Here is a 121,896-nt window from a genome sequence, read left to right as displayed (position 1 = left end):
TGTTTATCGTTGTTGTTATTATTGTTGTTGTCGCTGTTGTCATTGTTGTTGGATAGAATAGAGGGAAATCGAGAGAGGAGGGGAAGACAGAGATGGGAGGGAAAGATAGACACCTGCAGACCTGCTTCACCACCTGTGAAGCGACTCCTCTGCAGGTGGGGAGCCGGAGGCTCGAACCAGGATCCTTCGGCCAGTTCTTGAGTTTTGCACATTTGTGTACTTTTGAATCATACAGTGCAGTCAGTACCCAATGCCCAATGACTTCCTTTTTCTTTTTCATTTTTTACCAGAGCACTGCACAGCTGTTTTTTGTTTGTTTGTTTGTTTGTTTTTGCCTTCAGGGTTATTGCTGGAGCTCTGTACCTACACCATAAATCCACTGCTCCTGGAGGCTACTTGTTTCCCTTTTGTTGCCCTTGTTGTTTATCGTTATTGTTATTATTGTTGTTGCTGTTGCTGTCGTTGTTGGATAGCGCAGAGAAAAACTGAGAGAGGAGGAGAAGACAGAGATAAGTACAGAAAGACTCCTGCAGACCTGCTTCACTGCTTGTGAAGCCACGCAGCTGCAGGTGGGAGCCAGGGGCTCGAGCTGGGGTCCTTACGCTGGTCCTACTTCGCGCCTTGTGTGCTTAACCCACTGCTCTACTGCCCGGCCCCACCTACTCTCTACTTTCACTTAGTTTATGCATCCAAAGTTTCTTATTATGATTCGATATTCCATTACTTTTAACCACTATATAGTATTTTTTTTATTTTGATGGACCAGTTTATTTAGCCATTAACTTCCTGAAGGACATGTTGATTATTTCCAGTTTTTTGAAATTATGAATAAAGCTGCCATAAATAACATTTCCAAGGTGTGTATGTATGTACACCTAGCTTTTCAGTTCCTGTGGGTCTGGGTCACATAGGAAGAATATATTTAGTTATGTCATTGTTGTTATCGTTGTTGTTTATAAAATATTTATTCTCTTTTGTTGCCCTTGTTTTATTGTTGTAGTTATTATTGTTGTTGTCGTTGTTGGATAGGACAGAGAGAAATGGAGAGAAGAGGGGAAGACGGAGAGGGGGAGAGAAAGATAGACACCTGCAGACCTGCTTCACTACCTGTGAGGCGACTCCCCTGCAGGGACCGGGGGCTTGAACCCGGATCCTTCAGCGGGTCGTTGAGGTTCGCGGCAGGTGCGCTTAACCCGCTGCACTACAGACTGACTCCCGTCATTTTTTTTTTTTTATATTTATTTTCCCTTTTGTTGCCCTTGTTGTTTTATTGTTGTTATAGTTATTATTGTTGTTATTGATGTCATCATTGTTAGATAGGACAGAGAGAAATGGAGAGAGGAGGGGAAGACAGAGAGGGGGAGAGAAAGACAGACACCTGCAGACCTGCTTCACCGCCTGTGAAGCGACTCCCCTGCAGGTGGGGAGCCGGGGGCTTGAACCGGGATCTTTACGCTGGTTCCTGCGCTTTGCGCCACGTGCGCTTAACCCACTGTGCCACCGCCCGACCCCCCCCCCCCCGTCATTGTTTTTAATTGCCACCAGGATTATTGATGAGGCTCAGTGCCTACACAATGAACTTACTCCCTGTGGCAGCCATTTTTCATTCTTTTATTTTCTTTAACTAAAAAAGAGAGAAATTTGAGAGAAGAGGGAAGCAGAGAGAAAGAGATAAGAAGAAGAGAAAGAGGAGGAAAAGAAGAAGGAAAAGGAGGAGGAAGAGGAGTCACTTGCTTCACTGCTTGTGGCGCTTACCCCATGCAGGTGGGGAGTAGGAGCTTGAACTGGGCTTCCACCAAGCCCCAGGTCTGTTTAGTTTTATAAGAAACTGCCCAGCTGTCTTCCGAAGGGGCTGTTTTGCATCCTCACAAACAATGAATATCGATTCTTGCTGTTCAACATCCTCGATAGCATTTGATGTTCTCCATGTTTGAATTCCGGCCATTCTAGAGCGCGTTGCTATTTTAATGCGTGTTTCCTGATGACTTATGATGGGAGAGATCTTTTCACGTACATCTCTTCTGTAGTGATATGTCCGTTAAGGTCTTTGTCCCACTTTTCCATTGTGTTCTTTTTAATGGTCGAGGTTTAAGAAATTTGTAATTTTAGAAAATAGTTCCTTATCATGTCTTTTGTATTTTCCACAGTCTGTAACTTGTCTTCCAAATCTTTTGCTATTCTTTTTGCAGAACACATGTTTCTAACTTTAATGAAGACCAGTTTATCAGTCATCTCATGTGTCAGCTCTTTAGTGTTGTAACAAAAACAAACAACAACAACAACAAAACATGGACTGAGTCAAGGTTTCTTCCTATGTTATCTCTTAGGAGAGTTTGATAGTTGTTCATTTTGCAACCAGCCCTTGGAATATTCTTTCATTCTTGTGCAGGTCATCTTGATGTAATTAAGGTAAGAAATGAGTAACCTGGGGTCGGGCGGTAGCTCCGCAGGTTAAGCGTGCATGGCGCAAACCGCAAATATCAGTGTAAGGATCCTGGTTCCAGCCCCCGACTCCCCACCTGCAGGGGCGTCACTTCACAGGCGGTGAAGCAGATCGGTAGGTGTCTATCTTTTTCTCTCCCCTCCTCTCTCCATTTCTTTCTGTCCTATCCAACAACAATGACAGCAATAACAACAATAATAATAACCACAACAACAATAAAACCACAAGGGCAACAAAGGGGAAAAAAGTAGCCTCCAGGAGCAGTGGATTCATGGTGCAGGCACCGAGCCCCAGCAATAACCCTGGAGGCAAAAAAAAAAAAAAAAGAAAGAAAGAAAGAAAGAAAGAAAGAAAGAAAGGAGTTTCCACCTTATAATACTGTAGTAATAGGAAATGCTGGTCTGATTTATATAAACTTGCTTTTTAATCATCCAGGAATCAGTTGGGTCATAAATTGAATATCACCTTCCCAAGTAATCCCCAAATATCTGCATTTGGGTTGGTTTTGTTGAGGAAATTCCAATATCATGACCCTTGTGAGGAACCTAAGTGCATGACCTATGGTGTATGGTTCCTCAAGGTAGATTTTAGCAAAGAATCGGGGTACACCTCGATTTTTCAGGTAATGCAAAACCTTACTTAGAAAAAAAATAGACATCACAAAACACATGCAGTTCATTGGGGGGAAAAAAACGGCGAATAGCTGATTTCTGACTTGTTTACATTATAACCTATCTACCTCGAGCGAAATTTTCTTTCATCTGCTTAAATTATTAGACCTGCTTTCCAGTTGTATCCTTCTAAGGCGTAACCTTCTTGGTTTCCTTTCTAAATCCCTGCTCACTCTTTTTCTCGCCTTGAAATTTTGCCGCTCTGGAACTTTGTAGACAAAGACAAGGGATTAACAGGTTAATTTGTATTGCTCTTGTCTCCTCCTGTTTTTACCTCTAGTAACTTCTCTATAGTTATCTGGGATGACTGGGTAATTTGGTATTTGAAAATGAAACTTCACAATAGTCATCATGAAAGTAATAGGGTGTAGTGACATAACTGATATTTAAAAGCTACGATGTAACTGATAATTATATATCATAGGATATTAGTGCATTATATTTAAGGTATTTAAGTTTATTTAAGTGTCCAGTTAGGAATTCAACAAGGTGCAAAGTGAAACTCAGACCTAATTTTGCCATTGTCCTATAAAATACATCTAAGTCCAACTCTAATCATGACACCACTTCTAGTGGATGAAAACATTGGAATTTTTTTAAATCATTTTGCAAGCATAATTTTATGTTACTACTGCTAAGACTAAACTCCCGTGAGATTTTATCTTCATTGAAAGTGTCACATTGCTCCCTTTCTACTCTAACTTGACACACCAGTGGTTTTACTAGCCCTTTCCCCCCAAAAACTGCAGAATGTATCTAACTTTAGTCACAAATGTCAATAAACTCCTTTACAGTATTTGATTTCTTAATGCCCAGGGAACATAATGACCACAACTAGTTGGCGAAAAAACATGGCTTTGGACAAAGGAACAACTAGGACTTGAGGGTACAGACAGCCTCTGGTGGGAACCAATGGTAAGTACTGACTATAATTTCACATCTTGCTTTATTCACCAGATGAATCTTCATCTACAAAATTTGCAAGGTAAATTTTACCTAATTTGCATTGCTTTTAGCAACATCAGAAACACTCAGAAAAGATGGTAAATTCTCCTCTACTTATGTCAGAAAAGCATGCTCTTGTGTACACACAACAAATTTTGCTTTCAATTCTGAGACACAGACTAAGAATGCACAATTTGAATTTTCAGTTTGCTGGTGGCATTTGCAAGAGGGTAGATTAGGGGGAAAAATAAAACTTTGAAATAAATCCAGCCTGCAAATCATCATGGAAAAAAATTCAATGAACACTAAGACATCTACTCAGAGTTCTTGTGGAGTTCTAAACACGTGGATTTGTATTCAGGTGGTACACTTCCTCGCCCCAACATATGCTACTCATGCTTCTTCTTCTTCTAGCGTTTGCCTTTCTTCCGTAGCCAGTCAACAGCGTCAGGTTGAGCCTGATGTGAAGTTTCAAGACCTCCTTTGAATTTGGAGAGGTGGCAGTCGTTGACTATGTGGGTCATTGTCTGGAGCCGCAGGGGCAGTTCGGGTCATCTCTGGCTCCCCAGCGATGGAACATAGCGGCGCACCGGCCATGGCCTGTCCGATAGCGACTGAGGAGGGCCCAATCATAACGTGCTAGGTCAAAGCTGGGTTGACGCTTGCAGGGGTCTGTGATGAGGTGTTTGTTCTTTACCTCAGCTGACTGCCAACTCTGTTTCCAAGAGTCTGGAACAGAGAAGTTCACTGTAGGTGTAGGGGACCAGATTGGGTGACCAGTTGGACAGGGTGGGCGAAGATATTCGCGTATATTGGTAGGTCCGGTCGAGCGTAGACGTGGGAAATGAACTTAGATGATGCCGCATCCCAACGAATATCTGGTGGGGCGATGTTGCTAAGAACTGGCAGCCATGGAACCAGGGTGGAACGGATGGTTCCAGAAATGATCCTCATGGAGGAATATAATTTGGAGTCGACCAAGTGGACATGGGGGCTACGGAACCATCCTGGGGCACAGTATTCTGCAGTGGAATAGCATAACGCCAGAGATGATGATCGTAGTGTGGAAGCACTCGCGCCCCATGAGGAGCTGGCCAGTCTTGCAATGATGTCATTCCTCGCGCCCACCTTTGCTGCAGTTTTTATGAGATGTTCGTGAAATGATAGAGTGCGATCGAAAGAAATGCCAAGATAGACTGGCTGGGCTTCATGCCTGATTCTCGTATCGCCAAGCTGCACATTAAGCTCACGCGAGGCCGAGGCATGGTGTAGATGGAAAACAGATGATACCGTTTTTGCAGTGCTAGGGATTAGTCGCCACTTTTTACAGTAATCAGATATCAGAGTGTTTCCTCCAGGATGTTGAACATGGATGCCTGAGTTGCACAGCAGATGCCATCGGCGTAGATGAACTTCCTTGAAGAAGTTTCTGGGAGGTCATTGATGTAAATATTAAATAGCGTAGGAGCCAGAACAGAGCCCTGGGGGAGGCCACTTGAGACAAGTCTCCATCTGCTAGACTTGTCACCCAGATACACCCGGAATCTTCTGTTTTGGAGAAGAAACGATATAGTGTTGGCCACCCATGGAGGCAGGCATCTTGAGATCTTGACTAGGAGACCACGATGCCAGACCGTGTCATAGGCTGCTGTGAGATCAACAAAGACAGCACCCGTCTTTAAATTCTTCTGGAATCCATTTTCAATGTAAATTGAGAGGGCCAGGACTTGTTCGCAGGTAGATCTTCCTGGGAGGAAACCAGCTTGGGCAGGTGATAGGAATTTCTCTGTAAGATGAGAAATATGTGACAGAAGCAGCATCTCAAGGAGTTTGTAAAACACGGAGAGGAGAGAAATTGGTCTATAGCTGGCGGCCAGTGTTGGGTCTTTCTTTGGTTTCAAAACTGCTATTATCTTCGCACGATGCCCCAAATTTTGGGCATAGATTCAGATTCCAAGATGTGGGACAGGAATGTAGTGAGCCACTTCTTTGCCGCGGGGCCCAAGTTAAGAATGAGTTCTGGGGTGATGTTATCATAGCCAGCAGCCGTTCCCGGTTTAATCCTCTTCAAAGCGTCTTCCAGTTCAGACAGTGTAAAGGGAGAGAGTTTTGGAGATGGACAAGGTAAACGGAAGTGGGATGACCACTCATGGGAAATCATGCTAATGCAAAGCAAGTCCAAGTCCTCCAATTCCAATATTTACTTGACTGCCTTCACTGTTGAACTGTCTACACAGTTGATCACCCATTACCAGTTCCCCAAGACTACACTTCTTCCTCTTACTCCCCATCATACAACATGCATTTTTGTGGTACCTTTGAACATTGTACTTCATTCCAAAACAGTGACTTTGATCCTAGTATATTAAATTTGTTATAAGTGGGCAAAGCAGTCCAGTTGGCAGTGGAGGAAATGATGAGAAAGAATCATCATTAGAAAACTTTAACCATACGATTTAGCCATCAACTTTACCTCCAAAGAATAGGTGTAGTTAAACAGAATATGGAATAAAAGTCTCAAAAGGTGCAAAGCGCAAGGACTGGCGTGAGGATCCTGGTTCGAGCCCGCGGCTCCCCACCTGCAGGGGAGTCACTTCACAAGGCAGGTCTACAGGTGTTTATCTTTCTCTCCCCCTCTCTGTCTTCCCCTCCTCTCTCCATTTCTCTCTGTCCTATCCAACAATGATGACATCAATAACAACAGTAATAACTACAACAATAAAATAACAAGAGCAACAAAAGGGAATTAAAAAAAAAAAGGGCAACAAAAGGGAAAATAAATAATAATAATAAAAAGTCTCAAAAGACAGCACTGAGCCAGAATGATTCTTCTTGTTAATAAACACTTTTGTGTCATCAAAGTTACACACCTCTTACCTTAACTTTTTTCTATAGCGACCATGGAAGTTTAGTAGCATTTCTTATTTATTTTTTTAAGATTTTATTTATTGATTGATGAGAAAGATAGGAGGAGAGAGAGAAAGAACCAGACATCACTCTGGTGTATGTGCTGCCGGGGCTTGAACTCAGGACCCCACACTTGAGAGTCAAATGTTTTATCCACTGCGCCACCTCCGGGACCACTCAAATTGCTTATTTCTACTAGCTGAATACATATATATATATATATATATATATCAAAGTTACAAGATAACATAGAAATATATATATCAAGATAACAGCTTAGGCAGAGGAGTCAAGAGAAGTTGCAGATCTTACGGACCTGTTTAAGCTAAGCTGCGGCAAATTGCCCTTCTGAATCTCAGATTCCTCTTTTGTAGAAAAACAAATTCAATACCTCATTTTATCATTCTTGAAAACAGATGGAAAGATCAACATTTTGAAAGGGCTTGCAAAACACAAGGTGCTACACATAAATCAGTTCCCGTTTCTGGCACCAAAAGGAGCTACATTTGTAATAACGCTTCTTCCACTTCTCAACCAGTCCTCCTCCTTGAGGACAATTTATAATATTTATTTCTTTTTTTTCTTTTTTAAATCTTTCTAGATTTATTTACTTATAGTGAGAAAGAGAAAACCAAAGCATCACTCTGGCACACGTGATTCTGGGGGTTGAACTAATGACCATATGCAGGAGAGCTCAAGCCTTAGTTCATTGTGCCACCTCGCAAGTCTCTGCAGGGTCCTTACACAAACCAGATTTTGTGACTTTCACTTGCTTCCTTTGGATAGTGCCAACCAGATTCACCTAATTCAGTTTTTTTTTAATTTAAATATATTTTTTAAATTTATTTATTTATTCCTTTTGTTGCCCTTGTTGTTTTGTTGTTGTAGTTATTATTGATGTCATTGTTGTTGGATAGGACAGAGAGAAATGGAGAGAGGAGGGGAAGACAGAGAGGGGGAGAGAAAGACAGACACCTGCAGACCTGCTTCACCGCCTGCGGGTGGGGAGCCGAGGACTCGAACCAGGATCTTTATGCCGGTCCTTGTGCTTAGCGCCGCCTGCGCTTAACCCGCTGCGCTACCGCCCGACTCCCCTAATTCAGTTTTTTAAGAGGGGAAGAGACAGTGAGATAGCAAGAGAAAGCAGCCTGCAAAGCACAATTCTGACAAGCAAGTTTCAGTCGCGAATAGTGTCCTCATTTTCCTGGTTAGTTTATAATATTTATTTCTTAAGAAGACAACTTGAGTTGGGAAGATGGCTATAATAAAACTATGAAACAACTATGAATTGTACCTCTCCTATGGTTTTGTCAATGTTTCCATTTTATAAATAAAAACTTAAAAGAAAGAAAGAAACCTCAGAAGGACTGAGTCTCTATCTTTGTGCTAGTAAAACTATACTTTCACCTCATTTATATAGTTTTGAGAAGAAGCCATTTAATTCTATGAACAAGCAGAAGTTTACTGACTGGTTTATTAACAACTGATCTTATTCTACACTTGTGGAAGAGGGATAATAATTAGCACCATGTAGGCAGATGCGCTCCGTGTTTTCAGGGTAAACAGGTGTTTCGGAGCTGAAAGCTTCCTTTGAGTTAAAGGGTAAAAATCAACCATATTTTCTGGCTCTGGGGAAGCAGGGCTCCCAGACACACCGGTGGGGTTGTCTTCCCAGGGAAGTCAGGTTGGCATCATGGTAACATCTGGAACCTAGTGGCTGAAAAAAAGTTAAGATATAAAGCCAAACAAATTGTTGACTAATCATGAATCTAAAGGCAAGAATATTCCAGATGGAGATTTGGGGGAGGGTCTCAGTTTTGGAAAAAGCTAGTAGGTCTATTTTAGGTATATTCCGAGGGACCCATGACTTTACAAGTTATTGCCTGAGCCTGACACCTGATATGCCGGTGGGTGCAAGTTATTGTCTGGGGAGATGATGTCATAGTTGGAAAAAGGACCAGAAAGCTGAATCAGGGAAGAGAGTAGCTCCCAAAGATGGGGAAAGTGTATATAAACATCATTGACTGTAAACCCCAGCAATTTGACCCGGGGCCCATATTCAGCACAGGAGCCTGTGTGACCTCTGCATCCCTGCAGGTCTGGGCTCACACTCTGTGCTCACCGCTGGAACATTCCAGGCCGCACTCACTGCAGGACCCGTCTTCCTCAGGTAGCAGGTCGAGTGTGTCGTCCAACCTCCCTTTGGAGGATGGGACATTCTCTACCACTGTTGATCCCCATTGAGGGCAAGGTCCTACGGGGGGCCCACAAGGGACCCATTGTGTTGTCTCTGATGGAGATGGCCAGTGACAATGGCGAGAGGGATCTGTTCGAGGTCTAGGTCCATCATGTCTGTGTGGGAACCCAGGGCCCCAGGGGACTTGTTGACACGGACGGGTTCTGAATCCTCTCCAAGTCATTGCAAAGTGAGCTGTAAGCCTCTCTCCAAAAGAATGAGCATTCGTCTCCTTGTGGATGGTGAAGATCGTGGACCGCCGCCAGCTTCAGAATCCCAGCACTACTGTTTCTCTCACTGTAAAATGTTTACTCTTAGTCCCTTCAAGTTATTTTCATTTTATTTTATTTATTTATTTGTTATCTTTATTTATTTTTGGGGAGACAGGCAGACATTGAGACGGGAGGGGGAGATAGAGAGAAAGACAGACACCTGCAACACTGCTTCAGCCCTTGCAAAGCTCTCCCCCTGCAGGTGAGGACAGGGGCTCGAACCCGCGGCCTTGTACATTGTTAACATGATGTGCGCTCAACCATGTGTGCCACCACCCAGCCCCTGGAACGTTATTTTTATTGTTACCTTTTCTTTAAAGACTTCAGCTTTGACAGCAACCTAAAGAGTCAATGCTTTCTAGAAGCCATTTTGAAACAGGCGCATGCGCAGAACGCACACTCCGCACACACACACTTCTCCAGCGGAACCCCGCCCACACCGGGGTCTCTTTAAAGTGACCACGCCTCCGGAGAGAATCCAGCCAATCCCCTGTTCGCTAATGACAAACTCGGACTATCGCGAGAACTACGGCCCAGGGCGGACATGCGCAGAAGGAACTCTTGAAGCCACCAAGGAAGGGAAAGGGAGCCGGGGGCGAACGGAGGTGCGCGTTCCCCGTGACCCCACGCTCCTGCGTGGAGCCGGCATCTGGGAGTCGCGGTGTCTGGGGCGCCGGGGCGCCGCGCCACACAGCCGCAGAAGGTGGGTGGCCGCTGCGGGCCCAGGCTCTGCAGCGGCGGGAGAGGATCCGGGCCTCGGCGCGGAGAGACTGCAAGGCCCGGAGAAGCGGCGTAGGTAGGCGCGTTTGTTTCATTTTGTTTTATTGGGGGGGGGGGGGGGAGGCATGGGGGCAGAGGGCAGAGGGCAGAGGTCGAGGGCGGCGGGAGGGGGCGGGAGGCCTGAGGGCGCCAAGCGGATGTCGGCGCCGCGCGTCCCTGGCTTCCCTGCTCGGCCCGCGGCGCCGGACAGACAGACAGAGCGCGAGGACCGGGGTTCGAGCCCCCTGCTCGCCGCCCGCAGCGGGGAAGCTTCCTGACGGGGGAAGCGGGGCTGCAGGCGTCCGTCCGTCCGTCCGTCTGTCTGTCTGTCTGTCTGTCTGTCGATCTCGCTCCGTGCGCAGCGCAGCGCCGCGGAAACTTGACAATCGGCAGGCGCTGCACCTGCTTTAGCGGCAACGACCCGGGTTCGAGTCCCCGGCCCGCCGCCCGCAGCGGGGAAGCGGGGCTGCAGGCGTCTGTGTGTCTGTCTGTCTGTCTCCTCCCTGCCCGTCTCCCCTTCCTCTCTGGCGGCGGACCTTCCTTTCCTGTTGCTTCCTTTCTTCTTCCTTTTCTTCCCTTTTCCCTTTCTCCCCGTTTTTCTTTTTTTTTTTTTTTCCCTTTTTCTTCCTTTTCTTTTTCCCTTCTTTCCTTTCCCCCCCCCCTTTTTTAATTTTTTTCTCTACTTTTCCCTTTCTTCTTTTTACTTTTTTCCTTCCTTTTTTCTTTCTTTTTTCCCCCCCTTTTCCTCTTTTTCCTTTTTTTCTTTTCCATTCTTTTTTTTTTTTTAATATTTTTTATTTTATTTATTCCCTTTTGTTGCCCTTGTTGTTTTATTATTGTAGTTATTATTGTTGTTGTCGTCGTTGTTGGATAGGACAGAGAGAAATGGAGAGAGGAGAGGAAAATTGAGAGAGGGAGAGAAAGACAGACACCTGCAGACCTGCTTCACCGCCTGTGAAGCGACTCCCTCTTTTCCATTCTTTTTCCTCTTTTCCCTTTTTCTTTTTTCCGTTTTTCTTTTTTCCTTCCTTTTCCCTTTCTTTTTTTCCCCTTTTTCCTCTCTTTTTTTTTGCAGTGTTTTACCTGTTGTTGTTGATTGATTCATAAAATAAAAATATACTGGCAAAACCATAGGATAAGAGGGGCACAACCCCACACAGTTCCCACCACCAGAACTCCGTATCCCACCCCCTCCCCTGACAGCTTTCCCATTCTCTATCCCTCTGGGAGCATGGACCCAGGGTCATTGTGGGAGCAGAAGGTGGAAGGTCTGGCTTCTGTCATTGCTTCCCCGCTGAACATGGGCGTTGACAGGTGGATCCAAACCCCCAGCCTGTCTCTCTGTCCCTAGTGGGGCAGGGCTCTGGGGAAGCAGAGCTCCAGGACACATGGTGGGGGAGGACCTTCTGCTCTGGCAGCAGCATCGGCATCTCAGTACTGGGTGCACAGTACTTAGCGCCGCCAAGTAGGTGCTAGGTGTTCCCCTTCTCGATGACTTTCGCTCCCTAGAATCTCCTTTTTTAAAATTTTTCTTTCGTTAACTTTTATTTACTTATGGGTTAGAGACAGCCAGCAATGGAGAGAGACAGAGACACCTGCAGGGGGAGATAGGAGGAGAGACAGAGACATATGCAGGGGGAGACAGAGAGGGAGAGAGACAGAGACACCTGCAGGGGGAGACAGGAGGAGAGACAGAGACACCTGCAGGGGAGACAGGAGGAGAGACAGAGACACCTGCAGGGGGAGACAGAGAGGGAGAGAGACAGAGACACCTGCAGGGGGAGACAGGAGGAGAGAGAGACACCTGCAGGGGAGACAGGAAGAGAGACAGAGACATCTGCAGGGGAGACAGGAGGAGAGACAGAGACACCTGCAGGGGGAGACAGAGAGGGAGAGAGACAGAGACACCTGCAGGGGGAGACAGGAGGAGAGAGAGACACCTGCAGGGGAGACAGGAGGAGAGACAGAGACACCTGCAGGGGAGACAGGAGAGACAGAGACACCTGCAGGGGGAGAAAGGAGGAGAGACAGAGACATCTGTAGGGGGAGACAGGAAGAGAGACAGAGACATCTGCAGGGGAGACAGGAGGAGAGACAGAGACACCTGCAGGGGAGACAGGAGGAGAGACAGAGACACCTGCAGGGGAGACAGGAGAGACAGAGACATCTGCAGGGGAAGACAGGAGGAGAGACAGAGACATCTGCAGGGGGAGACAGGAGGAGAGACAGAGACACCTGCAGGGGAGACAGGAGAGACAGAGACATCTGCAGGGGAAGACAGGAGGAGAGACAGAGACATCTGCAGGGGAAGACAGGAGGAGAGACAGAGACATCTGCAGGGGGAGACAGGAGGAGAGACAGAGACACCTGCAGGGGAGACAGGAGGAGAGACAGAGACACCTGCAGGGGGAGACAGGAGGAGAGAGACAGAGACACCTGCAGGGGGAGACAGGAGGAGAGACAGAGACACCTGCAGGGGGAGACAGGAGGAGAGAGACAGAGACACCTGCAGGGGGAGACAGGAGGAGAGAGACAGAGACACCTGCAGGGGAGACAGGAGGAGAGACAGAGACACCTGCAGGGGGAGACAGGAGGAGAGAGACAGACACCTGCAGGGGAGACAGGAGGAGAGAGACAGAGACACCTGCAGGGGGAGACAGGAGGAGAGACAGAGACATCTGCAGGGGGAGACAGGAGGAGAGACAGAGACACCTGCAGCCTTGCTTTGCCACTACCAAAGCTCCCCCAGAGACCCCTCCAGAGACCTCCCCATGCCAGGCTAGTGTGGGGCTGCCTCTTCCCGGCCGCGTGCTCTCTGGGTTGGCGAGAACATGACTGGAGCCAGCCTGGGCTCTGCTCACTCCGTGACGCGAGAGAGATGACCCAGGAACCAAGCCGGTGACAGCGAGGTGATTCAGTCCTTTATTGATCAGAGAGCCCAGTCTTTTAAAAGTCAGACCCAGAAGTGGCAAGTCGGAAACGGAGATGGCTTGATACGGTTTGGAAAGGGGCGGAGAAAGGCAAAAAGGGAACTGGAAAAGGTAGGAACTTCCTTAGCAGCTGTGGCAAGGGTTTTAACTGGGGGGATTAATACTACCCCGCAGGCAGGGAGGGTCTCGAGGGTAGAAAGAAGATACATCAGAGGAATGGAATGGGTGGGGATCTTTCAGGCAAAGCACTGATTATGTAGATAATAAGGGAGCCGGCCATAGTATCAGGAATGCAGGGTGCTTTGTGAGGCGGGGAGTCTGATAAGACGAGACAAACCTTGCAGGGGAGGGAGGGGGGAGTCCTCGTTTCCATCCTCACTCGACCTCTCAGCAGAGAGAGAGAGAGACTGACAGGATGGATGTGGCCCTCAGGTCAGGCCCTGCCAAGCTCAACCACATCCTCAATTTCCCAACATCCCCAGAGACCTCGCAGCCGCTGTGGCTCACAGAGCCCGGCCTCCTCACCAAAGCCCTGGCCCAAGTTTGAGTCCTCGCAGGAGAGCTGCACACCAGGGGTCACCGAGAACCTGCAGCCATGGAGACTTGGTGGTGACCCAGGCCTCTGGGCCTCTGGTGGGGCACTTTCCACAATGCGGGACCCTGGCGGCCACGGCGATGCTGTGACCACCGCTGCCCACCAGCCGACCTCCCTCGCCTGGCTGAGCTTTGCCAGGAGGGCTCCAGTGGGCACAGGGGCACTGCTGTCAGCAGCACCATCTGCCCCGACCACACTTTGGCCGTGACCAAGACCTTGGAAAGAATTCTCCTCTGACGTCTTGCCACGTATAAACACAAAAACATTTCTCGAGTTGGAGCTGGGTGGTGGCACAACTGGCTGAACGCACATGTGACAGGGCACAAGGACCCGAGTTCTAGCCCCTGGTCCCCACCTGCATGGGGAAAGCCTTGCGAGTGGTGAAACAGGGCTGCAGGTGTCTCTCTGTCTCTCTCCCTCTCTGTCTCCCCCTACCCTCTCAATTTCTGGCTGTCTATCCAATAAATAAATAAAGGTAATAAAAAATTCTAGGAAATGGAGGTCGTCCAAAAGTGGTGGAGCAGGGCTCCAGGTGTTTCTCTGTCTCTCTCCCTTGTTGTTGTTGATGTCATTTGTTGTTGGATAGGACAGAGAGAAATGGAGAGAGGAGGGGAAGACAGAGGGGGAGAGAAAGACAGACACCTGCAGACCTGCTTCACTGCCTGTGAAGCGACTCCCCTGCAGGTGGGGAGCCGGGGCTCGAACTGGGACCCTTATGCCGGTCCCTGCGCTTTGTGCCACCTGCGCTTAACCTGCTGCGCTACCGCCCAACCCCTGAGGTTTATTTATTATATAGCCTTTTTGTCCCTAAGTCAATATTACTTGCTCTCCTACAGAAATTTTTACATTTTTATACTTCAGCTTATGATTCAGTTCAAGTTTATGTATGTAGTGTAACTGAAGGTCAAGGGTTTTTTTGTTTTATTTTTTGCATATGGATCCCTCACTGAAATACAAATTCTTTCCCTGTTGACTGCCTTTGATTCCCCTCCCTCCCTCCCTCCCTCCCTTCCTTCCTTCCTTCCTTCTTTCCTTCTTTCCTTTCTTCTTTCACTGCTCCCAGAAGAGAAAAGTAGACACCTCCATATCTGCCTCACTGCTTATGCAGCATCCCTCTGCAGGTGGGGAGGGGGCTTGAACCCAGGTCCTTGTACACGGTACTGTGTGTGTTCACCAGGTCCACCGCCACCTGCACCTTCTCCTTTGATTTTTTTCTAAGATCAGTTGACCAAACACAATTTTCTTCTGTTGAGCTATGTATCTCCACCACTGTCAACTGTTTTGATTACTTCCTGTAATTCCTGCATGCAGTGTCTTTCAACTTTATTTAAAAAAAAAATTTTTTTTTTCACTTTTCTAGCTCTTGGGCTTTAGTATAACTTAGAAACAACTATATTTATTTCCTATTCTCAACTCTTGACACCATCTTGCCAGGAAATATTTCTAGTCTATGTTAGCTATCTAACTCTAGCAAAGATTACTAAAAGACAGGCTCTGAATAGACTTCCTGGGTCCCTTCTGCCCTAAGGTCCCTACTTCCATCTGCTCTATTCCTACTTCATGGCTTCTTTGTCCGCATCCCTGCTCCACCGGCTGGGCTGCCGCCCGGCCCTCATCTGCTTTATTTCGTTGTCTCTGCACACATCCGGCTCATGGTGTTGGTCGTCAGCTCCTTGCTGGGACACTGTGGCACCGAGACCCTCTCCTGGAATGCCTGCCTTTGCATTTCTCTTCTAGGTTCACCTTCGTCGCCAGGAAAGCTGCAAGATGAGCGGCCGGAGGAAGCACGCCCCTCCGGTGAAGGTTGACGAAGAGAGGCGGCAGCAGCTCAGCTGGCACATGCACGAGGACAGAAGGACGGACAGTGAGCCGCCCCACCCGGGCCCGGGCCCCTCTCCCCCCTGCGTCCTCCTGGACGGCCGCCTGCCCACGGAGGGGCCCGGCCGAGGGAAGAGGAGGTGTCCGGAGGGGGCGGGCATCTGCAGACCCCGGGCGCAGGGAGAGGCCGGGGCCCTGCGCCAGCCCCCCAGGCCTACGGTCGTGGTCTCCCCCCGTGACCCCGGCGCCTCCTGGCGGGCACTGCTGGGGGAGCTGACCCTGGAGTTCCCCGCCGCCGCCGGCCACCTGTCCCAGAGCAGCTTCACGCTGCGGCCCTCCGACGAGAGCGGGCAGCTCCTGGTCGCCCTTCCCGGGGAAGAGCCTGGCGGCCAGTGGGGCAGCACCGCTGCCGTGAGCCCCTCCGTGGGCGCAGAGCTGCTGGAGGATCTGGGCTGGCTGCAGAGCAAGAGGAGGCTAGGGCTGTGCCACCGGCCCGAGGGGAGTCGTGCCCTCAAGGTACCCCGTTCTCGGGCATTTTGTCAGCTGCTGCTGCAGTCTCCTCCTCCTCCTTCCTCTCTCCTTCCTCCTTCCTCCGTCCTCCTCCTCCCCCTGCCTTCCTCTCCCTTCCTCCTCCCTCCTCTTCTGTCCTCTCCCTCCTCCCCCTCTTCCTTTCCCCTCCCTCCACTCCGTCCTCCTCCACTCCCTCCTCTTCCTCTCCCCTCCTTTCCCTCTCCCCTCCTCTTTCTCTCCCCCTCCATCTTCCTCCTCTTCCTCTTTCCTCTTCCCTTCCTCCCCTCTTCGCTCTCCCCTTCATCCTCCCCTTCCTCCTCCCCCTCCTTTTTTCTCCTCAGCACCCTCTCCACACCCACTCCACTCCCCCTCCCTGGAGTCCTTTGCTTTGGTGTTATCTGTGCACCTAGTACAAATGCCATCCTGTCTGCCCTTACATCTTAAGTGCCACCTCTAAGTGAAATCATCTGCTGGCCGTGCTCCTGTCCTCCTCCCTGTCCGCATCATACCTCACTCAATATGACCCATCGGAGTTCAGCACAGCCCATGGCTTCCCGACTTCAACAGTTGACGTAGTTAGTGAGCACTCCTGCTAAGCTGCTCCCCAGGCCACAGAGCGACTCAATTAGGGTGAAAGAGCCGTAGAGCACCTTGACACAGCCCGTGGAGTTCTCCTTTCGTTTTCACGGCATCATCACACGGCCACACCTGCAGCGGCACAGCAGTTGTGTCCTGCCGGGCGCGCAGGAGAGAGAGATGATCCAGGAACCAAGCTCGTGGCAGTAGCAATACAAATCTTTACTCATGCGGGAGCCCCCGAGTCGGGAGTGAGTGCAGCGGGTTAAGCCACGTGGCGCCAAACTGCAGTGGCCGCCTCCAGCTCTGCATGCCAGCCCTTCTCCAGGTCGGGACATGGAAAGAGAGAAACCAGAAACAGAAGTGGCTTTTTATAGGATAAAACCGGAAGTGGCAAGTTGGAAAGGGAAATGGCTAGGAAAAGGGGGTGGAGAAAGGAAAAAGGCATGCTGGGAAGGCAGAACTTCCTTAGCAACTGTTTGCATGGTTTTAACTGGTGGGATTAATGTTACCCTGCAGGCAGGGCGGGTCTCGAGGTAGAAAGAAGACAGATACCAGCAATGCAGGATGGAGCAGGGGGGCTTGCTTAATGCCCCACTGTCGCTCGGCCACCTGCCCGGCCCCTGGAGCTTTATTCTTATTCTTTTCCACCTGCAGAATCAGTGTCCCCGGCCCCGTCTCCGCCCACCTCATCCTTTGAATGGCCTTGTCATCTGCCCCAGAAGCTCCAGACTGATCTGTCCCTGCACGCGTCCTGCTTCTCTTCTGCCCCTTTGCTTTCGTTTTCATTCCCTGACTGGGCTATTCCTTCTCTGTAGCTGGCAATTCATGGTCATTCTTTCAGTACTCATCTCAGAGCTCACTTCATCTAAGGACATCTTGGAGTCCCTGAGTGATAGTGATGTCACCTGCCTTTCTCTACAGTGTCTGCTGTAAATGTTCACTTTTGTGTTGGCACCTGCAGTACACTTCCTTTAATCTTTCTTACTAGAATCTGGGATTCTCCCCCCACACACACACACACAGGTTAGTAAAGTACGTAAATGAATGAGTAAATTTATAATTCAAGCCCTGCTATTTATGGGAGTCATTTGAATGCTCTAATTCCAGCTTCTTTTCCATATGAAAACACAAAAAGTAACCATTTTCTATTGTGACAGTCAAAATTGTGGTTCAGTAATTACAAATAGCTAAGAATGCATGATTTGTATATCTGTGTTGTTCCCCATGCACCACATCTTAATCTTTCTTTTCCTCAGATTCTAAGTTTTATGAAGATTTACCACTGTGAAAGTAAGTCGTCTGTAGGTGAACACAAGATAGACCAAAGTAACGGTGAAATAGCCCCTTTGCAACTCTGCCGTATATCGTGCTGGCAGATTCTCTTTAGTGAGAAATGTCTGTTTCTCAGTGATTGAGGAAGCAGCTTCCTGATAATGCAAAGGAACAAACAGAAAGCTGCCTTTATGGAGTTAGCTGTAAGACATTTTTAAATTGTCTTATCTAAGCTACCTCAAGTAGACATCTCTCAGGTTTTTTTTTTTTTTCTCATTTGCAAATGAGAGTATTTTGCAAGTTTGTTTAGCTCCTTGGTTTTGTTTTTTTATTGTTGTTGTTATTGATTTCGTCGTTGTTGGATAGAACAGAGAGAAATGGAGAGAGGCGGGGAAGACAGAGAGGGGGAGAGAAAGAGAGACACCTGCAGACCTGCTTCACCATCTGCGAAGCGACTCCTCTGCAGGTGGGGAGCCGGGGGCTAGAACCGGGATCCTTATGCCGGTCCTTGCTCTTTGTGCCACGTGTGCTTAACTCACTGCGCTACCGCCCGACTCCCAAGTTTGTGTAGCTCCTAAACACTAGTGTCATTATTCAAGTTTGCTTATTTGAGTTGCAGAAGTTCTTACTGTGTTGCTTTACTGCACCAAGATAATTATCTCTGCGTTTTAGTGTTTTGTCGTAGTAGAGGTTCCCAAGCCTCATGATGCCTTAGAGTACTGTTGTGTGCATCATAAGTGTCCGGGGAACTAGCATCTGGGATTTGCCTGGTGCTCCTGGAGCTTGGAAATCTTGAGGCTTGGTGGGTAGAACTGGTACTGTGTTACACTCAGTTCTGCTTATGGAGGCCTTTCGCTAACATTTTGAGTAATGCATGGCCCATAGTAGGTGCTGCATTTTTTTTGGAATGAATTTATTATTACTGAAGTTGAAACTATTGATGATGTAAGACCTGGTAAGTGCGTATCTAGTGTTTGTGGGGAGAATAACATTGATACCTTTAAAAACAGTGATGGAGGGGGTCGGGCGGTGGCGCAGTGGGTTAAGCGCACGTGGTGCAAAGCGCAAGGACCGGCCTAAGGATCCCGGTTTGAGCCCCCAGCTCCCCACCTGCAGGGGAGTCGCTTCACAGGCGGTGAAGCAGGTCTGCAGGTGTCTGTCTTTCTCTCCCCCTGTCTTCCCCTCCTCTCTCCATTTCTCTCTGTCCTAACTAACAACAACAATAAAACAAGGGCAACAAAAGGGAATAAATAAAATTTAAAAACACAGTAATGGAAAATTTTGCTCCCTTTTATTGTTGGTGGACCTGGGACCTTGCTGTTGTTTCACTATTTCCCCAGCCAACTTTTTTGTTCAGAACCTAGGCCCGAGTTTCACGTAGTGCCTGGGCGTCCCATGTGGTGCTCATGATGGAGCCACTTGGGTGGCCAGGCGTGCGTCTTACTCTGGGAGCTCGCTCTCTCCAGCCCTTCCTGGTTGCCTCACGAAGCAGTTTTTATATCAACTTAATTCTTTGTAGGTTGGAATTTATCTTCTGGAAGATGGCCTGACGAAAATCGACTTTCCAAGTGAAGCGAGCTCAAGAATGAAAAAGGTCAATCAGCTCATGAAAAGAGTCATGGGGGAGCTGCACAGTTTTACTGTCCCAGGTCAGTTGCTACTAAGAGTGGTGGCCTTGCGTCAACTCTGTCATAGCATCCAGAGAAACAGATCAACCACAATACAAATAAATAACACAGATTTCTTGCAAAATGAGTATGATCCGAAGCCATGGCAAGTTTGTGCCATTCCTGTGACTTTTATTTTGTTATAGCCAAAGCTTCTTGGCTGGCCTTCATTCCACCTCCCCTGCAGTCTAACAGTCTCAGAGCCTGCTCCTACAAAGACCATTTAACTTTGCTCTGACTTTTGACAGCAAGTTGAATCCTTTCTCAGAAAGCAATTTCAGAATCGTCTTCTATGGCTCCCGAGAGTGTAAATGCTTGATGGAGCTCATTCATATACTGGGAAAGTGACTATATTCTTCCTGCTATGTGCGCCTAACCCGGTGCGCCACCACTCAGCTCCCAAAAAAACAATTTCTGTTCTTCCAGGCCTGATTGGGTCAGTTTTATTCCAGATGCAAATCACGGATTTTTGTACTGCATATTTGGAACATAGTTGTTTTTTTTTTTTTTTTCTAAGTTTGATGATGACATTGTTTTGTATCAGATTATTTTGCAAAACATCGTGCTACACTTAATAGTAAGTCCTTTTGGATGCTGACCCTGCAAAAGGTGGAAATTGTCTGGCTCAGAGTGGAGAGCAATACCTGTAAGCATTTTATTTTTTTTTATTTTTTTATTTTTATTTTTATTTTTTTTATTTTTTATTTTTTATTAAAGAAAGGATTAATTAACAAAACCATAGGGTAGGAGGGGTACAACTCCACACAATTCCCACCGCCCAATCTCCATATCCCACCCCCTCCCCCGATAGCTTTCCCATTCTCTATCCCTCTGGGAGCATGGACCCAGGGTCATTGAGGGTTGCAGAAGGTAGAAGGTCTGGCTTCTGTAATTGCTTCCCCGCTGAACATGGGCGTTGACTGGTCGGTCCATACTCCCAGTCTGCCTCTCTCTTTCCCTAGTAGGATGGGTCTCTGGGGAAGCTGAGCTCCAGGACACATTGGTGGTGTCTTCAATCCAGGGAAGTCTGGCCGGCATCCTGATGACACCTGGAACCTGGTGACTGAAAAGAGAGTTAACATACAAAGCCAAACAAATTGTTGAGCAATCCTGGTCCCAAAGCTTGGAAAAGTGGAGAGGAAGTATTAGGGAGGTACTCACTGCAAACTCTAGTGTACTTCTGCTTTCTTACTTTGGTGCCATACTCCAAACTCAGTCAATTTCTGCTTTGCGTTTCTACTTCTTTTTTTTTTTTTTTACATGCATAACATTCCCCAGATTCCCATTCAACAATACAACCCCCACTATTTCATTCATCATTTTTCATGGACCTGTATTCTCCCCACCCACCCACCCACCCACCCCAGAGTCTTTTACTTTGGTGTAATACTCCAATTCCATTTCAGGTTCGACTTGTGTTTTCTTTTCTAATCTTGTTTTTCAACTTCGGCCTGAGAGTGAGATCATCCTATATTCATCCTTCTGTTTCTGACTTATTTCACTCAACATGATTTTTTCAAGGTCCATCCAAGATTGGCTGAAAACGGTGAAGTCACCATTTTTTACAGCTGAGTAGTATTCCATTGTGTATATATACCACAACTTGCTCAGCCACTCATCTGTTGTTGGACACCTGGGTTGCTTCCAGGTTTTGACTATTACAAATTGTGCTGCCAAGAACATATGTGTACACAGATTTTTTTTGGATAGATATGTTGTGTTCCTTAGGATATATCCCCAGGAGAGGAATTGCAGGATCATAGGGTAGTCTATCATGTCAGATATGAGAATAGCTGTTCCTGCCCTTTTTTGTGGGCCATTGGCTTGAATGATAGTTTTCCATCCTTTCACTTTAAGTCTGTGTTTGTCTTGTTGCGTTAGGTGAGTTTCCTGTAGACAACATATTGTTGGGTTGTGTTTTCTGATCCATCTTCCTACTCTGTGTCTTTTAATAGGTGAATTCAGGCCATTCACATTTATTGATATCAAAGATTGAAGATATTTTAACGCCATTCTTGTAGAGTTTTAGAGTGTTTTGATATGTGTTCTATTTGTGGTGGTCTGGTTGTTTATAGGAAACCTTTCAGAACTTCTTTCAAGGCAGGCTTGGTGATGGTTGCTTCCTTCAACTGTTGCTTGTCTGAGAAGGTTTTGATGCTTCCATCTAGTCTGAATGACAATCTAGCAGGATATAGTATTCTTGGCTGAAAGCCTTTCTCATTGAGCACTCGATAGATATCTTGCCATTCTCTTCTGGCCTGTAGTGTTTGTATGGAGAAGTCTGCTGCTAATCTTATGGGTTTTCCTTTGTAGGTGACTCTTTGTTTTTCTCTTGCAGCCTTGAGGATCCTTTCTTTATCCTTATTCCTTTCCAATCTAAGTATGACATGTCTTGGTGTCTTTAGGTCTGGGTTAATTCTGTTTGGGACCCTCTGGGCTTCTTGAATCTTTATGTCTTTGGTGTTGTCTAGACTAGAGAAATTTTCAGCTATTATGGCCTGGAGAACGCTTTCTTCCTCCCCTTCTCTTTCTTCCTCTGGTATGCCAATAATGCATATATTGTTTCTTTTGAAGTCATCCCATAGGACTCTGTTGTTGTTTTCAGCATCTCTTAATCTCTTTTTGAGATCTCTTACTTCTTCTTTAGTTGTCTCTAATTCATCCTCAATCTTGCTAATTCTGTCTTCAGCCTCATTGATTCTATTCTCTCTGCCCTCTACTGCTTTCTGGAGTTCATCTATTTTGTTGCCCTGCTCTGATACTGTTTTAGCTTGTTCAGCTAGTTGCCTTCTTAGCTCAGCAATTTCAGCTTTCAGCTCTCTAATAACCATGAGATTATTAGAATTTTCTTCCATATTCTCATTTGTTGTTCCTGCAGTTCTGATTACAATTTTTTCAAATTCTTTACTCACTCCTGTTATTATTTCCTTAGCTAATGTTTGGATGTTGAACTCGTTGTTTTGTGCTTCGCCCTCTGGAGGACTTTTAGCTGGACTCTTGTCCTGGTTCGAGTCTCCATTATTTTTTCTTGTTGTTTTAACCATTTTATATAAGTTAACAGTTTTTTCAATCCCTGAGTTGGAGTTCAGTGGTGTAAAAGCCTTTTTTTTTTTCCCCTGTAGGCTATGGTAGCCTGAGGGCTTTTAAACTATCAATAGGCTTCTTGGCTTAATCAATGACTCCTGACCAAGAGATAAAGCAGGGTGTGGCAGAGATAATCCAGTGGTTATGCAAAGAGACTTTCACAGCCCTTCAGCTATGCCACCGAGGTATAGGTCTTCTCCTGAGTTTCCTGGTTAGATCTCTGTGCCCTGGTGTCCCTCCCTGTTGCTGCTCCAGATTCTGAGGGTAGTAGCAATGGAGACTCAGAGTTGTACTTGGTGAGTCTCTGGGGAGTCCTTTCCTCCCTTCAGCTGTCCCCTTGTTGGTGGAGCAGACTGGAGGTGGTGTCTCCACTGACAGACTGTCGAACTGTTAGCAGTCACTTAATCTCTCCTTAGGCCCCTCTCTCCTCTCTGTCACCAGCCACGCGTGTTTGTACTCACGGGTGATTTACTGGGTTTCTGTGGTCATTCTAGTCCTGTCTTGTTTCGGTCCGGGTGGTCTCCTTTGGTATTCCTAGTTGATCCGGGAGAGGAGAGGAGAGGAGAGAAAGAGATCTGCTGCTCGTAGCTCCGCCTCCACCTGTAAGCATTTTAGAATTTAAAACGATCAAACGTGATGTTTGAACTTTTGAAATGAAAACTTCAAATTCAGTTGCTAGTAGTAGGTCTTTACAGCTGTGAAATTCTGAAAATCGTTTACAGCATAATTTTTATTAAAGGGAACTATTAACCTTGTCCTACAAGCTTTTCACTCTAGAATATACAAAAGTAAATAGGCAATTTGTTTAACCCATAAAATATTTTTTTTTATTTTAATGAAGGGTTTTAATGTTTTTTCAATATTTTGAATTTTTTTTTACATGATAATAGGAATGAATTATCTTCCACAGGACATTTTGGGTTAGCAAATGTGATATTCTTACAAATTTATATTAGTGGCTAAAGCATTTCTCCCTTTTATAATAGCTGCTACTGTTAGTAAATGCATATTATTTTCAGCTTAAGAATTGTTAAATATTTTAAGAAAGAAACAAAAAACAAAACACTGTCTGAGGGGCCAGGTGGTCTCACACCCCAGAGAGCACATATGCCCAGGTTTCGCCCCCTGGCCCCCACCTGTAGAGGGGAAGTTTCGTGAAACTGTACAAAAAATTGTTTCTCTTTCTTCCTCTCTACATTTATTTATTTATTTATTTACTTGTTTATTTTCTGTCTCTTATCAACAAAAAGAAAGGGAAAATGGCCACCAGGAGGCATGATGGCCCTGGTGGCAGTTTGTGTGTGTGTGTGTGTGTGTGTGTGTGTGTGTGTGTGTGAGAGAGAGAGAGAGAGAGAGATATGTTTGCATATAGATTTTTTTATGTTCAGGTATAAAGTGAGATAAAATAATGTGTCCCAGAGCCCCAATTCCCCATGGCCCTGCCCCACTAGGGAAAGAGAGAGGCAGGCTGGGAGTGTGGATCGACCTGTCCAGGCCCATGCTCAGCGGGAAGCAATTATAGAAGCCAGACCTTCCACCTTCTGCAACCCACAATGACCCTGGGTCCACCCTCCCAGAGGGATAGAGAATAGGGGAGGGGGTGGGATACAGAATTCTGGTGTTGGGAATTATGTGGAGTTGTACCCCTCTTATCCTATGGTTTTTGTCAGTGTTTCCTTTTTATAAGTAAAAATTAAAAAAAAAAAAAAAGATAAAGGTTGAACTCGAGGAAAAAAATAATAATCATTTTTAAATCATAAAAGATACATTCATTTTTGAAGTGTCTATTGAGTCTAGACTAAAACCAGTACGTAACCACAACTCTTGAGCTACCAAAAGCAGCCTAGCCTTTGCGGAACATTGAGCAGACAAAGGGGGAGCACACAGCTCCCTGCCAGACAGGCAGGGCACACTGTGTTGCTGCTATCTCTGAAATGTTGTCATGTCAGAGTGTTGCTCAGGTGCCAAGGGCAACACTTGCTGTTAAGATTTGTTCTTTCATGAGAGCGAGAACCAGAGCATCACCCTGACGCATGTGACGCCAGAGACGGAACCCAGAACCTCTCTTATCCAACTGTGAGGCTGCACGGTGTGTTCTTAGGATAAGGATTCTTGTGGTGATGGGGGGAAACCTGAAGGGAAAGCAGTGGGCTTGTACTCCTGAGTTACCAGGTTTGATGAACCGGAGTTGGGTGGTACTTGTTTTCTTCCCACTCTCGACCCCCCACTCCCATGAAGAAAAGGCCTTAGAAAGAGAATTGCTAGGGGGTCGGGCAGTGGCGCAGCGGGTTAAGCGCACGTGGCGCAAAGCGCAAGGACCGGCCTAAGGATCCTGGTTCGAGCCCCCGGCTCCCCACCTGCAGGGGAGTCGCTTCACAGGCGGTGAAGCAGGTCTGCAGGTATCTGTCTTTCTCCCCCCATCTCTGTCTTCCCCTCCTCTCTCCATTTCTCTCTGTCCTGTCCAATAAGGACGACATCAATAACAACCATAATAATGACCACAACAATGGTAAAACCACCAAGGTAACAAAAAAGGGAAAAAAATGGCCTCCAGGAGCAGTGGATTCATGGTGCAGGCACTGAGCCCCGGCAATAACCCTGGAGGCAAAAAAAAAAGAGAGAATTGCTTCTGGTCCTAAAAGTTGGACTAGGTTGTTTGCATTGTTGCCGTTGTTTGAGTCTTGTTTGCTGTTGGACGTGCAGATGTGTTGGAAGAGGATGACGAAGATTCAGAGAATGAGCCAGAAGGACAGGACATTGACGAACTCTATCACTTTGTGAAGCAAACACATCAGCAGGAAACCTACTCCATTCCTGTGGACGTCCAGCACCCAGCGCTGAATCCCGTGTTGAGGCCTTACCAGAGAGAGGCTGTGCAGTGGATGCTGCAGCGAGAGCGGTTCAGCGGCGGACCACCTAGTGGCGAGTACAACTTCCTTTAAGAGATCCCACTCTACTCGTTTCTTGTTTTCTTTCTGGCCCGATTGCAGCTCAGCTCTGGTTTATGGTAGTGCTGAGGATTGAACCTGAGACCTCAGAGCCTCAGGCATAAGAGTCTTTTTGCATAACCATCTTGCTGCCCTTGAACAGCCCCAAGTACAAATTATTTTTGAAAAGTCAAAGTGACCAGAGATCTGAAGAAAACAGAGGAGGGGTGAAATCGATCATGGAACAGATGATAAAGATAGCGGGATAGAATACACTTACCTTGCATCTTCAGCTGCCATTGTTCTCAAAGTCAAGGCTTCCTTGATTAGAATTTGTAAGACTCGGGGCTGCACTGGTGGCGCACCGGGTTAAGTGCACATAGGATCCCAGTTCGAGCCCTCAGCTCCCCACCTGTAGGGGGGATGCTTTGCATGTGCTGAAGCAGGTCTGCAGGTGACCTTCTCTCTCCCTCTCTATCCACCCCATCCAGCAACGACAATGGAAAAAAGATGGCTTCCAGGAGCAGTGGACTCGTAGTGCAGGCACTGAGCCCCAGCGATAACCCTGGAGGTGGGGGGAAGAATTTGTAAAACTCAAGTTGTTTTTCTTTTCTTTTTTTTTTTACATTCTTTCTCCACTGAGAATCACTTTTTGAATGTGAGCAGATGGAAATCTTGCTGGTTCATCTTCAAGAAACATCACAGATAGGTGGAGAATGTTAGAGACGAAAGCAGGAGACTTAGCCTAATTTTTCTAGGTTTGAAATAGATCTGTTATTCTACAAAATAAATAATAAAATCTCACCTGTTTTGTATTTTCATGGAGGTGGTTTTTTATGAGGCCTCTCTATGCTACTTTATCACTACTGACGTGAAATATTCCCGTCACCCTCAGAAATCTCCTCATGGGCCAGCCTCTCTGGGAGGCCACCACTGTCTCAATAAGTTTCTGTGGCAGAGTGACAGGACACACACAGTTGGTGGGGGGTTGGGACAAGAGACCTGGTGGATTTCTTTTTTTTTTTTTTTTTAATATTTATTTACTTTCCCTTTTGTTGCCCTTGTTGTTTTATTGCTATAGTTATTATTGATGTCATCGTTGTTAGATAGAACAAAAAGAAATGGAGAGAGGAGGGGAAGACAGAGAGGGGGAGAGAAAGACAGACACCTGCAGACCTGCTTCACCGCCTGTGAGGTGTCTCCCCTGCAGGTGGGGAGCCAGGGGCTTGAACCGGGATCCTTATGCTGGGCCTTGTGCTTTGTGTTTGTGCCCTGTGCACTTAACCTGGTGCGTATCTGTATTCTTATGTCATTTACTAATCCTTAAAAAAGGCAGGGCAACATCCTGCAGTTCCACTCTTGAGTAGAGAAACACTTTGTTTGGCAATTGGTTTAAGCCACTTTAAAAATGAGAAATGACCATTGAAGATTCTAGCTGAAACAAATTCAGTACTTCGCTTTATTTTTTTCCTCAGTTAAGTAAAGCTTACTTACCACTCTTAGACCTATAGGAGAGGTTGGCTCTGGTTAAGATAGATAAGTAAATTAGCACACTAGCATGTGTCTGTTGACATATTGAAGATTTCATAAAAACTTGTCTTTTTATCGCATACAAGTTAGCTATGTGTTCATTGTCTTCTCCCATCAGTTATCTGAAATTTACTGTGCTCTGTCTCTTGTTTGGTTTTTACTCTTTTTCTTATTTGGAAAACATTTGTGTCCAAAAAAAAAAAAAAAAAAGGATATATACATGGTTACACATATATACATATATTTATATAAATCTTTTAACTTATTTTTTAGAAAATGCCCTGCACTTCTTATGGCGGGAGATCATTACACCTGAGGGTTTGAAGCTCTACTATAATCCATACACGGGCTGGTAAGGCAAAGCTTTATGGGCTTGATAATCAAGATAAATATTTTGAAAACCTGTTTAAGATTGGTAGCCTGTGTGTTTATCATTGGTAGTGCTTCAAGAAGAGAATAGTAAAAATCTTCTTGCACAATTTTATAGATTGAGTTTGACATAGAGTTAATACCATTTCCTCCTAAATAATTATAGTATAAGGCACTTAAAGTACTTAACTGATATTTAATGAGATTTTAATTCTAAGTAAAAGTATGGGGGAGTCTGGTGGTAGCTCAGCAGATAAAGTCCAGGTGGCGCAAAGCGCAAGGACCAGCGTGAGGATCCTGGTTCAAGCCCCCGGCTCCCCACCTGCAGGGGAGTTGCTTCACAGGTGGTGAAGCAGGTCTGCAGGTGTCTATCTTTCACTCCCCCTCTCTGTCTTCCCCTCCTCTCTCCAATTATCTCTGTCCTATCCAACAACAACAGTAAAGCAACAAGGGCAACAAAAGGGAATAAATAAATAAATTTAAAAAGAAATGTAGATGATTTTTAATAGTCTTCATTAAAGCTGTCACAAGTATTAGGAATCATTGAGCAGAGGTAGTGAATCAGTAACTATTGCCTTACTTTTGATCTACAGGCTGATGAAGATGACAAAAAGAAGGTAGAAATTTCTTTTAGATGAGAAGAAATGGTGGCTATTTACCACTGCCTCCTCTGTTTTTCCAGTTGTCATTTTAGACAGTTTTCTGGTGATCTCTGTTCTTTACCTCATGGTGCAAAAATGTAGTTTCAGGAAGCTTAGGCTTCTTCAAGAACTGTGTGTGTGTGTGTGTGTGTGAGAGAGAGAGAGAGAGAGAGAGAGAGAGAGTGTTTTCCTGTTAATGTGTTCTTCTCTTCTGTAGCATTACTCGTGAGTACCCAAGTGCCGGACCACAGTTGCTTGGTGGAATCTTAGCAGATGAAATGGGTCTTGGAAAGACAGTGGAGGTTCTGGCTCTGATTCTGACACACACTCGACAAGATGTCAAACAAGATGCCCTCAGTCTCCCTGAGGTAAGAGGAATAGTGTATGCATCGAAAAGGCCAGGCTTGGGGCTGGGGGGCCATGAGTTCTCAAAAACCATCAGGTGGTGAGCATTTGTTTGCCACTGAAGACAAAGCTTTCAGTTCAGTTACTTAGTTAACTTCGAATGGGCACAGAGAAAGTGACGTTTGACCTGGCAGGGTTTTAATAAGTCAGGTTGGCCAAATGGGAAGAAAACTTGCCGTCAGTACCAAGATCCCTTCTAGTTGGCAGAGAAACTCCTTCAGGAAAGTACTGTTTCTTCAGATGTTCGCTCATTAGTCCAAGTCTTCATATTACCAGTAGATATTTTTGAGAGCTAGATTTGTGGATTCGACGGTTGTCAAAATCTCTTGTTTTGGGGGGCGAGTCTTTGCTGTTCTGTTAGTCCTTAGCCACGCCTGCCGGCAGTCTCTGAAGCTCAGCCGGCCTCTTCAGAGGGTAGCAGTTAGACTGGTCAGTCATGCTTGTGTGACTGCAGGGCCTTCTCACAGACTCTCCTGAGTGTGAGTTTAGCCACCAGTTTCGGAAGCCTCTTTCACGTCCCTGAGACACTGTTAACACCTCATCAGGTTACAGAAACTTGACTGCAGTGCTACAGTCATTTTCAAGTAAAGACTTTGGTTTTTAATTCTTTACTCCCTCCCAAGGAGGACGAGGAATCTACCAGCTGTTAACAACCTCTTTGGGTGCCTTCTGTTTTTCAGCAAACAGTGTTGATATTTAATAAGTATTTTTCAGAATTTACTGGAAAAAAACAAGCCAGAAACCCCATCCTTATGGTCACATAGATGGTGTGTGTATACTTTATAACTATGTCTTATTGTCAAGTTTTAAATAAAAACCGAAAGTCTTATGCATAGATAGTGCATTTATCCTTTCATGATTATTATTTTTCTATCTTAAATGAGCAGAGACAGTGACAAAGACTAAACACAGAACCTCCTCCCTCGTGGCAGGGCTAGGTTTAAACTCCCTTCTCGTCTGCCTCCTCCAGTTACTCCTCTAAGCTTGGTCTTTTGTTTGTTCGCTTGCCCTGAAGGCACATCCATATTGTTGTAAACAGCAGGATTCCATGTGGGTTTCAGCTGAGTGATTCTCTGTCGTGTATGTACACTGACTGTGTGTCTAGTGTGTATACGTCTCCCAACTTCTTTGTCTGTTCATCCATCTTGGCTCTTATCCACAATGCCACAGTTAATGTTTTCATTTTACCCAGAGTTGGAGTGACTGGATCATAGTCACTCCATAGTCGATTTCAATTTTTTGAGGAATTCCAACTGATTTAAATTTTTTTAAATATTATCTCTATTGGATAGAGACTGCCAGGAATTGAGAAGGAAGAAGGTGACAGACAGAGAGGGAGAAAGGGAAAGGGAGAGAGATCTACAACCCTGATTCACCACTCGTAAAGTTTTCCCCCTGCAGGTGGGGACTGGGGGCTCAAACCCAGGTCCTCGCACATTGTAACATGTGCGCTCAACCAGGGTGCCACCACCTGGCCCACCCACTATTTTTGCTAATAGCCATCTTAACAGGGTTGAGGTGACAGTTCATTGCAGTCTAATATTCCCTTTCCTTTCCTTAGGATTAATGCTAGTGCGTATTTTCACGTACCTATTCAGTCTCTCATAACTTTTTTACAACTCTTGTATGTCACTGATAGGAGGGTTAATTTTGATAAGCAGAACACTTTATGACTACTTAATGTTGTCTGTGTCAGGGAAAAGTGGTGAATTATTTCATCCCATCATGTCATTCTGAAGGAAAAGTGAAAAACAAAGAAACACAGAATATGGAATTTGAACCAAAAGAAAAAGTTCACTGTCCCCGTAAGTAAGAAATCTTATTTAAAAAAAAAAAAAAAGCCGTGTTTCTACACTGAATTTTGTGGGATGCACTTTACAGTTGTTATTAAAAAAAGATTACTCTTGGGAGTCAGGTGGTAGGGCAGTAGGTTAAGTGCACAGGGCGCCAAGTGCAAGGACCAGCATAAGGATCCTGGTTCGAGCCCCCCGGCTCCCGATCTGTCTGTGTAGGGGGGTTGTTTCACAGGCGGTGAAGCAGGTCTGCAAGTGTCTATCTCTCTCTCTCTCCCCCTCTCTGTCTTCCCCCTCTCTCCATTTCTCTCTGTCCTATCCAACAACAACGACATCAATAATAACAACAACAATGATAAACAACAAGGGCAACAAAAGGGAAAAAAAATAGCCTCCAGGAGCAGTGGATTCATAGTGCAGTCACCAAGCCCCAGCTGTTATGCTTAAATTCTGTTAGCTTGCACTTTAGACCAAACTTGTTTACTCTCAAGCATCAACAGCTGCTTTACATTCTATAGCAAACTAATGTTTCTCCTATCATATGCTGAAATAATTACTGCCACAGAGACATGGTCTTGGTTGGTTGGTTGGTTGGTTGGTTTGGTTTGTCTGTCTGTTTATTTTCTATGAGAGAGAACAAAGCAGTGTTCAGCTGTCATGTGTTATCTGGACCTTAAGGTTCTTTCACGATGTCTGATATACTAACACTGCATGTCTATCCCCCTGTCCTAAGTAACTGTGAGTGTGTGTGTGTGTGTGTGTGTGTGTGTGTGTGTGTGTATGTGTGTGTGTGTGAGAGAGAGAGAGAGAGAGTATAATGATTGTTTTGTAGGGTTAACAAATTATTTCCATACACTTTATCGTTTAGTGTGTTGAGAGATTTTATACATACAGATAGTATATCTCCAGTGAATCTTTAATCTACTTTTTTCTTAGTGTGGTCCTTACTACAAACTCAAATTGACTTGAGTTTTACTTTCTTTTAATTGTCATTATTTTGATTGAGATAGCCTATCCTTTTGCGTTTAGCTACACGTGTAATGATCCTGACAGCCGTGAGAGAAATGAATGGGAAAAAAGGAGTGTCCATCCTTTCCATCTATAAGTATGTGAGTTCTGTATATAGATACGATGTTCAGCGCAACAGGAATCTTCTGAAACGGATGTTGAAATGTTTAATTGTGGAAGGTCTTGTCAAGCAAGTCAAAGGTCATGGTTTTTCTGGGACTTTCACTTTGGGGAAAAATTACAAGGAAGAAGATCTATATGATAAAACAAAAAAGCAGGTAAGAGAAAATATATTAAGGAAATACATGCTTTTTATGCATTTATGTTTTATTTATTTTTTTAATTGAGTAGAGACAGAGAATCTGGGGAGGGGGAAGCTAGAGAAGAGAGACAGAGAGACACCTGCAGCTCTGCTTTACTGCTCTTGAAACTCCGTCTTCTTCCCCCTCCCACTATATGCAGGGAAGAGTACATAGGACATAGCAAGTAACGAATAAGTCCTAATATGTAATTAATTAATAGAGCGTGGATTCTAAAGTGGTTTGCGCATACTGCAGAGTTTAAAACAGCTGGTCTGTCCTCTCAGATCTGTTCCATACTTTGAAGATATTGATGAGACTTTGTATTAGCACACTTCTTTATACACATTTTGAATATTTCACAAGTTCTCATTTTTCCCATGGCCTTGTCTTATGGTCTTTACATTTTTTTTTTTTTTTACAAAGCTGCTGCTGCTGCTGCTTTTTCTTTAATTGAGGGAGATAATACTTCCCAGCAGTCATTGACACACGCCTGCAATTTCATTATGTACCAGGTCCTCAACGTTTCCTTCCTGCCCTCCCGCCGAGTCCCTCCCCTGAGCTCAGTCCACATTCTACTTTGTGGTCACCCTCCCCAATCCCTGTCTGTTAAGCTTCCTTTTCTTTTAAACTTAAGGTCTGTAGGGGTGATTCTTCTAAATAAATTTTAAAACACTCAGTAGGATTGGTTCTCCTTAGGGAACAGGATAGCAGAGACCGTCTACTGGACTATTGAATAAAGTATACTGTGCTGGGAATTTAATTTTTTAAAATGTTATCAGTGATGAAATCAATCACATCATTTTTCCCTAGGTATTTGGGAGTCCAAGGAAAATTCAGAAAGAATCAAGAAGATCAGGGAACAAAGATACAGATTCTGAATATTTGCCCTCAAATACCTCTGATGATGATGACGACGACCCTTACTACTACTACTGTAAGGCTAGGAGGTATCGTAGCAAAATGAGGAAAAAGCTGGTTCCATTCACAAAAAAGGGAGGAAGTCAGCCTGACACCAATCTCAGTTCACAAAACCACTGCCCAGCCACCAGTGACTCTGGAGTGACTGACGTGACCTTGTCTAGTAGTACCAATGTCTTTAATGCCACGCCAAAACACGAAGCCGAAGACCAGACTGAATCTCTAGACCCCACTGGTAGTGGTACGCCCTCTCCTAAGAGTGTTAGGCCCTCTGATGATCGCTTTGAGTGCATATGTGGTGAACTCAACCAGCTAGATTGTAAGGCGCGTGTTCGGTGCCTGAAATGCCACCTGTGGCAACATGCAAAATGTGTGAATTACGAGGAGAAGAATCTGAAGGTTAAACCATTTTACTGTCCCCACTGCCTTGTTGCAATGGAACCGGTGTCAACAAGGGCCACTCTGATCATCTCGCCCAGTTCCATCTGTCACCAGTGGGTGGATGAAATCAACAGGCATGTGAGCTCCTCATCTCTTCGTGTCTTGGTAAGGCAACTCTTCTAAAGGTGTAGTTCAGTGTAACCTCCTTTGGATGGTCTTTTTTTTTTTTTTGAACACTTGTTAGTTGAGCACAAAAATTAATAAGATGATATTAAATCAGAAATTAAGAGAAATTGAGTCTAAGAAATAAGAACAGTAGACTATTTTTAATTTTTTTTCCTTTATTAAGGAAATTATTAAGGGGGATTAATGTTTTACATTTGACAGTAAATACAGTAGTTTATACATCTCTCAGTTTTCCACATAACAATACAACCCCCACTAGGTCCCCTGTCATCCTTTTCCAGGACCTGTATTCTCCCCCCCACACACCCCAGAGTCTTACTTTGGTGCAATACACCAACTCCAGTCCAAGTTCTACTTGTGTTTTCTCTTCTGATCTTGTTTTTCAGCATCTGCCTGTGAGTGAGATCATCCCATATTCATCCTTCTGTTTCTGAATTATTTCACTTAATATGATTTCTTCAAGTTCCATCCATGATGGGGTGAAAATGATGGAGTCACCATTTTTAATAGCTGAGTAGTATTCCATTGTGTATATAGACCACAACTTGCTCAGCCACTCATCTGTTGTTGGACACCTGGGTTGCTTCCAGGTTTTGGCTATTACAAATTGTACTGCTATGAACATAGTTACACTCAGATCTTTTTGGATGGGTGTGTTGGGTTCCTTAGGATCTATCCCCAAGAGGAGTCAGACGGTGGTGCAGTGGGTTAAGCGCACGTGGCACAAAGCTCAAGGACTGGCTTAAGGATCCCAGTTTGAGCCCCCGGCTCCCCATCTGCAAGGGAGTCACTTCACAAGTAGTGAAGCAGGTCTGCAGGTGTCTGTCTTTCTCTCCCCCTCTCTGTCTTCCCCTCCTCTCTCCATTTCTTTCTGTCCTATCCAACAACAACAGTAACCACAACAACGGCAACAAAAGGGAAAATAAATAATAAATAAATATTAAAAAGTAAAAAATAATGATAAAATAAAAAGTAAAAAAAGGATCTACCCCCAGGAGAGGAATTGCAGGAACATAGGGTAAGTCCATTTCTAGCCTTCTGAGAGTTCTCCAAACTGTTCTCCACAGAGGTTGGACCAATTTACATTCCCTCCTGCAGCAGGGCAGGAGGGTTCCTTTGACCCCACACCCTCTCCGGCATTTGCTGCTGTTCCCTTTTCTGATGTATGACATTCTCACAGGAATGAAGTGGTATCTCATTGTTGTCTTTATTTGCATTTCTCTGACAATCAAAGACTTGGAGCATTTTTTCATGTGTTTCTCAGCCTTTCCGATCTCTTCTGTGGTGAATATTCTGTCCATGTCCTCCTCCTATTTTTAGATGGGGTTATTTGTTTTCTTGTTGTTGAGATTGGCAAGCTCTTTATATATGTTGGTTACTAATCTCTTGCCTGATGTATGGCACGTGAAGATCTTCTCCCATTCTGTGAGGGGTCTCTTGGTTTGGGTAGTGGTTTCTTTTTGCTTTGTGAAGAAGCTTTTTAATTTGATATAGTCCCATAGGTTTATTGCTTGCCTGAGTCATCTTTGTAATTGGATTCGTTTTATTGGAGATGTCTTTAAAATTTATGTGGAAACGAGTTCTGCCAATATTTTCCTCTAAGTATCTGATAGTTTGTGGTCTCACATCCAAGTCCATGATCCACTTGGAATTTACTTTTGTATTTGGTGAAATATAGTGGTTCAGTTTCTTTTGCATGTTTCAACCCATTTTTTCCAACATCACTTGTTGAAGAGACTCTGCTTTCCCCATGTAATGGTCTGGGCCCCTTTGTCAAAGATTAGATGTCCATAGGTGTGGGGCTTACTTCTGGGCTCTCAATTCTATTCCACTGGTCAGTGTGTCTATTCATGTTCCAGTACCAAGTAGTTTTGATGACAGTGGCCCTATAATACAATTTGAGATCTGGGAGTGGGATGCCTCCAGTTCTGTTCTTTCTTCTCAAGATTGTTTTGGCAATTCTAGATCTTTTCTGGTTCCAGATAAACATTTGTAGCATTTGTTCTATTCTCCTAAAAAAATGTGGTTGGGATCTTGATGGGGATAGCTTTAAATTTGTATATGTCTCTGGGTAGTATATTTATTTTGATGATGTTAATTCTTGCAACCCATGAACATGGAATTTCTTTCCACTTCTTTGTATCTTTTTTTATTTCCTTGAGTAGTGGCTCATAATTTTCAGTTATAAGTCTTTCACTTCTTTGGTTAAGTTTATTCCTAGATATTTTATTGTTTTTGTTGCTATAGTAAAAGGAATTGATTTCTGGATTTCAACATCTTCTACCCTAGTGTTTGTGTAGAGGAATACCACTGACTTTTGAATGTTAATTTTGTAGCCTGACAACTTACTGTATTGCCTGATGATTTCCAAAAGCTTCTTGCTGGGTTCCTCAGGTTTTTCTATGTACACTATCATGTCATCTGCAAATAGGGAGAGTTTGACTTCTTCTCTTCCAATCTGTATCCCTTTAATTCCTTGCTCCTGCCTGACTGCTATGGCAAGAACTTCCAACACTATGTTGAATAGTAATGGTGATAGTGGGCAGCCCTGTCTAGTACCTGATCTGAGGGGAAAGGCTTCCAGTTTTTCACTATTGTGTATGATGTTGGCTGTAGGTTTGCTATATATAGACTCCACTATTTTGAGGAATTTTCCATCTATTCCCCTTTTTATATCATTTTGATCATAAAGGGATGTTGGATTTTGCCAAAGGCTTTCTCTGCATCTATTGATATAACCATGTGGTTTTTGGTCTTGCTTTTGTTGATGTGGTGGATCATGTTGATTGATTTACGTATATTAAACCAACCTTCCGTCCCTGGGATAAACCCCACTTGGTCATGATGAACAGTCTTTTAATAAATTGCTATAACTGGTTGGCCAGAATTTTGTTCAATATTTTAACATCTATGTTCAACAGAGATATTGGTCTGTAGTTTTCTTTTTTGATTGTGTCCCTATCTTGTCGTATGCTTTACATTGGCTTGTTCTAGCCCTCCCCCTCCAAGAGAATTGGATGAGTCCTGTTAATTTCGCGGGCCTGCTTGGCCCCGCCCCAAGGGACCCTGGGAGAGGGTTCCGGAGTCCCGAGAGTTCCTGAGTTCCCCAGTGACAGAGTTCCTGAGTTCCGGAGTTCGAGAGTGCGAGGGTGCGAGAGTTTCTGAGTTCGAGAGTAAGGGAGAGGGTTCCTGAGTTCGAGAGTGCCAGAGTTAGCCAGAGTTCCTGAGTTCCTGAGTTAGACAGAGTTCCTGAGTTCCGGAGTGCGAGAGTGCGAGAGTTTCTGAGTTCGAGAGTAAGGGAGAGGGTTCCTGAGTTCGAGAGAAAAAGAAAGAGTGCTTGCGCCGCCGCAAAGAGACAGCCGAGTTCTGTTTGGTGATTAGTTTGTCTTAGTTTGTGAATCGTTGTTCCTGAATAAAGAAATACAGCTGCCCTGCCCAGCCGTTGTCTCCGCGTCTCTGTTCACCACCGTGAAGCTAGCCGGCCCGGCAAGAGCCTCAGAAATTTTAACAACACTATCTGCTTTTGGTATCAAGAGTAATGTTTTCTTCATAGAAGCCGGAAGGGAGTATTCCTGTGTCTTCAATCTTCTGGAAGACTTTTAAAAGTAGAGGTATTAACTCTTCTTGAAGGTTTTGGAGAGAGAGAGAGACGGAGACAGGCTGGGAGTTTGCATCGACCTGTCAACACCCATGTTTAGCAGGGAAGCAATTTCAGAAGCCAGACCTTCCACCTTCTGCATCCCACAGTGACCCTGGGTCCATGCTTCCAGAGGGATAAAGAATAGGAAAGCTATCGGGAGGGGATGGGATACGGAGCTTTGGTGCTAGGAATTGTACCTCCCTTATCCTGTGGTCTTGTCAGTGTTTCCATTTTATAAATAAATTTTAAAAAATTATTAAATAAAAAAACAAGAATTCATTTGTAAAACCATCTGGCCCAGGACTTTGATTCTTGGGAAGGTTTTTGATAACTGTTTCAATTTCATTGGCTATGATGGGCCTGTTCATATTGTCTAGTTTCTCTTTACTTAATTTTGGAAGTTGGTAGGTATCTAGGAACTCATGCCATTTCTTCCAGGTTCTCTAGCTTGATGGCATATAGTTGTTCATTGAAGCCTCGCAGATATGTTGACTTTCTGTGGTGTCTGTTGTGATATCTCCTCTTTCATTTAGTATCCGATTTATTTGGGTCTTCTCCCTTTTTTGTTTTGTGGGTCTGGCTAAAGGTTTGTTGATTTGTCCACTCCTGAAGAACCAACATTTACTTTCGTTGGTCTTTTGTATGGTTTTCTTATTTTCATTGTTATTTATTTCTGCCCTAACTTAGTTATTTCTGTTCTTCTGGTTGCTTTCGGGTTCCTCTGTTTTTCGTCTTGGTCTTTAAGGTGTGCAATCAGGCTGTTTATTTGTGCTTTTTCTTGTTTCCTAATGTGTGCTTGTATGGCTATGAACTTCCCTCTCAGGACTGTCTTAGCTGTGTCCCAAATATTTTGATAGCTCGTTTCTCATTTTCATTGAACCCTTGAAATATTATGATTTCTTACTTTATTTCCTCTTTGACCCAGAGGTTGTTAAGTAATGTACTGTTGAGCTTCCACATTTTGGGATTGTTACTAATCCTTTGTTGATTGTTAAGTGTTAGTTTAATTCCATTGTGGTCTGAGAAGATGCTTGGGATGATTTCAATGCTCTTGAATTGGCTGATGCTGTCTTTGTGGCCCAACATATGGTCTGTCCTTGAGAGTGACCCATGTGGACTTGAGCAGACTGTGTATTCCAGTTTCTTAGGGTGAATGACTCTGAAAATGTAGTAGACTATTTTTTTGACTTTAAAAGTTTAAAAGCTAAAATACTGAGAACAGAAAAATAAATTTTGAAAAAAATTGTCGCTCATGTAAATTAAGTCAGTGTAGCAGTGGGGAGGCAGCATAATGGTTCTGCAAAAGACTTTAATGCCTGAGGCTCTGGGGTCACAGGTTTAATCCCTGGTACCACTATAAGCCGGAGCTGAGCACTGCTCTGTTCTCTTGTTTCTCTTTATCTCTAACTCATTTAAAAATATATACATGAACAAAATATCTTGAAAAAAGGGGGAGGGGATGCTCAGACAGTGGCCCCCTTGATAGTGCTCATGCTGCAGTGCTTGAGGGCCAAGGCCCAGGGAGCCCAAGGCCATGGTCCCTCCTGCTAGGCGGGAAGCTTCACAAGCCATAAAGTAATGCCACAGGTCTCGGGCATGCTTGCACTCACTCTCTCTCTCTCTCTCCCTCCCTCTCTTTCTAGTATTATTTATTTATTATTGAATAGAGACAGAAATTAAATGGGAAGAGGGAGTAGAGGGGAAGAGAGGTGTCTATATCTTTCTATTTCTCTTTCCTATCAAAATAAAAAAGAGAGAGAGGGAGAGAGACAGAGAGACACCTGCAGCCCTGCTTCACCGCTCCTGAAGCTTTTCCTCTGCAGGTGGGGACTAGGGGCTTGAACCCAGGTCCTGAACTTTTTCCTCTGCAGGTGGGGACCAGGGGCTTGAACTCAGGTCCTTGTGCACTGTAATGTGTGCACTTGACCTCTCTCTTTCTCTCTGTCTTACCTTCCCCTCTCAATCTCTCCCTGTCTCTATTCAAAATAAAAAATATATACATATCTTTTTTCCCCAAAAAGTCACTGTGTGAGCCTTTATACTCTTGAATTCTTAGAAATGGAATCCAGGGGCTATGCTACAGGTGTTTTCTCTTTCTCCCTCTCTATTTCTACCTTCCTTCAATTTCTTTCTCTATCCAATAGCTAAATCAAGAAAAAAGAAAGGAAATGGAATCATAAGGTAACATTATCTAAAGGTAGCCCCACTTACCTGACCTGCCCCCCACTCCAGCTCAGCTCTAGGGGCATAGGAATCCTAAGGTAACATTATCTAACGGTTGCCCCACTTACTGCATCTGTAAAGTAAGAAGCTGCTTTTTCATCACTTTTATTGATGTTTGTTGATAACTTTTTTTTTTTTTTTACTAGAGACAGAGAGGGCCCAGCACTGAAGCGTGCACGATCAGCGTGGCAAAGCAGGACACCATCCAAATGAGCTCTTATGCCAGCTTTTATTGAGCAACTATTATGTGCTAGGAATTGTGACACATTGTACGGACACCCCCCCCCCCAGGTTGTTTTTTTTTTCTTCTTGTCATCCCTGGGGTAGTCCCACTCCTGGCTTCGTTTTTCAAAGAACCAGAAAAGAAAGGTAACCACATTACCAAAAGTTCCTCCAGTGCAGTGAGTCCTGACTTAAACCTGAACTGTACACATGATAACACAGGCCCACTATCCAAGTGAGTCATCTTTCCTGCTGGCCCCTGCCCCAAACCAAAGACTTATTCTGAAGATTAAATGATTAAATGCTGGCACATAGTAAATGGCTAATTTCTATTATTATTGACTAATATTAGTGCTTTTGTCTTTTTTCTTTCCTACTCTTTGCAAATACTATTGATTTTCTATATTTTAATTACCCAATGGCATGAAGAATGCAGTAGTAAGACAGGTTTTTAAATTTTTTTTATATTTATTTACTTATTTATTTATTTTCCCTTTGGCTGCCCTTGTTGTTTTTCATTATTGTTGTTGTTACTGATGTCGTTGGATAGGACAGAAAGAAATGGAGAGAGGAGGGGAAGACGGGGAGAGAAAGACACTTGCATATCTGCTTTACCACTTGTGAAGCGACTCCCCTGCAGGTGGGGAGCCGGGGGCTTGAACCTGGATCCTTGTTCTGGTCCTTGCTCTTTGCGCCACCTGCACTTAACCCGCTGTGAAACTGTAGCTAAGTGAATTCCAACTTCTTTGATGAGTCTGTGCTAATTGTTTTCTAGGTTTATCAAGGAGTGAAGAAAGACGGCTTTTTACAGCCTCACTTTTTGGCTGAGCAAGATATAGTCATCATCACCTATGACGTCCTTCGTTCTGAGCTAAACTATGTGGACATCCCACACAGCAATAGTGAGGGTGGGCGTCGCTTGCGGAACCAGAAACGCTACATGGCCATCCCCAGCCCCCTGGTAGCTGTGGAGTGGTGGAGAATTTGCCTTGACGAAGCTCAGATGGTTGAATGTCCTACTGTCAAAGTGAGAATTTCTTCAAGATCTACAGAGGCCTGGGGAACAGTCAGAGAGAAGTTAGATGGGGGAGAGGGGACTTGTCCATAGAAAATGTCATGGTTCATGTCACTGTTTCACAAGGTTGATACGGGGTGAAGTCAGTTAGCAGATACTCTTGACTTTTCTCTTGTATGGCAATGCCTATAACGGGTTGTTTGGGCTCTGAGCCATTGCTCAGTGTTACCCACAGGTGTCATGCAGGTGGAAGTAACTTGTAGCCTTTTGGCTAAGTGGAGAGGTCTGATAACTTGTGACAGAGTTAAATTTGACACTTTTTTTTGTCAGTTCGCCACTGACAGAAAGTGCTAGTGCAGAGCCCATCTTCAGATGTAACCAGAACTGAATTTGTGAATCAGATCAGTACAGTGTTGCTCAGATCTGAAAGATGGAGGTCACTGAGGGATGTGTCAGTCCTTCAGGCAACCTTCTACTCTATCCATGTCTAAACTGCCCTTTGATTGAAGAGGAGCCTGGAGGGGGCCAGGTGGTGGCGCACCTGGCGGAGCGCACATTACTGTGTGCAAGGACCCAGGCTCAAGCCCCTGGTCCCCACATGCAGGGGCAGAGCTTTGTGAAAGATGAAGCAGTGCTGCAGGTGTCTCTCCTGTCTCTCCCCCTTTGCTCTCAATTTATGGCTTTTCTATCCAATAAATAAAGGTGATTAAAAAAATATTTAGAAAGAAAAAAGAGGGGCATGGGACATGACACAGTTTTGCATAGGAAAACATGTCAGGGCTTTTCTGATAGCCCAGTAGATTATGTAAGTTAAAATAAGAGTGTGAAAACTATGATGTCGGAGTAAGTTCTGTGACTAGAAACTCCTCAGAGACTGTTTTTGTGCCTAAATATATTGTTGATCTACCTCCCCCCCCACACACCCATTCTCTGTCTTCAGGCTGCGGAAATGGCTCAGCGCTTAAGTGGAATTAATCGGTGGTGCATCAGTGGCACTCCAGTTCAGAGAGGATTGGAGGGTAAAGTATGGCTTCCTTTCATTTGAAAAGTTTGGTTCTTTTGAAGAAAAGTATTGCATTTTCCCCCCCTTTGCTGAAATTCTTACGTAGTTTATTATATGTGTATATACATATAAATGACTCCTAATACTTTCAAGCATTTATCTTAAGTGAAAATTTCTTCTCGCATATATGAGTGATCCTAAATTAAAGAATTAATCTGTCTGCCTGAACAGCATAGATAGATGTCTGAATGGAACTCAGAATTGAAAGTAGTAGGGAAGGGAGCAGAAAATAGTTTGCCTGGGACAGTATGCTTTAAGTCCAGCCCCCACTGCACTGGAGGAAGCTCGGGGGTGGGGGCACAGTGGGAGAGAAGGAGAAAAGCAGTTATTTTATTTTCAATAGTCTTGTCTACAGAAATGACCGTGATATTCATTGGCTCACTCTATAAATGGTGGAACCATACCTTTTACTCATTATGGACGTTTTATTCTAGCACTGCTGTTAATATCAATGCTAATCTTTCAGCGACTGACTTTATAACAGCAAACCATTATTGTTTTCAGCTATTCCTCTTAGATAGCGAGACTGTATCTAGTCCTGCTCTCGCTCCCTTCTGTGTGTTTTGTGTTTGTTTGCTTGAGGGCAGGAGGGAGGATGGGGACCTTGCACCACATGTGTGACTTCACTAGTCAGGGCCACGTTTTCAATTCATATGAGAAGCTGAGACGGTGCCAGGGGTTGAGCCTGGGTCACGGGCGTCCAGTGCAGGCACGCTGCCCGATGAGCTGATCCTCCAGTCCCCATGCACACATCACAACTGGCACTTAGTCCTTCACACAGCTTTTGACTCTTTAAACTGAATTTTTACTCAATTTCATGTAATTCAATACTTGACAACTATTGAAGCATAAAGGACTTATAATAAAATTACAAATATCTGCATTGTAAATCATACAGCCATTGGTGTAACCAATGAATCACTTTCTGTATTCAGGACAATTATGCCTAAATGTTTCCTTGTTTCCAGTTCACCTAATCATAATCTTTTTTTCATTTTTTTTTTGGGGGGGGTTGAATTTTAGTCGGTCATTGTCTTTTTTATCTTCATAACTCTCACACCATTAACACTGGTTTCTACATATCTGTTCATTTTGTAATGTCACGGTGGGAATATGAGGCTACTGTGATTTCTTACGTTATGCTTAGAATAGAAGCCATGTGTGTGGTGGGATTATGGACCAAGGTTTCTCAACCTTGATCCCACTGACATTTCAGACTTGATAATTATTTTTGGGGAGCTGGGCTGTGGATTTCGGAAATTTACCTCCTTAACCACAGCTGCTAATAACACAACTGCTATTTTGACACCCAGAGGTGTGTCCAAGCACTATTACGTGCTCCCAGGAGATGAAGCCATGCCAGTCTCAGTGTGGGAACCACTGTGCTAAGCTAAAAGATAAATCAGATTTGATGACATACAAATTGACAACAATCCAGTCATCTTGTGTATCTCAAGTCTGAAGTAAGTCTTTCTAGTCCTGTGGTTACACGTGATAGGGGTGTGCAGAAGAAAGTGGCAGCTGAGTCAAGATCTGGAATGTCAACGTGAGCTGGACGAAGAGGAAAACAAGAACCCTTTGTCCTCTAGGAAGCTGGAAATGCTGGGTTGTCAGAAAAGCCATGATGCTTTTCTCTGCAAAACTGCAACATAATTTTTCTGACGGCCCATTGCAAAGACAGTATGGCAGGTGGAGACTAAAGGGTATCACTGTGGTGAGAGTATAAAGAAGGAAAGTCACGGTGGGTTGAGGGATTAAGAGCAGTATAGACTAGACCGAACAGCTGCTGCAAGGCTTGTGACAGTAGTTGGAGGTCACCTTGTGGCCAGATCTGAATTTGAAAAGGTCATAGTAGCTGCAGGGTGGAGCGTAGTGTGCGAGTGGGACAGGTTGACAGGTTATTTATTAGATGGTTACAGGAAATAGTCTGTGCAGCTGATGATGGCACTGGGGTTGAAACTAGAGTTGTCCCAAGGAATTCAGGTGGAGAATGTATGGAGAAAATGTACAGGACATAGTGATCAGGGGAGACCAAGAATTTGGACTTCCAGAGCCCCACAGATGGTGTCACCACTCACCAATAAAACTCTAGAGGAAAAGCATTTGTGCACAGAAAGATTATGAATTAGATTTGGGGTTGATGATGAAACACCTAGACAAAAGCATAGACAAATCGTTGGAACAGAACATGCCAATCTGTGGATACTCAGATTTAGGCCATGGTTCCTTCAGATTCATCAATGTAACCTCCTCATCTTCAAAATGAAGGTTTTAAGTGGAACCGTGGCTTTCTTTCTTAAATGACTGTTAGACTATGTGCTCACTGGAAGCATGTTTAGCAATACAGAAAGATAGAAAATCATACTTATAAGGATTCCAGTTCGAGCCCCCAGCTCCCCACCTGCAGGGAAGTCGCTTCATAAGTGGTGAAGTAGGTCTGCAGGTGTCTATCTTTCTGTCTTCCTGCCTCTCTCCATTTCTCTCTGTCCTATCCAACAATGACAACATCAACTACAACAACAAAAAAAATGGCAACAAAAGGGAATAAATAATTTAAAAATTTTAAAAAGCAAATCACATTTAGTCATGATCTGCACATAAATACTGAAGCCATTGTGCAGGTCTTTCCTGTATATATGTTTATATATTTGCACTCAGCCCACATGCATGATTTTACATCCCTTTTTATTATTTTAGAAATGCATCACAAGGGGAAAAATTGCTTAGGATATGACCTTACGTGGCAGGTTGGAGGTTAATATAAAACTGAGTACAGCCAGGAAAGAAACACATAAATGTGTTAGATATTCTCCTATCTGACAAGCCTAAGACCTGATGAATCAGGGGAAAGGGTTCTAGATGTATTCTAAATTATGTAATCATTCTTTTACTTGAGCCAGCTGTATCCCGTATATTGTTGCTATGATCATTGTAGATAATATTACCGGAGACCTATTTTCAGTCGCAGTCATTAGATCAAGATGTGAGACTAATACTGAATCCAGAATATTCTCGATGTCTCTTACATGATCACAGCTTTGTTTGTAATCTGGCAAGTCATGCGCCCATGAGTTCAACGCGTGATCTTTTTCACACATCTGCTCAGGCACACTCACCTGAGAAATTTTCTGGTTTTACTGTTGACAAAACAACTCTAAGAACTTCTGAATCATGCCCACTTTTTGTGGTATGGTTTTGTAACCTTTAAGACATTTTAGTCCTTGCTGAGAACCTCTAGCAAACTAGACACTGGGAAAAAAAAAAAAAATCACAAGTTGAATTGAAATGTCCCAAAGACTCAAGAGCCTGTCTGCTATGTAAATTCTGAAAAAGTGCTTCTTGAGAACCGTAATAGAGATAAAGAAGTGAATCATTCTGAGTCATGTGTCTTTCTTATTTTTATTTTAGATCTTTTTGGGTTGGTGGTCTTTCTTGGTATTGAGCCATACTGTGTCAAACACTGGTGGGTTCGCCTTCTTTATCACCCTTACTGCAAGAAGAATCCTCAGCCGCTTTATAGCTTTATTGCCAAGATACTGTGGAGATCCGCAAAGAAAGAGGTCATAGACCAAGTGAGTGAGTCCCGTGTGTTTTTATCGAGTAAGGGTCTTATCAGCAAAACCAAATCCAGCAAGGATGGGAAATAAAGTTTCTAGATGGAAGCTCTGTTTGTTCTCCTTTCTCCAGATTCAGATACCTCCTCAGACAGAAGAGGTCCACTGGCTCCACTTCTCCCCAGTGGAAAGACATTTCTATCACCGTCAGCATGAGGTGTGCTGCCAGGATGCGGTAGTCAAGCTCAGGAAGATTTCCGACTGGGCCCTGAAGCTCAGCAGCTTGGACAGAAGGACTGTCACCTCCATACTGTACCCACTGCTGCGACTCAGACAGGCCTGCTGCCACCCACAAGCTGTTCGCGGGGAGTTCTTGCCACTTCAGAAGAGGTTTGATTGCCAATCTCTTTATGTAGCATTTAATAATTAAGCAGTAATAATTTCTCGATTTTGAGCGTATTTAAATAATATGAATTAGGTTACACAATAGACCGTAAGCAAGTAACTTTTTAGACAGATTTCATTCGGGTTCTTCTACCAAGAGTTTTCAGTTACTTTTAGTGGTACAGTATTTTTTTTTTCTTTGATAATACATTAGAATCACCCAGTCTATCAAAAGAGACTCATGTCATCAAAATTATTTTCATGGCTTTGAATTTTCTTTTAAACTTAGGACTGTTGTGGAGTTTTATTGTGACTTAAAAAAAAAAAAAATTGGGGTGGTGGTGTTTTGCTATGCCTAAGGTATGAAAAACTTTTGTTCTTCTATTCTTTTGGTCTTTACATCAGGAAGTTAGTTGAATTAGAGAAATACTAAGTATCCCTTTGCACTTATGCTAGCTGTAGTTCTTTGACTATTTTCTCCCTTAGAAATTATTCATGGCAGCCATACCCTATTGTTCCAGAAGATTCTATGCTTCAAATTTTAGATCAGGACAGATCTTTTTATTTTAGCACCTGTTAGGGAAAAGGTAACCTTTTAGGAGCTACAAAGTATTTCAAAAGGAATTCAACTTTGCCCTTCCTTTTGAACTGCTTTGGATGACCAGGGAAGATAACAGTTACAGAGAGAATACTCTGCATCTGCTCATGACTGCACGGTCTTCTTGTGGGAATGGCCTTTGGCCTGATCTTTGCAGAGTCTTTAGGATTGCTTTTCTCCCTTCCTTTCTTTTAATTTTTTTTTTTTTAATTAAAGGAATTCAGGATCCTGGAGATTAAGTAAATTATCACACTGGTATTCAGACTCAGTCTTACATTCTGCTCCCCGCCTGTGCAGGTTCCAATAGATCATGTTCTTCAAGTTCACTAAACTTTAAGAAAATTTATTTTGTTCTAGTCCCCACTGATTATTTAGGGAGGAAGGCTAGAAAATAATAGAATGAGATAGAACAGTGCAAGAGTAGAGAGAATTTATAAGTAATAGTGGTAAAAATGGAAGTAAAAAGAAAAATGCTAACAGTATCTTGCAGCTTTATAGGACTCTAATATCCGTGGTCTGATGCAGTATAGTAATGTTTCTGAAACAAAACATAGAACGTTCTCTCTAGTTCTGAACATGTCTCTCTTTCAGCACCATGACCATGGAAGAGCTGCTGACGTCTCTGCAGAAGAAATGTGGGACCGAATGTGAAGAAGCCCACCGTCAACTAGTTTGTGCCCTCAACGGCTTGGCAGGCATCCACATCATTAAAGGTAGAAGGCGATTGCTTTGTCATCTTTGATTCTTCTAAATATGTAATGAGGAAGGACAGGTACTGCAGCGATCTAAGTCCTCAGCCCCCAGAAAGTTACTCTTACACCCCCCTTATCACATCCATAGTAGGGTTAGCCTAAGGAAGTGGTTATGCAGGATATTTCAAAGCCTTCTGAGTTTACGTAATTTTTTACCAAACATTTTGCCAAACATTTCCTCTTAAAAGTTTTTCTTAGGCAAATAAATTACAACATGAAATCAGATTTGGTTATGTGTTGTTAAAATTCAGAGGCTCCAGCTGGCCAGGCTAGCTTCACGGGCGGGTAACAGAGACGCGGAGACAACGGCTGGGCAGGGAAGCTGTATTTCTTTATTCAGGAACAACGATTCATAAACTAAACCAAACTAATCACCAAACAGAACTCTGCTGCCTCTTTCCCCCACGGCGGCACCAAGCACTCTCTCCAACTCCCGAACTCTGGAACTCTGGAACCCTCTCGGGGTTCCTTGGGGCGGGGCCAAGCGGGCCCGCAAAACTAGCAGGACTGATCCAATTCTCTTGGCGGGCGAGAGCTAGGACAACCAATGTAAAGCATACAACAATTCCCCCTTTTCTTTTTAACTAAATGACTACAGTATCAAGGGTGTGGGGTGAACAGAAACCTATATCGTACAGGCATTTTTTTAAAAAGGAAACTGGCACAAACATGGAGAAACATGTAAGCAAATAACAAGAACCAGTGTGCTGCCAAGGGAAGGCCTGAGGAGGGGGCCTTTTTTGCCTCTGGGGGGCTACTTGCCTCGACAGGCATTTGCATGGGGGGTGGGGAACAGCCTAGAGTCCCAAAGGCAGCTGGCTGCAATTTACTTACTATGAAACAAAACTTGTTATTAGCATAACCAAAGCACAATCTAACGTTTCTAATAGAGAAGGAATTTGAGACTTTTACATATCAACAACGTCTTTTTAACCTTTTGTTACATCATTCAAGATGGAGACACACCCTAGGTGTGCGCAGGAAAGGAAACCTCAGGCATGAGAATAATTAGCATAGCCATTGTGCGATCTACCATTTCTAATAGAGAAGGTAATGGAGAGTTTTACATATCAACAAGTCTATTTAACCTTTTGTTTAGACCAACTTAGTTAAAATATATTGATTGTTAACTAATTTTTACCTCAGACTTTAAATGTAAGTTAATTTTATCTTTATGAGAATTACGTTGAAAACCTTTTTCATTAAACTTTGACTAGTAAGAATTTAGCCTTAAAGTTACTGTTTACCAAACTTTAAACATATACATAAACATGGTCATTAATACACAAGGAGAGAAACCTTTGTTACGAAGACATGTCATTTTAAACACGAATTTAGATATGTACTGTCTTAGTTGTTGGGGGGGAGGGTTCACCATCCGGAGGTGGCTTCCCACGCAGCTCCACTTCAAGGAATTGCAGGTTGCGATCTCTGTACAAATCTCCGCGTACTCCAGCTTGTCTGCCTTCAGACCGGACCGGCAGCTGGAGATCTCATGTGCCCAGTTTTGGCAGGGAGCCCGGGCGTCCGGGAGGTCCGGGATCGTTCCAGAATTCATAGCACGAGGGCGAGCAGGCCAGCCTTATAGAAGGCGCGGGCCGAGGTGCCCAGTGGTGGCGGCCATGATAGGCTGCCGCGGCCCTGCCCCATAGCCCTGCCATGTCTGCTGCCCTGTTCGCAGTGGCCGAGCAGCATGGAGGGATCACACGTCCAGTGCCCTGTGCCACGCGGTGGAGAGCCGGCTCCTGTGGGCTGGCCTGCGTGCTGGCATTGGGCTCCTGCGTGGTGGCATCGGTCTCCTGCGTGTTGGCGTCGGGCTCCTGTGTGGTGGCATCGGGCTCCTGCGTGCTGGCGTCAGCCTCCTCCAGGCTGCGGGGCTGCGGGCGCGGTGCGCGGGGTTGTCTGGGCGCAGCCAGCTGGCTAGCTGTTCCACCAGGTGGAAAAGGCAGCTCCGCGCCTCGCCTCTTGCCCGCTGGTTCCTCCCGACTCCTCTGTCTGTTCTGAGTGTGCCCGAGCGAGTGGAAACCACAGAGTGGTCCAGAGATAAATGTTCCAGAAACAGCAAAACAGTCTCGTGAAGAAATACCAGAGGCCTTTGGAGATCTCTTCACAAGCAGAAGAGAAGGCCATAGTACATAGGTAGCCAAATTGTCTTCACTTATCTGAGAGATGCGCAGGTCAGGTCCACGTGGGCGCCATTTGTTGTTAAAATTCGGAGGCTCCAGCTGGCCGGGCTAGCTTCATGGGCGGGTAACAGAGACGCGGAGACAACGGCTGGGCAGGGAAGCTCTATTTCTTTATTCAGGAACAACGATTCATAAACTAAACCAAACTGATCACCAAACAGAACTCTGCTGCCTCTTTCCCCTCGGCGGCGCCAAGAACTCTCGAACTCTGGAACTCTGGAACCCTTTCGGGGTTCCTAGGGGCGGGGCTAAGCAGGCCCGTGAAACTAGCAGGACTGATCCAATTCTCTTGGCGGGGGAGAGCTAGGACAACCCAATGTAAAGTATACAACAGTTATGTTCCCTGTAAACAGCAGAATGAGATGCCCCAGAGAAACTACCTTGGGAAAGTCACCATATACTTAGAAACTAAGTGAAACCTCACTAAATAACTCTTGGATAGAGAATAAATCTAGGAGACAATGAGAAGTATTTTGAAATGAATCCACATAGCAAACATGATATGTCAACAGTGGCAAAATGTGGGAAGTTTATAGAACTAAATACGTAGCTCTGAAAAATATTTTGAAATTTGTTTTATTGTTTTCACGTGAGCTAGAAGTCATAGCAACACTAGTACATTTAATACTGGGGGCAAGTCAGGAGCCCCCAAGTCCTGTGCTTTTAAAGGCTTGAACTTTTTGCCAGCCACTATATTAGAAAGATTTCAAACCCTGTATTTCAGTGCATTTAAGAAACTGAAGCTATCTTAAGATAGACGAGAAAAAGAAAGAAGGAGAGAAAGAGAAAGAAAGGAAAAGAAAGAGAAATGCAGAGTAAAAAGCATGAAGTAGTAAAAAAAAAACAGTTCAGGGATCTATTAAAAGGAAAATAGAAGAGCAAAGAACTTGCTCAATTTCAAAATTAACTGCTGGAGGAATTGTAATTAAAGTAGAGAATACTTGATTGTCAGTGTGTACTTTTATTAAAAACTTATGAACAAAGACCATACTATTTTAAGTAGTTTTGATTTTTTTTTAACTATATCTTAGAAACAATAAATTGTCTGCAAGAAACTTATGTTTCATGTATACATTTTTTATCCGCATTATTGTTTATGGCAGAAATAGTCAAATCTCAGTATGAGAAAACTAAATACCAGAAAGCTTACTGCTAATAAGTAACAGAAATTTTATCCTAATCTTTGGATATTTTTTTGTTTTTTTTTTTAACCAGAGCACTGCTCAGCTCTGGCTGTGGTGGCCTGGGGATGATTGAACCTGGGACTTCAGAGCCTCAGGCATAAAAGTCATTTTGCAATAACATTATGCTGTCGCCCCCTCCCCCCCAGTCTTTTGACTTCTAACCAGATATTTTTTGTATCTAATATGTCATCAACTAAATATTTGTAAAGTATTGATACTGTGCTGTCTATAGTACTTTGAGACTCACTATTAAGAATTTCTAGAATGGAATATAATGTATTACAGTTCACCTTAAAAATGAATGGTGGGTTTCCCATTTTGACTCCAAAATGGCATTTTTCATTTCATTCGGTATTGTCTTGGCTTAGATGCTCGCAAGAGTAAGTGACTTTTCCCCTGAGCTAGATGAACTCCCTCCCTTATCCTGTTTTTCTAGTCCCTTTTCAGATTTACTGTCTCCTTTTCACTGTTGTGAAATTGTGGATCATATGAGGCTGAGAGAAAAGGTTATTTGTCAGCTCTTTTTAAACAGGGAGGATCACTGTGTGTATGTTGGCTCCAGCTGTGACAAGATGCCATGCTATGTCCTCACAGGAGGTACAGCAGTGCCCTTTTCAGCTGACTTCACTTTATTACCTTGGTAGTTTTTGTCATCCTGAAAAGAGAAATTATTACTGGTTGTTTAGAAAAATTTATTTAAAAAAAAGATCCACACTGTTGCTTAGCTGGATATGTGGTTAGCATCCTATAAAATGTTACCTGTAATTAATTTCTGATTAAGTCCCTCCAAAAAAGCATTGTCTGATAATGTACCTTATCCCTCTGGGAGTATGGACCCAGGGTCATTGTGGGATGCAGAAGGTGGAAGGTCTGGCTTCTATAATTGCTACCCCGATGAACATGGGCATTGATAGGTGGATCCATACTCCCAGCCTGCCTCTCTCTTTCCCTAGTAGGGTGGAGCTCTGGGGAAGCAGGGCTCCAGGACACATTGGTGGGTTCATCTGTCCAGGGAAGTCTGTTCAGCATCCTGCTAGCATTTGGAACCTGGTGGCTGAAAAGAGAATTAACATATAAAGCCAAACAAATTGTTGACCAGTCATGGACCTAAAGGCTGGAATAGTGCAGATGAAGAATTGGGGGGGGGGGGTCTCCATTTTGTAGATAGCTAGTAGGCATATTTTAGTTAAATTCTAAAGGGCCTATGGCTATACTAGGTTTTTTTTTTTTTTTTCCTTTTTCTTTTTGCCCCTGAGCCTGAAATCTGATATGCCAGTGGATCCAAGTTATTGTCTGGGGAGATGATATCATGGCTGGAAAAAGGACCAGAAAGCTGAATCAGGGAAGAGAGTAGCTCCCTAATATGGTAAAGGTGTATAAATATTGTTGACTGTAAACCACATCGATTTGATGTGATCTGGGGCCCATATTCAGCTTAGGAGCCTGTGTGACCTCTGCATCCCTGTAGATCTAAGCTCACATTCTGTGGTCATGAGTAGGAACGTTCCAAGCTGCCCCAATATCAGGACCCATCTTCCTCAGGTGTAGCATAGAGTATGTTGTCCAGCCTCCCTTCAGAGGATGGAACATTCTCTACCATTGTTGATCCAAGTTGAGGGCAAGGTCCTATAGGGGCCCACAAAGGTTTTCTTATTTTTAAAGCTTTTTGTTTTTTAATTTTTAAATTTATTTTAAAAAGGAGACATTAACAAAACCATAGGATGAGAGGGGTACATCGGGCGGTAGCGAAGCAGGTTAAGCGCAGGTGGCGCTAAGCGCAAGGACTGGAGTAATGATCCCGGTTCAAGCCCCCGGCTTCCCACCTGCATGGGAGTCACTTCACAAGTGAAGCAGATCTGAAGGTGTCTGTCTTTCTCTCCCCCTCTCTGTCTTCCCTTCCTCTCTCCATTTCTCTCTGTCCTATCCAACAACAACATCAATAATAACTACAACAATAAAACAACAAGGGCAACAAAAGGAAATAAATAAAGAAAGAAGAAAAAAAAATCCAAAAAAAAAAGTATTGAAAAAAGTGGCGTACAACTCCACACAGTTCCCACCACCAGATCTCCGTATCCCATCCCCTCCCCTGATAGCTTTCCCATTCTCTATCCCTCTGGGAGCATGGACCCAGGGTCATTGTGGGATGCAGAAGGTGGAAGGTCTGGCTTCTGTAATTGCTTCCCCGCTGAACATGGGTGTTGACAGGTCGGTCCATACTCCCAGCCTGTCTCTCTCTTTCCCTAGTGGGGTGGGTCTCTAGGGAAGCGGAGCTCCAGGGCACATGGGTGGGGTTGTCTGTCCAGGGAAGTCTGGTCGGCATCATGCTGGCATCTGGAACCTGGTGGCTGAAAAGAGAGTTAACATATAAAGCCAAACAAATAGTTGACCAATCGTGGACCTAAAGGCTGGACTCATGCAGATGCAGTGTTGGGGGGTCCTCACTCCAGACTACTGTGTACTTTCGCTTTCAGGTCTATATTTTGCCCTACTTTATGGATACGTGTGAACATATGCTCTCTCTCACTTTGGCAGGTCAGAGAGAAACTGAGAAGGGAGTTTGCGGGGAGAGAGACAGACAGACAGACCTGCAGCACTACTTGTGAGCCCTGGTCCTTGTGCACTGTAATGTGTTTGCTCAACCAGATGCACCTTTGCCCAGACTCGTTTCGTTTCTTTTTGTTTTGTTTTGTTAGTGCCAGGCTCTCTGAGCCACAGAATGGAGGGAGACAGGGCAGAATGCCACATCACCAAACATCCCTCTTGTTGCCAGAAGGGCTCAAACCCAGGTCGTGTGCTTGACAAAGCAGGCGCACCAGTGAAGGTTTTGCCAGCCCTCCTGAGAACTGTGTGAATTTGGTCATGCTTGTCTATCAACAGCTGTACGGACCCAAATCACCCTTTAATTTCAAGCATCAACATGACTGTAATTGGTATCTTTTCACTTGAGGGAGAGGGAAAGTCAGTTGTCTAGCTGCTGCACTACTGTATCAAAAGGTAATCGAGTTTGTTTTTCAGTGTGACTTTAAGATAAACACGTTTGAGTGTTGTTTTATTCGGTGGGACTGACTGATAGGGAAAGGAGCCATCAACTTTTTTTTTTTTTTTCCTTTTTCTTTTCGTCATTGCCAGGGCTTCACCTTTCCAGGCTGAACTTTTTCAGACAGAGAGACAGAAAGAGAGGAAGAAGGAAAACCAACCTCATCATAGAGAAGCGGCTCTGCCATGGGCACCACACTCAAGCCTCACCAGCTTTCTTACTCAAAACCAAACCAAATTTCTCTTCTTAAAAATAAGTAGTTATGGTCATTGTTAATATTTTGATAGTATACGTCTTTATATAGTAGACTAGTAACTAATATTGGGAGCTCAGTACATACCTTTTGTGAAGAACAGAAATGTCACTTTTTCAGGTGAGTATGCTCTGGCCGCAGAGCTGTACAGGGAAGTGCTGCGTTCATCTGAGGAGCACAAAGCAAGACTCAAAACTGATTCACTTCAGGTAAGTAAAACTAAACGGCCTTAAAAGTACAGAGTCCGATTGGCTTTTGCAGATTTTTTTTTTCTACGTAAAGTAAAAAAAAAAAAAAAAAAAAAAGGATTGAGATATTACCTCTTGGGGTGAAGTTTGGTGTTCAGCACTTTTCATAAGTGCCCAAGGTCATTTGTATATTCAAATACACCAAATGGAGAATCGCTTCTTTTATCTGCTGTTGACTACTAGTTGACCAGGTAAATCCAGCCTCTATTAGAAAAAAGCTGACAGGACTTACATGCTAAAGAATGGTTCAGTTTATGGCTTTTGTATGTGAACATCAACTTATTATTCGCCTGATTTTTGAAAATCATCCCATCCCATGCCGCCACCACCACCACAACCACCCCCCAAAAAACGAGATTAGAGACCTGGGGGATAACACAGTAACTTAGGCAATAGACTTTCATGCCTGAGAGGTCCCAGGTTCAGTCCTTGACAACACCATAGTCTAGATGTGGTCAGAAAGAAAAGATGAAATTGAATCAAGTCTGGTCTATGTAATGGTCTCCTAACACTTAATCATTGAAGATCTTCTAGGGAGAATTGTATATTTGAGTTAAAATGTTTATTCAGATGTTCAAGCTCTTGGTTCTGTCTCGTGGATCACTTGGCCTTCTAGCTTAATATAATTAAGGGATTAAGGGCCACTTTAACTGTGGTAGCTTGAGACTGGAGTCCCAGCTAGACGTTTTTCTTTACCATTCAGAATCTAAACCTTAAAACCTGCTCATACGTGCATCAGTGGCTAGAGGAATGTAAGGGGGAGGGTAGAGGTAGATAAATATAAGTCTGTTTATATTCTGCGTATTCGTAGAGACTTCATGCTACCCATAACTTGATGGAATTGTTGGTAGCCAAACACCCAGGAATACCTCCTACGCTGAGAGATGGCAGACTTGAAGAAGAGGTAATTGTTACACGTATGCGTTTTGTTTTCACACTTCATGCTCCAACTAATTGTTGTTTCCTAGTGAATCTAACATTTAAATAAAAGCCAGGGTGTTTGCCTAACCCATGAATACTGCAGATTCCACTAATATGATTCTGGGTAGGAAATTACTTGAAATGTTCCATGTAATTTTGCTTACAATGATAAGGTCATTGCTTGTTGTAGATAAGGCTATTTGTAACCAACAGCATAAGATAAGCAACAAATGGAGGGGGGGAGGCCCTGTTGACCTGGGGCAGATCTGATAAAGCTGTAGGTCAGTATAAATATCTGAGTTTTCATGGTGGTCGTACTGGAGAGAGAGACATACATCATTTCATGGTAAATTTGCATAGCCTCTTATGCTAAGCCCCCATGGATTTTTACCTTCTGAATGATCAAAATGAAATGTCAGAACCAGAGCCAAGCAAGTATATCTGTTTGAGACATATATAACCTGTTAAGTGTGTCCTTTATTCTGTGTGGCGTTACATTCATAAGCATGGCCTTTGTACTACTCTTGCTGTTGAGTGGTGGTAGTCTGAGTGTTAGGATGTTAAGAGTATATGTAACATACATACTTGCAGGTTTATGTGTCCCTTAAGAAAGAGAGCCCAGCCACTAGGAGGCAGTTCTAATAACCAAATAATCACATCCAAGAAACATCCATAGAAACTAGTCGGAAGATTGTAACATAAAAAGGAAAAATGCACCATAGTAACAGGTCCGTCCAACGAGGCCACATTGGCCCATTTAAAACAAAAAAAAAAAAAAAAAAAGGTGGTCCGGGAGGTGGTGCAGTGGTTAAGGCATTGGACTCTCAAGCATGAGGTCCTAAGTTCAGTCCCCGGCAGCACATGTACCAGAGTGATGTCTGGCTCTTTCTCTCTCTCTCTCTCCTATCGTTTCTCATGAATCAATAAATAAAATCTTTATTAAAAAAAAAAGGGGAGTCGGGCTTTAGCGCAGTGGGTTAAGCGCAGGTGGCGCAAAGCACAAGGACCGGCATAAGGATCCCGGTTCAAACCCCGGCTCCCCACCTGCAGGGGAGTCGCTTCACAGGCGGTGAAGCAGGTCTGCAGGTGTCTATCTTTCTCTCCTCCTCTCTGTCTTCCCCTCCTCTCTCCATTTCTCTCTGTCCTATCCAACAATGACAACAATAATAATAACTACAACAATAAAAACAAGGGCAACAAAAGGGAATAAATAAATAAAATTATTTAAAAAAAAAAAAAAGTAAAACCACAGCACTACCAAACTTGGGAAAATCCAAGTTCCTAGAAGTCTTTCGCTTCAACCACTTGCTTCAGCGAAGGAAATCATGAAAGTCCAGGAAGTGATGTAGCTAGCCAAAAAGATGTCTCGGTACCACGATATAACATGTAATGTTGCCCTTTTTGTAAGTTGAAAAGTGCCTCCATATTGGCGGTTTCAGCTGACTCAGCCAACTCGACCGTTTCCAGCTCCACAACCCTTCCCAGTTGTCCTCCCATATACCAGATCATCTGTTCATGACAGTCTCCTAGAACCTGTTAAATATTTCAGTTTTCAATGGCAGAAAAATAAGAATTGTCATGTTTCCCATGAGTGTCCATAATGGAGCTTTTTATTCTTATCCTTTAATTCTACTGGGTGGAAATGGGGGGGAGAGAAGGAAGACGAGCACCTTCAGGCCTGCGTCTGCTCCTAGAGCGCCCCCTGCAGGTAGGGAGTGGGGGCTTGAACTGCTTCCTTGTGCAGGCTACTGTGAGCTTAACTGGGTGCTTCACTGCCGCCCCCCCCCCCCCAGGGAAATTTCTGTTTTGGGGTTTTTTCTTTTTTAATGTTTTCCTTTAATTATTATTGGCTAGAGATAAATTAAGTGGGGAGGAGGAAATAGAGAGGGAAAGAGACAAGTGAGACTGCTGTAGCTCTGTGTCACTACTCTTGAAGCTTTCCCCATGCAGGTGGGGGCCAGGGGCTCAAACCCAAGTCCTTACGCACTGTGATGTGTGTACTTAACCCGGTGGACCACTATCTGGGAGATAGCTAAGGAAAAGTTTCTGGCGTGTTTTTGGTTTTTTTTTTTTTTTTCTCTCCCAAAGGATGGTATCCTTCTTGTCTTGAAACGTTGAGTCAGGAAGAACATTTAATTCTCTCTTCTACTAGTCTGCTAAGGCTGCCACAGTAAAAATTCCTCAGACTGGGTTGTTTCTCTTAAGGAGTCCACTTGGTGACGCCTGCCCTCTTGGTTATTGTCACCATCTCTTTTGTGTGTACTTGCAGATAGCAACCCATGCCTGGTGTCCCCTCTTCCCCCCCCCTCACTCTCTCTCTCTCTCTCTCTCTCTCCCTCTCTCACTCTCCTCAGTAGGACAGAGAGACAATGACAGAGAAGAGGAAAGAGGAAAAGAGACAGAGAGACTGCCTGCAGCACCGTTTCACCATTTGTGAAAGTCCCCCCACAGGTGGGAACTGGGAGCTTGAACCCAGGGCCTTGGCGCATGGTAACGTGTTCTTACCAGTTACACCGCTGCCCGTCTCCTCTCCTCTTACGCAGACAGTCATACTGGATCAGGTGCAAGCCTGCCGCATGTATGTACTCAGTCACTTCCCTGAACAGTCACACTGGGTGTTGAGGCTTCACCACATGGACCTGGGGTAGGTAACACAGTCCACAGTGTCAGTGCATCTTTTCAAATAGTATCTTCAGGCTGAAGTCATTCCCAGAAACTAGAGCTAAATCAAATTCAAAATTCTCAGAGGTAAAGGAAATCATGGTATGAGACATAAGCCAAGTAGAAAAGGATAAATAAATACCAGATGACCTCGCTCACAGGTGGAACTTGAAACAGGGACAGAGAGGGGAAGCGCAAAGTAGAACTTGGACTGTGTTTGGTGTCTTGCACCAAAGCAAAGGACTCTTGAGAAGTCTGGAGGGCCTGGTGGAAGAGGCCCTGAATTGGGTTGAAGGTGTTTGCAGATACCTGTCTCGGGGAGGGGAGAAATTGTACCCATGTGTCCACTGCACAGTGAGCCATTAATCCCCCCCCCCAATAAAATATTCTGAAAGGTACTCTTGCTTGCCTCATATTTTAAATAAAACTGTTTTCATTTTTCTTTTTTTGTAGAAAGCAAATTAAAGATTTTAGAGAGCAAACCCATAGGATTTCTTAAACTTCGTGAATTTCAGTTAAGTTTTATTCTTACAAATACATGTTTTAGGAATTTCTGGCATGTGTCTTAGGTCCTCTGCAATATACTATAGTCTTAACTTAGGCTTCAGCTTAAGTTGGGTTAAGCAGCTTTAATGATCCAAAATGGCCACATTATTGTTAAAGCATCACAGTAACGTTTTGTCTAGAACTGGAGTGAAAGTGTGTTGATTTCTGTCTCAACACAGGCTAGACAGCTCCGAGAGCATTACATGAGCAAGTGCAACACAGAGGTCGCAGAAGCCCAGCAAGCTTTGCAGCCTGTGCAACAGACCATACGTGAGCTCCAAAGAAAGGTACCGCCGTCAGCCGTCTTCCTGATTTGCTGTTAGTGGTTTTTTATCGGTTGAAAGAACAGATGCATAGATGAATCAACTCTTTTTAAGTTTTATTCTCCTTTTTTTTTTTTTTGCCTCCATGGTTATCACTGGGCTCAGTGTCTGCACCACGAATCCACTGCTCCTGGAGGCCATTTTTGTTTCACGTTGTTGCCCTTGTTGACTTTACTGTTGCCATTGGTGATGTTGTTGGTTAGGACAGAGAGAAATTGAGACATGGGGAAACGGGGATAGAAAGACAGACACCAGGAGTCGGGCTGTAGCGCAGCGGGTTAAGCGCAGGTGGCGCAAAGCACAAGGACCGGCATAAGGATCCCGGTTCGAACCCCGGCTCCCCACCTGCAGGAGAGTCGCTTCACAAGCGGTGAAGCAGGTCTGCAGGTGTCTGTCTTTCTCCCCTCCTCTCTGTCTTCCCCTCCTCTCTCCATTTCTCTCTGTCCTATCCAACAACGACGACAACAACAATAATAACTACAACAATAAAACAACAAGGGCAACAAAAGGGAATAAATAAATAAAATTTTTTAAAAAAAGACACCTGCAGACCTGCGTCACTGCTTATGAAGTGACCCCCCCACACACAGGTGGGGAGCCGGGGACTCGTACCAGGATCCTTCGAGCCAGGTGCGCTTAACCTGCTGCGCTACCACCCGGCCCCCTTATTCTCCTCCTTTAAGCAGAGGCAGAGAACCAGAGAGAGAGAGAGAGAGAAAGACCACAGCACCAGAGCTTCCTCTAGTGCGGTGGGGGCTGGCAAAGCAGCACACAGCCCGAGTGAACTGTGGCTTGTCAGAAAGAAGATGGTGTAGTTTCCATGGTTGTCGATGCAGAAATTCCTCATGAGGGGAGGGCCAGGCCAGGCCAGGCTGCTGTGCGCAGTCCGGAAGTAGGTAACATTCACCCATTGTATACAGAGTACATATACTTGTCTCCCTGCTAATTAATTCCTTTGAGAAATGTTTATTGCTTCCTTTTAATTTTTTTCACTGCACCTCTGGTAAAAAAAATAATGTAGCGAACACTGTTAAAATGAATCAGTCAGTTCTTGTCCTTTTTTTAACAGGTTCATCCTAACTCCCCTTGGTGGCTAAATGTGATCCACAGAGCGATAGACTTCTCTGTTGAAGAGGAGCTTGTTCAGCGCGTGAGAAATGAAATAACCTGCAACTACAAGCAACAAATCGACAAACTTTCTATGTCGGAGAAGTAAGAGAATGTCATAAGTCACCCGTGTGTAACTAGAAGAAAGGCTGCCATTGCTTTAACATTCTGTTGAGCGTTTTCTGAATCAGGGAAATTGATCTGGTCTCTCTGTTCTGTGTGTGGTGTTTGTTTGGGGATCAGGTTCCGTGACTGCAGAGGACTTCAGTTCTTACTCACAACACAAATGGAAGAGCTCAGTAAGTTCCAGAAGCTAGTGAGAGACGCTGTGAAGAACCTGGAAGGCCCTCCATCGCGGAGTGTCATCCAGTCTGCCACAGCCTGCCACCTGCGCCCAGCCAGGCTTCCTCTCAATTGGTGAGTCAAAGGGGAAGTGCTACAGGGAAATGGCATCCTCCCTTTAATCCAGATTTCTCCTGAGACAGACAGCCGTGGAGCAGATAACGAGACATGTTTTCACTTACCTGAATTTAGACACCGGTAGGCAAAAGATGTGTCATTAATTTCACTTTGGAAGACCTCTCAGAGACCATACTCTAAACCACATGTTATTTCCCTAAAAGGGCCTTTATGTAAGGAGATCGTGAAGTATGGGCAGTAATTGCCTGGTCACTGCTTTTATTTATTTATTTAAAATTTTTCCCCCTTTTGTTGCCTTGTTTTTTATTGTTGTCATTATTGATGTTGTTGTTGGATAGGACAGAGAGAAATGGAGAGAAGAGGGGAAGACAGAGGGGGAGAGAAAGATAAACATTTGTAGACCTGCTTCACCGCTTGTGAGACGACTCCCCTGCAGGTGGGGAGCCAGGGGCTCGAACCGGAATCCTCACTCTGGTCCTTGCGCTTTGCACCACGTGCGCTTAACCCGCTGCGCTACCACCCAACCCCCACTGCTTTTATTTATATATTTATTCCTCACTCTGTGTGTGTGTGTATGTGTGTGTGTGTGTGTGTGTGTGTGTTCTCTGATAGTTTTTTTTTTCTTTTCCAGTTGTGTCTTTTGTAAGGCTGATGAACTGTTCACAGAATATGAATCAAAGTTGTTTTCTCAAACGTAAGTTTTCTGATTAAATCCCATCAGGAAAATGAAACCTTTCTCTTTGGTGTCTGAATCTATGAGATTATCTTTTTCCTGACAGCAATCTTTATTATATTTTTCTTTTCTTAAATTTTGACATTTGATCCATTTAATCGCTCAGTTACACCTATATAGAACAAAGGAACTTCAAAATTCTCACGCCTGTGTACAATTGCAGAGTTAGGGTAGTGGCAGACTTTTTTTTTTTAATATTTATTAGTGACTTAACTGATTTACAGATGGGGGTATGATCCCACACCATTCCCACCACCAGATTTCTGTGTCTGCATCACCTTTCAGCAGAAACCGCAGTAGTTCTCTTAAGTCATATCATTGCCACCTAGCCCCACCCCCGCTCCCCCCCCCCCTTCTGGGTTTTGATGGAATTGGAGTTCAGAGCCCTCTGTTCATCTTCCCTTAACATGTACCCACCTGGTAGTATGGACTAAGATTCCTTATGGGGTGCAGAAGTTGAAAGTTCTGGCTTCTGTAATTGCTACTCCATTGCAGGTCAGTCTATACCCCCCGCCTGTTTGTGTCTTTCCCGAGTGAGGTCAGGCTCTGGGGAAGTGGGGCGAGGTGAGGTTCGGGGAGGTCATCACGGCAGACTCTTAAGGACAAGATATTTGCACTCAAGCCTGCACACTATTGTGGGCAAATTCTCCAAATCTCAGTATCCTCATCCATGTGAGGAAAATAATAATACTCATTAAGGCTTATGAATATTGAATAAGAAAATCCACACAGGGCCAGGTGGTGGCGCACCTGGCTGATGGCACATGCTACACTGTGCAAGGACTCAGGTTCAAGCCCCCCGGCCCCCACCTACAGGGGGAAAACTTAGGGAGCAGTACAACAGGGTTGCAGGTGTCTCTCTGTCTCCTCCTTCTCTATCTCCCCATCCCCCCTCAGTTTCTGGCTGTCTCTATCCAGTAAATAAAATAAAAAGATAATAAAAAATATATTTAAAAAAAAAGATCCACATTGTTGCTTAGCTGGATATGTGGTTAGCATCCTATAAAATGTTAGCTGTAATTAATTTCTGATTATGCCCCTCCAAAAAGGCATTGTCTGATAATGTACCTTACAGTATTTTTTGGTGGTTTTGTTGATGCGTGACTAGTGCTGGTAGTTTGTATTTTTGATTGCTTTAATTCTCAGAACTCAATTTTAGTCTAGAACTTGTAGTTGTTTTTATGGTATATTACTCTCAAGAAACACTAGTCAAATTTATGGAAATATGCAAGTATTTTTCGGAGTTGCTATAGTTTTCCACACAGTTCCATGCATGTCTGACGGAAATGTTTGAAAGTTTTCAATGAAAGTTATTGACCTTTCTTATCTGTGGGCTGTGCCTGTAACTTTTACAGTGCTGCTCCTCACGTTGACAGTAGTGTTTTCTGTCTATGCCTTCAGAGTCAAGGGACAGACAGCCATATTTGAAGAGATGATAGAAGATGAGGAAGGCCTGGTCGATGACCGCATACCTACCACCAGTCGGGGCCTGTGGGCAGTAAGTGAGACGGAGCGGTCTTTGAAAGCTTTGCTGTCATTTGCGAGGTCACATAGGTTTGATGCTGAGTTTATTGATCAAGGAAGTGCTTCAATGGACCTTTTTGAAGCATGGAAGAAGGAGTACAAGGTATTGCTTTTTGAAACTTTTTTCCCAATACAACCTTCTCCTTCGTTACATTTTGAATTGCTAGATGCCTTTCTCACTCTAGTTTTTACAATTGCTCCAGAGATTTCAGGTGTCGTCACCTCTCTCTCTCTACTGAACAAGACACTAAACAAATAAGGAACTTCAGTTTATAATATGAAATCATTCCAAAAACATTTGAAACTGTAGTCCATATGAAACCTTTTATTGAAGTGTCAAAATGTGTCATTAACTTGATCTTACACTGCTGTCCTGTGAAATCAGAGTGGGGTTTAGTTTAATTTTGCTTTTTCTCTGTCAATCATAAATAAATATCCACCACTTTGAAGACAGGAGCATTCTAGATATTTTTCTTAAGATTGGAATCATTGTCATTAATAGTACACAAGTGAGCCTTCTTATATGTGCTTAATAATCTCATCAGAATTAGGTTTGAGATGAGATTCCAGAACTTATTAATTTTTAACTCTTTTTATACTTGGATTTGTTGTCTCCTTTATATTAAAAATTGAGGTAGATGAGGGAGTAAAATAAGTATTTTGCTAATAATTCCATTTGATACCTTTTATTTTTCCTGAATTCCTTTCCTTTATTTATTTTTTTTTTTCCCTGCCAGGACTTTACACATGCACATTCCCATTGCTCCCAGCAGACTTTTTTTTTTCTTTTATTTTAACTTAAGATAGAAATAGAGGGAAAAGGAAATAAACAAGAGAAATAGGAGGAGTACCCCACCATGGGAGACTTGAACCCAGATAATGATGCTTATATAGTCGTGTGACCCTTTGACAGGTGAGCCGCCACCTAGCTTCACATCCTTACCTTTTTAAAGGAGGGTTAAAATCTCCATCCACAAAAAGGCCAGCAGACATGAAAAACTGTTCCAAATCATTGTCAGAGAAATGCAAATTAAAGCCACAATAAAATAGCATTTCACTCCTGTGAGAAAGTCATCGATCATAAAAGGTAGCAGCTGGGAGGTTGTGGGGACAAAGGAACCCTCCTGCACTGCTGGTGGGAATGTCAGTGGGCCTAACCCCTGTGGAGAGCAGTCTGGAGAACTCTCAGAAGGCTAGAAATGAACCTACTCTGTAATCCTGCAATTCCTCCCCTGGGGAATTATCCTAAGGAATCAAACACAACCAACCAGAAAGATCTGTGTACACGTATGTTCATATCAGCACAATTTGTAATAGCCAAAACCTATTGGCTAAAACCCCGGCTCCCCACCTGCAGGGGAGTCACTTCGCAGGCAATAAAGCAGGTCTACAGGTGTCTTTCTCTCCCCCTATCTATCTCCCCTCCTCTCTCCATTTCTCTGTGTCCTATCCAACTACAGTGACATTAATTATAACAACAATAAAAACTACAGCAACAAGGGCAACAAAAGGGAAAATAAATATAAAAAAAAAAGAAAAGCACACCAGGACGTTAAAGGGATCGATGGAGCTTCTGTGCGTTTCCGAAACAGCACCAAATTATTAAGGATATGTAGACTCGTATAACTCGAATGAAAAGGATAAAATACTAAGTCCAGTTCAGAGTAGTAATTAACCTATGCTGGGGCCTTGTGTGACACTGTGGAAGAGAAACATTGACTTGAAGGGATTAATGTTGCTGACGTTATCAAATCTCACCAGGTGCATCGTATAGCATTCTTTTTCATGTGCCTGTATTATTATGAATATATAAAGTGTTTTTGTGGTAACATTTTTCTTTTAGAAGTGAAGCATAGACTCCATCAGTCTGTATTTATCTATGAAGATATTTGATTCTAGGGCCAGGCAGTGGCCCAACTGGTTAAATAAATTACTGGGCACAAGGACCCAGGTTCAAGTCCTTGGTTTCCACCTTCACGGGTGAAGCTTCACAAGTGATGAAGCAGGGCTGCAGATGTCTCTCTGCCTCTTTCCCTGTTGACCTCCTCCCCTTTCAATTTCTCTCTGTCTCTGTCCAATAATAAATTTAGAAAAAGAAAAAAAAAGGTATTTGGTTCTGTCAAAAATCTTTGGGAAGTCTTTGAACTTTGATGTCCTATAGAATGGACATTAATTTCTTCATTCTCAAAGTGATCCAAAAATCACTTAGACCTAATCTTACACCTAATCTTAAAGTTTTTAAGCACATGACTTTAAAGAAATCAGCCGTGTGTTCTTAGCGCCTCACTGAAGACTTTGTGTTGAGGCCCCTCGGTGGTCTCAACCGATTCTCATCATGTCCTTCACCCCACCCTTCTGTTCTTCAGCTGCTGCATGAATACTGGATGACTCTGAGGAACCGTGTGTCTGCCGTTGATGAACTTGCAATGGCTACTGAGCGACTAAGAGTCCGTCATCCTAAGGAGCCAAAGCCTAATCCTCCTGTTCTCTATATCATTGAGCCACATGAGGTAATTTGCACATAAGTCAGAGAAAGGACCTCAACAGACAGATGTCACAAGACTGCCGTGACCCTCGTTCACACTGGAATGTTCTGGGAGGGTGACGCTCTCATTTTGACTTCAGGGTCGCATTGGAGATTCCTGTAAATCAAAATGAAATGATATACCTTGAATTTCATAAGAAAGGATTTCAGCTTCCAGTATGTCAATATGTGTCTGTTCACGTGTGACTTCTGTATTTCAAAAGATAATTCTGTCTGAAGCCAGCTCAGCAGACCCCACCAGAAGAGCTCTCTTCAGCTTGATGCATTTGACATCTACTGTGCGTGTTTGACAGTAAATAACACAGTGTTGATGAACAAAAAAAGAAATCCCATGACCCATAGGAGAGAGAGAGCCGTTAGCTCTTTCATGCTTGTATATTTATTTCACAGTCTCTGCTCTTAGTTTGAGCCACTCAGGGTGGTTTGTTTTGGTAAATCAAGAATGATCAAAGAGCTTGAGAGGTGACTCAGGACATAGAGCTTGTGCTTTGAAAACTGGGGCCCTGGGTTCAATCCCCACCATACGCCAGAGCAGTGTTCTGATGTCTGGTCCCCTATTAAATTTTCTTTTTCTTCTAAAGAATGATCTAATAACTTGCTTAGAGTTTACTGTTTTGATGGGGTTTTTGTTGTTGTTTGCGTGTTCTTTTCAAATTCCAAGGAATTATTTGTAATTACCTTCTGTATATCAAAACCTAAAAGAATTTAGTTTGTTTTTAGACGTTACCCCTTTTACCTCACCTTTTCCAAAGCTGGAAAAAGCTTGCTTTAAAAACAACCAAAAACTTTTTTTTTTTTGCAGTGTCTTGCTTTGCTCCTAAACAGATACTAGCATTTGTTCTCATAACTAATTTCTCTGTGTGTCTCAGGGTTAAATTCCAACTCCATCAATCTTTTCCTCATTAAAATGTTTTCCCTCTCTCACACTCTTTGCCTCTGTTCCTGTTTTTCTCTGAAAATCTGGCAGCTGGGTGAGGAAAAGTGCAGCTTATCACTCTGGTGCATGTGAATTACATGGTGAATTTTGCTTTCTGTAAAGCAAAAAAATATATATTTGAAATACAGTTACTTAGTATCTCATAAATCTGGCTTTTCACATACAAGTGGCTTCTCTTAAAGTGGGAAATGTATATTATTGAAGAAGTATACATGCTTAATATAAATGTAGCATTTTTCTGAGATAATAGACATATTTTGTTCTGTTTTCTAGGTTGAACAAAATCGTGTAAAACTGCTCAATGATAAGACTGTAGCTACATCACAGCTTCAGAAAAAACTTGGGCAACTTCTTTACCTGAATAACTTGGAGAAGGTACTGCTTTTAAGAGATTCTATTTTTACACAGACTACACTAACTAAAATACTGTAGGTCCTCCTTTCATTTAACCCATTCTATAATTAAAAGTACGTCGTTTTTTTTTTTTAAATTATTTGTTTAATATAGCAAGGATACTGTATATGTAATCACAGGTCACAAAGAAATATGTTTGTTGGGAGCCTGGCGGTAGCACAGCAGGTGAAATGCACCTGGTGCAAAGTGCAGGGACCCACCGGTTGCAAGGATCCCAGTTCGAGCCCCCGACTCCCCACCTGCAGGGGAGTCGTTTTAAAGGCGGTGAAGCAGGTCTGCAGGTGTCTGTCTTTCTCTCCCCCTCTCTGTCTTCCCTCCTCTCTCCATTTCTCTCTGTCCTAACAACAACGACATCAGTAACAACAACAATAACTACAACAACAATAAAAAGACAACAAGGGCAACAAAATGGAAAATAAATATAACTACAAAATGAAGTATGTTTGTTGTCTATAGTTATATTTGTCCAGCGATTTAAAGAGTGGACAGTAAACATCATTGTACATGTGCTGTAGCCCCAGTTAATGAATCCTGGAAGTGTGACCACATTTCCCTGGCGTGTCTGTACATGGGTGTATGTATATAGCACCTGCCTATGCGGTCAGTCATACTACACAGGGTTTTGTTTTGTTTTGTTTTAATCTGGTATTTGAAACTATAAAATGTGCTGGAAAGCGACTATCTCAGAAGACATGTGAATGAATGAAGAAGTGATTCATAGCACATTTTGAGTTGTGAGCATAGCATGGACATGGTGAATGTGATTCCATTATTACAAGAAGAAATAACAGCTGACAGAGAACTTTATCGGGACAAGATACAATAGTAGGTCTTTGCGTAGGAGAAATGATGCTTTGTATTTTGTTGATAGAAAATACTTTTGACTCAGTAAATTCCGGCGACAACAAAATGAATACGTGATATCTGTTCTAGGTAAAACAGTGTGTGGTTTGGAAGACAGACTTTGTTCAAAGCAGGAAATTTAAGTTTGAATTATAACCTCGCTATTTTCTAGATACAGAACTTCATGTTATTCCTCTGCCATTTACACGCATAATAAGACTACGATATAGGACTTTCTTGATGGTAATATGAATCAGTAATATGTGTAAGATGCTTGATGGTAATATGAATCAGTAATATGTGTAAGATACTTGATGGTAATATGAATCAGTAATATGTGTAAGATGCTTGAGTACTTCCTCATGTGTTACAACATTTTTTAAAAAAGAACTTTCTAAGACTTAACTGTGGTAGAAGAAAAAAAATTTTTTTGATCACTTTGATCTAGCATTAGAAAAAAAAAGTCACATTTTGGACTGGGGAAATAGCATAATGTTTATGCAAAAAGACTTGAATGCCTGAGGTACCAGAGATCCCAGAATCAATCCCCAGTGCCACCATACACCAGAGTGGAGCAGTGCTCTGGGGAAGGAAGAGAGAGAAGTAGAAAGGAGGGGGAGGGAGGAAGGGAGGGAAGGAGGAAGGAAGGGTGGGTGACATTTTGTTGGAAAATTTCTTGATATCTCTGGATGTAAGGTATTTTTTTATTGTAATTCTTTGTGTGTGTTTTAGAATTTTTTATTTTAATGTATTGATTTATAAGTGGAAACACTGACAAGACCATAGGATAAGAGGGGTACAGTTCCCACCACCAGATCTCCGTATCCCATCCCCTCCCCTGATAGCCTTTCTGTTCTTTATCCCTCTGGGAGCATGGACCCAGGGTCATTGTGGGATGCAGAAGGTGGAAGGTCTGGCTTCTGTAATTGCTTCCCCACTGAATATGGGTGGTTGGCAAGTCGATCCATACTCCCAGCCTGTCTCTTTCTTTCCCTAGTGGTGTGGGTCTCTGGGGAAGCGGGGCTCCAGGACACATTGCTGGGGTTGTCTGCAGCATGACCTGGATTGTGGACATAACAAAGAAAGACCTTTAAGTAATTATGATTAGTCCACAAAAGCGAGGAAGGGCAAGACAGCATAATTCCAGTGAATGAGAATTTACACCTTAGAATAAGGTGAAACTGAAAGTAGCAGTATCTGAATTTAGAAATTCACTGGCTAGAGATCAGACCCAGAAAACAGAATTAGTGAACTCTGATAGAGTTTAATAGCAAATACCCAATCTGGAAAACATACAAAGAAAAAAAATACTAAAAAAATGTAGGACATAGTCATATAGTCAAACACATGTAGATAAAGTTTTAGAAAAGTGTTGTGGGGTCTTCTGCCCAACCGCTCTGCCTCTCTTCATAAATAAATAAATAAAATACAAAGTAAATGACACTGAACGTAGTAGACCCTGCAAATAGATGTGCATTTTCCAAAGGGGGGATTTTGCTAATTCAAAAAATAACTGTGGATTATTAGCATTGTACAAGAATATGTTTTCTGATCACAGTGGAACAGCAATTAGAAAATGACTATATGTAACTACTTAGAAATTAACCATTTCTAGATAACTCTAGAATCAAAGAAATTAAAGCGGGAATTAGAAAATATTCTGAGCTGAACTAAATCAGAATGTGTGACAATACGCAGCTTGGAAGGAAGTTTGCAACGTGAGGCCAGGAATCCGGCTTTGCGCAGTGTTTGCAAATCCAGTTCTGTCGGAATGCAGCCTCTCCTTACATACTGTCTGCTAGTACCATAAGGAGAGTGGAACAGTGAGTGCAGAAACGCTCCCACAGAGTGAAATCTTTACAGCCATGCAGCAGTGAAAAGGAGTGCCCGTGTTTGCTTTAACTTAGCAACTCCTCTCTCTCTAGAGTTTGCCCTTCTTCTGTAGCCTGTCAACAGCAAAGCTGTCAGGAGCTGCTTGTTGCTGGCTTTGAAAGTGACTGGGATCCATGTGGATTCAGTCGGCTAAGAAGGATCGTCAGTTTCCCCAATGAATGGGTCCTCACGGGATGCACCACGAGAAGGTCGATCCAATGCAACCCAACTTAGCAACAAGGAGATATTACAAATCGGGATGGAGTGTTTGTCAAGTACTATATTGACACCCTCTGTCGTGCTTGGTTGTAGGTGATCTTCTCCCATACAGACTTGGGCTTAGTCTCATGTCTGTCGATCTTGCAACACACAGGCAGAGACTTGGAAAGTCTGTGTATTATATCAGGGGGGGGGGGGTATTGGGGTTACTCTTGGGAACTCTTAGCACTGCGTAGAAGCCTTCCCTGGGATCACAGGCACCGAGCCCCCTCCCCAAGCCAGCAGCCTGCCTACTTATGAACACAAATGCATGAGACCTTCCCCAGGTGACTGTAGAATCATGAGAAATACATGTTGATTTTACAGCATCCAGTGGGGAGGGGGAGCCTGTTACACGCGATGTGAAATAAAGCACTAGTAAACAGGAGAAAAAGCAGCCAGATTTTACATTCCAGCATCCTTAGGGCATTGGCTTGAACCCTTGGAGTCACTGGATGATTTTAGTTTAGCTAATCACTGAAACCACAGACTAGACTGAAAACTCTAGTGCCTGCAAGCATAGCATGCTTTCCTTAACTTTTTTTTTTTAAGAGGTTTTGAAAGACTATTGTACTTTGCAGGCGCATAACTAGGTCAAATCAGTAGCAAATCTTTGTTCTACTTCATTGCTTTCCCTTAGTGAGATTTGGAAAAGGACAGTGAAAATGGACCTATATTAAGGAGTGGCATAAATATGCTGCCTCACCCAGTGTCCACCTGGAGCAAATACAGCTCATCATAACAAAGCCTACCTTGGGGCTAGGGCGATGGCACAGCGGGTTTAGCGCACGTGGCGCGAAGTGCAAGAACTGGCGGAGGATGCCGGTTTAAGCCCCCGGCTCCCCACCTGCAGAGGGTCACTTCACAAGCAGTGAAGCAGAGCTGCAGATGCCTGTCTCTCCCCCTCTCTGTCTTCCCTCCTCTTTCCATTTCTCTCTGTCCTGTTCAGCAACGACAGCAATACAACAACAATAACAACAAAAAAACGATAAACAGCAAGGGCATCAAAAGAGGAAAAAATGGCCTGCAGGAGCAGTGGATTCCTAGTGCGGGCACCGAGCCCTAGCAGTAACCCTGGAGCCAAAAAAGAAAAGAAAATTCTGAGAACTTAGCTAAGTTGTGTCATATTTTGCTCTTAATCTTACTTTATGTGATCACAGATAGAATACAGTAACTTTAGAAACTGCAGTAAAAGCTGTTTATCCCACTAGGAAAAGATAGAAACGGCCTGGGGGTATGGACCCACCTGTCAACACCAATATCCAAAGGAGAAGCAATCACAGAAGCCAGACCTCCCCCTTCTGCTCCCCATAGAGATCTTTGGTCCATGCTCCCAGAGGGATATAGAGTGGGAAAGATTCTAAGGGAGTGAATGGATACGGAATTCTGATGGTGGGGTAATTGAATTGTGTGGATATGTACCCCTCTTATCCCACAATGTTGTCAGTCATGATATCACTAATAATATAAAAAATAAAAAGTGGCTTTCATCTTGTGTTCATCCTTCCAATGTTATTTATAAATCCTAGAAAACATAGTTAAATGATATATAGAGTTATTAGATGACTATAAATTTGTTTGCATTGCAACTGCTAGCACTTATTACTGCAAACGAGTTGTAAAAATATGTACATGACTCTTAAATGTAAATGATTTTTTTTTTTATTCTTTTTTGGATAGTCCCAAGACAAAACATCAGGAGGCATTAATCCAGAACCTTGTCCAATCTGTGCTCGGCAACTGGGGAAACAGGTGAAGTCAAAATAGATATTTCATGCGTCCTAAAAGGCTTTCATCTGACATCTTCTGCACTTTCACCGATTTCTGTCTTCATAGAATCTCTCTCATTATAACTCCTCCACTGTTTTTTAATTAGAGATTTAATAGTGATTTACAAGACTAAGAGACTAAAGGCTCTATAATTCCACACTGCACCTGTTACTCAGGTTTAGTGCACCTCACCCTACCACTGATAACCACTGTGGTTCTCACAGAGTCTTAGAGACAGTTTACTACTATACTACTATGGGGTTTGGTTTTGTTTCGTTTTGTTTTTCTCAAGTTCAAGTTTTCAGTTCTCTAAGTTCCATGTATGAATAAAGCCATCCAGTAGCTGTCTCTCACCTCTACTACTTTCTTACTTTCTTAGCATAATCACCTACTTACTTTCTTAGCATAATCACCTCCAGTTCCCTACATTATGTCCCAGAGAATAACACATTGTCATTTTTTTTTCCTGACTGTAACATTTTACTCAGTGGAGTAAATGTATCCTATAACATCTTGATCCATTACATCTTCTTTCTCTCTCCCTCTCCCTCTTTCCTTCCCACACAATTTCTCTCACTCCTATCCTATAAAAGAGAAAAAAAAATAGTATCATTATTATTATGACTTTTAGGGTAAACAGAACTGACAGTAGAAACTTAGACTAGGAAAAGAATTAATTTAAAAATACAACTTAGATTTTCTGATTCAAGGAATATTAATATCACAAAAGATCTAGCCAATGAAATTTATAAGTTCCTTTCTAACTTGTCAGTCGAAGCCATCTCGGATGGTACCTCACTGAGCCACATTCTGTGTTTTCTTTCGTAGTGGGCGGTCCTGACCTGCGGGCACTGTTTCTGTAACGAGTGCATTTCAATCATCATCGAACAGTACAGCGTGGGATCTCACAAAAGCTCCATCAGGTGTGCCATCTGCCGTCAGACCACGTCTCACAAAGAGATCTCCTACGTGTTCACTTCAGAGAAAGCCAGCCAGGAAGAGGACATCCCTGTAAAGGTAAAGTGGATGTGGGAAGCACAGTCGGCAGTAGAGCAGGAACGCGCAGGGAATGAAAACTGGAACAGGGCCGGCTCCGAACACAGCCTGCTCTAAGGCCCGGCCTCTGTCACTTAGTCCGGCCTGCAGGAGCAACGCCAGGACCTCTTCAAACATGCTTAGCTCTGGCTAAGCCACCTGGACCAGAGAAGGCGACAGCCTAGAATCCCCCTTCCCTGTTGGTCTCTATATTATTTCTGTCCATTACAAACCAAAAGTGCTCTGGTTAGAGGTTTCTTCATAGAAAGCCACTCCCTCTCCCCTCCCCACCCCCCAGCACCATTCAGCTCTAGATACCAGGGAAGAGGATGCACCAAGGAAATTTTTAAAAAGTGAACTGGTTGGGAGTCGGGCAGTAGCGCAGCAGGTTAAGCACACGTGGCGCCAAGTGCAAGGACCGGCATAAGGATCCCGGTTCGAGCCCCCAGCTTCCCACCTGCAGGGGAGTCGCTTCACAGGCGATGAAGCAGGTCTGCAGGGGTCTGTCTTTCTCTCCCCCTCTCTGTCTTCCCCTCCTCTCTCCACTTCTCTCTGTCCTATCCAACGACGACATCTATAACAACAACAATAATAACCACAACAACAATAAAAAATAGCAAGGGCAACAAAAGGAGAAATAAATATAAAAAAATAAGTAAATAAGTGAACTGGTTACTGAAGTTAGTGAAAAAGTAGGGAGTGTCCTTTTAAACAGAGTGAACTATACTTTTGAGGTATAGGCAGAAGTTAGCTTTATTTTTCCCCTCACCCTTCATTCAAAATTTTTGGAAAAGTGGTTATGATTTGAAATTCAAACAAGATCTGTAATTGGACTCTCTGAGGGACATTTATTTGATGAAAAGCCCTTTATGAGGCTTTTTTGTTCTGTGTTTTTTTTTTTTTTTTTAATTTTTTATATTTATTTATTTTCCCTTTTGTTGCCCTTGTTTTTTATTGTTGTCGTTATTGATGTCGTTGTTGTTGGATAGGACAGAGAGAAATGGAGAGAAGAAGGGAAGACAGAGAGGGGGAGAGAAAGATAAACATTTGCAGACCTGCGCTTCACTGCCTGTGAAGCGACTCCCTTGCAGGTGGGGAGCTGGGGGCTTGAACCGGGATCCTTACACTGGTCCTTGTGCTTTGCGCCACGTGTGCTTAAGCTGCTGCACTACCGCCCGATTCCTTGTTCTGTGTTTTTTTAAGTATGCTTTTTTTCCCTTCTAACCAACTTTGAGAACAGATCAAGATAATAGACATAATAGAGAATATAGGCCCAAAGCAGTGAGAATCATGAAGCTAGTTCTTCCAAAAGGAAAAGTAGAATCTTTTTTTTTATTAGTATCTTTTATGATCCTTAATATGTCTTCTCATCTATTTTTAAGGTTTGCTCTTTTCTGAGTGAAATTAACTACAGAGCTGCAAGGAATAAGACAGTAATTAGGAGGGCCCCCCCACCCCTTTCTGAGAAAGTTATAATCGATGAAAGGATATCTAGTGGTAAATAAATAAATATACTTCTTTCAGCAAAACTTGACATCCTATCAGTCACACTGCTGCTATCCAGTGTGTGGAGATAAACAGAATCCCAAGATAAAATGAACCCTCACTCACCCCATCCATGTTTATTGGGCGCACACTGTGCCGGCACCATGTCTGGCCTCAAATCTGCAGCATATACTAATGAATAAAGTAGGTCTGAGCGAGACTCTTGTGGCTTGTAGTTTGACAGTGAGAGGAAAGGAATCTGAATGCAAGTGGGAAGCATAGACTTTACGTGGTAAGTTGTGGTAAGTAGTGCAAAGGGCTGTCAAGGCTGGCTTCTCTGAGAAGAGAACTAAAACGTGAACAGACCTGGCAGTTTAGGGAGAGATTGACAGTGACCTTGGTGATCTTGTGGGGAGAAGGTTGCCAAAAGGAAAAAAAAAAAAAAACCCAGCAGAACACACACATGGAAAAGTTTGAGGCAGTTGGGTTAAGTAGCAGCTTGTAGGGAACAAAGGAGAATTGAGTAAGTCTGGAACCAGAGTTGGACCACATGTCAGGAGGTCATCTTCAACTTGGAGAATTCTCTTTGCATCTGAACCGGAAGGCCGTTATGGATAAGAGCAGAGCAGCATTAAAGCAGAGAAATAATCACGATCAAGTCTAACTCTAAAGATCTTCATTTGTTTCCTGCGTTGTTGGAATTAGATCATTGGAAATACAACCGAGGAGGGAAAATTGGAAACCACCCATTGTGGAGATAAAGCAGTTATGTTATGATTACACTGGTGACGGTGGACAGGCATGGATCTGTGCAAAAGCTATTTTGAGTATGACTGGTTAGGAAGATGCAGGGTTAAAAAGAATCAGCTGAAGAGAGATTTCATAGATGATGCTTCTGGTTTCTGATGTGCATAAAATCATGTGCATAGTGGGGCAGTTGCTGCTGTGTGTAAGAGATGTGGGTGAGGAGTAGCAGTGGGGCTGCATTCAGCTGTCTTGTTTAAGTGCAGCCTGGACACATGCAACTCGAAACATAAAATCCAGGGGCACCGGTGTCATTCATACTTGACGTCAACAGAGCTGCATTGATCCCAGGAAAGACACACAAGCTCCTGTTCTGTGAGGGCCTGCAGAATTCTCCAGGGTTGTAGAGACTGAATAAAGGAGAGGTGGTGAGGGAGAAGCAGCTGAAGACATAGTCCAGAAGAGTGAGCTTGCTATCAGTAGAGACCGCAGACCCTATCAGCTGTCACCAGTGATGCTGCAGGTCACTAACTACACTGTTGACCAGTGTGGCTAATGGCTTCCCAAGGAAATGGAGAGGAAGGGTTAAATAGGAAGTGAAAACGTGTTAGTAATGCCCAGCCATTTCATAAATGGAAAGTCTAAATGTAAGTTGTAACCAGGAGAGAAGATGTGCAGAATGATTGTGCTTTTTGTTTTGTTATGTTATGTTTTATGATCAAGGATCCGTGAGTATGTTTAGTATGCAGCCAAGAAGGTCAGACCGCAGCTTAGTCTGCAGCCAAGGAGGTCAGACCGCAGCTGTAGATGAGAGAAGAGATAATCTGTTGCATGCATTTCTTCATAACACAGTGTTGATGTACATAGAGAATTTGGACCATTAAAATCAAATAGCCAGTGTAAGTTGGGCATAAGCAAGTAGGTTGTAGCAGTCAGTGTTCTTATCAGAAAACAATAGTTCTTATTTGGGAAAGGACAGGTATTCTACTTCAGATGTGACTAAAGAGGACTGACTGATGCAAATGGAACAAAAAATACATTTCAAAACCAACAGATGTTAAGAAATAATGTTGTGAGACCTGAATCTTGATTGATTTGTCTTAAGTTGTACTATCTGAAATAGAGGTGTAGAGGTAGAGATTTTGTGAATTGTGTGCCAGAATTCTTTATAATTTTTGGTGTCTGTTTAATGAGAGAGAGAAGAAGGAGGAGGAGGAAGAGAACTAGAGCATCACTCTAGCAGATATGATGCTGGGGATTAACTCAGGACTCTCTGCCACCGACCAGTAGGTGAAAGCGTCCAACCTGGTATAGGGACTGAGCAGAAGGAAGCAACTGCCGTCAGATTCCACGCAGTGCAGTTCAGGAAGGGATTGCGCTCGCCGCCAGTAAACAGCCCGGCCTCTGTAAAGTTGAGTCATGCAGCCCGTCAAAGCAAAGCACCTGCTCTTCTTGTATCAGCTTTCCTAGACACCCAGAGAAGAGCGGGGGACTTACATTTGCTACACTCCGGGGCAGGGACAATAGTATCCACGTAACATTTATTGTGTGGTTTTGTTTTAGACCAGAGCACTGCTCGGCTTTGGTTTATGGTGGTGCTGGGGATCGAACCTGAAGCCCCTGCTGCCTCAGGCATGAAAGCCTTTGAGTAGCCATTAAACTATTGCCCCAGCCCTGTTTATGGTACTCTCTTTTTCTTGGTAGTCACATTCATTCGATAGAAAGTGACTAGTATGGAAACATATAAAACTGAATTGAAAATATAAAAATTCTAAGTTTACAGAATTTACTAATGTGAGCTTTATTTTTCTAAAGATACATATATATTTGTATTTCCTTTTTGTAAACCATTTGACTGAGTGCTGCACCTGCCATGCAAGCCCTGTCTCCCTCTGCCGCGTTCGCACACTGCTTCTCACCACATTGATTTTTGCTTCCTCCCCGCCTTTTTTGTTGCCGTTTGTGTCTGTCATTTCTGCCTTCTGCTGCTTTTCCCTTTCCCTGACTTCTGCCACATTTCTGTCCTCCGTCTGACTCCTTTTTACGCATCTGCTTACTGTTCTTTCAGATACTCACTGCACTCTTCTCTGTCTGTCTGAGGTTGTCTCACTGGATGGACACATCACTGATCTTGGAGTTGAGGTGGTGGTCAACCACAGAGTGAAGATGGCTCTATCTTTGTATTTTTAACCATCCTTTTCAAATTGCTGGTATACTTGTTCAAGCTCTTCCTAAACCTGGGGTTTTTCTTTGGTCGTTGATTACCAAATAGCTGATATTTACTAAACAATCCAAAGAAGTAATTTTTATATCAATAATGTTAAGGCTCTTAAGCAGAGCAAACAAGATGATATCTGCAGAGTGCTTAATCATACAGCTGTTTTCAGATAAAAGATATTGGGGGGCACAGAAATAGACTTAAATAGTGTGGCTTTAATTCCTACGGGCATATTTGGGAAATGAGATTTCACAGCATCTGAAATCCTGTTGACTGACTACAGAAGTGAGGTAAATCTTGAAATCATAGCTGTTCCTTCAGTGGCTACATTTAAACTAGCGTGTGGATCGGATTCCTAAATGACCCTTGCCTATTCCTAAATGACTCCTGGGCCTTCCACAAGGTACATAAAATTCCCCTTTGCAAGTTCTGACAACTGACAGGCATTCAGGACGGTGAAGTAGCCTCCTGGCAGAACAGAATGTCCCACGTGGCATGTGCCCTGTGCTCTAAGTTTGGCTAGGTTTTACAGGAAGTATTTTTGCCAGTGGAAATCTTGACCCTGTGATGGACCAGGTCGCTATCTGTGTCTCAAGTCCTGCTCCAGGAGAAAGTGTGCTATGTGGCTATAACCACGACAGAACGGCACCTTTCCTGCTGAGCTCACTCACATGCCTGCCTGCTTTTCCCTCTGGTCAGATTTCCATGTATTAAGTGATCCACTGACCTTTTTAAATGAAAACTTTTTCTGGCCCCCATTCCTATTGATCTAGAATCTGGCATAGGAATCTGTAGTCTGAATCAGCAAATCTGTTGAAACTAGATGCTTTCTCTAGCATTTTTGTAAAGAAGCAAAAAGGCTGAATTTTTCTTTGTTCAAACTCCTTATAGAGAAGTCTAGTAATGCCGTCTATCAAATAAACCCTATCTTCTTGAGAACCCTATTGCTTTTCTTTACTTTTTGAAGTATTTGTTTCCAAAGTGACTTGTGAAGTCTATCTTGCACTTTCTAAATATAACTGAAATAAACATCTGGGTGGAATAAAATGGCGCAATTCTGTCGGAGCTTAAAGTAGGCATAAAATAACTCGGCAAGTATCATCTACAGATGGTTGTTATTTGAACATACTTGTCTTTATATTTGACATAATACTTGTAGGAGAATGTTAACTGGTAAATTGAGAATATTATTAAATATTTTCATTAGAAAATTGCCAAAAGTAAGTATAACTAAAAAAAAAATTAAAAATAAACCCACTCTACCTACTATCCAATTTAGCACTTGTAATTCTGATACGTTGGTCTTGTGTCGAAGTCAGGAATAACTTTAAGTAAACATGTGGCAGAGACTTGTAAAACATCTATAAATTATCCTTTGAAAGTTACTTTTTGCGGGGCCAGATGGTAGCACAGCGGGCTAAGCGCGCATAGTACCAAGCATAAGGACCCGAGCAAGGATCCCGATTCAAGCCCCTGCTCCCCAACTGCGGAGGGGGAAGGGGGTTGCTTCACAAGCAGTGAAGCAGGGATCTTGCTCTTCCCCTCCCCTCTCAATGTCTCTCAGATCTATACCAAAAAAAAAAAAAAAAAACAGGAAAAAATGGCCATCCGGAGTAGTGTATTTATAGTGCAGGCACCGAGCCCCAATGGAGGCCAGAAGAAGAAAAAAAAAAAAATACTGCTTTTCTACTTTGTGAACTGTAAACTCCGTTAGCATTTGGGAAATGCATTGTTCAGCAAGTGCAAACTTTGTCTTCTTACCAGTTTTGTTTACCGCTGTGTCCTTAGCACCTGGAACAGCAGTTGACATGTCAAAGATACTCAGCCATAGGCTGGAGGGTGGCTGGGTGTGTGCATGGACCAATCGTTAGAGTATTTATGTATCCCTAGAAGTCTTTTTATTCAAACAATTTTGTATTTATTAGACAAATTATAGTTATTGGTTTTGTTTTCGCACATATTAACATGTCTAACTGCAGTTATTGTGCATAATAGTTAAGAGAACGGTGGTGCTTTCACGGACCGCTTATTGACATGTCTAACTGCAGTTATCGTGCATAATAGTTAAGAGAACGGTGGTGCTTTCACAGACCGCTTATTGACATGTCTAACTGCAGTTATCGTGCATAATAGTGAAGAGAATGGTGGTGCTTTCACAGACCGCTTATTGACATGTCTAACTGCAGTTATCGTGCATAATAGTGATGAGAACAGTGGTGCTTTTACAGACCGCTCTTGGGCGATGGTTCCACCTGCAGGGAGAAGCTTCCCAGGCAGTGAAGCAGGGCTCAATTCCTTTCCGTCTCTATGCAGAATAAATAAAATTTAAATTCATTTATTTTTTTTTTGTAAAGATACTTTTTTTTTAATTTATTTTTTATTTAAGAAAGGGTAAATTAACAAAACCATAGGGTAGGAGGGGTACAACTCCACACAGTTCCCACCACCCCATCTCCATATCCCATCCTCTCCCCTGACAGCTTTCCCATTCTCTATCCCTCTGGGAGCATGGACCCAGGGTCATTGTGGGATGCAGAAGGTGGAAGGTCTGGCTTCTGTAATTGCTTCCCCGCTGAACATGGGTGTTGACGGTCGGTCCATACTCCCAGCCTGTCTCTCTCTTTCCCTAGTGGGGTGGGTCTGTGGGGAAGCGGAGCTCCAGGACACATTGGTGGGGTCTTCAGTCCAGGGAAGCCAAGCTAAATTTATTTTTTAAATATTTATTTATTCCATTTTGTTGCCCTTGTTTTTTATTGTTGTAGTTATTATTGTTGTCATCATTGCTGGATAGCACAGAGAGAAATGGAGAGAGGAGGGAAAGACAGAGAGGAGGAGAGAAAGATAGACACCTGCAGATCTGCTTCACCACCTGTGACTCCCCTGCAGGTGGGGAGCCGGGGGCTCAAACCAGGATCCTTCTGCCAGTCCTTGCGCTTCGCACCACCTACGCTTAACCCACTCTGCTAACGCCCGACTCCCAAAAGTTAAATTTAAAAGAATGTGCCGTGACCTGATAGAATATCCATTGAATATTATTTCAGTCTTATGTGAGTGATTAAAGACCCTATGATTCGCCCCAGGCTTATGCTTGAAAAGTACTCTTACTTCATGAGATCAGCCATCATAGAAGAGCTGCACTGAACTGTCACTGTGGCCGTCCTCAGGGTTTACTAGCGCGATAAACAGGCCCACACAGACATGAGGCAGGTCGACCAGTCTCAGTTCACTGAAACTGCAGGGAGCAGTACAGACACATTGAGAAAGTTAGCTGGATTTCAGAAAGTCTATAATAGAAGTAGTCACAGTCAGAAAATTACATGAAATATTATTACAGAAAATAACTCTACATAGCACTAGTCAGAAACAGTCAAATTATTTGCAAGTTATAAACCACCAAAGAAACTTGGAAAGTCTACTGTTTGTCACCTAGTTGTAACCCATTTGGTAATAACACATAATCGAGAACATAGTTCTCTTTTTTTAAATTAATTTATTTGTTATTGGATAGAGACAGAGAAATTGAGAGAGAAGGGGGAGATAGAGAGGAAGAGAGATAAGAGAGACACCTGCAGACCTGCTTCACCACCTGTGAAGCGACTCCCCTGCAGGTGGGGGACCGGGGGCTTGAACCGGGATCCTAACCGGTCCTTGCGCTTTGCACCATGTGCGCTTAACCCACTGTGCTACCACCAACTCCCAGAACATAGTTCTCTCTGTTGGGGACAAGGAGAACTAGATGTCCCACTAGGCTGGGGTTTTTGGAAGATTGTTTAAAAACAAACAAAGTAGTATAGAAAATTCCTTTCTGCATGATTTCAGTCACTATAAACTGTATTCTGTATTATTTGCATTACAGTATATTCACTATTTATAGTGTTCTCTTGACAGAGAAGACCAGTCTGTAGTTACAGATAACAAAATGTAAGTGTTGTAAACACTGTAATACAAAAAGAAAAAACAAAAGGTCATTAACAAAAACTCAGGACATTGGGGGAGGAAAAACTAAGTGACTAAAACTAGCACAAGAAACAGTGTAAGTACATATCCCGTGATGATGCCCTGCTGATGATCAGCCTTTAAAAACAAAAGCTGGGGCCAGGTGGTGGCGCAGCTGGTTGAGAGCACACATTACAGTGCACAAAGACCCAGGTTCGAGCCCCCAGTCCCCACCTGCAGGGGCAGTGCTTTGCAAGAGGTGAAGCAGTGTTGCAGGTGTCTCTCCTTCTCTATCACCCCCTTCCCTCTTGATTTCTGCCTGTCTCTACCCAGTAAATAAATGAATATAAGTAAAAAATCTTAAAAAAGAAAATCTAAAAAAATAAATAAATAAAACTTAAAAACAAAAGTTGTCGGCAAGGAAGACAGAAGGGAGAGGAGAGTGTTACTTCTCACTGTGCATCGTTCTGTTCTGAATGTTTTCACTTCATGAATTATTTTTACTGAGAAATTTTTGTCCATATGATGAGGTCGGGTGGTGGCATGCCCTAGAATTGTGGGGCCTTCTGTACCACCTAGCACAACCGGCCATTTCTAGAGGCAGTTTAGAACATTCTCAGCACAGCACCTTTAAATGCGAATCATCTCACCCTGCATGAGGTTTTCAGCATGCTAAGCCAAGCTTTGGATTTCTGGGCCTCTTTGCTCTTTAAATTTGATCTTTGCAAAAAGTAGTTGAAAGATACCACTGAACCGTCCAAACTTTGATTAAAGACACAATGCTCTGGTCTCTTTCTTGATTGAGTGTGAAACACTATTTATAAAGTGCTGCTGTCTTTTCTTTTGAACATTTAGTAAAAAGTACCTTAGTAAATGGAAAGGCTCATAGTAATTCATTCTGGTATTCGACCTGAAAGTATTTTTGAAAATGAGATTTTGCAAGGAATGTCAGTACTTCGGAGTAAACTCCTAACTTAAACTCTTTTCACTAGTATTCAACGTTCTATTTTTTTGAGATAATTTTAGCCTCTGAAAAAAAGCTATGTCAGTATATCATAACTATTCAATTATAATTTAAAGCCCATATATCCAGAAAAAAAAAATCATGTAAATCCAGAACTTAGTGTTAGAATTGTAAAGCTTTCCCCTATAGTCTTGTCTTCCTAACTTAAATCTAGTATGGCTATTATTATTATTATTATTATTATTATTTGCTTTGTTTTTATTTTTCCCTTTGAGTGTGAAAGCATAAAGGGAACAGTGGTGCTATAAGAATTTTTTTTATTGCGGGGGGGGGGGGTCAATAGTTTATAATACAGCTGTTGACACATAGGTATAGTTTCTCATCTCCCTACAATAGTTGTCTGCAGAGTCTTCTCCACCCAATTCAGGTCTTTTCTCCACCAGGTCTCCCAACACCCTCTCCACACCCAGACTGAGCTTCACTTTGTATTTCCCTTACTGACCTTGTTTCTTAAGCCCCTCCCCCCCGCACCTAGAAGTGAGGTCATCAGTTATTTCTCCTCATTTTGGCTTATCTCACAAAACACGATGTCCTCAAATTCCGTCCCAGATGAGTTAAAGGAGATGAGTTTGTTATTTTTTTTAATGTTTTATTTTATGTTTGTTAGCACTTTATTGAGAGGGTAGCGGTTTACAGTGCAGGTGTTATTGACACATAGCTAGGATCTTTCTTTTCTCTCTCCCCCAACTTAGATCCTTTACCATCATCATGGACCTCGATCCCCAACAGCCCTCTCTCCGTTTCTCTTCCCGTCCTTCCTCCGAGTCGCTTTACTTTGGTACAGTGGGCCACACCCAGTCCACATTTTATATTGTTTTCCCTTCCTGTCCTTGTTTCTTAAGCCCCTTGTATGAGTGACATCATGCGGTACTTTGCCTTCTATTTTTGGTTTGTCTCACAGAACACTCCTTCAAATTCCAACAGAGAAGAGGCAAAGGAGACAGGCTGTTGGTCATTACGCCAGGTCCCCTTCTTCTTCTTCTTCTTCTAGCATTTGCCCTTCTTCCGTAGCCAGTCAACAGCGTCAGGTTGAGCCTGATGTCAAGTTTCGAGACCTCCTTTGAATCTGGAGAGGTGGCAGTCGTTGACTATGTGGGTCATAGTCTGTCTGGAGCCGCAGGGGCAGTTCGGGTCGTCTCTGGCTCCCCAGCGATGGAACATAGCGGCGCACCGGCCATGGCCTGTTCAATAGCGATTGAGGAGGGCCCAATCATAACGTACTAGGTCAAAGCCGGGTTGACGCTTGCAGGGGTCTGTGATGAGGTGTTTGTTCTTGACCTCACCTGACTGCCAACTCTGTTCCCAAGAGACTGGAACAGAGAAGTTCAGTGTAGGCATAGGGGACCAGATTGGGTGACGAGACGTCAAGCGTTGGACAGGGTGGGCTAAGATATCCGCGTATATTGGCAGGTCCGGTCCAGCGTAGACGTGGGAAATGAACTTAGATGATGCCGCATCCTGACGAATATCTGGCGGGGCGATGTTGCTAAGAACTGGCAGCCATGGAACCGGGGTGGAACGGATGGTTCCAGAAATTATCCTCATGGAGGAATATAATTTGGAATCGACCAAGTGGACATGGGGGCTACGGAACCATCCTGGGGCACAGTATTTTGCAGTGGAATAGCATCATGCCAGAGATGATGATCGTAGTGTGGAAGCGCTCGTGCCCCATGAGGAGCTGGCCAGTCTTGCAATGATGTTATTCCTCGTGCCCACCTTTGCTGCAGTTTTTATGAGATGTTCATGAAATGACAGGGTGCGATCGAGAGTAACGCCAAGATAGACTGGCTGGGCTTCATGCCGGATTCTCGTATCGCCAAGCTGCACATTAAGCTCACGCGAGGCCGAGGCATGGTGTAGATGGAAAACAGATGATACCGTTTTTTGCAGTGCTAGGGATTAGTCGCCATTTTTTACAGTAATCAGATATCAGAGACATGTCTTTCGTGAGTGTTTCCTCGAGGATGTCGAACTTGGATGCCTGAGTTGCACAGCAGATGCCATCGGCGTAGATGAACTTCCTTGAAGAAGTTTCTGGGAGGTCATTGATGTAAATATTAAATAGCGTAGGAGCCAGAACAGAGCCCTGGGGGAGGCCACTTGAGACAAGTCTCCATCTGCTAGATTTGTCACCCAGATGCACCCGGAATCTTCTGTTTTGGAGAAGAAACGATATAGTGTTGGCCACCCATGGAGGCAGGCATCTTGAGATCTTGACTAGGAGACCACGGTGCCAGACTGTGTCATAGGCTGCTGTGAGAGCAACAAAGACAGCACCCGTCTTTAAATTCTTCTGGAATCCATTTTCAATGTAAGTTGAGAGGGCCAGGGCTTGTTCGCAGGTAGATCTTCCTGGGTGGAAACCAGCTTGGGCGGGTGATAGGAATTTCTCTCTAAGATGAGAAATACGTGACAGAAGTAGCCTCTCAAGGAGTTTGTAACACACGGAGAGGAGAGAAATTGGTCTATAGCTGGCGGCCAGTGTTGGGTCTTTCTTTGGTTTCAAAACCTCTATAATCTTCGCACGACACCAAACTTTGGGCATAGACTCAGATTCCAAGATGTGGGACAGGAATGAAGCGAGCCACTTCTTTGCCGCGGGACCCAGGTTAAGAATGAGTTCTGGGGTGATGTTATCATAGCCAGCAGCTGTTCCCGGTTTAACCCTCTTCAAAGCGTCTTCCAGTTCAGACAGTGTAAAGGGAGAGAGTTTTGGAGATGGCCAAATGCGTTCTTATTGGTCAATTGGTGATACAGTATCAGGCAGATGTTATCTGCCTACAAGAAACACATATAGCAGTCGATGAAGCTGCTCGATTCACCAGGTCCCCTGATTGCTTAACACTGTGGTCAATTTACATAATTGTTTTGCCTGAGACCCGCCCTGCCTGCAGGGCATTGGTTTAATCCCCACTGGTTAGATGGAAGTTTGCTACCTTCACGCTCTTTTATTGCTCCACCCCCTCTTCTAGCCATTTCCTTTTCCCACTTGCCACTTCCGGTTAAAGAGATACATAAAAGGCGTTGTATCTGATCAATAAAGAGAATTGCATTGCGTTCCCACTCAGCCACGTGTTCCAGAGTCTCTCTCTCCGACAGTCTCTCTTTCCCAACAACAGACGACTTCCGTCATGTTCAACAGTTGAGTGGTGTCCCATTGTGAGTATATGCCGCAATTCTCTTAGCCACTCACTTGTCATTGGGCATCTGGGTTGCTTCCAAGTCGAGGCTGTTAAGAATTGTGCTTCCATGCACACGGGTTTCGATAGATCTCTTGGGATAGGTGTTTTTGTTTCCTTTGGATAAATCTAGGAATGTTTCATCTTTTTGATCAAACTCTTGTGGAATAGCGTGTGTTGTGACAGCACTCTTAGGTAGTATCTCGGTGTTAGTGTCCGCTGTTTGCCAGGTATTGAACTGTATTTTCTCTGGAAATAGATAGAACCCTGCCTTCTTTCAAAGAATGAGGAAATTGAGCACTAGCAAGGCTAGAACCTGGGCTGGGGAGACAGTGTTCTAGGTTATACAAGAAGACTTTTTTACTTGAGGCTCCAGGCTCCCAGCTTCAATCCCTAGCACCACCATAAGCCAGAGCCCAGCAGCGCTCTGGTGTTTCTGTCTCTCGCTGAAATGCGATAAATTCTTAAAAAAGAGAACAAGTTAGAATTTCCTTAAATAGTAGCAGAGTGGAAAGTTGAATTCAGAAGTGTCTCATCTAAAATTCTGTGCCCTTCCTCTCCTTGCTTACACATCCCCCGAGGCATCTTCTAGCGGTTTTCTCATTGGTATCTACAAAAACACTGAGATTCTCTTATTTCTCCACTGGCCCTCTTTTTTTTTTTTTTTTTTTCATACTCTTGAAATGGAAATACTTGCAGGAAAATACAAAGAGCCTTACTCCAGCTGCTAGAAGCTTTTTATGCATCTGTGAGTCACTGTGTTTCTTCATGGTCAGACCCTTCACTTTCTTAGTTTGGAGTGTTAACCTATTGAGTTCTTAACATTCCTAGTGACAGAATATCTGAAAGAATTTTTTTTTTTTTGTCTCCAGGGTTATTGCTGGGGCTCATTGCCTATAAATCCACTGCTCCTGGAGGCTTCCCCCCCAACACACCTTTTGTTGCCCTTGTTGTTTATTGCTGCTGTTGTTGTTACTGTTGGATAGGACAGAGAAAAATCAAGAGAGGAGGGGAAGACAGAGAGGGAGAGCGAAAGATAGACACCTGCAGACCTGCTTCACAGCTTGTAAAACGACCCCCCCCCCCCCCGCAGGTGGGGAGCCGGGGGCTCAAACCGGGATCTCTACACCGGTCCTTGATCTTCGCACCATGTGCACTTAGCCCGCTGTACTCCCGCCCGGCCCCCAAGAACATTATTTTTAATATAAATTCTGGTCAACTCAAGTAACAAAAGTTTTACCTCTAACATCTAACCACTAAACTCCAGATCAGATCCTCAGGTTCCTGTCACGGCCTCACTGACTTTCTGTGTGCCTGGTGGCCACTTCTCCTTGAGTGTAAATCCTGCTGCCTCTGGGTAAAAGAAATCCCAGCAAATACAAAGCGAGAACAGCTGCACATACGTGGGCCTGGCCGTCCGTCGGTTCTGATGCACTTGTAACTCTGTGACTGAGAAGTGCTCTGTGTGGGTTTTTCCCCATCCTGTTGTGAACTGCACTTGACCTGCTGTTTCCTCCTTTCTGCTACAAGGGCAGCCATTCTACAAAAGTGGAAGCTGTGGTCAGAACTCTGATGCGGATCCAGCTGAGAGACCCCGGAGCCAAAGCACTTGTCTTCTCAACGGTACAGTCAGCCTGTCCGTCCTCACTGTCCACTCGGACTCTTTCTTCTCTCTCACCATTTTCTGTTGCTGTAGATTCTACTCAGAATGTTGATTGTTTACCATGTCCACAAAATAACTGTAGGAACATAGGGCTTCACATAATTCCTGCCACTGCATTTCATATGTTTATAATTTGTGTAGAAATTTCCTTATATTAATGAATTAATTGATTTTTTAAAACCATTTCCTTTTTTATTTGTTTGTCTTTAAATATTTATTTCCTTTTGTTGCTCTTGTTGTCTTATTGTTGTAGTTATTATTATTGTTGTGATTGACGTCGTCGTCGTTGGATAGGACAGAGAGAAATGGAGAGAGGGGGAGAGAAAGATAGACAAACACCTGCAGACCTGCTTCACCGCCTGTGAAGGGGATCCCCCCTGCAGGTGGGGAGGGCTCGAACCAGGACCCTTATACCGGTCCTTGTACTTTGCACCACCTGAGCTTAACCCACTGCGCTACCACCCGACTCCCAATTTATTTATTTATTTATTTATTCTTTCTTACTAGACCATTGCTCAGCTCTGGCTTATGGCGGTGTGGGGAATTGAACCTGGGGCTTTGTAGCCTCAGGCCTGAGAGTCCCTTTGCAAATCATTATGCTTTCTACCCCACTCATTAATATTTTAAGTGAAATGTATAACCTCAAGCCTCTTTCATGAATGAAATTAAGAAAATAAAGTTCATCTAACTACCCAGGAAAATGTCTTCATTTTTGGAAGCCAGGCAGTGGCATGCCCGGTTAAGCGCACACGTTACCCTGCACAAGGACCCAGGTTCCAGCCCCACTCCTCACCTGCAGAGAGATGTGTCATGAGCAGGGAAGCAGGTCTGCAGGTGTCTTTCTCCTTCTCTCTCTCCCTGTGCTCTTCTGTTTCTCTCTGTCTCATCAATAAAATAGAAAGAAATGGAAAAAGAAAAAATGGCTGCTGGGAGTGATAGATTCTTAGTTCCAAGAAAATAAATATCTAGAATTAGTTTTCATTTTTCAAAAATATTTGTTTTTAAAGAAACTAGCATTTTAAGATAGAAATAGGTAACGTTCATAATACCACTTTTAAGTTTCATTTTGTTTTTACTTAATTCTAAAGTGCAAAATTTATTTTTAGTCCCCCTACAATTATTTTAGGTGAAAGTTACATATAAATATTTGTTTTCTTACTGTTTTGTGTATTTCAGTGGCAGGATGTATTAGATATCATTTCAAAAGCGCTCACTGAGAACAACATGGAATTTGCACAGATCGGTCGTGTAAAGACATTTCAGGTACACTTGAGATTTTACTTATGTCTGTTGGAGTGCTAATTGAAACTCTTATCTGAACTGTAGTATTTCATGTCATGCAAATCACATACACAGGGTTTGAGTTCTTGATTAATCGTAACATTAACATTTGAAAGCCACTTGGTTATACCTACTAACCATCTTTTCTTAGAGCTGACCTGACGTGCAGACCTTTTCCTTAGCCCCTGGAATCAAGTCCTGGAGATACTGCATCCTGCTGAACTGCGTGCGGTCAAGCTGTCCCTCCATCACACTGACAGGATCACGTGCTGAGAGACAACACACAGACAACTGACAACCTAGCAGTCTTGTCTCCTGTTTGATACTCACTTGAGAAACACTCTCCTTCTCTCTTACACTATAGTGGCCATCTGCATGTGTCCCGTGTGTGTTAAGAGTTCACTGTGTCATAAAGAGCAAAAGAAGTTCTACTTTCCATTGTAAACCAAAGCAACAAGATTACCTTTTTTTTTTTTTTTAATTCCTCATTTTTACATTTAGCTTTCTTAGTTATATTTCCCAGTATACAGTAGGGGACATTTGAAAGATGAATGACTTTTAATTCCTTTTCAGTTGATCCATCTAAAAGTTAACTGTGTCTCTCTCTTGTAGGAGAACCTCTCAGCATTTAAACACGATCCTGATATCAACATCTTGCTGCTGCCCCTGCACACAGGTTCTAATGGGTTAACCATCATTGAAGCGACTCATGTTCTCTTGGTGGAGCCTATCCTGAACCCTGCCCATGAGCTGCAAGCTATCGGCAGAGTGCACCGAATTGGACAGACAAAGTAAGAACTAAAATTCACACCAGGGGGCTGGGCGGTAGTGCAGCGGGTTAAGCGCACGTGGCACAAAGCGCAAGGACCGGCGGAAGGAACCCTGTTCAACGAGCGCCCGGCTCCCCACCTCCAGGGGGAGTCGCTTCACAGGCGGTGAAGCAGGTCTGCAGGTATATTGTGTTTCTCTTCCCCTCTCTGTCTTCCCCTCCTCTCTCCATTTCTCTCTGTCCAACAGCAGCGATATCAATAACAACAACAATAATAACCACAACAACGATAAAACAACCAGGGCAGCAAAAAGGGAAAAAATAGCCTCCAGGAGCAGTGGATTTGTGGTGCAGGCACCGAGCCCCAGCAGTAACCCTGCATGCAAAAAAAATAAAATAATAATAATAATAATAAAATAAAATTTACACCAGTCATGCTTGCTTTGAGTTTCACTGGTAAACAAATCATCATTTAAGCTCTTCATTTGTGTCTGTCAGGACCATTGCATTTTAAATGGCCTTTGTGATCTGTCAATATTCTGTAGTAGTATATGTCTAAAAGGCATTTTGATATTTCCAACTTTCCTTTCCCCAACCAGCAAAGCCCAGAGTTCCCTATCTTTGTGTCACCACCTTCAGGAACTACTCTGAATTCATCTAAGTATTTTCTGAAATACCTAAGACAACTCACAATTGAAGGCACCCACAGTGACTGGGAGGAGTGGACTTTTGTTTCTCTGCAGTAGGCTGTATTGAAAGGAAGGCATGGTTCTCATTTTTTAATAGTTATTTTTTAACTATATAATTATTATTAGAAGACAGAGAGAAACTAAGAGGTGGGTGAGGAAACGGAGAGAGAGACAGACACCTGCAGCGCTGCTTCACCACTTAAGAAGCTTCCCCCCTACAGCTAGGGGACCAGGGGCTTGAATCTGGGGCCTTGCACTTTGTGACATGTGCACCACCACCTGGCCGCTAGCATGTCTCATTTATTCTGCTCAGGTGCAGCTCCTTTAAAAGTTCTTCGTAAAAAATAGAGCCCCACTACATCCACTCTTAAGACATGCTTAGATTTAGTTTAAGGCCCAAAACAAACCTAAGAGTATTTTGAAGTACTTTTAAGTATCAGAAAATTATTCCCCATATATGAGACCTCTCGGTTGTATTGCCACCGGGATGTGAGATGCATTTATGATTTTTGAAGAAAAAGAAAAAACAAACTGCCTTACTAAGCTTACTAATGTTTATTCATTACATAAAAATCAAGCATCTCCGGGTCCCACATTTTCAGGGAAGGCCCTATCGAAGCACATCCTCACATTAGAATGTCTTACCATCGCCTGTCATTTCAAAGGAAATCACAGGGCTGGGTGGTGGTGCACCGGGTCAGGGCTCACATTCACAGGCACACGGAGCCGCCAGAAAGCCCTCAATTCCTCCCGTGTTCAGTAAGGCCCTGTGTGACCGGGTCCTCGCCCGCTTCTCCAATCTTATTTCCGTCTGCCAGCTCCTTTAAATACGCTTCTGCCCCTCAAGGACCTCGAGTTTGTGGCCAGTGTGTCTTTGCTGTTCTCATTCAGCGTCTCTCCCTTCCCACGCCTTTGCTAAAGGTCTTTATTCTCATCAGTCACCCCCCTTCATCAGTCATGGCCTCCCCTCCGTAAAAGGCTAGTTCCCTGACACTAGTTGATTCACCACTAGCGTTCTCTTTTTCTCGATGTTACCTGACAGGACAGGGGGAAATTGAGAAGGAGAGGAGATAGTGAGGAAGAGAGAAAGACAGACAGACACCTGCAGACCTGCCTCACCGCTCATGAAGCATCCCCCCTGCAGGTGGGAAGCGGTGGGCTCGAACCCAAGTCCTTGAGCTTGATCATGTGTGTGCACCACCCGTGCAGTGCCGTCCAGTCCCCATCACTGACTTTTTCTGACTGCAGGACATGAAGTGTTTGGTGCCACAGCAGACAGCATCTGGCAGGCGAATGTAATATATATATTTGAAATCTGTCTGTGCTCTTCCTTCTAGACCCACCATTGTACACAGATTCCTAATCAAAGCCACAATAGAAGAAAGGATGCAAACAATGTTAAAGACCGCTGAGAGGAGGTAGGCGACGGTTGGTGGGCACTGTTCCTCTGTCTCCGTGAGCTTGTCACACGGGTCTAGCTTTGTCTGGTTTCCTGTACGTAGCCCTGCTCAGCTCTTCCCTGCGGTGGTGCAGGGGATTGAACCTGAGACCCTCAGTGACTCGGGCCGTAGAGGTTTTTTACATGACCGTTACGCTATCTCTTCAGACCTTGTATCTGTTTGGAACTTATGTAGGTGACCAGCTAGTCAGCCAAAAGATGCAAAAATACTTTCCTTTAAGAAATGAGTAGCATTTTACATATCCAGTCTTCCTTAACAAATGCTCTAGCCATTTTATATTTGATTTAAAACATTAAAATGGATTATATATTTAAGGGGGCTTCTGTTTTTTGGCACTTTGGATCACTTTTTTTTTTTTTTTTTTGCCTCCAGGGTTGTCACTGGGGCTCGGTGCCTGCACTACGAATCCACTGCTCGTGGAGGCTTTTTTTCCATTGTTGCTGCTGCTGCTGTTGCATAGGACAGAGAGAGGAGGGGAAGACAGAGGGGAGAGAAAGACAGACACCCGCAGACCTGCTTCACCACCTGTGAAGCGACTCCCCTGCAGGTGGGGAGCTGGGGGCTCGAACCGGGATCCTTGCACAGGTCCCTACTTTTCGCACCATGTACACTTAGCCTGGTGTGCCACCGCCCAGCCCTCTCTGAATCACTTTTTAAGTCAGCCCACACTCCCACCTCTCTCAGTTTCTCTCTATCCTGTCAAATTAAGAAGAAAAAAAAAAAGGAAAAAATGGCCACCAGGAGCAGTGGCCGTAGTGTTGGCACTGAGCCCCAGCAATAGCCCTGATGGCAGTAAGAAGAAAAGAACAAACAAGCTGACCAGATAGGAAGAGGGGAATCTGCAGAGTGAGAAACTTAGTAGCATTTGGCAGAAGTTTTACTTAATAGTTGTGCAGGGGAGAAAGAAATCATTTTATGATATACCTCAAAAATATATAGAGAGAGATCTTTACTAATGTTGACAAGATATGGTAATGAGGTCATTTTTTTGAAAGTTTCTTTTGACTCTGGGAAATTAAAAGCAAATACGTAGTTACTATTTAATGATAGTCATATATCCTCGTGTCTTATTATAAGGCTAGACAGGTGATTGGGACAAATTTAGTAATTTATTCCTCTTGATTTCTTTCTGAAAATCCTCAAGTCTCACCAACTCATCAGTGAAGCACTCAGAAGCATCTGTGTTGACTGTGGCCGACCTGGCAGACCTGTTTACCAAAGAAACTGAAGAACTTGAGTGACGTGGTCTTGATTCAGTTCAGACTTTAATATATTTCAAAATTGTCATAGCTAGAAGAATAAAGCTATAAGGTTAAAAAAAAGAAGAAGAAGAAAGAAAGAAAAGAAAAAATCCAGTAGATGTCAGTAAACACTGTTCTTATTTGAAGAGTTTATTTTTAACCATGCATCTTCCTGGTGATAGCTTTTCAACGCATTGTTTCCAAGAAAACTACAATGGAAGAATATTTACTTTCACACACCTCCTAAAACATTCATTTTTTTGTTCCAAAGAACGAATGGTCTATCTGAAGAAATGAAGGGCCCAGGAAGGGGCGTAGTGGATAAAGGGTCTGTCTCTCAAGCACAACTCTCAAGGACTTGAAACGAGAGTTTGACTCCTGGCATTACGTGGGCCAATGTGACCCCCCTGGCCCTCCTCACTCACTGACGAATAGTTTTCTCAAGGCTGAGGAGGTGAGGCCATTAAAAGGAAGAATATGTCCTTTTAGCAAGGTCAGGCTGTCAGAGAATCACAGTCAGTGAGACAGCGACTCGTGTTCTGTACGGCCTGGTGTCTTCAACCAATATAAGACTCATTTTTTCCAAAAGGCCTTCAGTGTCTTTAGCAATATTTTGTTAGTCATGTGTGAACATAGAGTGAATTGTAGTAACTACTGATTCTTTCAGTAGGTTTGGACCACAACTCCTTGTATAGAAACTCTACAGTAACATAACTCCTAACCACAGGTTGATGTTAGGTGATTCTTTTTCTCTTGCTACTAAAAGTTAAAGTACTAAATATTTCTATTATGTGTTAAGTAATATCAGTGTAAGCAGTTTGCTCTAAATAGACTTTTAATATATTAATTTTGACTTTTGAATTGTCTAGTCTCTACTTCTAATTTCTCTGAGTTAAGTTTTCAGATGTATATTTTTAAATATTACAGTTTTGTGATTTTAGTCCTTAGAACACGGAAATGTAGCACGGTGATTTATTTTTTCACGCCATCACTCTGGTGATGTCTCTGTTTCCTCATGTCCCCCTGTAGTCTAGCCACCATTTCCTGATACCATGACAGGGTTTGTTATTTCACTCTACTAGTGCTTCCCTCAAGGACTAGTTTGGTTTTTGGAACCAGAGAATTTTGTATTCACATAAGCAAATAATCGCAACTATAATAACAGTGTTCTCCTCTTCTGTGAAGAATGAACGGACTTTGAAACTGCATGGTAAGGTGTGTCTTACATGTGTCTTGGCCACGTGAGGTGATTGGGATGTCTTGGTTGAGCTTTCATCTCGTGAAAACCCTTAGGAGTCATTAACTCCTCTGTAGCTGCCCAGAAAGTTAGTGGAAACACCCCCTGGATCACATTTGTCCGAGAAGCTTTGGTGCTTAGCTAAGGTGCGCTTTCTTACTCCAGGCTTATGGGTGACTTAATCCAGCTGAAGAAAACGAACACTTCTACTCATGGTGCTTATTCCTCAGTCGAAAGGAGATATGCATTGATTCTTTTCTATGAAATCAAACAACTTACTTTTCTAGCTCTCCACCTGTGATAGAGCTTGCCTGTGTGTTCAGTGACGTGTGTAGTTTGCCCAGCAATTCTGTGACGCTATAATTACTATCTTTCCTGCTCTAAAAGTAGACAGCTGAGGTTGAAAATATTCCTCTGATGCAAAACCAATTAAGCGATGGAACCCAAGTCCTTTGACTCCGAATTTCACGTTCTTTTCACTAAATCATATGTCAGTGATATTTAGAAGTTTGCAACTATAATGGTAAAAACATTTCCATATCTGTACATTTCCTAACATTCCTTTTTTTTTTTTTTTTGAGCTAAAGTTTTAAGGGTCAAACTTTTATATGTTTTAATTTTGTAAAAAAAAAAAAAAAAATCCTGTCTGTATTAGAGAAATTTTTATTTATTTGTGTAAGATATCAATTAAATAAATATTTTAGTGGAAATTAAAATTTGGAAATGTATTTAATTTCTGAGCCATAGACCATGTGGTGTGTTTTGTTTGGGGCTTGGTTTGTTTGGCGGTTTGATTATATTCTATTCTTGCTTTTGTTTTTTCATTTATTTGGTCTTTTAACAGATGATGTAATTGTTGAGACTGTAGGATCCATGATGTACAGCTGTTACTTCTTCAAAACAACTGTGATAAATTCACATTTGTCAGAGTAAATGCAAGTGCTGTCCATCTACTTGACGTCAAACAAAAGGCTTTTGGGGGTCCCTCTTCCATCCTCTTATATTTTCCAGAGAAATATCACTGTGCTTATGAGTAATCATCCCTGAAGAGATGCTATACTAATGAACCAGTGGAAAGAGTGAGCCTCAGTTCTGAAAGAACTTTAGATCTGTAGACACTGTATTTTGTGGAATTGTATACATTTTACAAGACGCTCCTGTGGTGTTGTGAAGGCTACAAGAAAATAAAGCACGGCAGGCTGCTCTTGTAAAGGGAAACTAGGTGAGGGCTTGATAATCCCAGAAGGATTCCAGGGCTTAGTCGATGTGCAGTGCTGCCTCTGGGCTCTGTAGGACAGAAAGCATCACACAGGGGAAACAGCAGACTTGGCAAAGAGCAAGGCTTGCTAACCCTAGATTTCCTTGGCCTATTAGAGGGTACGCCTCTTGCCTCCCAAGTTCCCGTAGCACCCCCCGGACCATCCTGTTTCATTTTTATCACCTGTAATAGCTTACGACTGGTTTTGTTTCTTGAGCCAGACTGTTGTGCTTTTTTTTTCCTTGCAAAAGATAGAGAACATTAAACCATCCTGATCTGTATAATCAGCCTTTGTACAGGTGACTTAATTAAATTGCATTTATTATTATTTTTAATATTATTATCATTATCACTAGAGTTGTCTCTGGGGCTCAGAGCCTGGACAACAAATCTACTGCTTCCACCTGTCTGTCTGTTTACCTTCCCCTTCCCCCTTTCATTTGTGGATAAAGACAGAAATTGAAAGGACGGGAGGATAGAGAGACACCTGCAGCACTGCTTCAGGGCTTGGGAAGCTTCACCCCTGCAGGAGAGGACAGGGAGCTTGAACTCATGGTAATGTGAAAGCTCTACCTTTTTCTTCTGACCACCACATAACCCACCCCTTCACTCTTTTCTTAAAGGTCTTCCTATCCTGATCTCTGCCGCCTTTGTCTCCTGGCAGACCTCCTCGGTCTGTTCCACATCTAGGATGGAGACTTTAAGTTACCAGTTTTGTCCATGTCGTGGATCGGCTTTCAGTGTCTGAAATCATTTTAGGTCTGTGATGTACATGCCAGTACAGTCCTTATCACTAACCCCTCTGGTGCCTTAAGTGAATATTTGGGGCTAGCTGCGGAGCTCACTTGAGTCCTGTGCTGCACGACCAAGGTTTGAGCCTGGCCCTCGCACCTGCACAGGAAGCTTTGCTGCTGTGCTCCCTTCACCCTCACTCTGACTCTGTCTCTATCTCAAAAAAGAAGCTTTTCTTAGCAATCTAGTTTCTCCTCGCTTTATAAATCATTTACGTAGGTTGTGTCTTTTGAAGTGACCTATATTTGCCTTCTCTGAAGACAACCACCTTTTAATCTCTAAAAAGTGAAGTAACCACGTTTTAATCTCTCATCCTCCTCCTTCCTCCGTTTCTCTCTTCCTTTCTCCATCCTTAATTTTGAAACTATATAGCGAAGTGTTAGGATTTTAATTTCTAAAGCCATCCAGTGCTACGTCCAGTTGAGAACATTATTGCTCTCGGTGATGTTCAATAAATTCTCTTCTATCACAAAACATCTTCCTTGGTAGATGCAAACCTATGTTAAAAATAAATTTTAAAAGCATGTATTTTTGTGCCTGGCCCTTTGTATCAGAATGTTTATAAATCACTAGCTATTAAATGTTATAACATCGGTGCAGAATGTTGTATTGACTTAATCTTCCTCAGTGCTTTTCAGTTTTTAAATTCTAATTGATAATCAGATTACGGCTTCTCTCCTTCACTTGACCCTATGTCATCCCAAGGGATTAACTATCAGCATGCCACGGTACCAATAAGTACTTTATATAGTACAGACAGATACTTTCTATAGGACTTCCAACTTCCTGTACATGTAAGTTGTTAATGATGACCCCAGCTACCTTATTTATGCAGTGAATTGTTTTTAAGTAATGACTATGCAAGTTTCTTCAGAGGATTTTGGTCTTTTCAAACATTAAAATAAAGATCCGTATGGAATAACCACTTTTTAATCTCTTTTCCTTCTTTCATCATCCCTCTTTTCCTTCGTATTTAATTTTGAAACTATACCTAAGTGTTAGGAGAGTAGCTTACCCACCATGACATTAAAAGGTGCCTATCAGACCCGCACCCAGCCATGACTGACCTGGAGTCCGGGCTCCTGGCAGGGAGGGGCAGGTTCCTCTGAGGAATGTCGGGTTAGCAGGAGAAATGCAAGTGGTGCCCTGACCTCCACGCGCTAGGCTCTTACCTCAGTCTGCAGTGCCACGTGACTGGAATGCTGCTCTGGCTTCCCTTCCTCTAGCATCTGAAATAAAGTAGATTGCTGGGCTAGCGCTGCCAGAGGGAGAGAGACTCTGGAACACATGGCTGAGCGGGAAGGCAATGCAATTCTCCTTTATTGATCAGAAAAGAACTGCCTTTATACCTTCCGAAGCAGAAGTGGCAGGTCAGAAAAGAAAATGGGTAGGATAGGGGTGGAGAGGAGAAAAGAGCAGGAAGGTAGCCAGCTTCCATCTAACCAGTGGGGATTAAACCAGTGCCCTGCAGGCAGGGCGGGTCTCAGGCAAAACAGCGATTATGTAAATAGACCACAGCATCGAGCAATGGAGCAGGGGGAGCTGGCGTAATGCCCAACAATAGATCTTTCTTTTTACAGAAGTGAACTTCAGAGGCGCAAGGGCCTTCAGATTACTGCCGGTAATTCTCCGGAGTCAGTGCTGTCTATGGAAGCCCAGACTTCCAAAGACGGGGCCAGAAAAACGCTAGAGTTAAGCCACCTGGAGTGCTGGACTTGCATAGGTGTGAAGTGACTGGCCACCAAAGATGAGGGTGGTCAGAAGACACACCAATTTTTTAAGTTTAAAAAAAAGCTTTTTTTTTTTTTTTTTAGGGAGTCAGGAGGTAGCCCAGCGGGTTAAGTGCACGTGGCGCAAAGCGTAAGGACCAGCATAAGGATCCCAGTTTGAGCCCCCGGCTCCCCACCTACAGGGGGAGTCGCTTCACACACAGGCGGTGAGGCAGGTCTGCAGGTGTCTGTCTTTCTCTCCCCCTCTCTGTCTTCCCCTCATCTCTGCATTTCTCTCTGTCTTATCCAACAATGACGACAGCAATAACAATAAAAACAACAAGGGCAACAAAAAGGAAATAAACAAAAAGCTTTTTTTTTTTTGTCGTCATTGGAACAGACACCACGGCACTGAAGCTTCCTCAGGTGTGGGGCCAGGATCAAACTGTCACGCGCATGGCAAAGCAGATACACTACCGAAGTGAGCTGTTTACCTAGTCAGGCAAAGGATTTTTTACAGAAATACTGAAGACAAGAAGTGTCTTTTTTTTCCCCACCAGAGTATTGCTCAGCTCTGTGATGCTGGTTATTGAAGCCAGGACCTCAAAGCCTCCAGCGTGGGAGTCTTTCCACATACACATTATGCTGTCACACCACCTGAAATAGGGAATATTTGTAAAATGTTTTGTATTGCTGTAATATGGCAGGAGTAGGCAAACGCTAGAAGAAGAATGGCAGGAGTAAACATGAATGTCCTCAACAATGTTAACACATACTACTACAAATAGTAGGCATTATAGCTTGAGGCTAAAATGACAAATTATTGCCAATTGGATCTATTTCAAGTGTGTAGTATAATGTTATTTGGTACCCATGCTTTCTGAAATACATACCAGATAAAAATTTTCAGCATGCCCATCATTTCACTTTTTTGTTTTGTTTTGTTTTTTGGAGGGGTTGTTTTTGTTTGTTTGTTTTGCCTCCAGGGTTATCGCTGGGGCTTGGAGCCTGCACTACATACGAATCCACTGCTCCTCATGGCCATCTTTTTTTTCCCATTGTTGTCTTTAATTCATTCACCTCACACACTGAGCCTATCTGCCCAATCAAGTGCACTCTCAAAGCACAGCAGGACGGCAACCACTTCTCATCACCCCCGCAGAGCCCTGACCGCATAGTCTCTGCCATCAGTGACAGTGTGACAGTTTCCTAGAGAAAACAAGATGATAAAACAGACTTGCCAGATGACCTGTCCATTCCACTGCTAGGTCTATATCCAGATAATATCCAAGTGCTTATTCAAATAAATACTTACACAACTATGTCAGCTGCATCGCAGTAGCCAAAGATACTTGCCCATGGTTGGCAATATAAATGCCAGTGACAAATGGATAGAGCAGAGAGAGTGCATGTACACAGTGACATTCTGCGGGGCTGCAAGGTGAAACCTTGCCATTCACAGCACCGCAGATACATTTGCAGAATGTCATGCTAATGAGTAAATAAGTCAAAAAGGCAAAGACAAATGTGGGAAATGGGCCCACATTTTATGTCCAGGAAGTCTAAGCCATTGTTTCCATGAGAGTCTGAGAGGGTAGACTGTTGGTCATTCCGCCAGGTCCCCTGCATTGATTGATGCTGTGGTCTATTTGCATAATCACTGTTTTGCCTGAGACCCACCCTGCCTGCAGGATGTTGGTTTAATCCCCACTGGTTAGAACCTTCGCAACAGCTGCCATGGAAGCTCGCTACCTTCAGGTTCTTTTTTCTCTCCACCCCGTCTCTTAGCCGTTTCCTTTTCCGACCTGCCACTTCCATTTCAAAAGATAAAAATGTGTTTTCTCTGATCAGTAAAGGAATTGCATTGCATTCCTGCTCAGCCACGAGTTTCTGCTTCCTCTCCCATGTCGCTGAGTAAGCAGCAGCCCAGGTTGGCTCCCCCAACGACACAACCCGATAGTAGACCGCAAGTTCTACCCCTTCCCGGGTAGAAGCAATGACAGGATCCTTCCGTCCCCGTGAACTAATGACGATGGCTTCTCTGGGCGGGGCTACCTTTCTGTACATGCCACTCTGTCCCCTTAAAACAAAGGCCATGAATTACTGTGTATTGTGTATGGCTGACTTGAAAGCCACTGCAGATGCCCTATCTTACTCAAATACTCCCTTCCCCCCTGCCCTGAGTGCCTGTAATTTACCCCCAGAGAAAATTGCGTTGTTGAGCTCATGACCAAGCCTTGTACGGTAACTTTCAGGTTGTGATCAAATACTTTGTAGGTGAAGATGTAACTATGCATTGTGTTGCATTGCGTTTAGGTTAGTGATTACCTCAAACTTCTTTCTGGGCTATGGGTCTATCTGCTTGCTAGAATCCCCCTAACAAATAAGGTGACCCTCTGAGACTCTCCCGGAGCTGGACGAGTCTGGTGTGGCTTCTTTCTCTCTGCACACATCACCCTCGACACCAGGGCCACCCTGTGACCCCCAGGGGCCGCTCTGATCCCCTGCCACCGCTGGCCAGGGAGGCGGAGGACCTGGAGCAACCCGCAGACAAATACTAGATGGTACGGAACATAAAAATTAATAATAATAGGGTGAGGGTAGATAGCATAATGGTTATGCAAATAGACTGTCATGCCTGTGGCTCCAAAGTCACAAGTTCAATCCCCTGCACCACATGAAGCCACAGCTGATCAGAGCTCTGGTGAAAAAAGAAAAAGAAATAATAATAGTAATAATAAAGCAAAGAAGCAACCAAAAAGCAGCCGGCACAGGAACACCAGGGTTGAGAAGGGTCAGTACATGGTGGAAAAGAGGTTTTACCTGCTAGGGGGGTGTATGTAGTATGTATGTAGCTTATTTTTGAAGAGGAGTGAAAACTGACATCTGAGAGATATACAGTGATGTAAAACGTTTGTTGCAAAAAGCATTTTACGGAATAAAATTAAGAAATAATATCCAGTAGACCCCATGGTGGCTATGCAGAGACTTTCATGTATATGATTCCGAGTTCCCAGTATCACCCCACCATCATTAGCACCTCCCTTAGTTAAACAGAAAAAGGTGGAGGAAGAGGAAAAAGTGGAGGAGAAGTTACTCTATCCCAAATATTTTCTTAGGCAGTTCTTCTTTTTTAAAATTTTCAAATAACTCATGGAGTAGAAACATTTGAGTTCAAATTCAAACTTCTTACCAGCTGTGTGATGTACACGTTTTAGCATTTGGGCTTTCTTATGAGTAGAAGGAAAGGTAGTGATTCTTCTCAGCATTCTGACCTAAATTGTAAACATGTCTAAGTTCTGATGTCGAAATCCTAGCCGCCCCCCCCCCCCCCCCCCCGCGCAGCACTTCAGAGTGTGACAAATATTTGGAACAAGGGATCTTTAAGAGAGGTCATTACAGTGCCATGAAGTCACATGGGTAAACTCTAGTTCAGTGTGACTGCTGTCACATGCACTCACAGCAGAAAGAGCATGTGAAGACACAGGAAGAAATTCACATCTACGCGCTAAGGAGAACGCTTTCTGCTGGTCCAGTGAGTGGCTCGGTGGATAGAGCAGCAGATCCTCAAGCATGAGGTCTTGAGTTCAGTCCCCGGCAGCACATGTACCCGAGTGATGTCTGGTTCTTTCTCTCCACCTGTCTTCTTCATGGATACATAAAATCTTAAAATAAATAAATAAATAAATAACTCACTGGAAAAAATGGACTTTGCTGACACCTTGAACCTAAGTGCCCAGCCCCCAAAACTACGGAAAATAAATGTGTGTTAAGGCTCTCCAGTCGATGCTACTGTGTTAGAGCAGCTTAGCCGACTAATATACTTGACGATCATTTCACTTTATTTTTTTTCAGGTTAATTAAACTTTATTAAAATAAAGCATTAGAGAGAGAGAGGAGAAAGAGAGAGAATTGGCTTACATATTGCTCTCTTGGCTGTTCCGGAAAAGAGAACCTCTTTTTAAAAAAAAAATTTTTTTTTCTTGCCTCCAAGGTTATCATGAATCCACTGCTCCTGGAGTCTACTTTTCCCCTTTTGTGGCCCTTGTTGTTTTATTGTTGTAGCTTTTCTTGTTGTCGTCATTATTTGGATAGGACAGAGAGAAATGGAGAGAGGAGGGGAAGACAGAGAGGGGGAGAGAAAGACAGACACCTGCAGACCTGCTTCACCGCCTGTGAAGCGACTCCCTTGCAGATGGGGAGCCCAAGGCTTGAACCGAGTTCCTTAGGCTGGTACTCAACGTTTCACACCATGTGCACTTAATCCGCTGAGCCACTGCCCATCGCCCTATTTGTGTGTGTGTGTGTGTGTGTGTGCTTTGAACCTACAGCATACTCTGTGCAAGAAACTGTGTTTGTTTCCTTTGACTCTTATAGACATGGAAAAAAAATGGAAAATGGAGCCGGAGTTAAAGAGTGGGGCGTGGGGAGAGACCTGCAGTACTGCTTCACCACTAGTGAAGCGTCTTCCCTGCAGGTGGGGGACCTGGGACTTGAACCTGGGTTCATGTGCATTGTCATGTCTGCGCTCAATCAGAAATGCCAGTACCCGGCCCCCTTTTTAAATTAATTAACTAATTATGGATAGAGAAACTGAAAGGGAAAGATAGGAAGGAGAGAGAAACACCTGTCACACTGGCCTCTCTCGTGAAGCTTTCCCCCTACGGGTGGGGCCAGGGTCTTGAACTTAGTCCGTGTGCACTGTGATGGGTGCGGTCTGCCAAGGCCCCACAGTCTGACCCCCTCAGTTTCTTTTTATTTAAACCGTTTTATTGGGGGAAGAGAATGGTCTACAGGGCAGTAAGCTACACTCACGTATCAATATGTGTACAGTTTCTAACCTTGCCATGACAGGTGACTGAGTACCACTCCCACCACCAACCCAAGTCTCTTCGCCATCTTGTCCTGGGTCCCCTGGGTCCTCTCCACCCTTAGGTGTCCCCAGTCCAGATTCTTGCTCTGCTGCAACACACCCCAGCTGGTCCCACTCTCACCCTGTGCTTCTCTTTTCTTGCCGTGCATCTTAAATACCACCTGTCAGTGAGACCATCTGATATTCATTCTTCTTCTGGCTTGGTTCACTTACCATGAGACTTTCAAGTTCCATCCAAGATATGGAAAAAGACTAGAGGATTTCCTTTCTTACAGCTGTGTACTATTCCATTTTGTTTTTCCTTTCTTACAGCTGTGTACTATTCCATTTTGTTTTTCCTTTCTTACAGCTGTGTACTATTCCATTTTGTATATATGCTACAAGTATCTAGGGATTTTCTTCTCCCCCCACCCCTTATACCACAACTTTTTTAAAATTCCTTTATTGAGGGATCAATGGTTTATAGTCAACAGTAAAATACAATAGTTTGTACATGTGTAAAGTTTCTTAGTTTTTCACATAACATAATTCAACCCCCACTAGGTCCTCTGCCATCATGTTCCACCCCCACCTACCTACCCCAGAGCCTTTTGCTTTGGAGCAAGTTCTGCTTAGTGTTTTCCTTTCTGATTTTGTTTTTTGGCTTCTGTCTATGAATGAAATCATCCCATATTCTCCCTTTTGTTTCTGACTTGTCTCACTTAACATTTCTTCAAGCTCCATCCAAGATGGGGTGAAGAAGGTGAAGTCACCATTTTTTACAGCTGAGTAGTATTCCATTGTGTATCTAGACCACAACTTGCTCAGCCACTCATCTGTTGTTGGACACCTGGGTTGCTTCCAGGTTTTGGCTATTACAGATTGTGCTGCTAAGAACATATGTGTACACAGATCTTTTTTGGATGGGTGTGTTGGGTTCCTTAGGATATATCCCCAGGAGAGGAATTGCAGGGCAGGTTCACTTCTAGCCTTCTGGAAATTCTCAAGACTGTTCTCCACAGAGGATGCCACGATTTTTTAATCATTTGTCTGTTATTGGGCATCTGATTTCCTTCCAGGTTTGGGTTATCACACACAGATGCTTGAAGCATAAGTGTGCAAAGATCTGTGTGTGTGTGTGTGTGTGTGTGTGTGTGTGTCTGTCTCTTTCTCATTTGTTTGTTTTGCCTCCAGGGTTATGGGCTCAGTACCCAGCACTAAGAATTCACTACTCCTGGGGGGCATTTTTTTCTTTTTTAAAAAATTTTTATTTATGAAATGGAAATATTGACAAAACCATAGGATAAGAGGGGTACATTTCCACACAGTGCCCACCACCAGAACTCTGTATCCCATCCCCTCCCTTGATAGCTTTTTTTTTTTCTTTCTTTCTATTTTATTGTATAGGACAGATGTTGGCCATCATTTCTCCTTTGGCTAATTTTGCTTCTGTTCCCCAGCATTGCTTAAAGCTGTGGTCTATTTACATAATCACCATTTTACCTGAGACCCACCCTGTCCAAAGGGCATTGGTTTAATCCCCATTGGTTTGATCCCCATTGGTTTAATCCCCACTGGTTTAATCCCCACTAGTTCGCACTCTCTTTTCGCTCCGCCCCCTCTCCTAGTCACATCCTGTTTTCCACCCTACCACTTCCTTCTTGGCAAGTATAAAAGAATCTTCTTTTCTGATTAAAAACATTGGATTGTGTTCCCACTCAGCCATGAGTTCCCGGTCGTCTCTCTCCTGCCAGTGAAGCTAGCCTGGCATAGTGGCACCTGAACAGGGACCAGAAGACAGAAATTGAGAAAGGAGAGGGGAAAGAGAGAGACAGAGAGAGAGACAGAGAGAGAGAGAGAGAGAGACACCTGCAGACCTGCTTCACTACACACATCCCCTCTCTAGGTGGGAAGAGGGGGCTCTAACCTGGATCCCTGAGCTTAGTACTATGTGTGCTTAACAAGGTGTCAGGGCGGGGCACTGCCTGTCCCCCCGCCCCAACCCCTGACTTCTTTGAACAGATGTTTTTGTGTTCTTTGGCTAGATCCCTGAGAGAGACTGTGAAAGTCAGTTGTGCATGGGCCTGGTGGCAGTGCACGGCTCATGGCATATGAAGTGTCACTCTCATCTCTGCCACCATGATGAGGACACCTCCCCTCTGGTCTGTTGTCCAATCTCTCTCTGCCTCTTTCTTCTGACTCCTGTGAGTGCTTTAGGTTAATCCAGGGTGTCATGACCTGTGAAGTTTTTCACTTACCCGCTTAGGTGAAGACATTTCTTTGCCATATAAGGTAACTGTGACATTCCTGGGAAGAGATCCTGAGTTCCTTGGAAGCCCTTGTGTAGACGTCGGCTGTATCTAGTAAAATGCACCCTGCTGCTCTCTGAATGCAAGTAGAATTCCGGTGAAGCCATGTGTGTTCATAATGTGCACTGCCTAAGAGGCTTACTGTAATAGTTTACTTTAAGGTGGGGGGGAATTAAAGCGCTGAAAATGAAGCTAAGTCTACACTGAGCACACATGTTAATGTGCTCAGGGACCCAGCTGGACCCCCCCCCCCAGTCTCCACCTGCAGGGGGGAAGCTTTGCAAGTTTTGAAGTAATCCTGAAGGTCTCTCTCTTTCTTTCTCACTTTCTGTCTCCCCACACCCTCTCAATTGCTGGCTGTTTCTATCCAATAAATAAAGAGTTAAAAAAAATTAAAGACTACACTATTAAAATAAAGGAAAAAAAATTTTTAAAAAGAAGACTACAACTATTAAAAGCCACACAGACTATTTCTATAATGACTTCAACTTTGATCTAACCTTCCTATTCTAAAGATTTAGACTCTGGAAAAGAAATAGTAAATTTGAATATAAAAAGTTGAATACAGATTCAGCCTAAAATAAATAAATAAATAAATAAGTAGAAAACAGATTCAGCCTAAATGTGTTGGCAATCTTCAAGTGTCTTTGACGAGTCTTTATCTTCACCATAGGGTTTTTTGCATATTGGGAATTTGGCTCTGTATCTTTTTTTTTTTCCTCCATCCTCCCTTCTCAACACAAGAAGAGACCAGGCGAGTTGACATTAATTGTGCTCTAGAGAAGCTGACCTTTGTGTGCAGAGAGAGGACCTTTTACCTTTGAATCCCTAAGGGCAGAGACCAGAAAGAAAGAGGTAACTCTGTCTTCTTTAACCCTTTTTTCCCCACCAGTGGCCTCTTGACTGGAATTGGAAACCACAAGACAAGACAGATCCATTTCACCACTTGCCCAGCCTCTGAGTGTTGCACCTTTGGCTTCTTGCATGCTACCTAAGATGAACCCTCTGGCCACCTCCAAAATGAGGTCACAGGCAGCAGCCTCCTGTCTGGGCTGCCAGTAATGTCTGGTAAGAATAATAACGCCTTCTATTAAGCTAGAATTTTATAGTAAAGAATACTGGTACCGATTCTCATTTCAAGGTACTAGGAATACAAAAGTAACTGTGATATATTTTCATGGTGTACTGCACCAAAGTAAAAGACTCTGGGGTGGGTGGGGAGGAGAGTTGGATCCTGGAACATGATGGCAGAGGATCTAGTGGGGGTTGTATTGTTATGTGGAAAACAGAGAAATGTTATGCATGTGCAAACTATTGTGTTTACTGTCGCTTGGAAAACATTAATCCCCCAATAAAGGAGTAAAAATAAAATAAGATATATGTTCAGACCACTGAGGATGGAAATCAAAACTTATACCAAAAAAAAAAAAAAAAAGTCTATGTCTACGAGTTACTTATAGCACACAGTTGTAAGGTCACATCTAAGAGGGGGAAAAAATAGCAATAGCTTGAGGATGGATGTACAGTTTCCCAAAAAGGCCCTGCGTGTAATCTTAAATTTTCGAAAACACCGAAATCAGAGTTTATTGTAGCTCACACCATAGTCCCGGTGTTTAAGGAAAGTCCTGAGGTAACAACTTTCTCACTCTGCTTAAGGGACATGAAGTCACCCAACTCAGGACAACAACTGAAATCACTAAAGGTAAGATGGTTAAAAAGTTCCTGCTTTTGACCATAGGTCCTGCTTTGTTTTTAAATGTTTGTTGAAACAGCTAATAAACTTTGATGTGGGACCGAGCTGTGGTGCACATGGTTAAGAGCACATATCACTAAGCTCAAGGACCTAGGTTCAAGTCCCCGCTCCCCACCTGCGGGGGGTCACCTTACATGTAGTGAAGCGGGTCTGCAGATGACTCTCTTTCTCTCTCCCTTTCTGTCTCCCCTCCTCTCTCAATTTCTCTCTGTCCTGTCAAATAAAATAGAAGGGGAGAGGAGGAAGAAAAAAAATGGTTACCAAGAGTGGTGGATTCATAGTGCTGGCACCAAGCCTCAGCAATAATTCTGGTGGTAAGGATAATAATAATGATGATGATAATAATAATAATGATAAGCCTAGATGCAACAGACTTCTTCCAACACCAGGACACAACTCCTAAAATGAAGACGTCTTTGGAATTTGCTCAGATGTGGGTCTGTTGCTTCTCACTGTAGCTGAACAAGCAGCTTGAATTGAAATGCAAAGTAATCATCCACTTCCTTCCAGATCATCGCAGGAAGAGTACAAGAGGGGTCCACCAGGGGGCTTAAGTCACAGATCTAGGATCTGTGACAAAACTGTAGCATTTTACCAAAATGGAACACACATGGTTCTAAATGTTTCAAATCACAAATAAATGCAATACTGTTTGTGCCTCACATTTTATTTGTTATTTAAATTACTAATGGGGGAAAAAGAAGGACATTAACAAAAAAAACAACAACAAAAATGGCATCCATAAGTTTCCCTACCACTAGTGACCTAAAACTGTGGCAACTCTAAAAAGAAACGAATAATCGTTCCAGTGTAGACTCCCAGAAATCTAGGACATCATCAAACCTTGATCCCTTTGGGTTGTTTGCTTGAAAAGACTATTTTGCCAAAAAAAAAAAACTTGTCTTTATTCTTAAATCTTCTCATCCTCTCAGAACTTGTTCATAAACTAAATGCCTTTTTGATGAAAGTCTATTTGTGCACCAGAAAGTCTCTGGAAACTTAGCAAAACCATCTAACTGAAGGAAGTAAATGACAACATTCTGCCTCGGTAGGAGGCTTAGCTTATCTTGCTTCTGTGTTTGTTTTGTTTTCATTGTTATTGTTTTTTACTTTACAGTTTTAAAATTTCTTTTTCCACGTTTTTTTTTTTACTTAAGATATTTAGAATTGGGGAAACTAGTGGTTATTCAAGAGAGACGACAACAACAACAAAAAGTACAAATCTGCACTGGGCCTGCAGTGGAGGCTGTGATAAGTAGTATATAAATACATATATATGGGGAGTTGGGCGGTAGCGCAGCAGGTTAAGCGCAGGTGGCGCAAGGCGCAAGGACCTGCTTAAGGATCCCAGTTCCAAGCCCCCGGCTCCCCACCTGCAGGGGAGTCACTTCACACACAGGCAGTGAAGCAGGTCTGCAGGTGTCTGTCTTTCTCTCCCCCTCTCTGTCTTCCCCTCCTCTCTCCATTTCTCTTTGTCTTACCTAACAATGACGACATCAACAACAATAATAACTACAATAATAAAAAACAACAACAAGGGTGACAAAAGGGAAAATAAATAAATAAATAAATAAAATTTTAAAAATTACATATATATGAATGTATAGCCCCACATTCTTATAATATTGTCAACCAAGATTAAATAAAATATGATTATAAAAAGAAAAATAAATACAGGTTATAAAACCCACAGGAAATGTTCTTAAAGATTAAGTGAATTAAGATTCAAACCAAGAAATGGGAAAAATAAACAAGTAGAAGAAGGAAGAGAGATCTTATAGATAATAGCCTAAGGAATTCGTCTTAAATTATAGTCACACAAGAAAAGAAGAGGTGGTCTAACTTACCAATAAAATGAGACATTACTCACTGACACAAGGAAATGACAGATACTGGTCATGAGTTACTTTAAGTTCCTAGAACCACTGTCATTATTTTGATTTAAATTATTCATGTGGATAAAAGTGGATTTTTATAAATACCATTAACTGTAAACCCATCCATTTGATATCTGGCTCAGGTAAAAAATTAGTTAAGATCGCTTTCTCTCTCTCCTCTCCTCTCCCGGATCAACTAGGAATACCAAAGGAGACCACCTGGACCGAAACAAGACAGGACTAGAATGACCACAGAAACCCAGTAAATCACCCATGAGTACAAACACGCGTGGCTGGTGACAGAGAGGAGAGAGGGGCTTAAGGAGAGATTAAGTGACTGCTAACAGTTCGACAGTTTGTCAGTGGAGACACCACCTCCAGTCTGCTCCACCAACAAGGGGACAGCTGAAGGGAGGAAAGGACTCCCCAGAGACTCACCAAGTGCAACTCTGAGTCTCCATTGCTACTACCCTCAGAATCTGGAGCAGCAACAGGGAGGGACACCAGGGTACAGAGATCTAACCGGGAAACTCAGGAGAAGACCTATACCTAGGTGGCATAGCTGAGGGGCTGTGAAAGTCTCTTTGCATAACCACTGGATTATCTCTGCCACACCCTGCTTTATCTCTTGGTCAGGAGTCAGTGATTAAGCTAAGAAGCCTATTGATAGTTTAAAAGCCCTCAGGCTCCCATAGCCTACAGGGGGAAAAAAAAAGGCTTTTACACCACTGAACTCCAACTCAGGGATTGAAAAAACTGTTAACTTATATAAAATGGTTAAAACAACAAGAAAAAATATTGGAGACTCGAACCAGGACAAGAGTCCAGCTAAAAGTCCTCCAGAGGGTGAAGCACAAAACAACGAGTTCAACATCCAAACATTAGCTAAGGAAATAATAACTGGAGTGAGTAAAGAATTTGAAAAAATTGTAATCAGAAATACAGGAACAACAAATGAGAATATGGAAGAAAATTCTAATTATCTCATGGTTATTAGAGAGCTGAAAGCTGAAATCACTGAGCTAAGAAGGCAACTAGCTGAACAAGCTAAAACAGTATCAGAGCAGGGCAACAAAATAGATGAACTCCAGAAAGCAGTAGAGGGCAGAGAGAATAGAATCAATGAGGCTGAAGACAGAATTAGCAAGATTGAGGATGAATTAGAGACAACTAAAAAAGAAGTAAGAGATCTCAAAAAGAGATTAAGAGATACTGAAAACAACAACAGAGTCCTATGGGATGACTTCAAAAGAAACAATATACGCATTATTGGCTTACCAGAGGAAGAAAGAGAAGGGGAGGAAGAAAGTGTTCTCTAGGCCATAATAGCTGAAAATTTCTCTAGTCTAGACAACATCAAAGACATAAAGATTCAAGAAGCCCAGAGGGTCCCAAACAGAATTAACCCAGACCTAAAGACACCAAGACATGTCATACTTAGATTGGAAAGGAATAAGGATAAAGAAAGGATCCTGAAGGCTGCAAGAGAAAAACAAAGAGTCACCTACAAAGGAAAACCCATAAGATTAGCAGCAGACTTCTCCATACAAACACTACAGGCCAGAAGAGAATGGCAAGATATCTATCGAGTGCTCAATGAGAAAGGCTTTCAGCCAAGAATACTATATCCTGCTAGATTGTCATTCAGACTAGATGGAAGCATCAAACCCTTCTCAGACAAGCAACAGTTGAAGGAAGCAACCGTCACCAAGCCTGCCCTGAAAGAAGTTCTGAAAGGTCTCCTATAAACAACCAGACCACCACAAATAGGACATATATCAAAACACTCTAAAACTCTACAAGAATGGCGTTAAAATATCTTCAATCTTTGATATCAATAAATGTGAATGGCCTGAATTCACCTATTAAAAGACACAGAGTAGGAAGATGGATCAGAAAACACAACCCAACAATATGTTGTCTACAGGAAACTCACCTAACGCAACAAGACAAACACAGACTTAAAGTGAAAGGATGGAAAACTATCATTCAAGCCAATGGCCCACAAAAAAGGGCAGGAACAGCTATTCTCATATCTGACATGATAGACTTTAAAATAGATAAGATTAAAAAAGATAGGAATGGACACTACTTAATGCTCAGAGGATCAGTCAATCAAGAGGACTTAACAATTATTAATATCTATGCACCCAATGAGAAGCCATCTAAATACATCAAACTTCTACTGAAAGAGCTACAGCAATATATTAACAGTAATACAATCATAGTAGGGGACTTCAACACACCACTATCTCAACTTGACAGATAATCCAGGCAGAAAATCAGTAAAGACATAAGGGAGCTAAATGAAGAGATAGATAAACTAGAACTAATGGACATTTTCAGAGTCATTCATCCCAAGAAACTGGAATACACATTTTACTCAAATCCACATGGATCATTCTCAAGGATAGACCATATGTTAGGCCACAAAGACAGCATCATTCAATTCAAGAGCACTGAAATCATCCCAAGCATCTTCTCAGACCACAGTGGAATTAAACTAACACTTAACAATCAACAAAAGATTAGTAACAGTGCCAAAATGTGGAAGCTCAACAGTACACTTCTTAACAACTTCTGGGTCAAAGAGGAAATCAAGGAAGAAATCAAAATGTTTCGAGAGTTCAATGAAAATGAAGGCACAAGCTATCAAAATATTTGGGACACAGCTAAAGCAGTCCTAAGAGGGAAGTTCATAGCTATACAAGCACACATTAGGAAACAAGAAAAGGCACAAATAAACAGCCTGATTGCACATCTCAAAGACCTAGAAGAAGAACAACAAAGGAATCCTAAAGCAACCAGAACGACAGAAATTACTAAAGTTAGGGCAGAAATAAATAACATTGAGAATAGGAAAACCATACAAAAGATCAATGAAAGTAAATGTTGGTTCTTCGAAAGAGTAAACAAAATCGACAAACCTTTAGCCAGACTCACAAAACAAAAAAGGGAGAAGACCCAAATAAATCGGATAGTAAATGAAAGAGGAGAAATCACAACAGACACTGCAGAAATTCAACATATCATGTGAGGCTTCTATGAACAACTATATGCCACCAAGCTAGAGAACCTGGAAGAAATGAATGATTTCCTAGATACCTACCAACTTCCAAAACTAAGTAAAGAGGAAGTGGATAACATGAACAGGCCCATCACAGCTAATGAAATTGAAACAGTTGTCAAAAATCTTCCCAAAAATAAAAGTCCTGGACCAGATGGTTTTACAAATGAATTCTACAAAACTTTCAAAGAAGAACTAATACCTCTACTTTTAAAAGTCTTCCAGAAGATTGAAGACACTGGAATACTCCCTGCCAGCTTCTATGAAGCCAACATCACCCTGATACCAAAAGCAGACAGGGACACAACCAAAAAAGAAAACTACAGACCAATATCTCTGATGAACATAGATGCGAAAATATTGAACAAAATTCTAGCCAACCGGATACAGCAGTATATCAAAAAAAATGTTCATCGTGACCAAGTGGGGTTTATCCCAGGCATGCAAGGTTGGTTTAATATATGTAAATCAATCAATGTGATCCACCACATCAACAAAAGCAAGACCAAAAACCACATGGTCATATCAATAGATGCAGAGAAAGCCTTTGACAAAATACAACATCCCTTTATTATCAAAACACTACAAAAAATAGGAATAGATGGAAAATTCCTGAAGATAGTGGAGTCTATATATAGCAAACCTACAGCCAACATCATACTCAATGGTGAAAAACTGGAAGCATTTCCCCTCAGATCAGGTACTAGACAGGGCTGCCCACTATCACCATTACTATTCAACATAGTGTTGGAAGTTCTTGCCATAGCAATCAGGCAGGAGCAAGGAATTAAAGGCATACAGATTGGAAGAGAAGAAGTCAAACTCTCCTTATTTGCAGATGACATGATAGTATACATGGAAAAACATAAGGAATCCAGCAAGAAGCTTTTGGAAATCATCAGGCAATACAGTAATGTGTCAGGCTATAAAATTAACATTCAAAAGTCAGTGGCATTCCTCTATGCAAACACTAAGTTAGAAGAAATTGAAATCCAGAAATCAGTTCCTTTTGCTATAGCAACAAAAACAATAAAATATCTAGGAATAAACCTAACCAAAGAAGTGAAAGACTTGTATACTGAAAATTATGAGTCACTACTCAAAGAAATTGAAAAAGACACAAAGAAGTGGAAAGATATTCCATGTTCATGGGTTGGAAGAATTAACATCATCAAAATGAATATATTACCCAGAGCCATCTACAAATTTAATGCTATCCCCATCAAGATCCCAAGCACATTTTTTAGGAGAATAGAAAAAAATGCTACAAATGTTTATCTGGAACCAGAAAAGACCTAGAATTGCCAAAACAATCTTGAGAAAAAAGAACAGAACCGGAGGCATCACACTGCCAGATCTCAAACTGTATTATAGGGCCATTGTCATCAAAACTGCTTGGTACTGGAACATGAACAGACACACTGACCAGTGGAATAGAATTGAGAGCCCAGAAATGAGGCCCCACACGTATGGACATCTAATCTTTGACAAAGGGGCCCAGACTATTATATGGGGGAAGCAGAGTCTCTTCAACAAATGGTGTTGGAAACAATGGGTTGAAACATGCAGAAGAATGAAACTGAATCACTGTATTTCACCAAATACAAAAGTAAATTCCAAATGGATCAAGGACTTGGATGTTAGACCAGAAACTATCAGATACTTAGAGGAAAATATTCGAAGAACTTTTTTCCGCATAAATTTTAAAGACATTTTCAATGAAACGAATCCAATTACAAGGAAGACTAAGGCAAGTATAAACCTATGGGACTACATCAAATTAAAAAGCTTCTTCACAGCAAAAGAAACCACTACCCAAATCAAGAGACCCCTCACAGAATGGGAGATCTTTATATGCCATACATCAGATAAGAGTTTAATAACCAACATATATAAAGAACTTGCCAGACTCAACAACAAGACAACAAATAACCCCATCCAGAAATGGGGGGAGGACTTGGACAGAATATTCACCACAGAAGAGATCCAAAAGGCCGAGAAACACATGAAAAAATGCTCCAAGTCTCTGATTGTCAGAGAAATGCAAATCAAGACAACAATGAGATATCACTTCACTCCTGTGAGAATGTCACACATCAGAAAAGGTAACAGCAGCAAATGCTGGAGAGGGTGTGGGGTCAAAGGAACCCTCCTGCACTGCTGGTGGGAATGTCAATGGGTCCAACCTCTGTGGAGAACAGTCTGGAGAACTCTCAGAAGGCTAGAAATGGACCTACCCTATGACCCTGCAATTCCCCTCCTGGGGATATATCCTAAGGAACCCAACACATCCATCCAAAAAGATCTGTGTACACATATGTTCTTGGCAGCACAATTTGTAATAGCCAAAACCTGGAAGCAACCCAGGTGTCCAACAACAGATGAGTGGCTGAGCAAGTTGTGGTATATATACACAATGGAATACTACTCAGCTGTAAAAAATGGTGACTTCACCGTTTTCAGCCGATCTTGGATGGACCTTGAAAAAATCATGTTGAGTGAAATAAGTCAGAAACAGAAGGATGAATATGGGATGATCTCACTCTCAGGCCGAAGTTGAAAAACAAGATTAGAAAAGAAAACACAAGTCGAATCTGAAATGGAATTGGAGTATTACACCAAAGTAAAAGACTCTGGGGTGGGTGGGTGGGTGGGGAGAATACAGGTCCATGAAAAATGATGAACGAAATAGTGGGGGTTGTATTGTTAAATGGGAATCTGGGGAATGTTATGCATGTAAAAAAAAAAAAAAAAAGAAGTAGAAACGCAAAGCAGAAATTGACTGAGTTTGGAGTATGGCACCAACATAAGAAAGCAGAAGTACACTAGAGTTTGCAGTGAGTACCTCCCTAATACTTCCTCTCCACTTTTCCAAGCTTTGGGTCCATGATTGCTCAACAATTTGTTTGGCTTTGTATGTTAACTCTCTTTTCAGTCACCTGGTTCCAGGTGTCATCAGGATGCCAGTCAGACTTCCCTGGATTGAAGACCCTACCAATGTGTCCTGGAGCTCAGCTTCCCCAGAGACCCACCCTACTAGGGAAAGAGAGAGGCAGACTGGGAGTATGGACCGACCAGTCAATGCCCATGTTCAGCGGGGAAGCAATTACAGAAGCCAGACCTTCTACCTTCTGCAACCCACAATGACCCTGGGTCCATGCTCCCAGAGGGATAGAGAATGGGAAAGCTATCGGGGGAGAGGTGGGATATGGAGATTGGGCGGTGAGAATTGTGTGGAGTTGTACCCCTCCTACCCTATGGTTTTGTTAATTAATCCTTTCTTAAATAAAATAAATAAATAAATAAATAAATAAAAGATAAAAAAAATTAGTTAAAAGTCATGGGCCCCTTGGAATAGACCTAAAATAGACCTACTAGCTTTTTCCAAAATGGAGACCCCAAATCTTATTTGTTATATTCTTGCCTTCAGATTCCAGATTATTAAACAATTTGTTCTCCTTTCTGTCGGCATACTTTTTCAGACAGGAAGTAGCAGATGTTACCATGATGCCCAGCTGACTTCCGTTAGCAGACAGCCTCACCATTGTGTCCTGGAACCCCACCTCCCCAGAGCCCTCCCTCATTAGGGAAAGACAGAAACAGGCTGGGGGTGTGGATCCACCTGCCAACACCCATGTCCAGCGGAGAAGCAATGACAGAAGCCAGACCTTCCACCTTCTGCATCCCTCAATGGAACAGAATTGAAAGCCCAGAAATAAATCGCCACACCTACGGACATCTAATCTTTGATAAGGGGGCCCAACGGATTAAATGGAAGAAGAAGGCTCTCTTCAATAAATGGTGCTGGGAAAACTGGGTTGTAACATGCAGAAGAATGAAATTGAACCACTTTATCTCACCAGGAACAAAAATCAACTCCAAATGGATCAAAGACCTAGATGTCAGACCAGAAACAATCAAATACTTAGAGGAAAACATTGGTAAAACACTTTCCCACCTACACCTCAAGGACATCTTTGATGAATCAAACCCAATTGCAAGGAAGACTAAAGCAGAAACAAACCAATGGGACTACATAAAATTGAAAAGCTTCTGCACATCCAAAGAAACTATTAAACAAAAAAAGAGACCCCTCACAGAATGGGAGAAGATCTTCACATGCCATACATCAGACAAGAAACTAATCACCAAAATATATAAAGAGCTCAACAAACTTAGTACCAAAAAAACAAATGACCCCATCCAAAAATGGGCAGAGGATATGAACAAAACATTCACTACAGAGGAGATCCAAAAGGCTAACAAACATATGAAAAACTGCTCTAGGTCACTGATTGTCAGAGAAATGCAAATTAAGACAACACTGAGATACCACCTCACTCCTATAAGAATGGCATACATCAAAAAGGACAGCAGCAACAAATGCTGGAGAGGTTGTGGGGACAGAGGAACCCTTTTACATTGCTGGTGGGAATGTAAATTGGTCCAGCCTCTGTGGAGAGCAGTCTGGAAAACTCTCAGAAGGCTAGACATGGACCTTCCATATGATCCAGTAATTCCTCTCCTGGGGTTATACCCCAAGGACTCCATAATACCCAACCAAAAAGAGGTGTGTACCCCTATGTTCATAGCAGCACAATTCATAATAGCTAAAACCTGGAAGCAACCCAGATGCCCAACAACAGATGAGTGGCTGATAAAGCTGTGGTATATATACACAATGGAATACTATGCAGCTATCAAGAACAATGAACCCACCTTCTCTGACCCATCTTGGATGGAGCTAGAAGGTATTATGTTAAGTGAGCTAAGTCAGAAAGATAAAGATGAGTATGGGATGATCCCACTCATCAATAGAAGTTGAGGAAGAAGATCTGAAAGGGAAACTAAAAGCAGGACCTGACCAAATTATAAGTAGGGCACAAAAGTAAAAACCCTGTGGTGAGGGGTAGACATGCAGCTTCCTGGGCAAGTGGGGGGGGGTGGGAGTGGGTGGGAGGCATGGGTCATAGTCTTTTGGTGGTGGGAATGGTGTTTATGTACACTCCTAGTAAAATGTAGTCATATATATCACTAGTTAATTAATACGAGAGGGGGAAAATTAATTGTATGTCTTGAAGTTTTTCAAAACACAAACTGAATCTTTTAAATATATAGGCTGTGTAATTGATATGCAGACTCTCTCAAAAGCCTAGACCAAGTAGATCAGAAGCATCCAATAGCACAGCTATATACAAGATACTGGGTACTGTACAGCAAACCCTAACAAAAGGACTTTTCAAAGTTAACCCAATTACCAAATAATGTGATGATAACATTAACTATCGATTGTCTTTTTGAACCCTAAGACAGCAGGAACCTCACATCTCCACTATAGAGCCTCTACTTCTCCCAGTCCTGGAACCCTTGGATAGGGCCCACTTTCCCATATGCCTCTCCCAATCCATATCAAATAATATTGCATCTGCCGATAACAACCTAATCAATGCAACGATTGCCACCTCAACAGGCTTCACTTCAGACTGTGTCCAGAGACTTCACATGTGGAATGACAACCCTTCAGCTTCATTACTTGGGTAAGACCTTTCCTTTCATAGTACACTCTAATTCCATCTCAGGTGGTTCACTTTCTAACAAAGTCCCAAAACCTAGATATACACCAGTTTCTGTGAGAGAGAGCATATATTCACACGTATCCGTAAACTACTGCAAAATATATACCTGAAAGTAGAAGTACACTAGAGTTTGCAGTGAGTATCCCCCTAACACTTCCTCTCCACTATTCCAAGCTTTGGGTCCATGATTGCTCAACAACTTGTTTGGCTTCGTATGTTAACTCTCTTTTCAGTCACCAGGTTCCAGATGTCATCAGGACTGAAGACCCCACCAATGTGTCCTGGAGTTCTGCTTCCCCAGAGACCCACCCAACTAGGGAAAGAGAGAGGCAGAATGGGAGTATAGACCGACCAGTCAACGCCCATGTTCAGCGGGGAAGCAATTACAGAAGCCAGACCTTCTACCTTCTGCAACCCACAATGACCCTGGGTCCATGCTCCCAGAGGGATAGAGAATGGGAAAGCTATCAGGGGAGGGGGTGGGATATGGAGAATGGGTGGTGGGAATTGTGTGGAATTGTACCCCCCCTACCCTATGTTTTTGTTAATTAATACTTTCTTAAATAAAAAAAGAAAAAAAAGAAAAACAACAAAAAAAGAATTCTGAGTTAAAGTTTGGAGAGATGAATGGTAAAATTGGAGAGGCAGGTAGGGGATGCTCACTGAGTTTAGAAATTAACAAGCTCAGAATGTGGACTGTTGCTGTCATAGACAAGAAGTCAAAGCTTACAATACAGTGAGCAGATAACATTTGTCGCAAGCGTATTTGCTGCATATCCTGCTCATGGGGCTTTCCCCTTGGAACTGAAGTTGGCCGTTAGGGAGGAATGTTGGTAACAGGTGTTCTTTTGCTTTTGCCCTTGCAGCTCACGAGCTTTTCTAAGTCACATAGTTGCACACGCTTCTGTATTAGGTAATTCACCCAGGGAAACTTGCAGGATCTAAACCTTAGTCTGATTCCCTAAAGGGTCGGTGGCAGAAATAAAAAGTGACTCAATGGACAGAATTAGGATCCTTGAAGTCTTGCTTCTATTTTTAAGGGCATTGGATGCAGGGAATTCAACTTATAATGACAATCTTTGTAGACAGATTAACTGAGTAAGAATGACAAACCAAATTGTCCCTGGAGTATAAATTGCATAGTCACAACGGCTTGGCAAAGGCTAGAAAGAAAGCTTGTACAACTGCTGAATCATGGGATCACCTGACTGTTTTCTCTTTCAGAGCTGCTGGCCATCAGATGTGATTCATGTAATCTAAATAAATGACACTTTTATTTTATCTTGTTTTATATTTGATGAGCCAGGGTCTCATGCATCTGAGACTTCACTGTACTCTGGAAATTTTTATTGATTTATTTTTAGATAGGTAGATAGATAGATAGATGATAGAAAATAGATAGATAGATGATAGGTAGATAAAATAGTGCTATTTGCTCACAGTACTGTGGTGCCTGCTTGTTGACCCAAGGCAGTGCACCAGCAAGGTTGACCAAGGTTGGACCAGTATCTGATACTGCAGAAATAGAATAAATATCTTGCTTCCCACCTTTCTTCCAACTTTCCCACATCCATTCTTGGGGTGAACTGATTAATTAATTGATTTATTTTTAAACCTTTATTTATTTATTTTATTTGTTAAGACAGAGAGAATTTAGAGGGAGGATCGAGAGGGAGAGAGACAGAGAGACACCTGCAGTCCTGTTTTCTTGCTTATGAAGGTTTCCCCCTGCAGGTGGGCGCTGGGAGCTTGAACCCAGGTCCTTATGCACTGTGATGTGTGCACTTAACCAGGTGCGCCACCACCTGGCCCCCAGATGAATTTGTTTTTAACACTGAGCGGATAGTAGTAAAGTCATTTCACAAGTTAAACAGCTCTCTCTAACTGGCAAGGTTGTGAGAGAGACCAGAGCCTGAAGGGGAAGCTATTTTTGAGCTGCCAGTATCTTTGAGGTTAAAGCTCGTCTCATGTTGAGTCTGATTGGTGGCATCCTCTCCAACTTCCACCCCCTTGGAGAAATGTGATATTTGCTACTTCTATGATATTGAAGGGAATGTTCTTTCTAAAATAAACATTTTAAGTTTGAGATACTAATAGCTAGAAGCTGAGAGCTGCCTCCTCCAACTTCCCCTCCAACCCAGGCAGACTAGACCATGTGAAAGGATGACTTCCCTCTACCTAGTCAAAGATGTACTCTGGGTCCCTCTGCATGACAGCTTCTTTTTAAATAAGCATATCTTTTAAAATATTTTTATTTCTTTACTTTTAAGAATTTTTAAATTACATTTATTTACTTATTGGATAGAAACAGTTAGAAATTGAGAGGGGGAGTCAGGTGGTAGCGCAGCGGGTTGAGCGTACTAGCATAAAGTGCAAGGACCGGCGTAAGGATCCTGGTTGGAGCCCCCGGCTCCCCACCTGCAGGGGAGTCGCTTCACAGGCGGTGAAGCAGGTCTGCAGGTGTCTATCTTTCTCTCCCCCTCTCTGTCTTCCCCTCCTCTCTCCATTTCTCTCTGTCCTGTCTAACAACGACAACATCAATAACTACAACAATAATAACTACAATAACAATGGAAAGACAACAAGGGCAACAAAAGGGAAAATAAATAAAATTTTAAGAAAAGAAATTGAGAGGGCGGTAAATTGAGTCGGGTGGTAGCGCAGCAGGTTAAGCACATGTGGCACAAAGCGCAAGGATCAGTATAAGAAATTGAGAGGGAAGGGGGAGATAGAGTGGGAGAGAGACAAAGAGACACCTGCAGACCTGCTTCACCACTAGCAGGCTTCCCCCCTGCAGGTGGGGACTGGAGGCTTGAAGCTGTGTTCTTGTGCGTGGTAACACGTGCGCTCAGCTAGGTGCACTACCACCTGGCCCCAATATTTTTTATTTCTTTTTTATTACATAGAAATTGAGAGGGGAGGGAGAGGTAGAGAGAAGCAAAAAGACAGAGACAGATATCTGCAGCCCTCCTTCACCACTCTTGAAGCTTTTCCCTCTGCAGGTGGGGACCAGGGAAAATTTTGCCAGTGGTGAAGCAAGGCTTCTGGTGTCTCTCCTTCTCTTTCCCTCTCTTCCCCCCCTTCCCTTTCTGGCTGTCTCTATCCAATAAATAAAGATAAAAAACTTTAAGGTTCCTTTTAGAATGATGATTATAATAGTGAATCTACCCTGTTGCCTGAATATTGGGATATTATTAGTCACAACTCAAACTACGTAATCTTAAAAGAAAGTCGTAAAGGGCGGGTGGTGGTGCATCTGATCTAGCGCGCGTGTTACAGCGCTCAAGGACCCAGCTTCGTGTCCCCAACCCCCACCTGCAGGAGGAAAGCTTCACAAGTGGTGGAACAGGGCTGCGGGCACTTCTCTGTCTCTCTCCCTCTCTGTCTCCCCCTTCCTCTCAATTTCTGGCTGTCTCTATCCAATAAATAGAGATAATACATTTTGAAAATATCATAAACCATAGCTTGGAATATAATTAGGAGACAAGCTGGCAATTAATATACATTTGTTAACCTACACAAAAGAGTATGTTGGTCAATATACATGCAATTACCTTCACTACAGTAGAAATGTACACTTTCTTACACAAATAATTAAAATGTATTCCTGGTTTCAGGTAAGCTACATTTCCCCCAGGGTTAGTATACTGTGTCACATTATCAAAGTCCAACAATAAGAAGATGTTTATTTGGGAGTCGGGCGGTAGCGCAGAGGGTTAAGTGCAAGTGGCGCATAAGGATCCTGGTTCCAGCCCCCGGCTCCCCCCCTGCAGGGGAGTCGCTTCATGAGCAGTGAAGCAGGTCTGCAGATGTCTTTCTTTCTCTCCCCCTCTCTGTCTTCCCCTCCTCTCTCCATTTCTCTCTGACCTATCCAACAACAACAACATCAATCATAACTACAACAATAAAACAACAAGGGCAACAAAAGGGAATAAATAATAAATAAATTTTTTTAAAAAGATGTTTACTTGGCATTGTTCCAGAACGTTAATCAGCTTTCACTGGCCAGATAGGATAGAAGGCCATACATGTGCTCTTCTGAGAGAAGACTTTAATGACAATCCCAATTATATGAAACGTGTAACTCCTTGATGCATCTTCTGCCTTCACGGAGTAGACAGGCCTTCCGTCATCTATGCTGTTTTCAGCGGTACAGACCCTTAATCAAGTTGGAGAAATCCCATGCCTTTTCATAGGGGACAGGCAATGAATGGAGTTGGTATTATACGGAGGTGATCCAGAGGGCTGGCACCCAGCACTCTAGATAAACCTAGAGGCGGGAGGCGGGCAGTAGCACAGCAGGTTAAGCGCACGTGGCGCGAAGCTCAAAGACCGGAGTAAGCATAAGGTAGACCTAGAGGCAAAAAAAAAAAAAAAACATAGTAAAAACAACTCCCACTTATTATATGTCGGCACTGTACTGGTTTTCATGCTTCTCAACAATATTGCGAGATGTCTTTCCCTAGAGAGGCAGGGCTCTGGAGAGGTAGGGGCTCCCGGACACATTAGTGAGGTCATCTGCTCAGGGAAGTCAGGATGGCGTCATTGCAGCATCTGCCACTTGGAGGCTGGAAGGCGGTAAGATCTAAAGCAGGACAAGTTGTTTAGTTAACAGGAACCTAAAGGTAGGGATAGAACAGATGGAACTCCTGCTCTTCGTGTGGGAAGAAGCTAGGAAGTTAATTTCAGGTCTGTTCCAAGTCTATGTCCATCTTCTGACACAGTCAGGACAGAAGAACCAATTCAGGTGTGAGGTTACTGAAACACTAGTGTTTTCAAAGGAAAATTAAATGTTTTGCTTATCAGTTCCATAAGAGACACAACTGAATATATTTTATTTGTTATAAAGATTTTATTTATTTATTGATGAGAAAGATAGGAGGGGAGTGGGAACCAGACATCGCTCTGGTTCTGTACTGGTACATGTGCTCTGGTACATGTGCTCTGGTACATGGTTCTGCTCTGGTACATGTGCTGCCAGGGATCGAACTCATGGTGTCATGTTTAAGAAGAGTCCAGTGCTTTTTTTTTTTTTTTTGTCCTCCAGGGTTATGACTGGGGCTTGGATATAAATCCTCTGCTCCTATAGCCATCTTTCCCCCCCATAATTGCTGTTGGTGGTGGTGGATAGGACAAAGAGAAATCGAGAGAGGAGGGGAAGGCAGAAAGGGGGAGAGAAAGTCACCAGCAGGCCTTCTTCACTGCTTCTGAAGTGACCCTCCTGCAGGTGGGGAGCTGGGCCTTGCGCAGGTCCTTGCGCTTCCTTCTTTGTGAGCTCAACCAGGTGCACTACAGCCTGGCCTTTGAGAGTCCAGTGTTCTGAGAGTCACCATGCCATCTCCTGGACCATGTAACTATGTATCTTTTAAATAAAAATCAAGCCAGATACAGAGTTTCCAAGCTGAGAAGTAGATGGTTCACTTGCAGAGTGGCAAAGCGTGAGGTCTAGAATGAAGCCGACTAATTCAGAGCCGCGACGAAGCTTGAGAGCAACGCACACCAGCAAAGTCTCTTACTTGAAAGTGATAGAAACCCATTCTGAGCCAACACAGAAAAAAAAAAAGAAACAAACTTGTTATCTTACAAAGGCTAAAGCTGGAATGAGTATCCAAGCCACACGAAAAGCAAAGATCTAGCTGGGTCTCAGGAATAGATGAAACAGAAATGTGAATGCTGCCAGGCCTGTCTTTTTCTCACACCAAGCAAGACTTTATGTGGCAGGAAATATGACCATTCACAGTTGACAAGTTCTACATCTCAATTCCATTAGTTCAAAATCACTGAGAAGAAAGGACTGCCTCACACATACTGCACGTCTCTCACCAAGAAAGGAAGGAAGGAAGGAAGGAAGGGAGGAAGGGAGGAAGGGAGGAAGAAAACAGAAATAACCCTGAGAAATGTCTAATGAGACGGGGGCAAGCGTGGCGCACCTGGTTAAGAGCTCACGCTACAGTGTGCAAGGGCCCAGGTTCAAGCCCCTGGCCCCCACCTGCAGGGAGAAGCCTTACAAGTGGTGAAACAGGGCTGTAGGTGTCTCTGTCTCTTTTGCTCCTTACCTCCCCTCCCTTCTCAATTTCTCTCTGTCTCTATCCAATAATACATAAATAAAGCTTAAAAAAGAAATCAAACTATTATGAAATTAAAAATAAAAAAGACAGGTTAAGCGCAGGTGGCGCAAAGCGCAGGGACTGGCGTAAGGATCCCAGTTCGAGCCCCCGGCTTCCCATCTGCAGGGGAGTCGCTTCACAGGCGGTGAAGCAGGTCTGCAGGTGTCTGTCTTTCTCTCCCCCTCTCTGTCTTCCCCTCCTCTCTCCATTTCTCTCTGTCCTATCTAACAATGATGACATCAATGGTG

The 121,896-nt window shown here is 43.2% G+C and overlaps 1 protein-coding gene across 4 annotated transcripts; it reads left to right on the top strand.

Annotated features, from left to right (window-relative positions):
• Positions 1-10,058: 10,058 nt before the first annotated feature.
• Positions 10,059-91,192, top strand: SHPRH (SNF2 histone linker PHD RING helicase). Of its 4 annotated transcripts, none has more exons than XM_060188702.1 (30): positions 10,059-10,270; positions 15,496-16,092; positions 19,457-19,586; positions 25,392-25,610; positions 27,419-27,497; positions 28,373-28,523; positions 30,257-30,365; positions 31,383-31,639; positions 32,474-33,127; positions 40,009-40,260; positions 41,189-41,267; positions 44,720-44,883; positions 44,999-45,255; positions 46,439-46,560; positions 53,383-53,471; positions 54,322-54,414; positions 57,818-57,925; positions 59,031-59,173; positions 59,312-59,485; positions 60,120-60,182; positions 61,623-61,848; positions 64,112-64,255; positions 65,501-65,602; positions 70,295-70,366; positions 71,213-71,401; positions 85,539-85,631; positions 86,848-86,934; positions 87,565-87,743; positions 89,748-89,828; positions 91,015-91,192. In XM_060188702.1, exons 2-30 carry the CDS (start codon positions 15,526-15,528, stop codon positions 91,109-91,111), a joined length of 4,980 nt encoding a protein of 1,659 aa, XP_060044685.1. In that variant the 5' UTR covers positions 10,059-10,270; positions 15,496-15,525; the 3' UTR covers positions 91,112-91,192. The 4 variants fall into 4 exon arrangements, with proteins under 4 accessions (XP_060044685.1, XP_060044687.1, XP_060044688.1 ...); XM_060188703.1 differs by lacking the exon at positions 10,059-10,270 and adding an exon at positions 13,647-13,796; XM_060188704.1 differs by lacking the exons at positions 89,748-89,828; positions 91,015-91,192 and having other exon boundaries at positions 85,544-85,631; positions 87,565-87,700.
• The last annotated feature ends 30,704 nt before the right edge of the window (positions 91,193-121,896 follow it).

Source organism: Erinaceus europaeus, chromosome 4 (genome assembly GCF_950295315.1).
Source record: "Erinaceus europaeus chromosome 4, mEriEur2.1, whole genome shotgun sequence".
NCBI classification, from domain to species: domain Eukaryota; kingdom Metazoa; phylum Chordata; class Mammalia; order Eulipotyphla; family Erinaceidae; genus Erinaceus; species Erinaceus europaeus.
This window is presented reverse-complemented; position numbering and strand designations above follow the sequence as displayed.

Bases quoted from the DNA above. Each gene is read 5' to 3' on its own strand.
- SHPRH (XM_060188702.1), top strand. From the start codon at position 15,526: ATGAGCGGCCGGAGGAAGCACGCCCCTCCGGTGAAGGTTGACGAAGAG. The intron at 44,884-44,998 runs GTGAGTGAGTCC...TCCTTTCTCCAG, and splicing joins AGAAAGAGGTCATAGACCAA to ATTCAGATACCTCCTCAGAC. The intron at 59,486-60,119 runs GTGAGTCAAAGG...TTTCTTTTCCAG, and splicing joins GCCAGGCTTCCTCTCAATTG to TTGTGTCTTTTGTAAGGCTG.